Raw genomic sequence first — 144,179 nt, forward strand, 5'->3', positions numbered from 1 at the left:
TGTCGTTGCTCCAACGTGTACCTAACCATAAACATCAATGTCTTTCTTAAAATCAATACACAGAAGTATATATTTTTAAACCTGCATATTTAGCTAAAAGAAATCCAGGTTAACAGGCAATATTAACCAGGTGAAATTGTGTCACTTCTCTTCCGTTCATTGCACGCAGTCAGGGTATATGCAACAGTTTGGGCCGCCTGGCTCGTTGCGAACTAATTTGCCAGAATTTTACGTAATTATGACATAACATTGAAGGTTGTGCAATGTAACAGGAATATTTAGACTTAGGGATGCCACCAGTTAGATAAAATACGGAACGGTTCCGTATTTCACTGAAAAAATAAACCTTTTCTTTTTGAGATGATAGTTTCCGGATTCGACCATATTAATGACCTAAGGCTCGTATTTCTGTGTGTTTATTATATTATAATTAAGTCTATGATTTGATATTTGATAGAGCAGTCTGACTGAGCGGTGGTAGGCACCAGCAGGCTCGTAAGCATTCATTCAAACAGCACTTTCGTGCATTTTGCCAGCAGCCCTTCGCAATTCTTCAAGCATTGCGCTGTTTATGACTTCAAGCCTATCAACTCCCAAGATTAGGCTGGTGTAACCGATGTGAAATGGCTAGCTAGTTAGCCGGGTGCGCGCTAATAGCGTTTCAAACTTCACTCGCTCTGAGACTTGGAGTAGTTGTTTCCCTTGCTCTGCATGGGTAACGCTGCTTCGAGAGTGGCTATTGTCGATGTGTTCCCGGTTTGAGCCCAGGTAGGAGTGAAGAGAGGGACGGAAGCTATAGTGTTACACTGGCAATACTAAAGTGCCTATAAGAACTTCCAATAGTCAAAGGTATATGAAATACAAATCGTATAGAGAGAAATAGTCCTATAATTCCTATAATAACTACAACCTAAAACTTCTTACCTGGGAATATTGAAGACTCATGTTAAAAGGAACCACCAGCTTTCATATGTTCTCATGTTCTATGCAAGGAACTTAAACGTTCGCTTTTTTACATGGCACATATTGCACTTTTACTTTCTTCTCCAACACTTTGTTTTTGCATTATTTAAACCAAATTGAACATGTTTTATTATTTATTTGAGGCTAAATTGATAGTATTTATGTATTAAGTTAAAATAAGTGTTAATTCAGTATTGTTGTAATTGTCATTATTACACAAAAACATTATTTTTTTAATTAAAACAATTTAAAATAAATTAAAAAAATTATAAAAAATATTAAAATCGGCCGATTAATTGGTATCGGCTTTTTGGGTCCTCCAATAATCGGTATCGGCGTTGAAAAATCATAATCGGTCAACCTCTAGTTTTAGTTACCATTTAGCCATTTCCCCTTTGTCAAATCTTATAGCCCTACTCAAAGATCAAAGCATCACATCCCTTTAACTGAGGGCTTCATCTTATTTCTAGGGGCGTGAAGCTGAGTGGGGCACAATGATTTGTCATAAGTAAAAGGTGATAGGTGTAGCTAGCTGGCTACTAGCGCTTCGCCCACGGCTGGCCATGTGAACTACAATTCCGACGCTGTGTTAGAAAGGTCAATAATCATCGCTGGCAAAATGGTTTTCGAAATATATGTCCCTTATCTTTCAAATCAGCGAGAAAGAATGTTTCCAATAAAAAAAGATAGCTAGCACTAACGTTACAGTAAGTTTTGAACAGATCCATACTGTGTGTGCCTCCAGTTGACAAACTACACTTCCTCCCCAGTTAGCTTACACACAGGTGTTCAAAGCACGCTAGACAGCTAATTAGCACAGGTGGCTGCCTCAGTCTTCTGTAAATAAACCATGTGACATGGAGAGATGGCCATGTCGGAACACTAACCCTATAAAGTAGGGTGTCCAATCAAAAACGCATCTTTTGAATAATGGGTAGAATTATATGTTAATTGTGTAGATCAGGGCTGTCCAACCCTATTCCTGGAGAGCTACCATCCTGTAGGTTCTCACTCCAACCTACAGGATGGTAGCTCTCCAGGAACAGGGTCGGAGTGAAAACCTACAGGATGGTAGCTCTCCAGGAACAGGGTCGGAGTGAAAACCTACAGGATGGTAGCTCTCCAGGAACAGGGTCGGAGTGAAAACCTACACGATGGTAGCTCTCCAGGAACAGGGTCGGAGTGAAAACCTACAGGATGGTAGCTCTCCAGGAACAGGGTCGGAGTGAAAACCTACAGGATGGTAGCTCTCCAGGAACAGGGTCGGAGTGAAAACCTACAGGATGGTAGCTCTCCAGGAACAGGGTCGGAGTGAAAACCTACAGGATGGTACACCAGGAACAGGGTCGGAGTGAAAACCTACAGGATGGTACACCAGGAACAGGGTCGGAGTGAAAACCTACAGGATGGTACACCAGGAACAGGGTCGGAGTGAAAACCTACAGGATGGTACACCAGGAACAGGGTCGGAGTGAAAACCTACAGGATGGTACACCAGGAACAGGGTCGGAGTGAAAACCTACAGGATGGTACACCAGGAACAGGGTTGGCCAGCCCTGGAGTAGATAATCCTCAAAGAAAACCAACGGTCCAAACCTCATGTCTCTAGCATAATCTGTCCCCCCCCCAAAAAAAACGTGGTCATAAAAATCAGGAAGATAGCATCGTGTCAGCTAGGCTGAATGCTGTGTGAGAATGAAGGCTACCTGACAGGCTTATCATTGAACTCATCTTCTCAAATGTAGAGGAAATAACACAATATAGAGGTAAGATAGATTTTGAGACATGACATGTAGTATGTTCATATTTTAGTACATGCTGTTCATATCAATGCAAAGTTACTGTTCTTTTTCAAAGATTAAAAAAAAAAAAAAAAAAAACAAGCAAGCATCTCTCTGAACTGTCAACGGAGTGTACCCACAAGCTTTTTATTTTCAAAGCCTTATACATTCAATTCAGATCGTGTCACGCAAATGTAGCTATTTTCAACCAGCAGAAGCAACTTGGAAGACACGACCACAAATCCTCAAAAGTTGCTGGGATAAAGCTTCCGCTCTGTCAGAGCTCGGTGCTTATTATCAGATGTATTAGGTTAGAAATCCGACTTTTTGGATATGATGTTAATGATATGTTAGAGAAAGACCCCACTGAATGAATCATGACATGAAGAATTATATTTGTCTTGGTAAAATGTAACATAAGGAAATTAAATCACCAAAGTGCGTTTTCACCTACTCCGGGCAGAGTGGGTGAACACTACATAAAAATGTGTAAATTTAACTTAATTTTTTTAATTATTATATATTTTTTATTATTACTACTACTCGCTGATATGAAAGAAACTCAGCAACAAAAAAAAAGAAACGGCCCTTTTTCAGGACCCTGTCTTTCAAAGATAATTCGTAAAAGTCCAAATAGATCGTCATTGTAAAGGATTTAAACACTGTTTCCCATGCTTGTTCAATAAACCATGAACAATTACTGAACATGCACCTGTGGAACGTTCGTTAAGACACTAACAGCTTACAGACGGTAGGCAAATAAGGTCACAGTTATGAAAACTTAGGACACTGAAGAGGCCTTTCTACTGACTCTGAAAATCACTAAAAGAAAGATGCCCGGGGTCCCTGCTCATCTGCGTGAATGTGCCTTAGGCATGCTGTAAGGAAGCATGAGGACTGCAGATGTGGCCAGGGCAATAAATTGCAATGTCCGTACTGTGAGACGCCTAAGACAGCGCTACAGGGAGACAGGTTGGACAGCCGATTGTCCTCGCAGTGGAAGACCACGTGTAACAACACCTGCACAGGATCGGTACATCCGAACATCACACCTGCGGGACAGGTACAGGATGGCAACAAAAAAACTGCCCGAGTTACACCAGGAACACACAATCCCTCCATCAGTGCACAGACTGTCCGCAATAGGCTGAGAGAGGCTGGACTGAGGGCTTGTAGGCCTGTTGTAAGGCAGGTCCTCACCAGATATCACCGGCAACAACGTCGCCTATCGGCACAAGCCCACCGTCGCTGGACCAGACAGGACTGGCAAAAAGTGGTCTTCACTGGGGTGAAGGTCGGATTCGCGTTTGTTGTCAAAGTAATGAGCGTTACACCGAGGCCTGCACTCTGGAGCAGGATCGATTTGGAGGTGAAGGGTCCATCATGGTCAGGGGCGGTGTGCAACAGTATCATTGGACTGAGCTTGTTGTCATTGCAGGCAATCTCAACACTGTGCGTTACAGGGAAGACATTCTCCTCCCTCATGTGGTACCCTTCCTGCAGACTCATCCTGACATGACCCTCCAGCATGACAACGCCACCAGCCATACTGCTCGTTCTGTGCGTGATTTCCTGCAAGAGAGGAATGTCAGTGTCTGCCATGGCAAGCGAAGAGTCTGGATCTCAATCCCATTGAGCACGTCTCGGACCTGTTGGATCGGAGGGTGAGGGCTTGGGCCATTCCCCCCAGAAATGTCTGGGAACTTCCAGGTGCCTTGGTGGAAGAGTGGGGTAACATCTCACAGCAAGAACTGGCAAATCTGGTGCAGTCCATGAGGATGAGATGGACTGCAGTACTTAATGCAGCTGGTGGCCACACCAGATAATGACTGTTACTTTTGACCCCCCCTTTGTTCAGAAACACATTATTACATTTCTGTTAGTCACATGTCTGTGGAACTTGTTCAGTTTATGTCTCAGTTGTTGAATCTTGTTATGTTCATACAAATATTTACACATGTTAAGTTTGCTGAAAATAAAAGCAGTTGACAGTGAGAAGACATTTGTTTTTTTGCTGAGTTTATGTTCCTTATGTTTCCAAAACCCTGCCGCAAGCGATGCGCGTCAACGTTTAGTGCAAGCATTGGTGCGATGTGTCTCCCGTGAAGAAGATAGTGAAAAATCTGTTGATGTCACCTTGAGCAAGGCGCTTAACCCTAATCGCTCCTGTAAATCGCTCTGGATTAGAGCGTTTGCTAAATAATAATACAAATGTAAATATATGAATGGTGTGGCTGGCTACCGGAGTTGATTAGAGAAGTCGTCCTCTACGTTGTCATCATCCCAGTTGTCTTCCCACACGTGGGCATCTTCATCCTCATCCAGACCCGTCCAATCTGAACACAGAGAAATACAATGAAGAGAAATTATGAAACAACGTTAGCTAGCTAACAAGTAACTCTAAAGGGCCGTCCACATTAAGGACGATAACTAGAATAAAATATATATATATATTCTAATTCAAGTGAACATGAGCGTTCACACTGCAATGATAACTACAGAAAGAGTGGAGAACGATAACGAGAGCCATCGTTTGGATCACTTTCAGAGTGATATTTTCCCTATCCCTCCGACGAGAAAACATTGATTACCACTTCAATAAAACGTTAAGGCAGAGCGTACAGTGAACTTGCCTAAATAACTGTGCATATGTGAGCATATTGGTGGCCACATTAATTATAGGACGACTTTGGAGAATGATGTCGACAAACAGCGCATGAGAATTCCATATTTTCCGATGGTAGGCCCATCTGTTAACGCCTATACATCCTGACAAAATAGACACTATGACTGGCACGCTAACGTACCTTTCTGGCTTCTAACTTAGGCTACATATCTTTTGTCTGTCTTCATGGTTCCCTTTTGCAATTACGTGACTGGCCTCTCAGCTATAGCCATTCCTCTTCGCTCTTATAATCACAGGAAAAGCTAGACTACAAGCTTGTTGTACACTTAATTCAAGCATTTTATTTACCATTACTAGCCTATCGACGAGAGATACCAGCTTGCTTAATGTAAAATATGAGCGTTTGAAAGGAGAGAGAGCGTGCGCTATGGGGTGATCAAAATACACCATATGTGACTCGTTTCAGGAAAGTAGGCCTATGTCGTGGGTCACTACTTCACAGGAGAGTCATTTGATCAAAATGCATTTTTGGGCAGAAATGCCTTCTGGAACATGTGAATTTTCATGTGCCTTAATAACAGACGTGTATGTCATCTGTAAATACGAATACAATTGTTAAATTACGAGCCTAGTTGGTTTAGCCACATTAAGACATCAACCTTAGCCATGATTGGTTGAGATAATGAGTGGGCTGGACATGTCGAGAGATGAGTTTGGATTGGTCTGCCATATAGCACTGTCTATTTGAGCAGGTCAGTATGTGTAGGTGATCCTGTCTAATGCATTATTTTTTGTAATGTATCGCATAGTAGAATGCTCCATTTTCTGGAGGACCGAGTTTTGAAATCAGTGAATTAGAGTATGGAATTAAAGTATGATGGCTAAGGAGAAAACACCAGTCTCCGGATTACATCTTCAAACTAAGGGCAACCATGGCATCCGTGACAGGGAGAAGCGTCCAGCCATGATGTATACGGGTAAGATAATGTAGCTAGCTAGACTTTCAGATATTACACGTTTCTAATTTTGACCAAAAGTAATTTTCATTTCAAGTTAATGTGTACTGTTAGCTAGCTAACGTTACGTGTATGATCTTATTTTTATTATCTCAGAGCCATTTGCTTTGCTACTTATAGCCTAATGTTAGCTAGCTAACATTGAACCTGGTTGGTTAGCTACCTGCAGATTCATGCAGGGTAGTAACTAGAGGTCGACCGATTAATCGGAATGGCCGATTAATTAGGGCCGATTTCAAGTTTTCATAACAATTGGTAATCTGTATTTTTGGCCACCGATTTGTCTTTTTTTTTTTATAAATATTTTTTAACTAGGCAAGTAAGTTAAGAACACATTCTTATTTTCAATGATGGCCTAGGAACGGTGGGTTAACTGCCTTGTTCAGGGGCAGAACGACAGATTTTTACCTTGTCAGCTCGGGGATTCAATCTTGCAACCTTACGGTTAACAAGTCCAACGCTCTAACCACCTGCTTTACATTGCACTCCACGAGGAGCCTGCCTGTTACGCGAATGCAGTAAGAAGCCAAGGTAAGTTGCTAGCTAGCATTAAACTTATCTTATAAAAAACAAAATCAATCAATCAATCAATCATAATCACTAGTTAACTACACATGGTTGATGATATTACTAGTTTATCTAGCCTGTCCTGCATTGCATATAATCGACGCGGTGCGCATTCGCGAAAAAGGACTGTCGTTGCTCCAACTTGTACCTAACCATAAACATCAATGTCTTTCTTAAAATCAATACACAAGTATATATTTCTTCCTAACAAAGACAGCCAACTTCGCCAAACGGGGGATGATTTAACAAAAGCGCATTTGCAAAAAAAGCACAATCGTTGCGCGACTGTAACAAACCATAAACATCAATGCCTTTCTTAAAATCAATACATAGAAGTATATATTTTTAAACCTGCATATTTAGCTAAAAGAAATCCAGGTTAGCAGGCAATATTAACCAGGTGAAATTGTGTCACTTCTCTTCCGTTCATTGCACGCAGAGTCAGAGTATATCCAACAATTTGGGCCGCCTGGCTCGTTGCGAACTAATTTGCCAGAATTTTACGTAATTATGACATAACATTGAAGGTTGTGCAATGTAACAGAAATATTTAGACTTATGGATGCCACCCGTTAGATAAAATACGGAACGGTTCCGTATTTCACTGAAAGAATAAACGTGACAGTTTCCGGATTCTACCATATTAATGACCTAAGGCTCGTATTTCTGTGTGTTATTATGTTATAATCAAGTCTATGATTTGATAGAGCAGTCTGACTGAGCGATGGCAGGCACCAGCAGGCTCGTAAGCATTCATTCAAAACAGCACTTTCGTGCGTTTTGCCAGCAGCTCTTCGCTGTGCTTCAAGCATTGCGCTGTTTATGACTTCAAGCCTATCAACTCCCAAGATTAGGCTGGTGTAACCGATATGAAATGGCTAGCTAGTTAGTGGGTGTGCGCTAATAGTGTTTCAAACGTCACTCACACTGAGACTTGGAGTAGTTTTTTCCCTTGCTCTGCATGGGTAACGCTGCTTCGAGGGTGGCTGTTGTCAATGTGTTCCTGGTTCGAGCCCAGGTAGAAGCGAGGAGAGGGACGGAAGCTATACTGTTACACTGGCAATACTAAAGGGCCTGTAAGAACATCCAATAGTCAAAGGTATATGAAATACAAATCGTATAGAGAGAAATAGTCCTATAATAACTACAACCTAAAACTTCTTACCTGGGAACATTGAAGACTCGTGTTAAAAGGAACCACCAGCTTTCATGTTCTGAGCAAGGCACTTAAACGTTAGCTTTCTTACATGGCACATAATGCACTTTTACTTTCTTCTCCAACACTTTGTTTTTGCATTATTTAAACCAAATTGAACATGAGATGAGTGGGGCTAAAGTTTAAGAGGGCGTGAACGATGCTGAATGGGTGTAGACAGTAGAGCTCTCCAGTAGGTACCAAAACATTCAAAGGCCATTTTCTCAAAAGTGTGGTTACAACTCTATCAACTTTCAAAGCAGAATTACTTTCCCATTGTTCTTCAAATGTGTATGATATACCATTTTGTAGCCGTCTCTGCTTTTATCCAACGTAAAAAACACAATTTCAAATTTTGCTACAAAAGACTGAATCAAGGCGGTCGGTCACATCTGAGCAGCCTGCTAATGTACCTTTCTGTAAGGTGTAAAGTGTCGAGAATAGACCCATAACTGATCCCAACGGTTGCATGATCAGGCCTAGGCTGTATGCAGTTATTTCGGCATGAAGCATTCAAAACAGGACATTTGCGGTTTATTCAAATTAGACTACATCACTGCAGTTCACAGCCCTAGACAATAGTAGTGTACTCACTTGATAACAATGACACATTCCTCATTGCACTGTGTTGTTGTAGCCTAGGTGCAGCGGTCTAAGGCACTGTATCCCAGTGCAAGAGGTGTCACTGCAGTCCCTGGTTCGATTCCAGGCTGTATCACAGCCGGCCGTGATTGGGAGTCCCATAGGGAGGCGCACAATTGGCCCAGTAATGTCCGGGTTTGGCCGGTGTAGGCCGTCATTGTAAATAAGAATTTGTTCTTAACTGACTTGCCTAGTAAATAAAGGTCAAATAAAAAATTGTCTTGTCTAAAAACGTTGGCCTAATCATGTTAACTTTTACTTACACTGACAAATATTTATAGCCCTAATATTTAACTAATGCTTGGCCTAATGTAGCAAGTATTTAGCTTCTTACTTCAACAACACATCTCTAGCCTCTCTTCCATCTGTTCTCATGCGCAATATAGGCTACGCAAGACTACCCGCTATTCCTTTTCACGCGAAATCCCAGAAAAAGCTATAGGACATTTATTTGTATACTTATTTTTGTTTAATGCAAGGCATTTGTGGAGTGAAGCAGGGTTGCTCTTGTTAATTGCTGAATGTAAAATAGGCCAAATGAACATTCGGGGAAAGTTAAATAGTGTGAGTGTTGGTGTGATCAGTTTGGCCAGTGATAGCATTGCTGCACCGAGGAAAAGAAGATCAAAACGAATTGACAATTTACCAACCACTTCAGCAACGAGGGATGATGTAAAAGATACCCGGGATAAACAGCGATTATTGTTGAATTGTTAGATATAAATATGAGTTTCTTATTTTTCATTAGGCATACATGTACATTGAAGTATTATTTGCAGTTGTCCCACCCTGAAGCAGTGAATGGCCTGCAGTAGTATGCGTTGATCAGTTGACTGACAGGTGTACAGTAGAACAATAAACGGTCTGCTGTTGTGGAGCCCCCCCCCCCCCCCAACGTTTAGGTTATAGTTATGTATAGTTATGTATATTTTATCGTTAAAGTTATCAAACTTGGTGTGGATGGCCCTTTACTCAACTAACTACTACACTAGCTAGCGTTATCTAAGTAACGTAGCTAGCTAGCAACAGTAACTAACGTTAATTAACGCTAGCTGTCTTTTAGCTAAATGCTGCGCGTTGTTGTTTACATTACAGATAACGTTAGTTAACTAATGTTTAACTATGTAAAGTTTCCACCAGTGCAATCGCTAATTAGCTAACGTTATAAGTTCAATCAGGTGAATAATACAATTCAAAGTGGTAGCTACTAAGCTAGCTAGCCAGCCAGCCGCTGCTGCTGCTAGCACACTAGCTAGATACTTTTACTTCATTCAATGTTGTTAACATAGCTTGCTAAACTAGCTGAGTCACTGTCGGGCCCGGTCTTGCCACTAAAAGTAGTCACTAAATGAGACAATTCAGTAAAAAACGGGTGAACAATAGTAACGTATGGAAATATAATGAATTTACCCTCGGCTGGGAATTCTTCAAACTCATCGTCCTCCTCTAATAATCCCAAATCCACAGTCTGTTTCTTGTCTGACATGTTTGCTATCTTTTCGTTGCGCGTCGTTGTGACGGATCGGATTTCCAGTGAGGGTAGTTATGGGATAGTGGTGGTAGTGCGCATTGGCAGAGAGTGTTCCGCAAACACAATGAAGCCGTCCACATCACCTACGCTCCACTGACTGAAGCCAGGGTCTTCTTCTTCTTCTTTGACTGAAGCCAGGGTCAGTGCTATCCGGAATCCTTGGGACGTTCCTAACCTTAAACCTTACCCTAACAATTACCTTACCCTAACCCTAACCCTTTTACATGTAAACTTCAATGGAGTAGCGACCTCCCAAGGATTCCGGATTCGGACCCTGAAGCCGGCCAGGTATGTTGATGTTGGAATGTTTTTTGTATTCGTAAAAATGTTTTGTAAATAAATTTAACATTTAAAAAAAACATGAATAATATATAGGTACCTATATATATATTATAATAGGCTACAACTACATAATTGGCTACAACTACATTTAAAATCTTCCATCATATATCTCTTCATTTATGTCAACACATAATCACACTGAAATCCTTCCTACTTAAAACACAAAACCCTCCACAGTCCTTCGGTCCCACAAAACATACAGAGAAATCACCCAAATTTAAGTCAAGATTTTTCATTGAGGAACAAATGTGCATTATGATCCTTGTGGCCTGTTTAAATAATGAACCAGCAGCCACAGCTTAGTATGTAGTTTAGATGAGAGCACATCTACCACAAAACCACATGCACCACAATGAAAATTGCCCTTGCAGCTGTCACTATGCTGACAGAGGGTGAACCTCAACATAGGCTCTGCTTACTTGTTCTATTTTCACATTATTTTGTAATCATCCTAAACCCTTAAACATGATGACAATGCCACAACATTAGAGGGGAGTAGAGGGAGAGAGAACAGAACAAGGAAAAGAAGAAGCCAATACTGTACTACACAACAAATTGGAGGAAATACTTTCATCATGTTAAATTTGATGTGAGAATTCTTAACGTTTGATGTGAGTATAGTGTATAGGAATTGGGGAACAACAATCGAAACTTGGTATAGAATAGCTCAGATAATACAGTAGGATGATCACTCCTCTGATCCCAGCTAGACTATAGAAGCTTGGGGAGATTGTGTAGTAGTGTCTTGCAGAAGCATACCTGAGACTGCAGTTACACTGTGGCGCCTGGAGTCTCCCAGATATTGGACTGAGGGAGGGAAAGAGAGGGAGGGCAGGATGGGGGAATAAAGGGTAAGACAGCAGGGCTGCCTGGCCAGAGTCAGACCGACTCCCAGACTTTCTTCTCTCTGTGTCGCGTCTCTGAGAATGCATGCCTTTCATACACCCCTTCAGGACAGTCTGGCTGGGCCACCAAGTCCTCACCTCACAGAGACAGAGGAGTTTGACTCCAACCCTGCCTGCCCAGCCAGTCTGGCATTCTGTCTCTGTCGCTGCCTGGACCTTTATCACGGCCCAGATCACACTATGGTCCTGAGGGTGTGCATAGAGAGAAAGAGTAGCTAGGGAGATTGGAGGGGGGTACCTAGTCTGAACCATCATCGCCTAGTCTACCCCCCCACCCCCCACCTGACTGCCCCCCTCCACCACCTGACTGACCCCCAGCTCCCACCTGACTGATCCCCCTCAGATTAGGGACAGACTAGACCTCTTCTTCCCTGCTACGGAAAGTGACAACACACAGGAACATGAAGCTGTCTAGTCAACCTGTCCCGGGCCCTTTGTCTGACCATCAATCCATCCCCTCCAGTCATTCAGACATTGTACTACTTGCCAGAAATGCTTCTCTTCCTAAAGAATAGACCAACTCAAAGCTGAACAGGAAAAAGAAGATGACAGCCTGGCAGGGAACTTCTGCCTTTCTTGTTGCTGCCTCGTCTGCATATTTAGTCATTTCTCTTCTTTTTTTAATCTTGCTCTTTTGTGTGGATAAAATCACAGTTTAGTTGCAATAATTATTCAGTTTAATGTAATCTTTTGTTTTGTTTAGACATTCTAAGAAAATTGTGGTAGCCTAAATGTGTCAAATAAGCAATAGAATATGCCCTGAGACATAGTAAGTGATCAGCGCGGATTAACTGTATTTAACTATCCAATTAATACAATCGATCCCAGATTTCTCTTTGGAAATCTGAGGGGACTGATATGCTTCCAGGATATGTCTGTCAATGTTTGGTATTAAACTTAATCCCATCCAGTCACTAAGTCTGGGTCATTGTGTTTTGTATGGCGACCCTCTATCTGTTATTAAAAAAGGACAGTTCTTTTCAAAAGAAAATAGGTGATCAAATAAAGACAACAAATATACATTTGAATACATTTATGCTAGAGAGGTAAACATAAATGTTTGCTTTTGTCTGTTTTATTATTTTATAATTTTCTTACTCATTCAAGAATTGAAGTTTCATATTTTCTCCCCCATCTGTCTTGAAAAGGCCTGTCATCTGGGGCTTGAGGTACAGTTTGCCAAGTGGCTAATGGTCCCTTTATGACAATACAATCTGATATCTGTCCCAGCCAGCCCCCAGGTAATCCTGTCCTCCTCGGCGGCTTAGCCATGCTCAGGCTTAAGTTGCATATTTTGTTTTTATCAAGACGTCGCTGATAAATGCTATCAGAGAGGTAGAAATGAAATATGGGGGGGTCTATCTCGAGTTCCAAAAAACAGACAGAGGTACAGGAGGACCCCCGGTTCCTCGTTTCAGATTTGTAAACACTGTACAGGGGAACAATGACACCTGTATTACAGGGGGCTCCCTTTCCCAATGTGCAGTTTACAATTCACATCTTGTACAGTTTACAATTTAAACCCTGTACAGTTTACAATTCACATCTTGTACAGTTTACAAGTTTAACCCTGTACAGTTTACAATTCACATCTTGTACAGTTTACAATTCAAACCTTGTAAAGTTTACAATTTTAACCTTGTAACATTTACAATTTTAACCTTGTAACGTTTACAATTCACATATTGTACAATTTGCGATTTAAACCTTGTACAGTTTACAATTCACATCTTGTACAGTTTACAATTTAAACCTTTAAACCATGTATCATATTGATAACAAAAATTTGAAATAAATGGGATTTTAATGATAGCACATGCATTCTCAGGACTTTCTTAACATTCATACAACTACACTTGTGGACTTCAAATTAGTTTATCTAACATGAGATTAATATTTACATATATTTCGTATCTACTTTTGAAATAACAATTGTTTCTCATTACATAATAATTTTTGTTACTTTTTCGTCAATTAAATTAGCATGATATGGGTGTCTTCAACATATTACAAAATACCATTTAAACCAGTGATGGATGACACATTACCTTGAATCAAATTTGAGCAAATCTTTGCCAATAGCCTGTAATGTCACATTGACTTTACATCCATGCTGCTATGCTATGATCCCGGGACAAATCTGCTTAGCTCTGCAGTATGTGAAAAGCACTTGGACCCTCTTACCATGTTACCAGAGGTGATGTCCCCTTCTGTGAACAGCGCTCTCAGTGAGAGTACCCATTAAGCATCATGAGTCATTCCCTATGTGGGTACATGGTTAATGTCTATGCAAATATGAATGTTTCATTTGAAATGCATTAGATCCTATGATTCTTTATAGTTCATTAGTTTTTAAATGTACTGTACGTCAACCACATTTCTGGTTCCATTTTTAAACTACTCCTCTCCACAGAGTGGTCAACCAAAAAGAATTGTAAAACGATACACATTTTCTCTCCCTTTACTCAGTGAGACAGCATTGATCCAGGCCTGAAGTGTATCTATTGTAGGATAACGTGTCCCGTGGTCACCAGTACAATGGTGGTCTGTGTGGTGACGTGTCACATATCTGTGTTGATATCCTGGCTATCTGGAACAACCATTAATTCTATGGTTATAGTTCTCACGTCATGCCCCAATAGAATAGACTATACCTCTCTCTCTCTATCTCTCTTTCACTCTCTCTATTTCGCTCTCTCTCCCTCCCATTGGGCCCTAGTATGCTCTGGTATGACAGCGTAAAGTGGTCGTCCCTCTGCACAGGGGCCCAGTGAGGGGGGGACGAGCTGCTCTGCTCTAATACCTGCTCCCACCCCCCTAACCCGCTCCTCCTCATCTATCATCGCAGGGGGAAAAAGAGGAAGAACACATGCTTCAGGTGACGGGTCTTTTTTCTACATACCATGCATGCATCCCAAAAAGCACCCTATTTCCTATATAGAGATGTAGGATCTTAATTTGACCAGTTTCTGCCAGGAGGAAAATAATCCTGCAGCAACAGGAAACGTGAAATGCGTGGATTATAATTAATGGGCATTTTTAGTTAGGGCAAATCAATTCAGACATTTAACGTGGAAATTACAACAGGGTGATCAAATTAAGATCCGATATCTGTGCAATACTTGTGCAATACTAGGACACACAGAGTAATGAACTATATGAAAAAGTTTGCCATTTGGGACGCATCGCTTGACTTGTCTTTTAGCTACGTTGACTTCCCATCATCAGCGTGAAAGCAGTCACAAGCTGTGCATCACATAGCCCTACTGTGTGATGTCATTTAAACCATCCATTCTTCAACCATCCACTTTAATATGATGTCATATTAAATACATACATTTCAGACATTTCAAGTATATATTATCTCGCTTGATTGTAGCCGTGGTGTGAATTGTGCACATTTTTTTACTGTATCTTTTATGAATCAAGCATCAAATGTATCAATGCAACTCTCTGGGTTGTTATTTGAATCTAATCAATAACTCTACTGTTAATTTTATTCAGGTGGTTTTACATCATTATGGAATTCCGACATGTAATCCCCAACATGTGGCTTTCCGATTCGTCCCTAACCAAGGAAGTGGCCTCCTGATTGGTCTGATTGATAAATGAAGCTCTCCTTGTGTTCGTGGGGGTCTGCAGCAGCTCTGAGGGCCTCTGTAGGGTCTGGACTATGTCCAGGAAACCTCTAACAGCTACTTATTAAGTAATTAGTCCCACTAGGCGGTGAGACGGCCGAGGGTGCAGGGACTGATGGTGGTCACCTGGGTTCGGAGTTGCCCCAGTGTCCAGATCCCATTGGTCACATTTTAGTCTTGTTTCTCCTCTTCTCTCCGCTCCTCTCCTTTCCTTTCCTCTCCTTTCCTTTCCTCTCCTTTCCTTTCCTCTCCTTTCTCTTCTCTACAGAGGTCAGTGCTCCTGTGTTTTCACAGCTTGGCTGGGTTATTTACAGAGTTGTAATTATTAGTATTTTATCAAAACCAACAACCGCCATCCCCCACACCTCTCCATACCACCAATGTGTCTTTGTCCCCGACCCTCTAGAGGAATGGTCGGCAGGGGGGGACTCAGTCCGGCTTTAAACTTACTCTTGAAAGTTGTAATAGTAGAATGCAGAAGGTGCATTTTCTATTATGCAATCAGATCAACTAGTGTTTTTTTATTTATATTAAAAAAAAAATTGCCAATAGATGTTGTAATTGTTTTGTCACTCAAATATCACATTAATACACATCTTATACATTTTGTATCAAGACCGCCCAAATGTGCCTAATTGGTTTATTCATACATTTTCAAGTTCTTAACTGTGCACTCTCCTCAAACAATAGCATGGCATTCTTTCACTGTAATACCTACTGTAAATTGAACAGTGCAGTTAGATTAACAAGAATTTAAGCTTTCTGCCAATATCAGATATGTCTATGTCCTGGGAAATGTTCTTGTTACTTACAACCTCATGCTAAACACATTAGCCTATGCTAGCTCAACCGTCCCGCAGTGGTCCCACCGATCCTGTAGAGGTTTTAAAGGCGGTCTGCAGGAATCGAATGAACACAAGTAGTCAGTTTCCTCTATGTTTGTATCTTGCAAACAATATGTAAAGTTTACCATATAAAATGTGGATTCACCTCACAAGTTATTTGCACTGAGGTGGTTAATTATAAAAAGGAGAGGAAGTATGCAAGAGTAGGCATGCACGGAAGGGGCTTCCCCCAGCACAGCAAAGTCATTACTGTTCAATAATTGTTTCTTCTCCTTCATTGACTTTTTGAAGCGGGATGCGCCATGTGTGTTTACAATCAATTTCAGAATTCTCAAGCAGACAACAATAGTCATTTTTGCATAAACTACCTCAATTAAGAAAGTGGTGCGAATTGAATGAGCATTCAGATTGATTTTCTGACCTGCAACGTAGGCCTTCAACTTTAAATGTCTTTATAACGGTGAGAATGATGGTTCGCTCTCACACTGCAACCCAGGGAGGGTGGAAAGTGTTAAGATGTGTATGATTTATTGTGTTGGCCAGATTGTGTGCACAGCCATTAGTAACACTGAACAAACCCGTCCACTGCTGCAAAGCCCACTACAGCCCACATAGACCTAAACTGTGGACTGTGGGTTCTCAAATTGATCACAAAGAAGGAGTACCAAGCCCCACTTATGTGTATGGAAGTCCAGGGAAAGAAACCAAGAATCATTTTCGAGAGTATGGCCAAAGGCAAAGCTTAAATGGCTCGGCCAATGACAAGCGTTTAGGCAGGCCTGAGCACTCTGTGTAGACTGCAGATGAAACAGTAGGAGTTGAAAGGGAAAGTGGTGAATTGCCAATAAGATTTTTCAAAGAAAAAGAACGCCAAGGGTCCATTTTGTGCTTGTTATAATTATACTCCTCCCTCTCCCACCAGCACCTCTTGTTCTTTAATTGAATGCTTGCAAATACACAATAGGGTTAAGCTCTGGAAGATAGAAATTCAAAGTATTTGTGTATTTTATGGAAAGTAGATTGAATAGGGCAAAATCTGATTTAGAAAATAAGATATCAATCATATTCTCCAAAACGAGCACATTCTATTTTGTGCATTTTATTATTTGATTATACCTTAATAGGCCTATGAAAGGCTTGCTTGTGTTAATTGATTCAGCTGAGCAGAATGCAGGGCGGCAGGTAGCCTAGTGGTGACAGCGTTGGGCCAGTAACCGAAAGGTTTCTGGATTGAATCCCCTAGCTGACAAGCTAAACATCTGTTGTTCTGCTCCTGAGCAAGGCAGTTAACCCACTGTTCCCCGTGCCCAAGACCTAGATGTCGATTAAGGCAGCTCCCCGCACCTCTCTGATTCAGAGGGGTTGGGTTAAATGTGGAAGATACATTTCAGTTGAAGGCAACTGACTAGGTATTTCCTTTTCCATGTATTTATTTCTGTTATTGGGCTCATTATTTTTAGCCTAGCAGCTGCTTTTCTTTTCATAGAATATTGCTGTATTCTGGGTTGTTCATTGGATTCCTTCTGACAATTATTGATTTCTTGTTGTGTTCTTTGTTTAATTTGTTTGTGTGTTTGACATTTTACTGCGTTGTTAGGAGCTTTTCGCTGCACCTGCTATAACATCTGTTGAACTGTGTACGTGACCATATAACTTTGATTTTCTTTTCTTTATGGCTTTGAATTAAAGCTAGTTTTAGTTCATTAGTACAGTGAGAGTGGTGTGCCTTTTTTAGAATGGCTGCCAGTTAACAGTTCGTTTTGGCTTCTGAGGCTTTGTGAAACATGTTCTATTTAAGCAATAAGGCCCGAGGCGGTGTGATATATGGCCAAGGGCTAAGGGCTGTTCTTTGGCACTTCGCAAGGCCCTAAAAATGGTCAAAGACTCCAGCCACCCTAGTCATAGACTGTTCACTCTGCTACCGCACGGCAAACGCTACTGGAGCGCCAAGTCTGGGTCTAAAAGGCTTCTTAACAGCTTCTACCCCCAATCCATAAGACTCCTGAACAGCTAATCAAAGGGATACCCAGACCCCTCTTTTTTGCTGCTGCTACTCTGTTTATTATCTATGCATAGTCACTTTAACTCTACCTACATGTACATATTACCTCAATTACCTTGACTAACCGGTGCCCCCGCACATTGACTCTGTACCGGTACCCCTGTATATAGCCTCACTATTGTTATTTTACTGCTGCTGTTTCATTATTTGTTACTTTTATTTTCTCTTTTTTACTCTTTTTTTCATCTTAAAACTTCTTAAAGCAGTGTTGGTTAAGGGCTTGTAAGTAAGCATTTCACTGTAAGGTGAAATACCTGTTGTATTTGGCGCATGTGACAAATACAATTTGATTTGTATATTGGCCATATACTACAAACCCCCAAGGTGCCGTATTGCTATTATAAACTGGTTACCAACATAATTAGAAGGGTAAAAATAATTTTTGTCATACCAGTGGTATACGGTCTGATATATAACAGCTTTCAGCCAATCAGCATTCAGGGCTCAAACCACCCAGTTTATAATAAATCGTTTATAATCCAAAATTTTACTTTTTGAATGTGATGTTGGAAAATTATTTACAGGCAAATAAAGTTGTGTGAGAACAAGTGGTCCAAGTTGTGTAAACAGTTCTGGTTAGCAGCTAAATCAATTTTAATTCAAAATATTATAGCACCAATTCTGTTATTGTGTGATGTAGGCATATTTAGGCATATTTAATCTCTGTCTCAGATGAAAGTCGTCTTTTTAACTCGATATACAAAATACTACCTGCGAAGTGAACCAAATGAACCTATCTGACCACACTGTAAAAGAGTAGGGAGGTCACCGGGTGGGGTGCTAGTTGTGGCATACCCTCAAGTGTCCAAGCCCTTATCAAACACACACACACACACACACACACACACACACACACACACACACACACACACACACACACACACACACACACACACACACACACACACACACACACACACACACACACACACACACACACACACACACACACACACAAGGCAGTACATCCACTTATTCCCTCATTGGCCTAATGATGGTGACCCTCTCTGTCTGCATGTCCCAGGCAGTTCTGCAGCTGGCTGTCTGGGGAGCTGGGACAGTGTCTGTTGGGGGCTTGGAGGAGATAGCGTGACCAGTCTGGTCCAACAGACACACTCCCAGCACTGTGCTGCACTTGTTTCCAAGGCAGAGCTGACGGCAGAGGAAAAAGCACAGACTTTCGTTTGGGGTGTTTATACAAATACGTCCTTCTTTCTGCCCCTAGGTCAGGCTCCTCTCAGCCGGCTGTAGAGGGATGAAGAGGAAGGTCCTGTAGAACACCAAGGTTGCGTCCAAAATGGCACCCTATTCACTATATAGTGCACTACTACCATATGGGCCCTGGTCAAAAGTAGTGCACTATATAGGGAAAAGGGTGCCATTTGGGACGTTCTCACCTGTACATGAGGGTCAAGGAGGAAATTGATGACACATCCCTCCATGACATCAGACGTTCTGACATTGATGGGCTTTGTGGGGTTTGTTAGCTTCAGTTCCTCTCCTTGCAGTTCTGTCAGCTGCACTATGCAGTGATATTGCATTGTGCAGTGATATTGCATTGTGCAGTGATATTGCATTGTGCAGTGATATTGCATTGTGCAGTGATATTGCATTGTGCAGTGATATTGCATTGTGCAGTGATATTGCGCTGTGCAGTGATATTGCGCTGTGCAGTGATATTGCGCTGTGCAGTGATATTGCGCTGTGCAGTGATATTGCGCTGTGCAGTGATATTGCGCTGTGCAGTGATATTGAAAAGGTAGTTCTGGGTGAATGCACTTTCTAAGCTTGCAGTAACATAGTCATGAAAACAAAATACTTCACGTTTGTGTGCTAGACTGAATTTGTGACTTGACATTTAGTAGATACAGCTAATGCTCTTGTGTTGTCAGTTTATGACCGACTTACCTCTTTATTGACCGTGTCCATTGTTTTTATTGACATATTAACTCCATTCTACTCTAGAATTAGAGTGTATGTGGTCCAAAAGTAGAAATAGGCTAACTTTTTTTCCTGGAGCATACAGAAACTCAAATATTTCTGTTGTTTATGAGAGCGTGGTAACCGTCTTAGACAACGTTTTTATAGAGCTATGACTCATAGTTTCTCTGTTAAGTGTTTATTTGTTTGTTCATTTGTAGGCAACATTTGCATTTTCTGGTATAATAACCTACAACAGCAAACAAAAAAAGGAAAAGGGAACTATTATCCATGTCCTGGATACAAGCACACAGTCAGCAAAAGTGCAGAGAGGCCACCGGGGAAGAAAAAGAGAGTAGCACCTCTTTCTCTCAGCTTAGACAGAGAGCCCCAAGAGAATGCAGCAGTCTATGTTTTGTTAAGTGTGTCCATACAATCATCTCCTTCCGTAGGGACAGTACTACGAACATTACTGGGGTAGTAGAGGGGTTAGGGGTGAGACAGAGGGGAAAGGGGTGGGAGAGGGGAAAGGGGTAAGAGAGGGAAAAGGGGTGAGACAGAGGGGAAAGGGATGAGACAGAGGGGAAAGGGGTGAGACAGAGGGGAAAGGGGTGAGACAGAGGGGAAAGGGGTGAGACAGAGGGGAAAGGGGTGAGACAGAGGGGAAAGGGGTGAGAGAGGGGAAAGGGGTGAGAGAGGGGAAAGGGGTGAGAGAGGGGAAAGGGATGAGAGAGGGGAAAGGGGTAAGAGAGGGAAAAGGGGTGAGACAGAGGGGAAAGGGATGAGACAGAGGGGAAAGGGGTGAGACAGAGGGGAAAGGGGTGAGACAGAGGGGAAAGGGGTGAGACAGAGGGGAAAGGGGTGAGACAGAGGGGAAAGGGGTGAGACAGAGGGGAAAGGGATGAGACAGAGGGGAAAGGGGTGAGACAGAGGGGAAAGGGGTGAGACAGAGGGGAAAGGGGTGAGACAGAGGGGAAAGGGGTGAGACAGAGGGGAAAGGGGTGAGACAGAGGGGAAAGGGGTGAGACAGAGGGGAAAGGGGTGAGACAGAGGGGAAAGGGATGAGACAGAGGGGAAAGGGGTGAGACAGAGGGGAAAGGGATGAGACAGAGGGGAAAGGGGTGAGACAGAGGGGAAAGGGGTGAGACAGAGGGGAAAGGGATGAGACAGAGGGGAAAGGGATGAGACAGAGGGGAAAGGGGTAAGACAGAGGGGAAAGGGATGAGACAGAGGGGAAAGGGGTGAGACAGAGGGGAAAGGGGTGAGACAGAGGGAAAAGGGGTGAGACAGAGGGGAAAGGGGTGAGACAGAGGGGAAAGGGGTGAGACAGAGGGGAAAGGGATGAGACAGAGGGGAAAGGGGTGAGACAGAGGGGAAAGGGATGAGACAGAGGGGAAAGGGGTGAGACAGAGGGGAAAGGGATGAGACAGAGGGGAAAGGGATGAGACAGAGGGGAAAGGGGTGAGACAGAGGGGAAAGGGGTGAGACAGAGGGGAAAGGGGTGAGACAGAGGGGAAAGGGGTGAGACAGAGGGGAAAGGGGTGAGACAGAGGAGGGGAAAGGGGTGAGACAGAGGAGGGGAAAGGGGTGAGACAGAGGGGAAAGGGGTGAGACAGAGGGGAAAGGGGTGAGACAGAGGGGAAAGGGGTGAGACAGAGGGGAAAGGGGTGAGACAGAGGGGAAAGGGATGAGACAGAGGGGAAAGGGGTGAGACAGAGGGGAAAGGGGTGAGACAGAGGGGAAAGGGGTGAGACAGAGGGGAAAGGGGTGAGACAGAGGGGAAAGGGGTGAGACAGAGGGGAAAGCGGTGAGACAGAGGGGAAAGGGGTAAGCATGTGAGTCAGATGTGCCCCGGAAGACAAATAGGCCTTGCGGATAGACAGCAGAGGTTCAGCCAGCTGCTCGGCCCCTCTGCCTGGGTGATTGATGGTGTTGATGTTTTAAATCGGCCTGGAATACACTGAGTACAGGAATCATAATAGCAGGGCTGTAGATTGGCCCTGCAGATAGCAGGAAGAGGAGAGGGGAGGGGGGTGACTGGGGAGGAGAGGGGGGGGGGGCTGGGTATGATCCCTACTGTATGTTCCCATGCACACAGCAATCATGTAGGGCTGTAGTCAGTCAGTGGAGTGGTAGTGGTAGTTGGAGTCACATCAACTAACTGCTGTAACATCCTTCAACATAAATGCTTCCTTAGTCACCCTTCCTTAAAGATACATATACTACATGACCAAAAGTATGTGGACACCTGCTCGTCTAACATCTCATTCCAAAATCATACAATTTGCTGCTATAACTGCCTTCACTCTTCTGGGAAGACTTTCCACTAGATGTTGGAACATTGCTGCGGGGACTTACTTACATTCACCCACAAGAGCATTAGTGAGGTCGGGCACTGATGTTGGGCGATTAGGCCTGGCTCGCAGTCGACGTTCCAATTCATCCCAAAGGTGTTCGATGGGGTTAAGGTCAGGCCTCTGTGCAGGCCAGTCAAGTTCTTCCACACCGATCTCGACAAATCATTTCTGCATGGACCTCGCTTGTATACGGGGCATTGTCATGCTGAAACAGGAAAGGGCCTTCCCCAAACTGTTGCCACAAAGTTGGAAGTACAGAATCGTCTAGAATGTTATTGTATAGGCCTCCCAAGTGGTGCAGTGGTCTAAGGCACTGCATCGCAGTGCTAGCTGTGCCACTAGAGATGCTGGTTCGAGTCCAGGCTCTGTTGCAGCCGGCCGCAACTGGGCGACCCATGGGGCGGCGCACAATTGGCCCAGCGTCGTCCGGGTTAAGGGAGGGTTTGGCCAGCAGGGATGTCCTTGTCCCATCGCGCTCCAGCGACTCCTGCGGCGGGCCGGGCGCATGCACGCTGACACAGTCGCCAGGTGTACTGTGTTTCCTCTGACACATTGGTGTGGCTGGTTAAGCGGGCATTGTGTCAAGAAGCAGTGCGGCTTGGTTGGGTTGTGTTTCGGAGGACGCACGGCTCTTGACCTTCACCTCTCCCGAGTCCGTATGGGAGTGGCAGCGATGAGACAAGACTGTACCTACCAATTGGATACCATGAAATTGGAGAGAAAAACGGGTAAAAAAAATAGAAAAATAATGTAATTGTATGCTGTAGCGTTAAGATTTCCCTTCACTGGAACTAAGGGGTCTAGCCCAAACCATGAAAAACCGACCCAGACCATTATTCCTCCTCCACCAAACTTTGCAGTTGGCATTATGCACTGGAGCAGGTAGCTTTCTCCTGGCATCCATTCGTCCGTCGGACTGCCAGATGATGAAGCCCGATTTGTCTACAGAGTCCAATGGCAGCAAGTTTTACATCACTCCAGCTGATGCTTGGCATTGTGCATGGTAATCTTAGCCTTGTGTGTGGCTGCTCGGCCATGGAAACTTATTTCATGAAGCTCCCGACGAACAGTTCAGGTGATGACATTGCTTCCAGAGGCAGTTTGGAACTCGGTAGTGAGTGTTGTAACCGAAGACAGAAGATTTTTACGCGCAACATGCTTCAGCACTTGGCGGACCCGTTCTGTGAGCTTGTGTGGCCTACCACGTCGTGGCTGAGCCGTTGTTGCTCCAAGAAGTTTCCACTTCACAATAACAGCACTTACAGTTGACCTGGGCAGCTCTAGCAGGGCAGAAATTTGACGAACTGACTTGTTGGGAAGGTGGCATCCTATGACGGTGCCACGTTAAAAGTCACTGAGCTCTTCAGTAAGGCCATTCCACTGCCAATGTTTGTCTATGGAGATTACATGGCTGTGTGCTCGATTTTATACACCTGTCAGCAACGCTGAAATAGCCGAATGCAGTCATTTGAAGGGGTGTCCACATACTTTTCTATATATAGTGTAATATTTATACATTTCGTAATTCCATTCTTTTATTTTTTGATTTTTGTGTATTGTTGTCAAGTGTTAGATACTACTGCACTATTGGAGCTAGGAACACAAGCATTTCACTGCACCCACAATAACATCTGCTAAATATGTGTATGTGACCAATAACATTTGATTTGATTTGATTTGGAACTCATCACTTAGAGAAGAATGCCAGCGGTCAAGATGCCATCATTAGAGTTAAACTGAGGTCAGAGCCAATGCTCTTTTGTCCGGCAGCGTCTGACCAGCGACCATTACATCTGTAGGGGAAGAAAGCAAAAAGCCTAATTGTAACAGGGACCCCCTTTATCATAGTAACAGGCTGTATGAACAAACACGCTGTACCTTTGATCAGAGAGGGGCAGTCTGGGATTGCGGGGGTGTTGTGATGTTGGCGGGCGGCGCTCTGATCTCGACACACGCAAAAGGGGAACTGGAGTGAATTGCGTTGGACCGCACCGTGGAAATGCTGACTGGAGATTGATCCATAAGATCACAATGATTTCTGACTCTGTGATCTATAGTACAAATGTAAGAGAACTGTGGTCGTTTTGTACGTTGGCAAGGGAACTGTAGGATATCTCTTTCTTGAATTAAGATATGATCTCCTATACTTTAAGATGAAAATATTTTGTATAATTGAATGTACTGATTCAATACGTGTGTATTTGTGGTGTCTGTTGAAAATGTTATATTGCTCCCGCTTGGTTGCAGGGCCTATAGTATTAAATTGATGTTATACTGTACTTAACTGAAGCCCCCCTAAATGAACCCTTGTGTTCTAATGTACAAGCATTTCAAAGGCTTTCAACACTGTTGAAGAGACCATAAAGAGTTTGCAATGATTTAACTTTGTGTTGACCTCTCTCTGCAAAACGGTCTACACTCCACCATTATGTGGATATCTGCAATATGGGATAATGAGCATTTTAAAAAGTGGCTGCTAGTAACACCACACATTGTACATTGTGTTCCAAATGGTACCCTATTCCCTATATAGTGCACTACATTTGTCCAAGCCCAATGGGCCCCGGTCAAAAGTAGTGCACTACATAAGGGATAGAGTGCCATTTGGTATGCACACCACACACTACACGGATCACTGTGTTCCAAGAGGTTAGCCCTCCATGTAATTAAATCAAATAAAACTGATTGTGGACACTAAACTAAAATAGAAAAAGAATACAGCACTTTAATAATCATCTCTATAGTTTTTATCAATGTGCTTGATATTATGATATTAAAGGGCAGTGGGGATTGAGGCATTCACAGGCTTTTAAACAAGCTTTTAAAAACTTTTTCCCATTCATGTCATCATATCTAATATATGAATGTTTTATGGAAAAACAACTCAGTATAAAACAACTATGCCATAAAAAAGCAGATGAATGTTTCTCAAGCATGATCACAGGCTATTTTACACTGTGTAATGCAACAATCCTCCCTCTCAAAACCAAGTTAAGTCTATGAATGGCCTTTTTTACACATTTACAAGTTGTCCTACTAATTCCCTTTTTGTCACTTGTAAAAGGCCAGTGTACACTGAGAAGCCAGTGGCTGTATAGAGATAATCGCTCTATAGCCTCGTCTGTCTGGGCGGCTGATGTGCTGATGTCTCCTATGCCCCAGGCCTCTGAGATTGGGTCTATGAAACGTTCCCATTGTTTACGACCTCCCAAGCCCCCTCCATGGCTCCACTCCCTGCCCAGAGACAGTGCTTCTCTCTGGGTGCAGCATCTCTCCATGTGCTTGTCTCAGAGTGATCTGTAGCTAACTCCCTCCCAGTGCGTGATCCACTCTGTGTTTTCTCTGGACATGTGTGCATGGGTGTAATTTTCACCCCATCTTCCTGAAGTTAGCTACCCCCTTAAACACTATACACACGCACGCACACAGGCAGACACGAACAAACACACACACACAGACACATACACACACAGACAGGTAAACACACACACACAGAATTGTAAAAAATTATTTGGGTCATTTTTCAGCCTGGTTTTCTTTGCACAAATTACAGAGGCAGAGCAGGCCTTACAGCTGGAGACCGAGTTTCAGCCTCCCAGCTCTGGGATATTATATTTGCTCACTTGTTCCCCGTACAGCGGGCTGACCTGTTGCTGCTGACCAAGATGACCAAAGGCAACGCGGCCTTCCTAATATCCTGATGTCTAACTGCTGAAAAATAAACTTTGGGAACTTAGAAGAAAGGCTTCAATCGCAGAAGGACATCAGGGAATGTTGTCTTTGTTTTTACAGAGATGGCATACGAACAATATACTCGCTATTCAACCAGACGGATTCTCCATTTTCCGTATGGATCGAACGGCGGCATCCGGTATGAGTAGGGGGAGGTATATGCTTCCTCATCAACAATTCCTGATGTACAGAAGTTGAAACATCTCGAGCGCCTGTTCACCCGACCTGGAGTTCCTGATGCTAAAATGCCGACCCCACTATATGCCGAGGGAATTCACGTGTGTTATTATCACAACTGTGTACATAGCGTCACAAGCAAACATCAAGGCAACACTCAGCGAACTGTACAAGAACATTAGCCAGCAAGAATCCTCTCAACTGGAAGAAGTCTTTATTGTCACGGATGATTTTAACCAAGCACGTTTAACACACATTTTTCCAAAATATCATCACCATCAATTTTTCCCCATGACAGGAAACCATGTGCTGGACCATGCTGCAGGATTGTTTTGAGAATACTGATTGGAATATGTTCAAAGATCCATCCACCCAGAACTCATCCATCAACATTGAGGAATATACATTGTCAGTCACATGCTTCATTAGGAAATGTGTTGGCGATGTTGTACCCACAATACTGCCTTTCCAAGCAAAAAGGCAGTAACTGCTTATTTGGTCGAAAATTAGTTAATGTCATTTTTGCTACGTTAAATACATGCTTAATCATGTGGACAAGTATCCTGCCTCTATTGTATTGTGTTTTGGAGAAAATGGGGGTCATGTTAGCAGTAACTGCATAAAGTTACTGTGAAACCAAGGTAAATAAAAGCCATTTTTCTCAGTTCCACGCTATGAGCAGTTACTGCCTTTTTGCTTGGTAGGACAGAATAACAATCTGGACATACCCCAACCAAAAACTTTAGATGAATGGAGATACCATGCTGAGAGGCCATACTGCAGCATTCAATGTCAGCAGAATGAACCCCGGTGACTCGGTGGCACACAACGCGTACAAGGCAAGCAGGTACGAGCTCCGCAAACCATTAGGGACACAATAAGATAATTCAAACTCAAACTTGAATTGATGTTCGACAACTCAGACTCACGCCGCATGTGGCAAGGACTACAGACTATTACAGACTACAAAAGCAAATTCAGCTGTGCGGTGCTCCCTCCCAGACGAGCTTGACACATTCTATGCTCGCTTCCATACCGAGCCATCCAGGAAGACTCTCACTGCTGCGAACGACCGGGTGCTTTTGCTCTTCGAGACATGAAGAAAACTCTCAAAAGACTAAATACTCACAAAGCCGCCGGCCCAGATGGCATCCCTGACTGCGTCCTCAGAGTGTGTGCTGATCAGCTGGCGGGCGTCCTGTTGGACATCTTCAACATGTCCCTGTTACAGGCTGTAGTCCCCTCCTGCTTCAAGGAGAACACCATCATCCCAGTGCCCAAGACAAAACAAGGTGACATGCCCAAATGACTATCTGCCCGTCGCACTCAGCCCGGTCATCAGGAAGTGCTTTGAGAAGCTGGTCATGGTCCACATCAAGGCCAGCATGCCAGGCACAATGGACCCACTCCAATTGACCTACCGCTCCAACAGATCCACGGAAGATGCAATTTACATTGCTATTCATACGGGCTGCAACACATCTGGACAAGAGAAGCACCTCTGTGAAAATGCTGTTCATTGACTACAGTTCAGCATATAACACTATTGTTCTCTCCAAGCTCGACACCAAGGTCAGAGCTCTGGGTTTGGACACCACCCTCTGCAACTGGATCCTGGACATCCTAACGGGCAGACCAAAGGCTGTGAAGATTGGCAACAACACCTCCTTGACACTGACTCTTAACACAGCGCCCCCCTAAGGGTGTGTTCTCAGCCCTCTGTACTCCTGTTCATTATCAAGTTTGCTGACGAAACCACGGTTGTAGGCCTGATAACCAACAATGACGAGTCAGCCTATATGGAGGAGTTAATTGAACTAGCATTATTGTGCCAGGACAACAACTTCTCCCTCAACATCAGCAAAGCAAAGGAGTTAATTGTTGACTTTAGGAAGCAGAGGAGGGAACATGCTCCGATCCACATCAACGGGACTGCAGCATCTCAACATTCTAAGGCGACTGAAGAAATCCCGTATGCCACTCCGGGTCCTCCAAATACTACCACTGCACCATCGAGAGTGTCCTGACCGGCTGCATCACGGCCTGGTACAGGAATTGCTCCATCCACAACCTCAAGACCCTCTAGCAGGTGGTGAAAACGGCCCAGTACATCACTGGGACTGTGCTCCCAACCATCCTGGACATCTATTCAAAACAGTGCTTGAGAAAGCCTCTCAGCATCATCAAGGATCCCACACACCACAGCCACGAGCTCTTCACTCCCTTACTGTCGGGCAGATGGTATCGGAGCATGAGGTCTGATACCAACAGGCTCAGAGATAGTTTCTACCTACAAGCCATTAGACTACTGAACACTTGAACTGGACTGACCACCTGCTCTGATTCTCTGCACCTTAGCACACATGCTAAGGTGCAGAGAACACTTGGACTATAAATTGTGCCTCCTTGTATTATACTTGTGCTAAAATGACAGACAGACAGACAGACAGACAGACAGACAGACAGACAGACAGACAGACAGACAGACAGACAGACAGACAGACAGACAGACAGACAGACAGACAGACAGACAGACAGACAGACAGACAGACAGACAGACAGACAGACAGACAGACAGACAGACACTGCCTCCGGCCTACACAGTCACACAAGCACAGCAGGTGAGGTTGGAAGACTGTGACTATCTCGCTCTCATCTGCCTGTATGATTCCCTCCCCCTGCTTGGCATTTCTTCTCTCTCTCTCTCTCTCTCTCTCTCTCTCTCTCTCTCTCTCTCTCTATTGCTCTCCCTCTTACCACCGTTCTCTCCCTCCTATCTACAGTATTCCAGATCACGTATATTTCTCCCTGGCAACGATGCCACACACAGCCCCACTTACTCTATTGTCCTTGGGAACAAAAACAACACATTGCCTTGTTCTCTCCTCATCTTAATAAGCAGCTATAAGTTTGATAATTATACGTTGAGCCTTTTACATGGGTTTCTTTGGTTTTCATGGTTTTGTCAGAGAAACCATTGACTTGACTTGCTCTCTGGGATGGGCTGTGAGATTGACTGACAGCTAAAACCTCCCGGTTCAGGCTGTAAAAGTGAGAACAGCGCGGATCAATTCTCTCTGGTTGTTAGAAATGTGTCCCAGAATGCCACCAGCAATTACAGCTAGGGCATGAGGACCTCATACGTTGCTCCTAATCCATTCCATAACTTATTGACATATGCAGCCGATTAACGCGCTCTGCAGAGAGAGCGCCACGGAGCCGCCCAGACTACGGCTTTCTCTGGTGGTGGAAGCGAATCTGTTTAGGATTAGAGAAATAACAGTGTGGCTGACACTGAAATGTCCAACATTCCTCTGTGCCAAGGAGGGAGGAAAACCCCCAAACGCCCGTGTGCCAGAATCTGTTGACGTTCTGCTCTGTTTTGGCTGAGTTGCAAGTCATCTCTTCTTTGTTTCTTGAGGACAAAGTTAAGGTGATGGGGTCAATTTCATTTAAATTATGTTGGTTTGATTAGGATGTTTTAATTGGAAAATATGAGTTTCAGATCAGATCCTGAATTGTCTGACATGATATAACTCTAACCCTGGTTGAAATCATTGGGTACTGTATTCATGATAGGATATTCTTCTCTCAGACTAGATCTCTTACAGATGCCATCTTGTGTATCAGTCATGGACCTAACCTTTACCATGTTTATTTTTAATGATTAAAACTACCTGCAGCCTTGCTTAGTGATGTCATGTCTAGTCTAGACCAACTGCAATGATTTTGTCAATTAGTGTTAGATTCTGGAACATTGTGAGGGTAAAGATATATTTGACAAGCTTTTGGAGTCTGGAAAGCAGTCAACTCTGTGGTAGGCCTGGAAATAGGACTGGATGGTGGATTTTGAATGTGTCTCTTCGGTCATGGACTGGGATGTGGATGTGCAAATTACAAAGGTCCACTTCGTATGTACTGTATATACATCTATTCCAGAGAGAGAGAGAGAGAGGAGAGAGAGAGGAGAGAGAGAGAGAGAGAGAGAGAGAGAGAGAGAGAGAGAGAGAGAGAGAGAGAGAGAGAGAGAGAGAGAGAGAGAGAGAGAGAGAGAGAGAGAGAGAGAGAGAGAGTTTAAAGAAAAGAGCAGCGTTGTTACAGGTGTGTGGAGGAGTGTGATTGTGCCTGATTACATCCCCCTGTGCAGCCCCTCTGAGCTCCAGGTCCTCCATGCTAACTTATTGCCTGTTTCCTCACCCCTGCTGCCTGCTGGACCCAGTCGCTTGTGCTAATGGACCTGCTCAAACCTCCTCCTCCACCACCACCATAGACCTACCAGGCCTCTAGCACCAGCTGACAGATGACCCCTGTCAGAACAAAACACTACACATTATCCCCCCTCTTTAACTCCCTCTCTCTCTCTCTCTCTTTCATTTTCATACTGTCTTTCTCTCTTTCTAAGTTCTACCCCACTCTCTCTCTTTCTAACTCTCTTTTTCTCTCTCCCTCTTACTTTCTCTCCCTCCCCTCTCTCTTTCCCTCTTTACAGGTGGCTCTGTCCTGCGTTCCTCCACCGCCCCAGGCCATGGCCTCTAAAGCACTCCTCTGGGACCCCACCAGAGAACCAGAGAACCAGCGACCCAGAGGACCAGAGAACCAGAGACCCAGAGACCCAGAGGACCAGAGACCCAGAGAACCAGAGACCCAGAGACCCAGAGACCCAGAGGACCAGAGACCCAGAGGACCAGAGACCCAGAGAACCAGAGAACCAGAGACCCAGAGAACCAGAGAACCAGAGACCCAGAGACCCAGAGGACCAGAGACCCAGAGACCCAGAGACCCAGAGACCCAGAGACCCAGAGACCCAGAGACCCAGAGACCCGGCCCAGAGACCAAGAGACCAAGAGACCCAGAGAACCAGAGGACCAGAGAACCAGGTATGCATGGTGCTGCTCTCTTCATGTAAATACAGCTCACTTGAATTGAATATCTGAGAAAAAGCCGTGGCCCACTGTACAATTTTTTCCCCTCTCCGTCTTCTTTCATGTCAGTGTTATGTTTGGCTCTCTTCAGGACATATGTCATTGGGGAGTGCGTGAGGCTGGATAATTAATGCTACCTCAAAGCGGGCATAAAAAAAGGGGGAGATATTTATTAGGTAGCACTTTAGCTGCTTGTCATGAGTGCATGTCAGGCCTGTAAAACAAAGTTTGAACGAGCACGTCAGAAAATATAGTAGTGTAACTACTGCTGTTGCTGTTGGTGCTCCTGCAGAGAAATCTCTCACTCACAAAGATGTCCTTGGTTTGCTCTGATTCATACATTTACTGTATGAATAAATTGGGACTAAAGGGTTTCTCCTTCTCCCATCTTGTGCCTAGCGAGGTATTTATTTGTTGTAATCAAGTGGACAGAGTAGTGTTTGTCCCCTGGTGCCCACGCCTCCTCTAATAGGAAGGGAATGGGTTGCAACCCAAATTGCACACTATTCTCTATATAGTGCACTACATTTGAGCAGAGTCCTATAGACCTTGGTCAATAGTAGTGCATTACATAGGGAATAGGGTGCTTTTTGGGACGAGTACATGGAGTGAGTTTGTATACACCAGAAGCGTCTGCTAATGCATGATAATTTATGAAGGCCGTTCTCTTGGTGGTTATGTAAGCAAAGGATTGTTTAATTTTCTGCTGGAAGCTAATAAATCCCAATCTCAGGTTGGTGTGAGTGACTGAGCGTGTGCATGAGGTACCTGTCATTGTGAGTAAGATCAGCTCTCCCCTTCAGCCATTTGTCCCTACGTATTGGTCAAGGGTGTAAGCGTTTTGAATTGTGTCGTATTACACCGTATTATATGTCTCTCTGCAGCTCATTTTCACAGGTAGTCCCTTCCTCTTTTTTCTTTGTGCTCTTCCTCACGTTACATCTGCCTCTTTTGTCTTTGTCTATTCTCTCCTTTGTCTTCCATCCTAACTTCCTCTCACAGTCCTCCCCTTCCCTCTCCACATGTTTGAATATTAATCATTCCTTCCTCTTGCATGTAATAAAATCCCCATATGTAGAGAAACGCTGGCTTCCACCTATCCAACCGTATTGGATCAGTAATTCATTCAAGGGAAAAGAGGAAGGAAGGATGCATGTTGTAAGTATTTCACCAAGGCCCTATTCCCATTTCTCCTCCTCCCTGGCCTGGGTGAGAGTGTGGCTGGCTGGGCTGTGGCTAGGGTGAAGGTGGTGCCAGTCGAGGGCACGTGATAAGCATTACCTCTGGGAGTTTGGTCCAGATGATTATAGTTAAGAGGTTTTTAATGCTCATTAACGGTTCTGGCTCCTTCAGAGTGACTACATGGTCGTTCTTTACTCCTGGCTGCTGCAGACCCCGTGGCAGAAGTCCCACTACATCGCTCTTAGAAACCACACATATGCGCATGTGTGCACGCAAACACACACACACACACACACACACACACACACACACACACACACACACACACACACACACACACACACACACACACACACACACACACACACACACACACACACACACACACACAAGTGGAGCCCTGCAACACATACACAATTTCTACACCACTCACATACACAACATTTCATATGCAATAGGCCGTGTTTAATCAAAAAGGTACCCAGGTTTCAGAGATAGGTAAAACATAACATTATCCCTGCGAAGGGAGAGGCTTGAATTGGAATGCATTTGAGTGTCTTTCCGGTTCACACTGTAAACGTTATTTATATTTCAAACCTGTATTCTTACAGCATAACCTATAAACCTGATTAGATTTAGGGCTGCACTCATGACTATGTATTTGCACAATATAAAGGGAAAACAAGTCCTTGACTTGAGTTTTCTGAACACATCTCCAAAACAGAAGCATCCTTGACAACTGAATATTCCTCCTCCTAAGTCTAACGTCTTCCAGACATGAAGAAGACCAACATAAAAGGGGATGCATTAGAATATACAGTGTATAGTGATTTATTGATGTGTTACTAATGGTTACCTGTCAGAATATGGCAATTGATTTTACATCTAGTCTTCACACCCCTTTAAGACTTTTTGTATTGGTCCCACTATAAACCAACAACAACTTAGTCTTTATGAAGCCTTAATAAACCCTTCAAAAGACCTTCATAGATGCTACACAAATCATTTATAAGCAAATGTCATACTACATAGAGGGTGGAAAAGTTTTTTTCTGGAAATGTCACAATGAGCTGTGTTATATGAATACATGAGTGTGTAGAATTTTGCTCCTGTGTGAGTGGCCGTTGAGTGAGTGCCACAATTCCCAGATATTATCCAGACACTCTAAAGCCTCCATAAACCTAGACATAGAAAAGCTGCTACTGGTATTTATATAAGACCACTTAAATAAACAACTTTTCACACATTATGTACCATTTGTCACAGAGAGACTCAAAGTCATGAATTAACTCAATACTAAAGTCATGAATTAACTCAATACTAAAGTCATGAATTAACTCAATACTAAAGTCATGAATTAACTCAATATTAAGTCATGAATTAACTCAATACTAAAGTCATGAATTAACTCAATCATAAAGTCATGAATTAACTAAATACTAAAGTCATGAATTAACTCAATACCAAAGTCATGAATTAACTCAATAGTAAATTCATGAATTAACTAAATACTTAAGCTGTAAATGTGTTTCATTGCTATATAAGCCTACACATTATCACTACTATGCCAATATACCAAGAAGGGTCCTGGACACTATTAGAAAAAAAGGTGCTATCTAGAACCTAAAAGGGTCCTTGGCTGTCCCCATAGGAGAACCCTTTGAAGAACCATTTTTCATTCCAGTTAGGTAGAACCCTTTTGGTTGCAGGTAGAAACCTTTTGGGTTCCATGTAGAGCCCTTTCAACAGGGGGTTCTACATGGAACCCAAAGGGGTTCTACCTGGAACCAAAAAGGTTTCCACCTGAAACTAAAAAGGGTTCTCCTACGGGGAAAGATTAATAACCCATTTGGAACCATTTTTTCTAAGAGTGTGGTCTTTAGACAAACCATGGCACTTGTGTCCAAGTTACTGTGCATCCATTCCATTCAAATAGCCTCTTCTACTTGAGTTTCACGTTTAAGATACTATGACATAATGGTTTAATATTAGTAACGTTGTTGTCATCAGCACAGTGCCGTGGCCTTCAAAGCACATAAAGCACATATTTTCCACACGGTGTTAATGAGTGTAAATGCATAAATGTCATCATGGTAAAAGCAGCATGATTACCTACGGTATATACAAATTAGAAAAAGCTCTATTACGTTATTAAATGTATGGTTTTTCTTAGCTTTTTATGAGCCACAGTATAATGCAGCCCCAGCTCAATTTAAATCTCCACCCGGCTATACGTCCTAAAGCTCTCTTCATTTAGAATAAATAATTTGCTGCTGGCTGCTGCATACTTCACTGGAGACATTTGAGCGATTAAAAAAAGTATTATTCTTAAAGGGCTCCATCTGTGTTGGTCAATAATCCTAACAGAAATCCATAAAAACAGAATTCCTCACACAGAGTCTAAAATATGATTTATGACACTTCGCCCCTAAAGCCTCAGACCCTTCCCGTTTAAGTTGAATTAGCAAGAGCCGGTAGCTTGAAAGTTCTCTGCGCAGCAGAAATGGTAGCCTTGCAGCCTTGCCCTCCTTCTATTTGTTTTGAGTGTCAAAAAGAGTGTTGTCGTTGATGTCAGATCCTGAGACATGGAGAAGGGCTTGACCAAACCATAACATGGACCTGCCCACTAATCACAGGGTGCTAAACCAGTTCTTGATAGCTGCTGTATTTATGAACAGGCCGAATCAGCAGGGGACTTAGAAAATAGTCTGCTACCAACTAAGGCCGTCGTGCCTGTTGTGCTTCCCTTGGTTAACACAAGGCTTCATGGTTTTCTCTCTGTTTCTTGGACTTGTTTTTGGAAGTTGCATCAAGATACTGTATGTCACTCTCATGGTCTGATGTTTCTCCTGACCATGTGATCAGACCAAGAAAGACTCTTGGCTTTACTTATAGCCTTTAACTGGAGTTTTTCTTAGTCAGGTCAAGTGGCCAGGAAATTCCCAGACCCAGATTAATTCTCATTGGTCAGATTTCTACACTCTATTGGCTACCATGGGTGAATGGGTGTGCATTAAATTAAGTTTAGATATTTCAAATGTCTCTTGCATTAAATCCAGGTGAAACTGATACTGGTGCATTAACACAGAGCTTTCTCTCACAGCACTTAGCACTCTATTAGTCCACTTAGCCGCTCCAGGCCTGGAAACAACTGTTCAACAAACTTTTGGTTGGCTACTGTCTCTTTCTTTACACACGTTTTCAGTCCAGGCTAGACCACTACCCAACCGGCTCCTCCCATAGCAGCGCTCACCGCTCTGAGGTAAAGTTTCCTCTAGGTACAGATCTAGGATCAGCTTCCCCTCCCCCAATCCTAACTGGTGACCTTATTATCCCCTTCTGTCTGGGCTCCAGTCAGGTGAGTGTGGAGTGGGATGAAGTTGCTCCTAGATCCTGATCTTGGGTCAGTTTTGCATTTCCTCCACAAATGGTAACGGTTAGGATTGGGGGAAATACAAAACTGATCCAAGATCAGGGTCTAGGAGCAACTTAATCCCACTCCTCACTCACCTGCCTGGAGCCAAGACAGAAGGGGACAATAAGGTTATCCAGAGAGAAAGAGAGATGAGAGAGAGACAAAAAGAGAGCGATAAGAAGATGGACTGAGGAGAAATATAGGACAGAAGGCAGCCGGAATCATCATAATCAGTAGTCAGTGCCCCTCAACCCCTGGTCCTTGGACTACCTCTGGTACTTGGACTACCCCTGGTCCTTGGACTACCTCTGGTACTTGGACTAACCTCTGGTCCTTGGACTACCCCTGGTCCTTGGACTACCTCTGGTACTTGGACTAATCTCTGGTACTTGGACTAACCTCTGGTACTTGGACTAACCTCTGGTCCTTGGACTACTTCTGGTCCTTGGACTACCTCTGATCCTTGGACTACCCCTGGTCTTTTGATTACCCCTGGTCCTTGGACTCACCTCTGGTACTTGGACTAACCTCTGGTCCTTGGACTACTTCTGGTCTTTGGACTACCTCTGGTCCTTGGACTACCCCTTGTCCTTGGACTACCCCTGGTCCTTAGACTACCTCTGGTCCCTTGGACTACCTCTGGTCCTTTGACTACCTCTGGTCCTTTGACTACCTCTGGTCCCTGAGATGTTGCTGATTGGGCCCTCAGGAGGCTAGCTGTCACCAGTTGATCCAGTTCTCAAGTGCTAGTTTTAATCCAAGCTGTTATCAGAACAGTACAGTATGTACTCAGCTACTGTGTCTTACAACTATTAACACTGTTCTTGTCTGGCAGCAACTCCAGAATAAGTATTATGGTCGGCTTCCAAAACGAAACACTCCCAACTCCAGAAGAAGTATTATGGTCGGCCTCCAAAACGAAACACTCCCAACTCCAGAAGAAGTATTATGGTCGGCCTCCAAAACGAAACACTCCCAACTCCAGAAGAAGTATTATGGTCGGCCTCCAAAACGAAACACTCCCAACTCCAGAAGAAGTATTATGGTCGGCCTCCAAAACGAAACACTCCCAACTCCAGAAGAAGTATTATGGTCGGCTTCCAAAACGAAACACTCCCAACTCCAGAAGAAGTATTATGGTCGGCTTCCAAAACGAAACACTCCCAACTCCAGAAGAAGTATTATGGTCGGCTTCCAAAACGAAACACTCCCAACTCCAGAACTTCATCAATGGATTTGATTGATGGTCAACTCTACATCAAACAAAGATTCAGTCTGAAGGTTTATGAAGCATCTGATTCTGATAGGATGCGGGTGAACCCTCCCCCTCCTCTGGGTCTTTTGTTGATTAATTAATACCACAAGTGCAGCAGGCCACGCTTCAGTAGATTTATTCAGCACAGAAGGCCAATAAACATATTATTGAGAAGACGAGGTTGAAAAATGGCAAAGGGACACATCAGGTTTGTTTTGGCCTGGGTGGCGCTTGTTCCATTCTCCAGAGAGCTGCAGATTACTGGTCTACCGGCCGCCCTTTATTGACTATTCAATGTGGGGGGGAAATGGCTTTGTATAATAACTAACCAACCCTATGGTGGAAAGAAATGTTGGCTGCCGTTTTTGTGCAGAACATAAAAAAGAGAGAGAAAGACAGAAATAGAGAGAGAAAAAACGTTTCTGACCGCAACTCATAAACCTCACTTTATTTAGACTGACTCGTACACATTATTTGTTCACAGGGAAAGCTTTCTGTCTCAGGGAAATATGTTCCAGCGTTTTCAGCTATCTCTGTGGGGGAGGCGAGGGGTAGTAGGGGGGTGGAGGAGGAGAAGAGAAGGGGTTGGTTGGATGAACTCTTACCAGGTGTTGTTGCCATGGCATTCCATTAGGTGACTCCATAGAGCCTCATCAATAGCTGAATGCCAGAGGGAGGGTTCTGAGGAGGGACTGAGTGGTTCTAGAACGTTCATCCTCATCTTCTGGAGCAGTGCATCATGACATGTGATGACTGGAGGAGGCGTCAGCCACTGGAGGGTTGGCTTCTCACTGATGTTAGGTGTGTCTCTGTCGATTCTCCACGTGCTGCTGAATGATGCTTGTGTTTGATTGGGTCTCAATTAGATCAATTATGCTCTGTGTGATGGATTGTGGGTAGGATTGTCTGAATGTATAGGGCCAAGGCCATGAAAGTGAAAGGTAGTATGGATTTTGATTTTTATCTAAGATTTTTTTGGGGTGCCGCATTATTACATGATTGGCAGGATCTATTTTACATAAAGCCTATGCCTCAAATTCTAAATATCAGTTTCACTTTGTTTGAATAATTTCATTACAAGGCATGATACGCTAAAACATTATCCATATTAAGATTCCGATTATCAAACCCTTAGTCAACAACAGTATCTCCATAGTCTTGAAGTTTGGGGCATATTATGATAATTAGCAAATTATGTGATATTGTCACGAATGTGATGATCGTTGATATACAAAACAGCCCTTTTAGTTCTATCCACCTATTCATACTACCTCAGGTAGATGTAGCACTAACTGTGCATATTAGAAAAACTGAATAAGCCTCTCCCATAGCTAGTCTTAGCAACTGTTGCTATGTGTAACATTGTTGACCTCCACCTCTCCCTCACTCTTCAAATGAGGAGGACAAGCCCATCACGTAACGCTGTTGAAAGCTTTCCGCCGCCAGGCCTCTGGAGCCAAGCGATGACCTCTGACCCTCTTCTCCATGTTCCCTCATTACTTTTTAATGTATCCACGGTTACTTTAGCTGCCTTCCACACTATTCTCCCTGCCTGGCTGCCTAGATCTTAATGGGAGGAAGCACCTCGCTGTTCTTCCTTTGCATAGGGCCTACAAGCAACACACAATTTGTGCTTCATTTTTATTAACCAAAACAGCTAGCTTCTGGTCTGCGTTGCCAAAGCTCTCCCCAGGCAGACAGCCGCCCGCCCTATTTCCTGCCTGGTGATGACAGAATAAGCCCCTGCAACAGTAGGAGACCAGGATGCCTCAGAGGCCCTGGGAAATGCTGCTGTCGTGTGTGAGTGCGTGCGTGTGTGTGTGTGCGAGTGCGTGCGTGTGTGTGTGTGTGTGCGAGTGCGTGCGTGTGTGTGTGGTCTGTGAGATAAGGAGTGTCGTCTCACCACGGTGGTGTTTTGAGCTCTCTGAAATGCATTCACTATCATAGCGATGTCGTGTTTAACGCAGTGGGAGGCAAACACGGAGTCACAGAGGAGAGCCGGGGAAATGTGAGACACAGTAAAATGAGCAAAATACATACATTAAGACTCTCTGTATTCACTCCAGCACACAACAGAGATAAAACTCATTTCAATATAAATGGAAGACATGTGTGTCTTTTATGTCGTCTTTTTGAACATCACTTATGCTCACCAAGGAAATATCAACTAGCAGAAGCTTAGTTTTGCTTGGAAGTCAGGATGTCAATGTTAATTCTCTCCCCGTCGCTAAGGAGACACTCTCTGAGAGGGCGATGATTTCCTCCCCCTGGTCACCGCAGCTTTCAGTCAAAGGACTCTTTCTGTGGACAGTGTTCTCAGTGATGCAGAAATCTCTGTCTCTGTGTTGTGCAATCAGATACAGAGGAACATCTCCAAATCAGGGGTTCTCTCTGTAGGCATTGAGACCCGACACAGAAGGCCGCTACTGATTTTCTAATGGTGGAAAACGTCCCCCCTGCAAGCCTATTTAGAGTAGTTCCTTTACGGAGTGCCTTCTCACTGGGATTGTCATGCTGGTGTGACGATGGTAGGCTATAGTTATCGTTTCCCCTTACATACAGTAAGCAACGGCTCAGTTTCTTTAAGTTATCAGTATCGAAACGCTGACAAGGAGAGAGACACATCAGCAGGGAAATTGTCAACTTCAAGACAAGTTGCTAGGGAGCTATTGTAAACACTAAACATTTCAGGCTGTCAAACGTTCAAAGGTGGAAATCAGTGACACAAATAGCTGTTATGCACTGCCTTCAAATGAGCCCTCCGTACTTCACCTCTCTGACTGCCCCGAGCTGCCACTGAACATTCTGTAAAGGTCGGAGTATGGGAAGGCTGGAAATGACACATGGCATAGCACGCATACTTCCACTCTCATGAATATCAAGAGAGTTGTTCTCCCTCTACAGGGATAGAGGAAGTCATATACAGTATATCTCCATCTTTGTGTGTACCTGATATTGGTCTATCTTCATTGTTATGTCTCTACCATTGGTATGCATAATGTATAGTACCTTTGGAGTTGTCCTTTGTTACAGTCAAGAGTCCTCAGAGTCTGCTTCCATTGGACCATTGTTGTCTTTGTTCACGTATAGAACCACAGAACACACGGCCCCAGCATGTCCAGTCTTAGTAAAGAGCACGGCCCCAGCATGTCCAGTCTTAGTTAAGAGCACGGCCCCAGCATGTCCAGTCTTAGTAAAGAGCACGGCCCCAGCATGTCCAGTCTTAGTAAAGAGCACGGCCCCAGCATGTCCAGTCTTAGTAAAGAGCACGGCCCCAGCATGTCCAGTCTTAGTAAAGAGCACGGCCCCAGCATGTCCAGTCTTAGTAAAGAGCACGGCCCCAGCATGTCCAGTCTTAGTAAAGAGCACGGCCCCAGCATGTCCAGTCTTAGTAAAGAGCACGGCCCCAGCATGTCCAGTCTTAGTAAAGAGCACGGCCCCAGCATGTCCAGTCTTAGTAAAGAGCACGGCCCCAGCATGTCCAGTCTTAGTAAAGAGCACGGCCCCAGCATGTCCAGTCTTAGTAAAGAGAACTGAGTATCACATTCTTTTCTGAACTATTTATTTAGATTTAGTACAATTAGATTGAAATATTAAATATTACATTCAATGCATTTCAGGAGCTGTGATATTATTGAAAGAAAAAGCATGTCAGAAAATAGTTTGTCTTCATTCTACACAGGCCTACACAAATAGATTGAAAGTATATGTGGTAGTAGAATAGACACAATATTGCATTCAAATGTGCACTGAAATAAGGGTATTTATTACTCATTACTCAGGTATTCAATACTTATCCTTTCACTGTGCAAATCATTTTATTTTTTACTAATATGTTCATTTTTACAAAGAATAACATTGCACATAACCCAGTCCAATCACTGGAAGTAAAACAACATATAAGACGAGACCTCAAGTGATGTCAGCTAAGTCCATATGCAAAGTGACAGAGAATCGAGAAAGGGAGTGCGGCTAAGCAAAGGACAAGACAAAAATGACAGGGAATTTTGCGCCTGAATCCTTTTAGTAGCCCAGTGACACATGAATGAGTGGAGAAAGAAAGAGAGAGAGGAAGGACGGAGAGGCAGAGAGAGAATAAGTGAGAGAAAAAAAGTAGACAACCAATTTGGGAGTAATGCAACTAAAAACAGACAAGTGTAATTTCATCCATCTGGGCTGATGTGTAAAAGTGCTGCTCCGAACATTCCCCATGATTCCCCCTGATTGATCTCCTCCCGGATTGAAACGCCTATTATTAGCCACGAGCCTAATAGCACCAGGATGGCCCGCCGCTCTCCGAAGGGCCAATTCTCTGGTCGGTCATCTCTCCCCTCACTCTCTGCAGCTGTGGAAACCAACAAGAGAGAGGGGGGGTGGGGGAGGGTGGGGGATGGAGTGAGAGAGAGAGAGGGAGTGGGGGGCGAGGAGGTCTGGGTGAGAGTGGGAGAGAGAAAGAGGGGGCAAGGTGAGGAGGAGTAGATGGAGAGGGGGATGAGGGGGTGGTTGGAAGAGAAATAGGATGGAGATGGGAGAAAAGAGAGGGATAGGAGGATTGGGTGATGAAGAGAAAGAGAAATATAGGGTCAGGGAGGGTGACAGGTAGTGGTGGTGGTAGTGGGGTAGAACTAATTAAAAACATTCCGGGGTTGAAACGGAGAGAAGAGAGAGTGGAGAGATGGTGAAACAACAATGAGGAGAGGGAAATGCAATACAAACGGTTAATCATACAATTTGATTGAAGTATTTGCCATTTATCTTCTTATGTCATGATATTGAAACAACAAAATGTCTTTGTTCCATTTCAATCACTGCATTTCCTGTAACGATTTCACCCCTCATTGTTCTTGTTCAAATTCAAGTGGAGTTGTGCTCAATATTTATTTTGTAAAACGGTCAATTCATTTAAGAAAATGTGAAAACACTCTGACTTCTAAAGATTTCATGATTGAAGCTGCAATTGGACGTGATTGCCATCATGATGACAGTACTCACGTGACAGGAAATACAACCAGCCCTAATAAATGTGGTTAGACATAGCTTACTCCTACTCCATATCAGAAGTTGGCTGGCTTTCTTTGCATCTATCTGGACAGGTATTAGCTTTACAGGTTATATAATACAGTGTACCCCACTCTGAATACAAGGACAGATGGTCACCAATTTGTTGAATGCATCAAGATAGTATCTAGTTTGCAGGCTGATCCAATGCAACCACTCATGTTTCAACCCAACGGAGATCAATGGTGCCATAGCTACATGTATGTAGTATTGAAATATTTGATATGAGGGAGGTGAATGAGTCATTTTTGGTTGTTGCATCATTGACTTTTGGGTAATTGTAGTCATGATTTCAGGTCTTTGGTCCTTAGTTAAGCACCCATTCAGTCTCTTTTGAGTATTTTTGAATGAGCCCTTTGGTGAGGTTTGTTGCATTTCAAAACACACTGATCACAATGATTGGCTAGTTGGGTCAAATGGCCAGAAGTCTAAAAGTCTAAAACCCTCAACTTGAAAATGGCAGTTGGAACTAATGGAAATAAGAGTTTGGGTACTAAGGCATTAATAACTAAATTATATGGCTAGCAATACAAATTATCTTCCAGAGTGACCATAAAACGAATGCTCTCCTTGTTCTGTGATCCAGAGCTCCGAAAGTCAAATGTAGTTTATAATGGTTCAATCAGTAGTAAGGCAGGTTGGAATGGCTAGCTCGCTTTAACTTCATACAGTAAGGCTGGTCAGAATGGCTAGCTCGCTTTAACTTCATACAGTAAGGCTGGTCGGAATGGCTAGCTCGCTTTAACTTCATGCCGTAAGGCTGGTCAGAATGGCTAGCTCGCTTTAACTTCATACAGTAAGGCTGGTTGGAATGGCTAGCTCGCTTTAACTTCATACAGTAAGGCTGGTTGGAATGGCTAGCTCGCTTTCACTTCATACAGTAAGGCTGGTTGGAATGGCTAGCTCGCTGTAACTTCATACAGTAAGGCTGGTCAGAATGGCTAGCTTGCTTTAACTTCATACAGTAAGGCTGGTCAGAATGGCTAGCTCGCTTTAACTTCATACAGTAAGGCTGGTTGGAATGGCTAGCTCGCTTTTACTTCATACAGTAAGGCTGGTCAGAATGGCTAGCTCGCTTTAACTTCATACAGTAAGGCTGGTCGGAATGGCTAGCTCGCTGTAACTTCATACAGTAAGGCTGGTCTGAATGGCTAGCTCGCTTTAACTTCATACAGTAAGGCTGGTCGGAATGGCTAGCTCGCTGTAACTTCATACAGTAAGGCTGGTCTGAATGGCTAGCTCGCTTTAACTTCATACAGTAAGGCTGGTCTGAATGGCTAGCTCGCTTTAACTTCATACAGTAAGGCTGGTCTGAATGGCTAGCTCGCCTTAACTTCATACAGTAAGGCTGGTCTGAATGGCTAGCTCGCTTTAACTTCATACAGTAAGGCTGGTCAGAATGGCTAGCTCGCTTTAACTTCATACAGTAAGGCTGGTCTGAATGGCTAGCTCGCCTTAACTTCATACAGTAAGGCTGGTCAGAATGGCTAGCTCGCTTTAACTTCATACAGTAAGGCATAATATAATGAACATAGTTTCCTATTCTACAGGCATTGTGGCATACATAAGTATATAAGTGTTTACAAACGTTATCATCTGCATAGCATCAAGTCTCTCTTCCTCTTTTAATATTAGCCACGTGCAGAATGTCATTCACCTATATTACCTTATATACCCTATAAGCAAGGCACAATAATGCACATTCCTCACACTTGCTGTTTAACCAATGGTCACACTTTTGCAATTATCACCTTTCTCTCTCTCAACCAATGGGCATAAATCTTGGAATGTATTTATATGTCAAATTTACCCATGTTTTCTTACTTGCTGCATTACAGGAAAAGTTACCGACAACCCTCCACCTCCCCACCACCATCACCAGCTAAGACCCATCACTGGAACTCCTTTCTCCCAGCGCGGGGGATTCGATTCCAGCTGACCCTCATAGGACTACCTGCCAAAACAGCATCTGGCTCCGAGCTCGGAGATGAGGCCATTCCCCAAACTATTTCATATTGCATTTTGCCTCTATTGTTCATTCAGTTAATGAACGATAAAGCCTTAAACTCGATTGAACATATCATGTTTAGTCCAGTTAACCCACCTCTATAAAGAGGAATATTAGACTGTATATTAATGTATTGTCATCTCCATCCATTTTGTTGTGGCTTATGTATTTTAGGAACATGTATATTTAGCATTTTACTGAAACATTGGGATATGTAAAAATAAGACTATTTCTCCTAGAATGAAAACAATAAATGCATTTTGCAATCAAAGCCATGGTAACTTTAATTCAGCTTTCAAAACATTGGCCATGAGTAAACCCCTTGTTCAAAATGCAGTTTCAGGTAGGTGTTTTGGGGGGCGGTGTAGACAATAGTTAGGAAATATAATCTGACAACTCCTGCATTGTGGCTTTTATGAGAACCATGGCAGTCCAGTGAATGAGTTGGGCTGTCAGTCACAGTGCACATGACCAGGTGTGAACATTTTTTCCTTTTCTTTTTTCCGCCTCAGGTCACTCTGTGCTCTTAAATTACATGTTCCTTTTGTTATAGGCATAAATGCATTGTGTGTGCCACTTCCTCAATGGTTCCCACTTTAGTCAGTGCAAGTTCTCTTGTTTAAGCAAATGTAGGTCAATTTGCTCAAATTTGATTGTGAATTGTGTTTTCTGCTATGTGCAACTCCTGTTCTGTTGCATCAAGGATTTTAATTTCTCTCAATTTTGTTGAAATATTTTTCATTTTCGATGTTATTCAAATGTAAGCCTTTCCTAACCACAGGAATATTCCTTATTTTACTTTTTAGAAAAGCATTGTAGGCTCCTTTTTTTCTGAAAATATACAGAAATGCGATTCTCATAGTAATTTTGCATAACGGTCTGTTAGCCGTCATCCTCTCTACTGAATAGTGTAATATGTTTATGTTCCGTACTGTATGCCACATATATCATTAGGTCTGAGGTTTTTTACATTACATCTGTTCACTTATCCCTTCTAGTGGTTACAACGTGATGTAGATGACTTTACCCACAACAGCGTGGTGCAGGCTAGAGGATTTTACCCACCAGCCGACATGCATGCAAGCAACTCAGTCATATCAGAATTTAGCTCAATTCTGATTATGATGAAAAAGTGATTATGATAACTTTCTAGTGAGAATTTAAAGGTTTTAAATGTTTTTTGTTGTTGTTTTTTTACCTGCCCAGCAACTGTGAATTGGGCCTAGTTTTTGTTTTATAAAACTACAGCACACTGATGTGAAAACTGAAATGTTGATTTATTTATGTGCACTATCCCAGTCCCCATCAACTAAATTGCATAAATATGTTTCATAGTTTCCATATCCCTCTTCCCAACGTTTGTTACCCATTCGTTTGTTTTGTATTTACTAAAAATGTAATTACTTCTATTTTCTGAGATGAGGACAGCAGACTTTACTTTATCAAACGTGTGCACTGATCTAAGTGTGCACTGATCTATCTATCTCGTGAATTACCAGCTCATGAACCCATTGAGCCTCCCGTGATTTGTCATAGAAGTATTGTCTCTCGCACCGTGAGCCATGCTGCACAGTGTATTAACTATGAATACACTCCAGTGATTGTAATTGACATCGCAGTATGGAGTAGAGATGGCATTGCGGACAACTGTATAAGAATACCCTGTTGGAGTTATAACCACCTGCCTGTCACTAGCGGTTCTTTTTTACATCCATTATTAGACAGAAAATGCAAATAAATTGTTGAATGATTATGAACATGGTCTTTTGCTTGCTAATGCCTGCAATGCAGTGAAGAAAACGATATGACAACAATAACGTCTAATGTAACTGGCCCCTCTAACAGTACAACTGGCCCCAGCTTGGCCCCCCCAGTTGAAATGGTCTAGAACCGCCACTGCTGCCTGTTCAGACTCAAATATGCACAATAACTCCTCTTCAGTGGAAGGCCCCGCCGCGGGATCTCCAAGATGAATATGTAGATTTTTTTGTTTTATAGTTGAAGATCAAAGGTGCAGTATCGTAGCCTGCGTGGATTAAAGGGTTCTTCAAATATGATCAGTTGCAGCACCATATTAGCCTAAACTCAAACCAGGAAAACGTTTACACGGGGAGCCTACATGCAAATAGGCCTGTTATTGTCACATGATTTCTGCTTTGTCACCCGTGTGTGTATATGTGAAGGGGTGTGTGTGTGTGTGTGTGTGTGTGTGGTGTGTGTGTGTGTGTGTGTGTGTGTGTGTGTGTGTGCGTTTGCGTGCGGGGGCTAACCACTCTATCATATGTAATAATGTCATAATACAGTGTAATAATTCTGATGTTAATGTTATGCATAAAATAATTAGCCTATATTAATTGCAAATAATGTATTCGATAGCAATTCTATGTGAATATATGTGAAATTGTGAATATGCATATATTGTTTTGGGATGTAGACTATAACAGTGATAACACTATTGAGGCATTAAAATATGAATGTAGCCTTGACTTTTAGGGCACCATTGACAGTTGTAGGATTTTCGCACACATGGGAATTTCCCCCCCAAAAAAATATGTCATTCGGCCTCTGCACGCCTAAACAACAGTGGCCTCTATGTGCGAGATGACATGCTAAGCCATCATTCAACTCCACTACATGTTTCATCTGACAAATTGTGCCAATGCAGACCAAAGCTAGAAGCTGCAGTTATGTGATGTTGTTCCTCATTCATTCAGCTGAGTTATATTATGATGTATCTATTTCAAAAGTTAGTGTCTATAGGCCTATACGTGATTGTGTCCATATTTTGCATTTATTGTTGACATTTTTAAGTTCCACATACTAGGCTATGCATGCTTACTATTCTTCAATGGCAATATATATATATATTTACAGTATGGATATAGGGGATAAAAGACATATAACACCAATTATATTTCAGGAGGTTTGCAAATAATTTAACTATTGCCTTTGAAGTATATTAGAAGGATTTGTGATTTAAACCGAAGGCCTTACCGCTGTGGCTGCAAACGAAAAAATTACGAAATGAAAAAATTGCTCACGGAAAGAAAAGGAATCTTTGTTTGTCCCCTTTGTTTACCAGGAGGACTTCTTCCTCCCATTTTACTAATTCATTTTAATGGCTTTCAAACTGGAAAATGGAAATGTTGCTCTTGCCCTCTATTTCGACAGCAGCGTCCTGGCAACATAACACTTTTCTATCATCAGGGATAAACGGCATCGAATAGTACATTCTGATTTTTTTTTTAAATACATGATTGCTGGCCTTCCTGTCTGTCATCTCTCGGGGAAATCCTCTCCTTCAAACCCGAGCTGTGTGCTGTCAGACCTAATAATGCCGCGCATTAAGTCGAGAGAGAGAGAACGCACCAAGAGGGAAGCCACAGTGTTCTTATTTGTCCCCGTCGAAGATAAAAGGTGTTCGGCTCAGCCAGCAGCTTAATTACGATTAATTGCTGCGTAGACATCTTGGTGGAATAAATCGTCCAATTTGTAAATTAGTGATAGGCCTGACTCATTATGCTCTTCCTGTAAAAAACACTATGCAAATAACGTTAGGCCATATTGTGAGATGGGTTTGTATTTGCATAACCAATATGACCATCACAATAAGTAAATGTTTATCCTCAGTATAGGCTATGTTTTTACTATTAGATAGACATTCACTTGATATAAACCATGAGGGAGAAAGTCAACCTCATGATAAATTAATTTGATAAAAAGGCTTGTTTGTTAGGTGTTGGGTTGGCACCTAACAAATGGTGTTCATGCAGTGACCACTTTCTCATATTGACCATGAATAACCTCAACAAAACAATGTATTTTGAGTGTTTCGGTCATTCACAATTTGGAGAAAATTATCAGAAAATTGCTTTATTGATGTTTCTTAGTTGTTCTTTCGTTTCCAAAGATCAGTCTTAGCTTCAGGCTGTTTCAGTCAACGGAGTAATCATTAAAAAAGTAAACATCGAGTGTTTCCAGAGATGGCGAGAAGAAGAAACAGGCGAGCTTAATCAAAAAATGTGGTTCGTGTGTGTGAGTCACCTTTTAGTGCAGTAGTTTGGACTGTGTTGAATAAAATCAATTTGACTATAGAGGGTAATGGTGCAGCTCCTTGTTAATGTTTAATAATTGAGGCCAAAACTAGTTTTTTTTCAACCACACTAATTGCCAGTCAGTCCCTAGTTGTAGCCTATACCTTCACCTACCTATCCTGCTGTTATGGCCTTATAGAAATCATAATGTTTGAGTTGAGTCTTCCTTGTATTATATGATTCTGATGATTGAGAAAGATCCCTTGGCTTCAATTGAAATGAGTCAGATCAGTGTAACGCAGGGATGGGCAACTTTGATGGGGTTGGAGGACACACAAATATCTGAACTCACGAGGGGCCGCAGTTGCTCAAAATATATAAGTTGTAGAGTTCATTTCGTGCAAATCTACACATTTTGCCATTAAGTGTAGAAAAAATGTTGCTGTTTTAAATCTAGTTTGCGGCAATTCTACACATTTTTCCATGGGGCGGAGAGAAGATATAGCAATTTTATAATTCATTTCATGCATATTTTTAATTTTTAGAGTTCATTTCGTGCAATTATATTCATTTCGCCATGGGTGGAGAGGAACATTTATAGTTTTTTGGGGTGGGGGGTTGGTCCGAGGGCCTTCACCGACTGCTGCCCATCCCTGGTGTAGCCTATTCATTTCAACATGTAAATAAACAGCAATGTTTTGTTATTGTGACCGTAATACTGTATAGTCTATATGGATGATTTACGTTCCAAGCTTTTACGCAGAGTCGTTGTGCGTAAACGTGCGTAGGTTTCGGTGAAGGGTTAGCCTAGCTCTGCTATGAGCAAACAAGGAACTCCGTCTGGTGATGATTGGGGGACTGCGGATGCTCATTGCTCCCCTTCTGATGGATATTACGGTCGGTGACCCTTGTTAGACAGCTGTGTTTCGGTGACCCATTTAAGACAGCTGCGTGTGGTATCTATCTGCGTTCGCTTTCCCCTCGCCACTTCCCTCACAAAGTAGCGGTGGAAATCCATCGACGCCTGTAAGTCTGTGAAGAGCCTATGGGTTTGAGTTCTGGAGACGAGAGAGACTTTTAAATGCTTCTGCTGGACTAGACTGGCAAGTCCCCACGTCCCAAACGTTTATGAAAACAGAGCTCTACAATCATGGAGGTGACATTGCGTACATATCTCTGCAGAGATATGAATGTGTTTTCTGCGGGCTACATGTTAACGCTCAATTACGATTAAACATATGTCGATATGTTCAACAAAGACAAAATCACAAAGACACAAAGACATACAGACACAGACACACACGCGCGCAGACACACACAGATGCGCACACACAGACAGGCTAGCATAAAGACCGGCAGCCATAGTCATACACACATGCACACGCATTCACACACACACACACACACACACACACACACACACACACACACACACACACACAGTTCCTTTTCGAAGAGACTTATAAGGCAATAGGCCTTTACCTCAGTAATAATGTTTGATAGTAACCACTGTTATTATTATTATTAGTCTCAGTAGTAGTATTCATATTTGTAGTATTAGTATTATTATTAGTAGGCTATAGTATTTATTGTATGTGTTGTATAGGCTATTCATATTGTGTATTATGTTTCTCTAAAAAGCTGACTTTTTGTGCAAGTAACTCATAGCCCATGCCGTTCCAGTTTAGGAATCCATGCCTATTCCCAGTAGTTTGATGTTTGAGTGATTTTAGAGAGTGATCTATTACCGTTTGTAGGACAGCTTGAATTAAAGACCACTTCTGTAAATCATCACAACCATTGATTTCAAGCTGGAGGTCAATCACCTACTACTCAGGCCAAAGCTAAAATAGTTTTTCATAGCTGCCATTTGATCATTATAATATAAACATTTGGTCAATTTGAGGCATAATCTCCCCTGAATTAGGCCCCAAAATAGAAATAGCTATAGCCATTTAGGTATTGAAAAGAGAGCAACATAGGCCTATGTATTTTGTACATGTATGTGTGTGTGTATGTAGCTATGTACGTATGCATATGTGTGTGCTCTCACAGTCTCATGTCAGAATTAGAAATTCATCCATGTTTCATAAACTTAAAATTTCAAATTCGTTCCAAATGTCAAATTTCGAAGTGTTTAATTTTAAGCTTAGGCATTAACTCAAAATGTTGGAATCAGAGGCAGATGCTTGTGCCCATCCACCATCCCCGTCCACAAGGCCCTAGCAAAACCGAACCCTACTTGAAGGTAACAGCACTCACTGTTGCCCCTAGTGGCCGGTTTCCACGTCATCGCCCGTGGTCCTCAGACATGGATGGACGTCGAATACTGATTTGTATCACAGGTGATCTAGCTGTGTATGTATGTACAGTACCAGTCAAAAGTTTGGACACACCTACTCATTCAATGGTTTTTCTTTATTTTACTATTTTCTACATTGCAGAATAATAGTGAAGACATCAGATATAACACATGTGGAATCATGTAGTAACCAAAAAAGTGTTAAACAAATCCAAATATATTTTAGATTTTAGATTCTTCGAAGTAGCCACCCTTTGCCTTGATGGCAGCTTTGCACACTCTTGGCATTCTCTCAACCAGCTTCATGAGGTAGTCACCTGGAATGCATTTCAATTAACAGGAGTGCCTTGTTAAAAGTTTATTTGTGGAATTTCTTTCCTTCTTAATGCGTTTGAGCCAATACGTTGTGTGACAAGGTATGGGTGGTATACAGAAGATAGCCCTATTTGGTCAAATACCAAGTCCATATTATGGCGAGAACAGCTCAAACAAGCAAAGAGAAACGACAGTCCATCATTACTTTAAGACATGAAGGTCAGTCAATCCAGAACATTTCAAGAACTTTGAATGTTTCTTCAAGTGCAGTCCCAAAAACCGTCAAGCGCTATGATGAAACAGGCTTTCGCGAGGACCGCCACAGGAAAGGAAGACCCAGAGTTACCTCTGCTGCAGAGGATAAGTTCATTGGAGTTACCAGCCAGATTGTAGCCCAAATAAATGCTTCACAGAGTTCAAGTAACAGACACATCTCAACATCAACTGTTCAGAGGAGACTGTGTGAATCAGGCTGAATTGCTACAAAGAAGCCCCTACTAAAGGACACTAATAAGAAGAAGAGACTTGCTTGGGCCAAGAAACACGAGCAATGGACTTTAGACCGGTGGAAATCTGTCCTTTGGTCTGATGAGTCCAAATTTGAGATTTTTGATTCCAACCGCCGTGTCTTTGTGAGACGCAGAGTATGTGAACGGATGATCTGCATATGTGTGGTTCCCACCGTGAAGCATGGAGGAGGAGGGGTGATGGTGTGGGGGAGCTTTGCTGGTGACACTCTGTGATTTATTTAGAATTCAAGGCACACTTAACCAGCATGGCATCCACAGCATTCTGCAGCGATACGCCATCCCATCTGATTTGCGCTTAGTGGGACTATCATTTGTTTTTCAACAGGACAATGACCCAACATACCTCCAGGCTGTGACCAAATAGGAGAATGATGCATCAGCTGACCTGGCCTCCACAATCACCCAACCTCAACCCAATTGAGATGGTTTGGTATGAGTTGGACCGCAGAGTGAAGGAAAAGCAGCGATCAAGTGCTCAGCATATGTGGGAAATCCTTCAAGACTGTTGGAATAGCATTACAGGTGAAGCTGGTTAAGAGAATGCCAAGAGTGTGCAAAGCTGCCATCAAGGCAAAGGGTGGCTACTTTGAAGAATCTAAAATATATTTGGATTTGTTTAACACTTTTTTAGTTAATGCATGATTCCATATGTGCTATTTCATAGTTATGGCGTCTTCACTATTATTCTACAAAGTAAAAAATAGTAAAATTAAAGAAAAAATCTTGAATGAGTAGGTGTGTCCAAACTTTTGACTGGTACTGTATGAATGTAAGTATGTATACTTTATGAAATTGTTCAGCATCAATATAAGCAAATATACTTCATCTGAAAACAATGATGATTATAGCAATTGTAAACATTGCATTTATAGCTTACTACTTAGAAATATAAATGCACCACATCATCATTTTTGAAATGTTATGTTTCCCCCCAAAAAACTATAGCCTACGTCCATCATCACACTGTCCTCAGACCATTTAAAACCAAAAATCCAGTGATCTTTCATTATTTTCATCACCTCAATAATCTCCACTGGTGTACAGCTTCCTATCACGCCTGCGGGACACTATACGATACATTTCCACATTTCACAGAAAACACGTTCGGAGGTCATACAACTGTCACGGTAGGTAGGTGATGCTTCGGTCTCTCCAAAAGGTAATGAATTATAATGTCTCAACTAATAAAGTACCGCGATAGTGAAGCAACAGCACGGAAAAGCCCCTGAATGTTTGGCTTGTGCCATTCAAATCCGATTAGATAAGGTATGGATCTGGTTTCCGTCCTGCGTGTTGACGTGAAACTCGGGATGAGGCATTCTACAGTAGGTTAGATCATTCAGGGATGGCGACGTCTAGGCTGTTATATCTCAGGTAAAGCCTGTTCTAATTCCCTTATTTAGGTTACTAAGAATTGCATTGATTCCTACCTGATTTACTTTATCTGAACAAATACATAAATCCCCATATAGCCTTTACCAACAAAAATACGATTTAAAAAAAAATCTATCATGCAGAAGACGTGTCTTTCTCTGGGGTCTCTTACCTATATGATGTCCATATAGAGGTATCCTAAAACGTCTCGTTTTTTTATGAAGGCCTTGGTTTAAAATCCAATATCAAAAGGCATTTCATATATTTCATATCTACCAACTGTCTCTGTGCTTCTCGCTTGGTCCACTGCTGGAAAATGATTATCCGGCTGGGTTGTGCACTTTTTAAATGCCACAAAGTAAATAACAAGCCTGGCAATAATAGCAAGGTACCAAGTTCTTGTTATAGAAATGGAGAAAATTGAAACTAAACGCTGCATTTAGACAACCATTTTTGATAAGAGGATAATTGAGGCGACACAGGCGTATAATTAGGGGATAATTTATGCTATATACAGTTTTATTCCACCTTCCCAAAATAAACCCAGTCCATAATCATTACAGGCGAATTGTTCTTCATTTTATAGCTCCAATTTGAATGATGTGTGGTGTTTAATCAAAGAGGTTTTGGTTTTAAATGATTGCGACAAAAATAGCTTTTTCATCACCATTTTGAAATAAATGAATGCCACACTTTGGGAAAAAACGTGTTGACGATAATGAAAAAATAAATAATGTGCCGATGTGAAAGTAAATTTAAAGACCGTTTTATTGCATTTGCATTGATAGTTTATATCGCAACAGTTTTTGCCAAACCGCAAACTGTATCATTTGCATGTATATTATACACTCTTAGAAAAAAAAGTTTCTGAATTGAACCAAAAAAGGTTCTATGCTTGCTTCATATATGGCAGCCCTTTAGGTTCTATATAGAACCGAAATTGGTTCCATATAGAACCCTATATAGAATCCAAGGGTTCTATGTGGAACCGATTTTGGTTCAGTGAAGAAGAACACATGGGGTTCTATATCGAACATTTAGGGGTGCCATATATGAAGCAAGCAATAGAACCCGTTTTGGTTCTATCCAGAACCTTTTTTTCTAAGAGTGTAGGCCTACTGAATAAAGGATACAATCGGTTCACCAGGACATCCACTCTTCGTATCTGCAATAGGACTGCATTGTTGTTGTCATCTTGTTGATTTGTTGCATGTCATTTTCTTTGAATAACCTGATCATTACGACAGTATGGAAATTGTGTCAGTATATTTCCAGGGTGATGATATGGTGTGTTCAAAATTATATTCGTTCGTTAGGCTAAATCAAACCGTGGGCTGTGCGTAATTTGGGGTTGAGAATGAATCCTTAAACAAAATGACTATTCCAAAGGGCTTCTATAATTATTATACAAGCTTCTTGCGTTTGACTATTGTCTGTAGGAATTAGGTTATCCTAGTGGTGGCTGCGGTGGGAGTTGGTAAGGTGGGTTAACTTGCGCTGAAGTCTCCGTGAAGCACACAACTGATGACGTTGGGTTGAATGACCAATCGGAAGGCGCTGCCCTTTGGAGACAAACCATTTTACTTGTAGTGTCTGCATCAAGTCTGGAAGCAAGGACTCAATTTTAACAGAATCCACCTTAAATCTCTGCCTTAACTTATGCCCACGTTGCGCCATACGGAGTGAGAAAATCAGAGGAGGAAAAAAATCGAACAAACTGAGAAATTCAGGTGTTAATGGGACAATATCTGTCCGTTGAGGAGAGAGAGACAACAACACAGCGAGAGAACCCATTTGGACTTGAGAGAGGGGGTGAGTGCTCTCAAGGTAGAAAATTTGATGATGACCATGACTACGATGGCTGACGGTCTGGAGGCTCAGGACTCGTCAAAGTCTGCTTTCATGGAGTTTGGTCAGCAGTCTCACTCACAACAGAGCTCTCCGTCGATGGCCGCCAGCCACTACCCGCTGCACTGTCTCCATTCCGGCTCGCACCCAGCTCACCATCAGCACGATAACTCTTCGTACTCCGGCTCCAATTCCTACAACAGGTCGCTACCGTACTCCTACGTGAGCCACCCCCACCACAGCCCGTACCTGCCGTCCTACCACAATAACACAACTGGCGGCCAGGCAAGGTTAGACGGCACAGGTAAGACGCTTTCCATTCATGAGAAGAAATATGCTGTATGTCGTTTTCATGAACAGCGATAAAAATGCGAATGCTATTTATTTCTTATCAAATCGGTCAAGAACGAGATAAAGCCAAATAAACGTCCAGCAGATCATTGAGTTTCGAATTAATTTTGAAATGATGTCTGAATTACATGTTATCTGTTGACTCGTTTATTTTTCTACATCGATGTTTATTTCATGGTGTCTCTTGCTTTAGAACACTCCCCCAGATCGCATTCTATGGCCATGCTTTGCACGGGGTATAATGACAAAAGAGGAATCCTCACGAATTATTCTTGGAATTAGGCGGTCTACTCGCTTTGAAAGTTGTAATTAGCATTTCATTGACATGTCATTATGAGCAATATCCTAAATATGACAGAGGATTCAAAGATGATTACAATCAGATTGAGCAAATGTGACATGTGAATATGTATTAGTGGTCTGGATTTAATATAACTAAATGTATCATATTTTCATTATTAGATAGGCCTATTTAGCCATTTAAATTGGAACCTATTATAATCTACGAAATGAAAAAACATGATTTGGGGAATTCTTTACGATTTGTTGTGTAATATTTTTGGTCTTATGTAGTGGACTAACATTGCCCTTTTTTTTGCAGAGCAGCAAAAAACAACAGTGATTGAAAACGGAGAAATTCGTTTCAACGGGAAAGGCAAGAAGATTCGCAAACCTCGGACGATTTATTCTAGTTTGCAGCTTCAAGCTTTAAATCATCGTTTCCAGCAAACACAATACCTCGCCCTGCCAGAACGCGCTGAGCTGGCTGCATCTCTCGGACTAACACAGACACAGGTATTTTCAACACCGGAATTATTATACAGAAGGGTATATATTATGGTATTATTATTAGCCATTTATTATCATGTATTACTCGTATTATTATTAGGCATATTATTAGCATGTATTATTATTATTATTATTACTACCCAACAATTGCTCTGGGTGTTGTGTTGCATTGTAATAATGTCTTGTAGATGTTGTAATCATATTCAACCTTTCTATTGGTCTATAAGCCTATTTATTAACATGTTAATTAATAAATATATTAATGATTGTAACATTATCTGTTATCTGGTCTTCCGTTGCCTTCCTGACATCTCGTGCAGGTAAAGATATGGTTCCAGAATAAAAGGTCAAAGTTCAAGAAGCTGCTGAAGGCAGGTGGCAACCCGCACGAGAGCGACCCTACAATGCCTAGTTCCATCGGCCTGTCTCCCCGCTCTCCAGCAATTCCTCCCATATGGGACGTTTCAGCGTCCAGCAAAGGAGTAAACATGGCGGCCAACGGCTACATGCCCGGTTATTCTCACTGGTATTCCTCCCCACATCAAGAGACAATGCAGAGATAGACTGCGCAAAGGGCGGGGAGGCCCGAGGCCTGACTCGAGACTTTCGAACCTTCATAGTTTTACCTGCACAATTGATTTCCATCAGCCTCGAGATAAAAGTGTTGTCCCGTTCGAACAGCGAGATTCCTTGGCGAAAGGGTCGGCTGCTTGTGAAGGATACTTGGGGACAAAGTCTCTGTGATATGACACACGATAAAGGAACTAACCGTATTAATTTACCAATGACTGTTCAGTGGGATTGCCTTTGTTATGCTTTCATTCATGTCAACATCTGACTGTCAATATACCAAATATAGGCTATCACTGACATTTAGCCCAACACTTGGGCACGGAATGGACTACACTTGCGGGTTGAACATTATGCCATCTTATATTGTTGAAATCTAAACTTCACTTTGACTGAGTGTTTTTCTCGAACATGCAAAACAAAGCATTCTCTCTGTATATATATTCATCAATTTTAGTTGTACATACACTTTTTATGTTTTGTCTTTCATAAATGGAGTAAACCTTGACTTAAAACAAAGTTTCGTGTTTTGTACTGAAAGATAACATGATTGATATATGTCATACATGACTGATGAGCCATTCCTTGTCGAGGTCCTATGGACGTTCTAAAATGTAGGTCCCATAGGTTTTTCATAAAAATATTACAGGCTATCCATCATAGCACTATGTTTCCTCATAAAATATAAATGTCCAATGCACTGCAAGCGAACAAAATAGCCTATAGTCAAATACATAAAAAAACACTAGAGGAAATTAACTTACCCTGTTCCGCTTTATCAATTTATCCCGAAAAAGATGGTCGCTCCATGTCCAGTTAATCTTGTGATTTTCTGCCTCAATTATTAGAAGTATTGACAAAATGTTTTTCTCCTCTCTGCCTGTCCTAAAGCAAGACGTTAAATGCCAAGCTCCACGGGATCGATCTTGAACAAAGCATCCAGCTGCAGTCCCGTTCAATATGAAGGAGATATTTGGGACAATTTATGTGTTTTATCCAAGTGAGGCTTTTTTTCCATTCTCATAAATGCAGGCATAATTAGGGTAATTTTTGATGCAAGCCCGCTGATTACAACGTTTTTACCGTCAAAGATAATTACCTGTAATTTTCTACCACTTTTAATACTAAAAGGCATCTTTATTTGGATTTGAGGTAGCACAGACGGAACAAAAGAGGGAAATTATTAGGTTATTCATATACAAATTGCTGAGAGCAGTGAACGGTTGGGATATTATCTGAAATTACAATGTTGAAAAGAAGAATTTGAAAGTGTCTGCAGCTGTCAAATCGTGGATGCCCCACTGGCACACAGTATACCTGCATGGGCCCCACTTAACTAAAACCTACAGGCCCTATCACCACCATATCTATATGCCTATATTTGCAAATATATATATAAAGTCTGATTTATTGCCCAAACTCTCGTAAACAACCTTTCACTTAAAAAGTTCCTATATTTACCGAGAGTAACTCGTAAAGCAGAAAAGTGCGTGGTGTGCGGAATTTCTTCTACCAAGAAGTATTTTCACACCCAAAGGACTTCCCGCAAATCACTAGCTTTTACAATAAATAAGCTTATATCGTCATAAATCTGTCATGCATTTTAAAGGCTATTTTGAAAATCGTTGCAATAGGAAGAGTCAATGTGCATTGCACATGTTTAATATTATGTAACTCAATTGATTAATATTATATGAACAAAAATATAGAGCTCAGATAGAAAGCGGCTGGAAGTGACAGAGGGAACAGAAGACACAATGAGAAAATCAGAACTAGCGCTAGAAGGGGGGGGGGGGGGGCGAGAGAGAGAGAGAGAGATGACAACACTCCTGTGTGGCTTTCTGGTCAAGATATAGATTGATGCAATATGTTCCAGGATAACCTGATCATATTTGATCAGTTTGGCTTCTTGATTGCAATTGATTATGGCCTATGGAAATAACATTGTCCGAAACGCCTGACAAATTAATAGGCTAGAATGAAAGTCAATATTTACGGGCTTGTGTTGAATGCATGCTTCTCAGATTTGATCCATTTTCGTTGTTTTATTTAGCGCGTAAGACATGGGTTATGTATCACAAATTAACTAGAAAAATATATTCAAAATGTAACCTAAAATAAGGTAGGTTAAAGCCTTTAGCCTAGGCTATACAAAACAAATGCAATCGGTATTTAAAAATTACAACGAATACAACGAAAGTATCCAACAATCTTTCATCAAGTGATTCACAGAGAAAAAAACAGCCTTACCTTCATGATTCTTTAGCCTACAATAGTGTTAGCAGTGGTCAAAAAGGTTGGACTTCGGTAGGGAACACTGTCTGCGACAGTACACTAGTGCTCGTGGATGAGTAAGCATATCCAGGTGTGAAAGTGCTTGAACACCCCGGTACCTCTTATATATTGCCTGCAAAATTAGCTGTTATTACTGTCACTGTTTAGTGATGGTGAGCTAGAAAAAAATAATTCTGCCATCAAGAAGCAAGCGCATCTTTGCAAATTATAGATAATTGTCAATGTCCAGATTATGATAATGGGGCCTAATCCTGGAGTATAATTATTGTTGAGTGTTACGGTTGAAGCTGTCCAGTAAAGCTAACTGTCATTATTTAGACTCGATTTGTAGGGGAGTGGAACATGTTCAGTTGGAATTTAACGGGGCTCTTGATATAATGGCATGGTGTGTGTGTGTGTGTGTGTGTGTGTGTGTGTGTGTGTGTGGGTGTGTGTGTGTGTGTGTGTGTGTGTGTGTGTGTGTGTGTGTGTGTGTGTGTGTGTGTGTGTGTGTGTGTGTGTGTGTGTGTGTGTTGGGGGACGTGGGGTGGAGGGGGCATAAACAGTAATATGAAAATCAAACGTAGAGTTCTCGAGCACTGGCAGTGTAATTATGTGACCACGCGCACTACGTCGAGGTTTTGGATTAGCGTTCAGCAAACCATTTTATTTTGTGCACAATGATTTCATTAGTTGTTTGCTACGGCTATGTTGAGCCAGGACAGTCAGGTCCGTGGGGAAATCAGAGGAGACGGGCATTCAGTTGCATGCACACCATGTTAACATTGGTGTATTGTGTATTATGCATTGTGTATCCTAAGGTCAGATGCTTCGCAACAGTATTTTGTGTCCAGGCCAGATTTAGTTTGTGGTAAACGTGTCCTCTCCGTGTGTGCGCACGCGCGCGCGCGTGTGTGATTGTTTCTTGGTTGATCGTTTATATATGCATAATGATAACATGTTTAATGTAAAGTCTGGAACAAGAACCCAATTACAACACATTCATAGGCCTTGATTTTCGCTTCAGTGGAGTATAGTTTGTTTAGTGCTATTCAGTAGCAACACTCGTTGTAGGAGGCCTACTGCTGGTAGCTAATGATATGTTCAAATGTTGAAGATTTTATTTTACCCGGAAGGTCTGACGGAGGTGGGCTGTGGCCGGGAGCGGCAGAGCTCTGGAGCCGGTCTGCCCCCACAGGAATGTAAATTGTCTCAGATCTTCGTACCGCCCATTCGCCTCCTCTCTGCCATTCAAAGCAACTAATTCTAGGGGACAAAAAGAGAGCACGGCTGCAGACTGTCTGCCAGACCGACACCCATATTCTTTGGGGGAGGTTGAAATCCAGATGCAACTCCAAAACACGAGAGTGAAATGTGCTAACATGATTTAAAGAATAGGCATTATAATAATACATGTATACTAGAATTTACCTGCAAGAAAATAGTATCAACAACAATGTCTGTATCTTTACAATAATCTGATTTAAATCGTGTGAATGATTGATTATTTTGTTTGGTTTACATCTCGTTCACCACGGACAACAAGAAAAAAACTAAATAATATGTTTTGTTATGACTGTTTAATAAAGTAGTAACAATGGCATACCATTCCTTGAATATTTGTCTTTCAGAGGAACATCATTGACAACTCTAATAATGCAATAGTAGGCCTATACCTGCAATCAATTCATCCACATTGAATTGGACGTCAAAACCAATAGACACTCGTAACCTACGGTTCTGTTTTAGTCCGTTATGGATCCGCTCAAAGCATAATGTACTCTGGGCATGTAATATGCGCATAACCATAAAACAGGTTGTAGTACCAAACATGAATAACTACATGACATGACACGAACAAATCTAGCCTAACCTTTTGGCATAGCAGCAGGTAACTCCCCCTGAGAATTCCGCGCTTGTTGAAAATGAAAAATAGCCTAATTGTAGGCCTTTAGCTTAAGGTCAGTATACCAATCTCCTTGTTGATAGTTTTGTCCCCAAATTAATATTTAAAGTCAATCACAAATGTGCACAACTGACCAAATATGTCACACAGACAGCCCAGGCAATTCATCTCGAGTTTGATCTGTACATGGATTTAAAGTGTCTCAGAATGTGGGCACATTTTGTAATGTTACGGGGTCATTGATTTTCAGTGCGAATAGCCTAATCATGAGGGAGGACTTGTTGGTAGGCTATCAGCAATTGTTTTTGTCTAAGTCATAATTCAGGAGGGCGCCATTAAAAGTCTCTGGATTGCATTGTCAATTTAAAACGTTTAATTAGTCTTCCAAAATGCAATAAATTACATGCACACATTTACACATTATACACGTTCTTCTATGACTGTCATCAATACATTGCATATTCCTCTGGACATTTTAAACACGAGTCCCTTACAATGTAAATATTTGTTGAACTGGGTTTCAGTATAACGTCCCAGATCCAAGAACCAAAGAGTGCTGTATCGAGTTGGGGGCCTGGAGGTGAGAATTCATGGCACCAGCCGTGGAGTACCAAGACGCGGAGTTTTCCAAAAAGGTGGAGGCCGCGGAGTTGATGTTCTGCGCCTGGTGGCTGTGAGGCCTGGACGGGCCATGCGTGTCCCAGACGGCGGGGGACTGCGGAGAGTTGCATGCCATAGGGTCGCTGGAGCTCGGACTGTGTTCCGGTGGAAGCTCACCATTCTTCATAATTTTCTTCAGTTTCGACCTTTTGTTCTGGAACCAGATTTTGACCTGGGGATGGATGAGAAATATGTCAAAGTGAGTTAATAAATAACAGCATATTAACATCCCAAAATGCCATTATACAAAAGTACGCATACGAATTAAGCTTTCGATCATTTTTCAAGAATTCATTACGCACACTTTACGCATTACATGTATATTGTAAACACAATGCAAATTTGAACTGATCATTTTTATTTAAAAAACTAAAACACAATGAAACTGAACACTCAATGAAATTGGAGAAAAGTAACCTATTTACCTGCGTTTGCGTGAGTCCCAATGAAGCGGCGAGCTCTGCTCTCTCTGGCAGCGCGAGGTACTGTGTGTTCTGAAATCTCCGCTGCAGGGCAGCTAGCTGAAAACTGGAGTAGATTGTCCGTGGTTTTCTGACTTTCTTGGGCTTTCCGTTTACCATCCTCACTTCAGGTTCTGCTACTTCTTTTTCTGAAAGAAAGAAATCAATTGCTTTATCTGTGGTGTACTAACAAAGTATTTGCATAACACAGTCATATTTCCTGGATATTCCATCTATTTCAGAGCGATCAAATCAAGAGGACATCTGTCGATTTATAGGCGGAAATTGAAGTCAGTGCGTCTCGCAAAGAATCTAACGGGTAGAGGAAAAGTACGTCCTTTTTACAGAATAACTTCGGTGAAAACTTTGTGCCCCTTTACCAAATTTGATTTCAAGAATTTTACCATGATGGAAAAATAGGCTATCCCAGTTTGACATACACGCATGTAAAAATTGTGTGAGGTCGAACACGACACAAATTTGATTGACTAATAATAATAGCCTAATACAAATACAATAAAACGTGTAATTACCCTGCGGACTTAATGGTTGTACTCTGCTATAAGTTCCAGCATATTGGTGGTAAGCAGAGGCTGTGTATGCGCTGTAGTCTGGGTATGTTTTTGCAGGGTAATTTCCCGCAGATCCGTTTACGCCGTGGTACTGGTATTGATAGGCATTGAGAGGTTTCCCATACGAGGTGGAATTAGGCGAACAATAGCCATGGTGCACTGCTCCAGCCGGGCTATAGTAGCCAGAATCCGTGGCCGTTGACTCGGGTAGCGTAGGGGATTCCTGAGACGGGTGGTGCATTGTGGTGGAAACCTGAAAAGGGTTCTGGAAGTCGGCAGGTTTGAAATTCGGAATCCTTCGGTCGAATACTCCAGTCATAGTTCGAAAGCAGCAACGTTAAATGGCAGCCTAACTCCAATGAGACGTCTGAAGACTGACTGAAGACTACACTTGCATTGTGTGATATGTGCTTACACCGACGGCGTCTCTCGAACTTCTGCCAGCCCCTCAGCAAAGACTTGGTTAAATCCTAAATTGCGCTCTTACGCACTGCAGGGAGGATCTGGTTCCATTGGCCAAGGCGCGCAGGCAGCATACACCCCAACTCGCTCGACCAGTTTGCCATAGGCGATATACGACTCAGGCTACTTTGTTGTGTTTTTACTATCAATCAAAACGGGCAATTAAACTGGGTGTCATGTCATCGATTGACAATTTAGGGTGGTAAATTGCAGTATCCAAAACGTCTACAAGAATATATCAGTCTATCATGAGCTTCAGCATTAAAACATCACGACTGTTGTGTTGCCTGGCATTCATAATTCAGCTTTCGACAAGAAACGAAACAAAAAATGAAATTACTACAGTATTTATCTTACAATGTCTCATGATTGGACTTAATGCAGAGACAGAAATGAAACAGTTTCGATTGCCACAACATAAAATGCATGTGATGCAACTAACAGATTAAACTAGATCTGTGTTTCACTTGCCTATTCATAAATGAAGAAGAAACAAGTGCTTTTGTGTGATTTTACCCCATATTGTCAGCCTAAAGGCCTATATGCCCATTAATTTGTAGGCCTATGTTAATTTTAACGTCACAGCAAGGTCTACCTCATCCGCATAAAGATGAACATTTCTGCATAAAATTAATTATTAGGCTATATCACACATTTCTCTTACCACGGTGAAAATCTATGGAAACTACCTAATTAAACTCGATTATTTGTCCCTCAACAACGGCCACGTTTAACCACACCGAAAATGCATTGAAACAACGGAAACAGACAACATTCATTTACTTTATCACTATGTTCACTAAGCTCTGTAGGGTCTGTGGATGTTGCACGCAACTGAACAACGCGCGTATTGTAGTAAAATGGCGTCGCTCGGTGGTGAATGAGGGAACGTATGATCACTTTGTGCGAAGCTGTGGAATCAGTATAAAATGGCGCCGCTCGGTGGTGAATGAGGGAATGTATCATTACTTGGTGCGAAGCAGTGGAATTAGCGTCAGCCACACGCGACAAGACATTCCAATAAAATATTTGGGGACCGGGCATCAACGTAGTAGGCTATTGTTGCATACTGTATGTAATCAATCAATTAAGACAAAAAAAAGCCAAATCCAAAATAATGAAGGTTTCTTTAATTGTTATAGGTCTATTCATTGTAGACCTACTCCATCCAGCATTTTGGATTTGAGTACCGAATGTTAACTTTATTTGAGGGTATTTCCATACATATCTGTTTTATCATTTAGAAATGCTGCCCAATATTAACTGAATGGTGAATGATGACTGGAGTAATTTTCTTTCTAAGTCTATAATAAAGATGTTTCTGAACAGTTCTACATGAATCCTGATAATGTCATGAAAAATGAATAGGCCTAATGAGTCAGATGCCATTCAGAGGCTACAACAAAACATGCACACTTTTCATCATTACCTAACAGGGGAGGTTAGCATTATTATAAAAATAAAATAAAACATTGGGGGGCGGGGGTATAATCTTTGTGCCTCTTGTAACCTTCTCACTCATCATTATTCACAATGTATTCATGATTGTCCATGATCATGGTAGCATCCAAATGAATGTATACTGAACTAAAATATAAATGCAATATGTAAAGTGTTGGTCCCATGTTTCATGAGCTGAAATAAAAGATCCCAGGAATTTTCAATATGCACAAAAAGCTTTCTCTCAATTTTTGTACACAAATTTGTTTACATTCCTGTTAGTGAGCATTTATCCTTTGCCAAGATAATCCATCCACCTGACAGGTGTGGCATATTAACAAGCTGATTAAACAGCATGATCATTATACAGGTGCACCTTCTGCTGGGGACAATAAAAGGTCACTCTAAAATGTTCAGTTTTGGCACACAACACAATGCCACAGATGTCTCAAGTTTTGAGGGAGCATGCAATTAGCATGTTGACTGCAGAAAGGACCACCAGAGCTGTGGCCAGAGATTTGAATGTTCATTTCTCTACCATAAGCCACCTCAAACTTTGTTTTAGAGAATTTGGCAGTATGTCCAACCGGCCTCACAACCGCAGATCAAGTGTAACCACACAAACCCAGGACATCCACATCAAGCTTCTTCACCTGCAGGATCATCTGAGACCAGCCAGCTGATGAAACTGAGGAGTAATTATGTCTGTAATAAAGCCCTTTGTGGGGAAAACCTCCTTCTGATTGGCTGGGCTTGGCTCCCCAGTGGGTGGGCCTGGCTCCCAAGGACACCTACAGCACCCGATGTCACAGGAAGGCCAAAAAGATCATCAGGGACAACAACCACCTTAGCCACTGCCTGTTCACTCCACTATCATCCAGAAGGTGAGGTCAATACAGGTGCATCAAAGCTGGGACCGAGATGCCATCAGACTGTTAAATAGCCATCACTAGCACCTTAGAGGCTGCTGCCCTATATACATAGATTTGAAATCGCATGCCACTTCTATAATGGAATGCTAGTCACTTTAATAATGTTTACATATTTAGCATAACTCATCTCACATGTATGTACTGTATTCTATTCTATTCTACTTTAATTTAGTCTATGCTGCTCCGATATTGCTCATCAAAATATTTATATACTCTTTATTCAATTCCTTTACTTTAGATGTGTGTATTGTGTGTATTGTTGTGAAATTGTTAGATATTACTTGTTAGATATTACTGCACTGTTGGAGCTAGAAACACAAGCATTTCGCTACACCCGCAATAACATCAGCAAAACATGTGAATGTGACCAATACAATCTAATTTGATTTGAAGTGGGTGGGGCAATCCCCTCCCAGGCCCAACCATGGCTGTGTCCCTGCCCAGTCATTTAATATCCATAGATTAGGGCCTATTAATTTATTTCAATTGACTGATTTCCTAATATAAAATTCAACTCAGTAAAATCGCTGAAATTGTTGCATGTTGCGTTTATATTTTTGTTCAGTATAGAAGTGTTCAAAAACATATTCTAAACTCAGCAAAAAAGAAACGTCCCTTTTTCAGGACCCTGTCATTCAAAGATAATTCGTAAAGATCCAAATAACTTCACAGATCTACATTGTAAAGGGTTTAAACAATGTTTCCCATGATTGTTCAATGAACCATAAACAATTAATGAACATGCACCTGTGGAACGTTCGTTAAGACACTAACAGCTTACAGACGGTAGGCAATTAAGGTCACAGTTATGAAAACTTAGGACACTAAAAAGGCCTTTCTACTGACTCTAAAAAACACCAAAAGAAAGATGCCCAGGGTCCCTGCTCATCTGCGTGAACGTGCCTTAGGCATGCTGCAAGGAGGCATGAGGACTGTGGCCATGGCAATAAATTACAATGTCCGTACTGTGAGACGCCTAAGATAACACTACAGGGAGACAGGATGGACAGCTGATCGTCCTCGTAGTGGCAGACCACGTGTAACAACACCTGCAAAGCATCGGTACATCCGAACATCCCACCTGTGGGACAGGTACAGGATGGCAACAACAACTGGCCGAGTTACACCAGGAACACACAATCCCTCCATCAGTGCTCAGAATGTCCGCAATAGGCTGAGAGTGGCTGGACTGAGGGCTTGTAGGCCTGTTGTAAGGCAGGTCCTCACCAAATATCACCGGCAACAACGTCGCCTATGGGCACAAACCCACCGTTGCTGGACCAGACAGGACTGGCAAAAGTGCTCTTCACTGACGAGTCACGGTTTTGTCTCACCAGGAGTGATGGTCGGATTCGCATTTATCATCGAAGGCATGAGCGTTACACAGAGGCCTGTACTCTGGAGCGGGATCGATTTGGAGGTGGAGGGTCCGTCATGGTCTGGGACGGTGTGTCACAGCATCATTGGACTGAGCTTGTTGTCATTGGAGACAATCTCAACGCTGTGCATTACAGAGAAGACATCCTCCTCCCTCATGTGGTACACTTCCTGCAGGCTCATGCAGCATGACAATGCCACCAGCCATACTGCTCGTTCTGTGTGTGATTTCCTGCAAGACAGGAATGTCAGTGTCCTGCAATGGCCAGCGTTGAGCCCGGATCTCAATCCCATTGAGCAAGTCTGGGACCTGTTGGATTGGAGGGTGAGGGCTTGGGCCATTCCCCCCAGAAATGTCCGGGAACTTGCAGGTGCCTTGGTGGAAGAGTGGGGTAACATCTCACAGCAAGAAATTTTAATGGGACACATTATTCAATTTCTGTTAGTCACATGTCTGTGGAACTTGTTCAGTTTATGTCTCAGTTGTTTAATCTTGTTATGTTCATAAAAATATTTACACGTTAAGTTTTCTGAAAATAAACGCAGTTGACAGTGAGAGGACGTTTATTTTTTTGCTGAGTTTATTCTTACTTACAATAAAACTGGCACCAAATTGGCACAGGACATTATTCTGTTCCTATTGGGGAAAACATAATCCAAAGCACAATCAACTGCAAATGCATCCAATGAGTTTGTAGAGTCACAAGCTTGACGTAGTCATTGCTTGCTAGGAATATGGGACCAAACACTTAAAATGTTGACTCCTTTAATACACTATAAGTGAATTTATTCAAATACTTCAAATGGGGAGACTAGATACATAAAGTGCTTTCATTTCTAAATGGTAAAACAGATAGGAAAGGGGGGTACCTAGTCAGTAGTAAAACTGAATGCATTCAACTGAAATGTGTCTCCGCATTTAACCCAACCCCTCTGAATCAGAGAGGTGCGGGGGGCTGCCATAATCTTCGGCACATACTGTATGTATGAAAATACCCTAAAATAAATGGTGATATTCTGTACTGTCGCCTAATATGAAAAATTCTAGCTCAATTCTAAAATGCTGGAGTATAGAGTAAGATAACAAAATGTAACTTCACTGTCCAAATACTTATGGAGTGAAGTGTAAATAGGCCTATATTACTATGAGGTAGTCTAATGATTGGATTTGTTTGTTCATATTGACCTAATAAGTTCATGGGATGAGTCCTCTGAATAGAACAGAATGAATTAGTGTCCATTTTGTGAAATACAGAAATATGTCTATCTCAACCCCACCAAATACACACACTTGGAGAGGCACACGGTTAGCCACCAGGGAGCAGCACCCCTGGATCAAGAGCAGTTTTAGGTGGTTAAGTGCCTTGCTCAAGGGAACAATGGCAGGAAATGGTGCCAGGGGTAAAACACAGCAGCTTGCCAGTTCAGTTCTGTATTTTTTTCAGAAATTTCTGGCTACTGGTCTGTCTCTCCAACCTCTAGGCCACCTACCACCCCATTGATGTTGATCTCTTTCTGGTAGGCCTAAGTTTACAAGTGGAAGTGAATTTTTTTGAGGAGTTGGCTGGGCCCCTAAACTCAGTTTAGCATGTTAGGCTGCCCCTACTGGTCAAGCCACATTTTTTATTTATTTAACTAGGCAAGTCAGTTAAGAACAAATTCTTATTTACAATGACGGCCTACACAGCCTGGATATACAGCCTGTATTTGAACCAGGGTGTATGTGGTGACGCCTCTAACAATGGGATGCAGTGCCTTAGTCCGCTGCGCCACTCGGGAGCCCATATTTGAGGAGGATAAGCAGGGGGACATAGGACATATGGCATGAGAAGGCTGGGCTGCCTTGGCCTACAAACCTTCTCTACCAATGTGTACAGTAGGCCTAGGCCTACTAGCTACACCAATACAAAATCATCCAGTAACAATAATGAATGTTAAGCTAGTTCGCAGGACGTTTGTGGAATCTACGAGATGGGTTTATCAGTGAGCATTTATTTAAAATACAACATGCCCCGAAAATGACTGCTGTTTCTTCTTCCAGTGAAAGGCATTCGGCAGCGACAAAATTAAGTAAAATTACACATTTGGTTGGTAACGTTACAGCTATTTTAATATTGTAGTGTTTACAGGGCCTAAATGAAATACATTCATTGCACTTTGGTTGATTCATCTTCCTCTGAATTTCGCAATGTTGTAAAATGAACACGGCCAAGGAAAGACCGCGCGGGGATAAGACAGTGGACTGTGCGTGTGACATCACACAGATCCTTCGCTAGCCTCTCTCGGCATAGCTCCGGTTTGTGTGTTGGGGGGATGGTGCCGTGCCGAGGATGATAAAGCTCTCGTGGTGTTCTAATTTACTGCTTGGCTAAAACCTTCCACTTCCTAACCGAGCCGCCCACACTGTTTTATATATATAGTACCCATTTACGTATGTATTTTGGCGACGTTTGAGTAAAGTGGAGTACCCGTACGTACGACCACAGAGTGCACGCTGAACAAACGATAAAATGTATTCCAGTGGAGCAGCTGGAGGTAAGTTTAGCATTTTGCTAGTTAGCAAGACGGATAGCGAATAAATGTGCTGATAGTGATAGTTTGGTCTTTGGGGCCTCCAATCATTTTCACGGTTTTGTTTTCATTTTGTAACATTGTTCGCCAAGCTCAGTTTAACATTTCGTCCCTAGCTAGCTAGCTAGCTAGATCTCGCGTTAGCAAGCCTTGCCACCGTTTGCCCGGCCTGTTGTTGTTAGTTAGTTAGTTAACTAATGTTAGCTAAGCCTGTTGACCTGGCTAACGATAGTTGAAGTCGATTAACTTCATTCTTGTTCAAGTCCAATCCTAAAGCAGGAAACATTTGTACAAATAACATGGTTAAAAAAATATATTTAAAATAGATGGTTGGCCAGTAGCTAGCTACCGAGCTAGCTCAGAGGAACTCATTTTTAGTAGACTAGCTAACGTTAGCCTGCTAACGGGTAGTCGCCTTGTTATCCAACGGCGGCGTGTTAACCTTTTCAAATGTTAGCCAGCTAACTTGGTTTGCGTTGTAATTAATTAGTTAGATACCTCTTAACCATTGCTTGTTGTCTAACTTGCTAACTGACTAACCCGCTACATTTCGGAGACTGTTTGCACCGAGTTATTCTCTTTGTCGTTAGCTACCATTATGGGGACCAGTCAGCTTGCTATATATTGAGCAAGCAACAATCCTTAAGTTGTGCATCATTAGCTAGCTACATTTAACTAGCTAATGAGTTGACATTGAGAATGGGGAACTAATTGTTGGATCACTAACAAAATGCCGTTAAGTGAAGGCCAATTAAAGGAAAGATCCTCTCCCAACATGCTGTTTTAGTTTGTGCAGGTGGGAACATGGCCTGGTATTTAGGTTGGGATAAGCATCCATGGTGACTAGTAGCGTTAGCGAACAGATTTTATGCTATACTACTAGTGGGTGATTTTTTTTTTTTTGTTAAATTTTTTTATTTATTTCTATTTAAAAAAAAAAAAAAATTATTACTCTTAAGTTGTTCAAAGTGGAGCCAGTTATGTGAAAATGAATATTTGCTAGAAAATAAGGTTGCATCACTGATACACTGGTTGACTATTTCCAGTTAATTATTTCCAATCCTTCACTTACTGAGAATGATGGTGACCAGTTTCAGGAAGATGGGTGGTTATAGGAGTGGTCAGATTGCCAGGTTGCTGAGCTGCTGGTGTGTACTTGTTGATAAGGGAGCTGAAAAATTGGCTCAGCAGTTGTACATGATTCTGTTCTAAGGCTGATAAGAGGGTGAGGCATTTGGAAATGGGTAGTCAGTGTGCCAGAAGATGCAAGCAGGTACGATATATGGGTTGGAAAACCTACCTCAATGCAGGGATGAGGGATTCCACTAGTCCAAATTATACCTTAATCCACACTACTCCATCGAAGATTGAAATACTGCTAGTTTTCCAGTGTAAACAAGTGTACTGGTAGGGTCTGTAGTAGCTAGCTATGCAGCAATAAACTATAGGGCATGAAAATGAACATGGAGAATGAAGTGACAAGCTTTTATTTGGGCATTATATATAGGAGGAAGTTCTAAGAATATTACAGAACATTTTGTGATCCATGCAGCCTTCATTTAAATCATTGTGAGTCATGTTAATTGACAAATGTTTTTCTCTTCTAGCTGCTGAGATGCTTGAACCACCTCACTCCTCGGGGTCAATTGGCTCTGGTAAGCTTCTTTCACACCAGTCTTAGGGTACTTATTATGGTTTGGAGTTTGAACTGTGGCATGTTTTCCCCCCTTTAGTTAAATTTGTTTGGACTGGTGTGAACCAGGGCTGTGATGATACCAGTATTGCAATATTTTTTTCCATGGCAAAAATGAAAACGCAAAGCAGAACAAGCTCTTTGGTCCTTTAATCTGCTGTATGTAAAATATTGTGTGCTATAGCTAGTGTTGAGCGACTAGTGCATTTTGAGGTTTATGTTAGATTATAAAAATAAATAACAAATGGGGGTGTCTTATTTATTATTATATTTTTTTTACATGAATTGCGTTATGTGGGTTGAATACTGTAACACAGAATAAAACAATTGAAGTCCCATGATGGTAGTGACTGCCCATTTACTTGTCACTTAACCATCATTTATTCACTTGAATAAAATATTTAAATTGTGTATATTACATTTGTTTTATTTGACTTTATTTCATTCCAAGTCAGCATCTCATCTCTATAGAGCTTCTGCCTATGCTGTCTGGCAAAATCACCATTTTTGTATACTGAACAAAATATAAATGCAACGATTTTACTGAGTTACAGTTCATTTAAGGAAATCCAATTTAAACAAATTCATTAGGCCCTAATCTATGGATTTCACATGACTAGCCAGGAGTGCAACCATGGGAGGGCACAGGCCCACCTACTTGGGAGCCAAGCCAATCAGAATTAGTTTTTCCCCACAAGGGCTTTATTACAGACAAATACTCATCAGCTGTCCGGGAGGCTGGTCTCAGACAATCCCGCAGGTGAAGAAGCCGGATGTGGAGGTCCTGGGCTGGCGTGGTTACACGTGGTCTGCGGTTATGAGGCCGGTTGGACGTGCTGCCTAATTCTCTAAAATGACATTGGAGGGGGCTTATGGTAGAGAAAGGAACATTCGGTTATCTGGCAACAGCTCTGGTGGACATTTCTGCAGTCAGCATGCCTTGAAACATCTGTGGCGTTTTGCCAAAACTGAACATTTTAGTGGCCTTTTGTTCCCAGCACAAGTTGCACCTGTGTAATGACCATGCTGTTTAATCCGTGTCTTGATATGCCACACCTGTCAAGTGGCTGGATTATCTTTACAAAGGAGAAATGTTCACTAATAGAGATGTAAACTAATTTGTCCCAAAATCTGAGAAATCAGCTTTTTGTGTATTGAAGAATACTGGGGTCTTTCATTTCAGCTCATTAAACATGGGACCAACACTTTACTGAACAAAAATACAAAACGCAACATGTAAAGTAGTCATACTTTAATGACGGCTGAATACCAACTATCAATCACTTAGATCATGTATTTTCAGGTAGATGCCTTGTGAAGCAACAGCTGCTCTCTATATCACCTCACGATTGAACATTGTTTTCTTCTGTGGCGGTCATAACAAAAAAAAAAAGGCAGATTAGTACCCTAATAAATAATATATTTTATACAAAAGTATATGGACACCCCTTCAAATTAGTGTCCATTTCAGCAACATCTGTTGCTTGACAGGCTTATAAAATTGAGCACACCGCCATGAAATCTCCATAGACCAACATTGGCAGTAGAATGGCCTTGCTGAAGAGCTCAATGACTTTCAAGGCTGTTATAGCATCAAAGTGGGGAACAACTCCATATTAATGCCCATGATTTTAGAATGAGATGTTCGACGAGCAGGTGTCCACATACTCTTGGTCATGTAATGTAGATGCACAATGGATTATGATCGTAGTTAATTACCAAGTTTTAGGTGCTTAAGTCTGTAGACTATTGGCCTGTTGAACTACAACTCCCTACTACATCGCACAGTTCAGGCTGGATCTGATTTATCTCTAGAGAAACTGATGTGTGCATTGAGCTCACAGAGAGAAACACATGGAATTCAAATAATTGAACTGACACCAGTCAATTAGTTAAAAAATAACCACAGTTTCAGTTAATCGCTCAGCACTGGCTATAGCTTGGAAAATAAATGTGACTGGATGACAATGTTTTAATCTTTTTTTATTTAATTTTTTCTTCCAACAGTAGGGCTGTTTTTCCTAAAGAATTTAAATCTGTTTTGTTTCCTTTCTACAATGCTAACGAGTATCTCAATACTGGTGTTGTCCCAGCCCTAGTGTGAATACACTATCTGCACTTGGGAATGCACAAAATTACACAACGTGAGTCGCTCAAAGGGTGGAGCTATAGGCTACTGAATTTAGCCTACTCGCGTCGTACGATGGAGCGGCTATTGCGCTGTTTCTTCCCGCATGTTGTTGGAAGACCAAAGAGAAAGTAATATGATGTTTGGGACACAAGTTATGCTGATTAATGATAATACATGGATTTAACGTGAGACTTTTCTCTAAACAAATGACTGGTATGAACACGATTTTGTTAAGCCATTTTAGTTTGACATTTGGCAATGTGAAACCAATCGGACCAATTTTTTTTTTTTACAAATAACCACACTGATTCAACTATTGCACAGAACTACAGTACCAGTCAGGTTTGACACAACTACTCATTCCAGGGTTTTTCTTTATTTTTACTATTTTCTACATTGTAGAATAATAGTGAAGACGACGACGACAACACTATGAAATAACACACATGGAATTATGTAGTAAACACATGTTAAACAAATCAAAATATATTTGAGATTCTTCAAAGTATCCACCCTTTGCCTTGACAGCTTTGCATATTCTTGGTATTCTCTTAACCAGCTTCATGAGGTAGTCACCTGGAATGCATTTCAATTAAGGTAGGGGCCCTTGGATATACAAAAGAGAGCCCTATTTGGTAAAAGTCCATATTATGGTAAGAACAGCTCAAATAAGCTAAGAGTAACAGTCCATTACTTTAAGACATGATGGTCAGTCAATGTGAAACATTTAAAGAACTTTGAATGTTTCTTCAAGGGCAGTCCAAAAAATAAGTTAATTAGTTACCAGCCTCAGAAATTGCAGCCCAAATAATTTCTTCAGAGTTCAAGTAACACACATCTCAACATCAACTGTTCAGAGGAGACTGTGCGAATCAGGCCTTCATGGTCAAATTGCTGCAAAGAAACCACTACTAAAGGACACCAATGATAAGAGACTTACTTGGGCCAAGAAACACGAGCAATGGACATCAGACCGGTGGAAATCTGTCCTTTTGGTCTGATGAGTCCAAATTTGAGATTTTTGGTTCCAACCGCAGTGTCTTTGTGAGACGCAGAGTGGGTGAACGGAGGATCTCTGCATGTGTGGTTCCCACTGAAGCATGGAGGTGGGGGTGCTTTGCTGGTGACACTGTGATTTATTTAGAATTCAAGGCATACTTAACCAGCATGGCTTCCACAGCATTCTGCAGCAATACGCCATCCCCTCTGGTTTGCATGTAGTGGGACTATCATTTGTTTTTCAACAGGACAATGACCCAACACACTTCCAGGCTGTGTAAGGGCTATTTGACCAAGAAGGAGAGTGATGGAGTGCTGCATCAAATGCTCTGGCCTCCACAATCACCTGATCTCAACCAAATTGAGATGAGTTGGACCACAGAGTGAAGGAAAAGCAGGCAATAAGTGCTCAGCATATGTGGGAACTCCTTCAAGACTGTTGGAAAAGCATTCCAGGTGAAGCTGGTTGAGAGAATGCCAAGAGTGTGTGAAGCTGTCAAGGCAAAGGGTGGCTACTTTGAAGAATCTCAAATATACCATATTTTGATTTGTTTAACAATACATTTTTTGGGGTTACTACACGATTCCATGTGTGTTATTTCATAGTGTTGATGCCTTCACTATTCTACAATGTGGAAAATAATGTAAAAATAAAGAAACCCTTGAATGAGTAGGTGTGTCCAAACTTTTTACTGATACTGTATGTGTGAAAACACCCTTAAGGTTACTACAAGCTTCATTCCGTTGATCTACTCGCTTTTAGAGCAGCGGACAGCTTTCGGTAACATGATGTCCCACTACCATTTACAAGGGGGCGATGGCAAAACATTTGTATTTATTTTTTATTTTTTTCATTTTGTGAAAGCAAGGAAGAGTAGCTGGCCTTTGCTAGCCTTTAGAGCTTCACACATCTTTAAATGTCTTGATTCTGGCAGGCAAAGAAAATTGGATGTAAAATAGGGCAAGTATAACTGTAGGAATCAATTAGGTAGTGTTTACTGGCAAGAAACACCGGACAACAGCTGACTGCACTGGAGCACATCGGCCATGTCCGAAATCTGTCTTGCCTGCTACTTACTAAAACGACATACTGTGTACTAATTTTACTGCGTCCTATTAAGAACTAATGCAGTAGGTAACATATCAAGATACTAAGCTCACCCATCCTGAGAATGCGTCATGTAATTGTATTGATTCCTGCCATTCATTCATTTGGGTACAGGGCGTCCCCTTATCTGATTATCAGCTGTTGTCAAACAGACTCAGGAATAACGATTCTCTTCTTCAAAAGTGTGCAGTGAATTCTAATAGATGACTAACCAAAATGAGTAGAACATTGAGGCATTTAAAGCATACTCGATTTGAAGATTCACATACTATAATTTTTTTTTATCACATTCCTAAAATGCCTACTATTTAGAACGCAAGTCCGGTCGTGTCCGAATAACCATTATTTTCCAAAGGGACTTGTTTACATCATATGTCCCGAATTTCAGTGGTCTGATATCCCCTTCTCTACCTATTACAACAAAGCTGGTTATCACGTGGGATGCCAGTTATTCTTAGACATGCTGATTAGAAGTTGAAAATTTGACCCTCTCGTCATAGAAGCTTAGCTATCTGAGGAAACGCAGATAATCCCTAGGATTAACAGACCGCTAAAGAAAAGACTGACTTTGAACCAGTTTTGCCAAGGCAGCAGCTAGTCTTCCTGGGGTCCAGCAAAATGAAGGCAGTTATATACATTACATTTCATAACTTCACAACACAGTAAGTGTGTGCTCTCAGGCCACTACTCCAATACGAAATCCATGTGTATGTGGGTGTGAGTTATCGTGTGTGTCTCTTCACAGTCCTCAGTGTTCAGTAAGGTGTCCAAACTTGGTCAGGGCTCACCAACCAAATAGTTTCATGCAGTCAAATGCTTTGAACATACAACTATTCAAATTCTAAAAATAATATTCTAGAACAATCTTGTTGTGCGTTAGCGCAAACTGACCTGGGACCAGGCTAGAACAGGGTGTCATGCTAACTTGTGATAATGAACATAGGAGTTGGAAAAACTGCACAAACACATTGGGACTAGGCAAAACCCATTCCATCTGTACAGTTATTAACTTGTTCCTTTGTTTGCTTCCTACCCCTGACCCCTCTGATCCAGATCCCCCGTCTCCTCCAGTGCCAGAGTATGTGTTCAAACCCCCCTCACGGCCAGACTTTGGCACCATGGGCAGGACAATCAAACTGCAGGCCAACTTCTTTGAGATGGAGATCCCCAAACTGGAGGTCTACCACTACGACATCGACATCAAGCCAGAGAAATGCCCCAGAAGGGTCAACCGGTATGGAACCGTTTTATTTGGTTTACAGGCTTTCACCTGAGTATTCAATTATCTAGTTAGAAGTTGCCAACGTTCCAGAGTATATCTAAGTATTTTTTTAACCTCCTGCTTTGGGCTGGTGGTGTTAATGAGTAGTTCATAAAATCATAATCTATGAGCAGAATTACTTGTTTTACCACAATTAGCTACGAAATCCCTAGTTTGAAAGAGACTGTTTTTCTGGAAGGTGTGCTGCGCCACTTACCCCATGTAAGCTAGGGATGGGCATGAGTACTTGAACGGACGTCAAAACTTTACCTTTAACCAGATATGATAAAAAAAAAAAATGCTGTACAACTATTTGGTGTATTTTCTTGAAGACTACGTTAATTTGCTTTTACTCTAGAGTTCCATTTATGCATTTGGGCGACATATCAAAAAAACAAGCCAAGTATCACACAATTCTGCTCCCTAAATTCCCTTACCCTTCCATGTCTCTCTCACTCAATTGCGTTCTGACTGCTCCCTCCACACATGCGTGCTGAGTGGACTTAGAGACGTTTTTAATAGGCATTTATTTCTCTAACTGATGGGATACACAAGCTACATTCCTTTCCAAATGATGACAGTTTCATCACAAATTCAAAATGGACTGGCTGACTGAAGGTGGGAAATATGTGTTTAAATAATGAGCTGAAATTATGGAACAATTGCATAATTTTCTGTTTGGGGTTTTAGCGGTTGTCACTAGTTACCACAGCCACAAAGTCAATCGCTATTTGTGACCCACCGGCTCGATTCTGTCCTATGCAGCCAAATTTGAAATAGTATATATTTTTTTACATTGGATAAAAGTAGAGACTCAGCTAGAAAATGGTATGTCACACTACAGTTGAGGAACAATTGAAAAGTAATTCTGCTTTGAAAGTTGATAAACTTGTAACCCCACTTTTGAGAAAATGGCTCTTGAATGTCTTGGTACACCTACTGGAGAGCTCTTTGTCTACACTCATTCAGCATCGTTCACACCCTTAAGCCTTAGCCCCTCCCAACTTTGTAAGGATTCACATGTGAGGCCATGTGCTAAACAGTGAGTACGGTCGTGTACTAAACCACCAAAGCTTTCATAGCTTACGGTTGTGAGTGACGAAATTAAAAGCAGGGCATTCTATCAGATCATTTTAAAACTTGGACACTGTCTCGTTGGCTTAATGTTATATCGTGATTTGACTTTGGTGCTAGTCATTATGTTCTTCACATTTAGTCTCTGGTAAACACACTATCAAATCCCAAGTTTATTTGTCACATACACAGGATACAGAAGGTGTAAACGGTACAGTGAAATGGTTACTTGCAAAATAGAGTAAAAATTTTTTTTTAAAATAAAGATGTGTAGCTAGCTAAATAATGAACCATAATCCCAACTCAGAACGTTACCACCCTGCATGAATCTACAAGTAGCTAAACGCTAACCAACTAGGTTCAACGTTAGCTAGCTAACATTAGGCTATTGCTAGCAATGCAAATGTCTTTGAGATACGAATAATATACATACACGTAACATTAGCCAACGTTGGCTGGCTCTCTCGCTAGCTATCTAACTGTATGCTTTAACTTGCAATGAGACCTACTTTTGGACAAAATTAGAAATGTATAATATATTCAATTGTAGCTAGCTAGACTCTTACCCGTATACACAAATTAACGCTTCTCCCTCTGTCATGGATGCCATGGTTGCCCTTCGTTTGAAGACGTAATCCAGAGATGTTTTATACAACAGCTTTCTGTGTTCTCTTTTCAACTCCCTTGTAATCAAATGCCTACATTTTCTCCTTAGCTATCATACTCTTGCTTCCAACAGGCATTCTACTGATTTCAAAACTCGGTCCTCCAGAATGTGGAGAGCTATCGTTCAAAATCTGCGTTAGAAAGGATTACCTACACATATTAAGCAGCTCATTATAGACCGAAGCGTGCTACATGGCAGACCAATCCGAACTCATCTCGGCATGTCGAATCCATTATCTCAGCCAATCATGGAAAGCGGGAAGGTTCCTGTTTTCTACGTGGCTAAACCAACTAGGCTCGTAATTTAACAATTGTATTCGTATTTACAGATGGCATACAAGTTTGTTAATAAGGCACATGAAAGTTCACGTTTTCCAGAAGGCGTTTCTGCTCTAAAACGTATTTTGCTATAAAAAAAAAATGTTAATGCTCAAATGCCTTTCCTGTGAAGTAGTGATGCGCAATATTCACCTAGTTTCCTGAAACGTGTCACATATCGTAAAAACTCATGAAAACCAAAAGGAACATTTTTAGTTTTAGTATAAGGTTTGCAGTGTGGTTAAGGGTTAGGTTTAACATCTGATTTATAAGAAGAGAAATTGTAGAAACAGTTGCGGTTTATGACTTTGTGGCTGTGGTAACCAGTGACGACCCTTGTCTGCGTACTGCTTGTGCCATTTACAATTGGTTAGCCTAGGCTATAAACCCCCAAAATATAGACAGGTTCCACACTGAAAATATGAAAAAAACATTAGTTTGATAAAGACAAAGATCAGATACATTAAGCATAGGTCTAATCACCAAACAGATGTCGTGGCCACAATTCATCCCCATGCAATGTTCATTGTGGAATTGTTAATCCCTTTAGAAAACTCCAAAGAACAGAATAAACTAAATCAAACGTCAATATCGAAAAGACCGATTTTTGGTTTGTAACCCTGAAATGTCTTTCAACTCTCCAAATTGAGCCCTGTTTCAAATGATCACTCTTTGAGAATAACTGTTCCAGATGCACATCACTTCTGGTATATTACATAGTTTTTATGCTATAAAATAGGTGTCTTGACTTTGATAAGGAATGTGTACTGTGTTGATAATGTCTCATATGCTCCATTTTTGTTCTTAGTGAAATTGTGGAGCACATGGTACAGCACTTTAAAACGCAGATCTTTGGGGATCGAAAGCCAGTGTATGACGGGAGGAAGAATCTCTACACAGCCATGCCCTTACCCATAGGGAGGGAAAAAGTAAGTCTCCCCATTTGACCTAAGGTGTTTGTGATGTAATTGTGATGTTATGGGACTATCGATGTGAATACATGCAATGTGATAGTATATTAATGACATCCATTATATTGGATGGAGAGTGGTTTTACCTTGTGTATAGGCTACATATTCCATGTAAGGTCTTGACTTGCCTGGTGATATGAGAAATGTATTTGATTAAGCTTTTTGATGCTTCGACTGGGTAGTCATGCCAATTTTAAACACACTAAAACACCTGTACACGCACACTCACAGGTGGAGCTGGAAGTGACCATCCCAGGCGAAGGGAAGGACAGGAGCTTCAAAGTGGCCATAAAGTGGGTGTCCTGCGTCAGTTTGCAAGCTCTTCAAGAAGCCCTGTCTGGACGACTGCCAAACATCCCCTTCGAGACCATCCAGGCCCTGGACGTGGTCATGAGACATTTGCCCTCTATGAGGTCAGTCTTTTCCCCTTGAAAACGACCAGTATATTTTTGCTAAGTAATATTGGTATTTAATGGTGGTATTTAGAGTTGCATACAAAGTTCTCAGACCAAATGTGCAAATAGGCTTAGCTTTACCATGTCTGCTATAATACATTGGTCCACATACTTAATGACCCTCAAGTCATTTCTTCAATCTTTCCCTCAAATTTGTTCATAAATCACTGTTTTCTGTATACCTATGTACACACCATTTACATCTAGTGTATTTGGCCCTGTTTATTAAAATTCCTCTGTCAGGCTCCTTGTAAAGCCAGATTCTGTTGACTGAGGTGAATCACATTGTCTCCCCACCCTCTTCCACCAGGTACACCCCCGTCGGACGTTCTTTCTTCACCCCTTCAGAGGGATGCTCTAACCCCCTGGGCGGGGGCAGGGAGGTCTGGTTTGGGTTCCACCAATCAGTCAGGCCTTCCCTGTGGAAGATGATGCTAAACATTGACGGTAGGTTTCACACAGGAAATGTCTGCGTCCCAAATGGCACCCTATTCCATAAATAGTAGGGAGTGTGTCAGATTAGAGTACATCTCTGTGTGGGGTGTGTGACTGGAAGGAGGATAGAATCTCATTCCATGGTATGTTTCAGGCAGTAAATACATTTAATTCTTCCTAAAGTGCTGATTGGGTGGGGCTTGTACTTTTGAGGTGATGCCATTGGTCCTAAAAAGGTAAACCCAACCAACTATCCTTAATCGAGTGCAACCAACATAATCGTAAGTTACAATATGTATTTTGAAGCTGGAGGATAGGTCTGTGAATCTCATCGCTGTGCTTGGTGTTTTGTTGTTCCAGTGTCTGCCACCGCGTTCTACAAGGCTCAGCCTGTGATTGAGTTCATGTGTGAGGTTTTGGATTTCAAAAGCATTGAAGAACAACAGAAACCCTTAACCGACTCCCAGAGAGTAAAGTTTACCAAGGAAATCAAAGGTAATCATTCATTACCAGGTAATCAATAGTTGCGTTGGGTTGATTGTTTTGTCTGTCTGAGTGAAAATGCTTTAATACTTATACCCAACAATTATGTATTATAATAATAAATATTGATATCTATTTGTGTATTGAAGTAAAATCTGATTTGAACTCTGTTGTTTCGAAGTTGAATGTGATAAAATGGGAAAATGTTATTGTTCACAGTATGTGTGAATCCGACCATTGTTTTGCCGTTGTGATTCTCAGGTCTGAAGGTTGAGATCACTCACTGTGGTCAGATGAAAAGGAAGTACAGAGTATGTAATGTTACCAGAAGACCAGCCAGCCACCAGACGTAAGAAAGGACACCATAAAAGATTCACAACTACTGCCTCAATTCCTTTAGTATCTTGTGATATAACCAGGCATGGTTTGCATAAGGATGTAAAACAAAAAAAACTGCTTAACATATCTTTCATATACAGATTTAAGAGCAGATGCCAATCAAGACAAACAGAAATCGCCACTTGGGATCTTGAATCCCTTTTGAAAATCCCTTTTTTTCCTCCTTTATTTCTCTCATCTGTTTGACCTCAGGTTTCCTCTGCAGCAGGAGAATGGCCAGACCATAGAATGCACAGTAGCACAGTACTTCAAAGACAAGTACAAACTCATACTGCGCTACCCCCACCTCCCCTGTCTACAGGTTGGACAGGAGCAGAAACACACCTACCTCCCCCTTGAGGTCAGTCTGCAGTCTACCCTCACAACCTCAGATGGTTTACTGCTGGGTTCAAATTGATACAAAGAATGAGGTCCTGGGCGGTATTATAGAAACTCCAGTTTGCCATTGAAACAGCGAAAATGCCTTGTACCTCTACGGTGTGGGAGACTAATCTCCGGGTCGATGATGCCTTCTTAATGTGTCCCTGAGGGTATTAATAAAGTTGTATGTGTCCAGGTATGCAACATAGTAGCTGGCCAGCGGTGCATCAAGAAGCTGACAGACAATCAGACGTCCACTATGATCCGTGCCACAGCCCGATCGGCACCTGACCGCCAGGAAGAGATCAGCAAACTGGTAAAGTTACTGTTACTGGAATTAACTCTAGCACTGAGTGTCTTGAAAGCTGCTTTTATGCACTTAAAGTATGTATTTGGTTGTAACTGAATGTACAATGCCTGAACTGCTGTTATTGAACCATTGGTGGCCTGACCATATGTAAATGTTTTCTTTCAGTCTTTCTGAAGTCCTAGTGTATAATAACCCCTCTGAATTATTACCGCTGAACCTTTACCCTTTTCAGATGAGAAGTGCCAACTTTAACAATGATCCTTACGTGCGTGAGTTTGGGGTGATGGTGAGGGATGAGATGACCGAGGTGAACGGCCGAGTCCTCCAGGCCCCATCTATCCTCTATGGAGGGCGGGTAGGTTTCTGCCATTTAAGCTGACTGATTTGATTAGATCATTCAAAACCACTTATTGCCTCTGATGTGTAAGAACAGTGCACTGATGAACCACAGTTCTGTAGGTATATTATGCAAGAATAAACTTGGTACTGAGCTTTTTGGTGTGTTAACGTTATATAATTTGTGTTTTGAATGTGAGACATATCCCAGTTGGGTGTAATTGTCCTCTTTTTTTTATTGCTTAATCCGTGTAGACTTTGTTTTTTAACCACAAGCTCGGTTTCCATCCAATTTGCAACAGATTTTCATGCAAATAATAAAAAATCTTAATAAACAATGTGCATTTTCCCACCAGAGATGTTTTGATCAAACTGACTTTTTGCATATCAAAGGCTATGCATGATGAAGTAGTGCACATAAAAAAATAACTTTTGCTATTAAATTCCCATGTACCGAATGAAAAATGCAAGTTAAATGGGTTTCCATCGCATTTTCAACTTTACTGATGGTTTTGTCACAAACTGTTGTGTTATACAGTGAATGTGCCCACTCTGGTCTTGGCACATGCGCTCTAGCCTACAGCTGGCAGATACAGTGCGGGTAGGCTACCTACATGAGATTATTATGGATAAGAGCGATATTTGTATCTGTCAAACAGCAGCCAAGCATCGATCATCATGTCACCAGAATAAGACCCTCAATATTTATTGGAAAGGAGCATCATCACCTTGCACTTACTTCACCCTGTGTAGTTCATCATAACTTGTTTAATTTGTGGCCTAATAATTAATAAACTGCATGCTTTCCTGAGTTGTAGTGGGAGGACCACAAAACATATCATCGTGTGACTCCAAGTTCGCTTCGATAGGATGGTTATTATATCAGTATTTGCACATAAAGGTGTTTCCACCGCCATTTCTTAGAGACAAAAAGATCCCACCATGTCGAACTAACAAAATGTCTGTCGGCATTTATAAAATTGTACCTGTATTTTATGTTTCCATTAATCTAGTCGTGACTTTTTTTTCATTTGTCAGGTAATTCATCCGCATGAAATGGTTGGCTGGAAAAGTGGTTACAGACAACTATTTGTTTCTGACCCTTACCTCTTCTCCCTTTTACTCAAGCAGAATAAAGCAATAGCAACTCCCATCCAGGGAGTGTGGGACATGAGGAACAAGCAGTTCCACACTGGCATAGAGATCAAGGTGTGGGCCATCGCCTGCTTCGCCCCACAGAGACAGTGTACTGAACTCCTGCTCAAGTAAGAACTGCATCTGCAAGGATGGGGATCTATTATCAAGTTATTGTTGCAGAAATCTTGATACTATTAAAAACCATTCATTTGTTCTACCAATTCCTTGATGGTATTAAAAACATTCATTACTTCTACATATTCGTTGCATGTTTGCCCTTTATGATTTCCATATTTTCTGAATCTGATTAACATATTTTAGGACTATTGTTTCCCCATCTAACCCCTGATAAACCTGTTTCTCTCAGGGCGTTTACAGACCAGCTTCGTAAGATTTCTCGTGACGCGGGGATGCCCATCCAGGGCCAACCCTGTTTCTGTAAGTACGCCCAGGGGGCGGACAGCGTGGAGCCCATGTTCAAACATCTCAAGTACACCTATCAAGGCTTGCAACTGGTGGTGGTCATCCTGCCTGGGAAAACGCCCGTCTATGGTGAGGAAAGTGGAAACTATGTTCCTAAGTGAATGGCTGTCTCCTGTTTTTATAGATCAACCTGTAAATCCTCTTGGTTGAGCTAGAACGCTGTGCTCTTAAAGGGCTTTTAGTATGTTTCCTGGATTATCTTTCCAACTGTATCAAATCTCATATGTAGACTTTCTAACACACTCACACACCGCTAGCTGTATATCTCTCCTGTTGTGCTGACATGGCCTGTCTCCCTCCCTCCCTGTGTGGTGTAGCTGAGGTGAAGCGTGTTGGTGACACGGTGCTGGGCATGGCCACCCAGTGTGTCCAGGTGAAGAACGTTCAGAAGACCACTCCCCAGACCCTCTCTAACCTCTGCCTGAAGATCAACGTCAAGCTGGGCGGGGTCAACAACATCCTCCTCCCACAGGGCAGGTCAGTGTAGAACCTCTCTCATTAACATGGGCATGAGTACTTGCTGGTTGTTGTCATCAATCAAATGGAGTGTTGTACATTTGTTCAAAATGTATAAACCGGTAAACATTTGTCCATGACATCTGAGACTGATGGCTTGTTTCAACATGCTCATAAACCTATACATCCACATGCAGGGCTCAAAGCTTTTTTACAAGGAGCACGTGTGCGCCTAAGTTGAAAAATATAGGCGCACACAAAGGAATTTATGAGCACAGTGAAAAATATTTGAGGTAATGTTAGAATCCTTAAGTATTCTAGGCGCTCTGGTGCTCCTACATATAAATTAAAGGTTGGACTGCAAATTATTTTGGCGCCTATGCAAGTGATATGGTTGCACTGTAGAGCCATGACATGCCGTAAATGAGATTAATTTGTTTCAACTATCATGTTTCTGTCCATTCTTCTGTTCACACTTCTCTAAGGATGGTTCTGGTTAACCTTGTGGGTGTCTGTTCTTCCCAGGCCCCTGGTGTTCCAGCAGCCAGTCATCTTCCTGGGTGCTGACGTCACGCACCCTCCTGCTGGAGATGGGAAGAAACCCTCCATCGCGGCAGTAAGTCAGACAGACCAGACTCTCCATAGGGCCTTGTGTCAACTACCAGGGAATGTAGGGGTGCATCTCAATAGTGTACAGTAGTTTATTTTACTATACCCACAACCATGTTCTGCTAGGGAGGCGGGGTGCATCTCAATAGTCTACTGTGGTTTCCTATATGTCAAACATCACCATCTGAAATGGTGGAAGCAATGGCACTGATACTCTAAAGTCTAGGGGTAAATTTCAATAGTTTACTGTGGTTTATTTGACTATGTCCAACATCTAAAATGGAGAGGACTAAGGAAAACTATAGTCTACCTACCACTCCACCAAGCTCACTGATGGGCTTCCATCTGACTAGCAAAAAAATCTTCTAAGTGTGCCCTGTGCTTCCTCAGAGATGTGATTCTTCATGATTAATCAGAAATTCCTGCTTATCTAGCTATCCTCCATTCACATATAGTTGAGATTGACCTATTCCCCTAGCCAAAATCCCTGATGTGTAATATTGTCCAGCTCACATCCCTGTTCTTCTTTTCTAGGTGGTGGGGAGCATGGATGCCCACCCCAGCCGCTACTGTGCCACGGTGCGGGTGCAGCAGCATCGCCAGGACATCATCCAGGACCTGGCCACAATGGTCAGAGAGCTGCTCATCCAGTTCTACAAGTCCACCCGCTTCAAGCCCACCCGGATCATCTACTACCGCGACGGCATATCTGAGGGCCAGTTCAACCAGGTTAGACTTGAGGTAGACTTGAGGAAATAGGATTTCAATTCAATTGCATGATCTGTAATTGTACTGTACAAACCGTGGGGCATGAGTAAAAAAAAAAAAATGTTGGTCTTTGTTTTTCTATTGGTTTCTGTTTATTGGTTACTGTTCCAATTTAATTCTGACTGCCCGGTCTTTGTCTTTTACTGAGATCAAATCAGATATTTTGGTTGTTTGGGAGTTAATTTGTAATTGTTCCTTTTTGGTTTGCCCTGCTGTGTTTCTATTGGTTACCGTTCTGACTCCTTGTTTTGAACTGGTATAAATGGACATGCTGTCGTTTTGGGGTTTATCCAGGTGCTCCAACATGAGTTACTGGCGATTCGTGAGGCCTGCATCAAACTGGAGAAAGACTACCAGCCCGGTATCACCTTCGTGGTGGTGCAGAAGAGACACCACACTCGACTGTTCTGCATGGACAGAAACGAGAGGGTTCGTAATCTCTCCAATTCATACTGACCACTATTACTGGAAAATAAATGCGCATGTTAATTGCCTCCATTGGGATATTATATGATTCCTAATGTGTTTTGTTCAGGTTGGTAAGAGTGGCAACATCCCTGCCGGCACCACAGTGGACACCAAAATCACTCACCCATCGGAGTTTGACTTCTATCTGTGTAGCCATGCTGGCATTCAGGTAGGAACCAGCCAGCGTCCAGGGCTGCATCCCAAATGGCACCCTGTTCCCTATATAGGGTACTACTTTGTGTGCACTATATGGGGAATAGGGTACGATGTCTGACACAACCCAGGACACTATAGAGCTAGGTCGTGGAGAATGGACCCACCACCAGCTTTACTAATATTATGTGCTTTTGAGAGAATCTAATTGTAGTTTCTCTGCTCTAAACGTTTTTATAGTTGGGACTTTTCAAATTTCTAGATGTTGGTTATAGTAGAGACAAAAAGTAAATGACTAATCCATTTTCAATAAACATTTCTATAATTTGTAATTCCCCTCAGGGGACCAGCCGGCCATCCCACTACCACGTTCTGTGGGACGACAACCATTTCACCTCAGACGAGCTGCAGGTGCTCACCTACCAGCTGTGCCACACCTACGTGCGCTGCACCCGCTCCGTTTCCATCCCAGCACCGGCCTACTACGCCCACCTGGTGGCATTCCGTGCCCGCTACCACCTGGTGGACAAGGAGCACGACAGGTAAGAGACATCACCATGTCTGCTGTAGACCATGGCCCTGTTCTGATACCTATTAAAGTAACTGTTATTTCCATCATATCACTGCACCATTCAAGTTGTGGTAGATGAGTGATTACCAGAAGGTGATGAAGGTCTTTTATTTATTTTTGTATTTATTTTTTAAAGAATTCAGACTGAAGAATTCACTAACTCTTTCCCCTGTGATCATTCCAGTGCGGAGGGCAGTCACACGTCGGGACAGAGCAACGGGCGTGACCAGCAGGCCTTGGCCAAGGCAGTTCAGATTCACCAGGACACACTGCGCACAATGTACTTCGCCTGAAGCGCCAAGCCTGGGCACCGGGGTCGGCAGGGGTGAGACAGACCCCACAGGGAAGAAGCCTTCACTCCTCCCACCTAACCGCCTTACTGTGTCAGGTGTGGGCATCAGTGGGTTCGTGCTGTCTATCGTCTCTCCTCACCAGTAAGGGGGAATGATAAGTGTCATCCCAAACAAATTGGAATGGTTTCTTTTCCAAAATGTCCACAAGTGTTTTCAAACCCACACATGCAAAACCACTTTCTTCCCCTCTCCCTGGCCTAACCCTGGTCATTACTTGGCAGTAATATGTCCAATTATTCCTCAGAAATCAGTTGTGGTGGGGTGAACTCATTTATTTGACATGTTGTACATTTTGTTTGTATTTGTAAATTAGTAGTTTACAGAGTTTGAGCAAAGGAAAAACTTTTATTAGGAAATACTTCTATCAAAAACTAGAGGGCAGTATCCTCACACTTTGATTGTTTAGAATCTAGACACAAGGTCACACTAAACCGTTTTCTCCATAGTTTTTTTTTATAGGGTGAAAGGGAGGTGGGCATATCGAAGATAAGGGCCTGATGGAAGGTTTATAATCATTCTTTCTCTTCACAACTTTATTATTTATCAGCCAATCAAAGCAAAGTGCACTGACCAGATGGATACTTTGACCAGGACACAAGTACTTAACATGTTGTCTTTTCATTTGTATGTACAGCTATGAATTGAACAGGCCTGTGTACAGTACCAGCCGCAGAGTATTTGTCCGTCAACACTGGTGACCAACACACGTTTTTATGCTGCATCTGATGACAGCAAGCATTAGATTTTCATTTGACGTTGAACCTGTTCACACTTATTTTTAATCAAGACCTATACAGATTAATAATATGAAATCTAAACTGTCGGCAATTGTTGCTCTCTTGCCTTTTTTACTTGGACTGAGTCGTTTTGTCAATCTATGGTCAGTGTTGCAAGAGAAACTTACAAATAGAATGGGACTGGTTCCCAACAGACACCTTTTTATGTTCTCTGAGCCTTGTTACATGTTAAGACATCTACATTAGGGGGGAGGTCAAGTCTCTTCAAATTACATTTTTGTATCCCCTTATTTTCATGTTGTCTTTATAAAAAAATGTATTAAAAAAAAAACGAATGTGTGTAGATGACTCACACATTCGATTTAGGCAATTGGATATGTTAACCCTATCTGTAGTTTTGATCTTTTTAAAATGGTTTCAATCATGGTTTCCTCCCTGCTGGGGGGTAAGTCGTGTTGCTGGCTTCTTGTAGTACAGGCGTTGGTGTATGAATCGGTACAGTAGAGTGAGCCTATGCTCCAAGTGTCACACAGCTTAGGGACTGAAGAATGGGGTGGGGTTCTATTGGGCGGAAAAGGATTCCGGAGACGGATATGTTCTCTTCGTTACTGCTCAGCAAAAAAGGGGGGCAATTATTCGTAGTCAAGCAAAGTTTTTGTTTTTTAATTGTGGTTCTTTGTAGCATAGCCTTGAGGGACATAAGGTATATTTTGAATAAGCTTTTAGAAGAGGTTGTTAAAATTATAATAGAAGCATTTTTTTAATGGCCCATATGTAGTTGAATTAAATTAAGTCAAATTGGCTTTATTTGTATACGTAGAACTTTCATGCAAAAAAAATGTAATGCCTTCCAAAACTGAAATTATACTAATCTTTAGTATATTTATTTTTATTCCCTTTTCTGTTCTCCTGAATAATTCGATTTTAGCAGGGAATTCTTTATGTAGCCTAGATGGGCTGGCTTTTATCCCTCTCTTTTCTAACTATGCATTGTTTTTAACCAAGAGATTTTTAGCAGTGATGTTTCTCAAATATGAATTTAGGGAATTTGTAGAGTAGTAGTAACTTTTTTTTCAAATTTATTTATTTTTTGCTTGGTGCATTTAATAGCGTTTGTAGTGCTTCTTCCCTATACCTTTGTAATGGTATGGGGGATTGTATTTCATTTGTATTGTATGTTTGCTAGCACAAATTCGGTATATACTTTGTTTTACAATCTCTCTTCTTAGCCAAACAAGATTACACATTTTGTACATTGACGCACAAAAGGACAGCTTAATTACAGGTGCTAGACGTTTTTTCTCCTTCACTGTAATGTCACCTTAAATCCACGATGGACTTCACTTGCCGTACGTATGGTAATAGATTAAGCATTTTTTAACAACTTTTTTTTCTTTCTCCCTTAACGATATACTTTACTTTCATTTCGAATTCCCTGTAAAGTAAACCCGAAATCTGACTGACTGGGCATTCTTAGAAATCAAGTACTTGATATTTACTGTTATGTCAATATTATTATTTGGTGCTGGTCTTGTGACTTGTAAATTTGGATGCACTTTTCATAGAAGTGAACTTGGTATGAATTCCATTGATTGGTCGATCCAAGCAGGAAAGTCGAACGTACATTATGAGTCTGGTGCAGTTGTGTTGAAATGGCTGTGTGTTCTACCTCTTGTTACCTGTTCAAGTGTTATGGTAACGTCACACTGCTGGTCATTTCTTCATAATTACACAGGATATTATATCTGGTAGGCATCATTTGAATCTTACATTGTCACGAAATGGAATGATTTTGAACGTTTGTCATGTGACAGTCGGTGAACCTGTGTTCTGTAATCAGTTCTTGTGCACGATCCTAAAGCTTTTTTTCCCTAAGTGGTTAGAGAGCTACATGATCTTTAGTGTTGAGCTGAAATTATGTTGGTCCAACCAAGCTTTTGACTTGTCCTTTTTTTTCCTACGCGCCCATGGAACAGCATTCATTTAGCACCTTTTTATTTGTGGTAAAATGTTTTAAACCAACCAATGCAAAACATACAAAAATATATCACAATAACTTCATTGCATATCCTTGGAGATGGATGGTATGTTACCAAACTGACTGCTGTGAAACATGTTGGTAAAGCCAAGGCTAATAACAATTATAGCTGCTCACCCACAATTTGACGATTACTATTGTAGCCTATGTCATCTGTCTTAAACTATTAGCTTGATACTGAATATGCAACACGTACTGCTGTACTCCCATAGATACACATGGGGTACATGGAAAGGCATCTCCCATGTTGCTTTAATTGGGTTCATTGAATGTAGCTATTCAATGAAATATTGACATTTTTGTTTTGGAACTCATCGTCTAAGCTCTGCCTCACATTTATTCAGGTTGTTGTTTGCTACAGTCAATCGTACAGAGGGCAGAAACATGTTGTAGTCAAGTGGACTTGATGTTATTGCTAAAACTTGAGTTGATGTTTTTTGCTATGGAAACTATGATACAAGATGTGTGCTTGTCCATTGAAATGTGAATATTTCCCTTTCAATGTGGATAATGCTCAATGTTTCATACTACCATTTTTCATCAGTTTTCCCAACCTGAAGTCTGCCCCACCCTTTGTTCATCCTAAACTTGTTTCTTGGGAGATGTGGTCTTGTTTTTACTGCTTATATGTGTTTTAAGTTACCTATTTATACACAGCACCTTAGATTATATCGGACCTGTACAGCATTGCTTTTCCTGAAAATATCCAAAACATTTAATAATGTTCTTTTTTGCACTACAATAAAAAATACTTTTGGAGCTGTTGTCTAGTTGAGTCACTAGTGTTGTCTCAGACGGAATGAGAGATCAGATCAGCTGGTTTGATTCATCATGATGCTTACATTTGTTTAATATTAGGCTAGTTTGTCTGGTGAGACCATTAACTCATTGCATTGACAACTGGTCCCAGATAAACACATGTGCACTTCGAAGTCAGACATTCAGATGGTTACACCTAGGCCTATTTGTTGAGAGGGATTCTCCCAGCCAACCAGCATACAGTGGGTGATTCACTGAAAATAATGCCTTTTAACGTATTTGTCAGATAAATAACTGCCACTGGGTTGTGATTGAAACTCCTCCCAGAAGAGGATGCTATTCATGCATTTATTTGTTTTGCGCTTTTGTTTCTATGGCCATGAAAAAGCTTGAAGGTTGTGAGTGAGACAACAGCATATGCAAAGTAACAAAGATGAAACTGACATCTTCCCATGTATTAGGATACTGGGTGGACGTCTGATAGTTGTGAACATTCTGATTTGTATATTGTACTGGTTGTGTAAATGTGTAGCTATAGTCTGATGCCAAAGTTTGTGTGTGGAAAGTGTTCTGCAAGTTGGTTGTTAGATATGTATTACTTGCGTTTATGGTCGCCAGAAATACGACTTCCATAGAGAAATCACATGCATCAACGAATGCGGCAGAACTAGTGTGATATCAGTATGTAGGAGTTATCTGCAAACGTTAATCTTTTTTTGTCAACATACATGTAACTGCCAAAATAATGGTAACATTTCAGGGTTTTTTTCTGGGTCAAAATGAGGCTTGGGTGGTTGCGTGGCAACCGGAAATGTTAGAGGCCCTCCTGTTGGCCGCAGTGACAAAATGTTGCTGTTTTAGGCACATTTTCTGCATTTCTACACATTTTGCCATGGCTTATGCTATCCGAGTGACTCAAACATAACAAAATCAATGGGGGCCTCATGCCATGACAAATACTCCTGAAAGCATCATTTTGGGGATCTTAGATTCTCCTTGACTGTAGCTTTTTATTTTGGTGATTGAGAACCAACAAAGAAATTATATATATATATATATATATATATAAAAAAAAAGTGTGTATGAGATACCTAGTCAGTTGTACAACTGAAATTTATCTTCTGCATTTATCCCAACCCCTAGGTCTGTTTTCTGCATACTTTATCTGGTTTTAGTCAGTTTGTTTACACTGAACTTTTTCTTTTTACTGTTTGGACATAGGCAGCCTGAAAAAAAAAAAAACTTCTATGCAGAAGAGAACTCTCCACTTGAGTAAATGAGGGATACAAGGTATAGTGAAAGCAGCTGCTTCCACATGGGTGTGGTTCCTGAGTAAAATCAGCAATTAACATCCCATCATGCTTAGGGTCATATATAAAGATTCTGGGAAGGCCATTATTTTGCCTACCAAGGCTATGCCTCCATATGATGACATTGCCTCGATCCACAGGGCATGAATGGTTTGATGAAAATGATGTAAACCATATGCCATGGCTGTCTGTCACCAGATCTCAACCCAATTGAACACTTATGGGAGATTCTGAGACGGTCCCTGAGACAGCGTTTTCCAACACCAAATGGTGGAATTTCTCATTTGAAGAATGGCGTCACATCCTTCCGATAGAGGTCCAGACACTTGTAGAATCTATGCCAAGGTGCATTGAAGCTGTGCTGGCCCAACGCCCTATTAAGACGCTACGTTGGTGTTTTCTTTATTTTGGCCGTTCCCTGTAGTTATATAGCTATTTACAGTCTTTTTGAGCCAAATCAGGAATGTACACAAGTGAGATATGATTGCCATAGGGAACTCAATAGTTCATGGGTATGTTTATGTGTGGTGTTGTACCAAGAAGTACACTAGTGGCTAGATTGAGATGGAGTGAACATAACAATGGCAAGCCCAAGTAAATAATGATGCAAAATAACATTTTAAATTGTGCACCTACCATCTCCGGTTCTTAATTATTACCTGAAATCCCAAGATGCATATTGACCTCCGCCTAGCGCTTTTCTGGGGAAAAGACCACATTTACATGCACACAGTATTCATATCCTGCTTAAGGTCTTATTCGGGATAAGCTGTTTACATGCACCTTTTGATATCCCGCTCACGAGTATCGGAATATTCCTTATTTTAAGTTCATAGAGGTTAAATGGAATAGTAAGTGGAATATGGACACTGACTGTAGGCCTATAACCTCTCGCATGTAGAGTAATATAGTAACTCCAGCAGAATGATGCATTTATTGCAGTAAAATTATAGAACAAATGTTAATTTTGTCTCGGGAACAGGAGTGAAGAAATTTGATTTCTTTCAGCATCTCTTGACAAAAATGTGACTGCACGTGTAATGTGTTATCTTTGACACTGTACTGCAAGCAGACAGTATTTGCACCACATATGTACCCAAGACTAACAAGTCTTATCAGAAACGTGTTTAAATGTTTTCTCAGCTTTTCATTTCCTTAAAACCGGTCAATCTTATGACATTGGTCCTGTGCAAAATGTACAAATCTTTCCACCTTTTTGAAGTGATTGCGTTTTTTCTCCCAGGTCCCTGAACTAAATGGACAACTTTACCGGTGTTAACTAGATTACTAATGCATTAATTCTATCAATGTAAGACATTTCGGGTTATTGTAAACGGGATATGTTTGTCAACTCAAACTGAATACTTGAGTATCCCGAATAATAACGGAATATTGGTGTGCATGTAAACGTGGTCACTGACTAACAAGTATGTTGATGCGTTTTCTAGAATTAAGACATATCACGTCAATAGATCATTGGAACTGACCAGTACATTCTGACCATACATTCTAGTCCCAGGCCCTTGCAGAAAGAGGCGCTCTCATTTATAAGGCTGGGACAACGAGTCCTATTGGACTGTCTTTGATTATAATACAATGTTGAGATCAATATTTTTGATAAAAATCAATGTTGAGCATTTGCCACCTGATTTGTACTGTCAGTATGAGTATTTGAGGAACACAGATATTGATAACTAAAGGTTGTGAATAATAATTGATATTTTGGTATTTTGTCTCAGCCTAATACATAAAGATAAACGTTGGATCTCTTCTCATTTTATCATGCTTATTTGAGTTGTGTGTGTCGATGACATTTTCAAAGGTATTTGAGATGGTTTAGTTTCTTCATTGCTTAGCTTTACCCCATATTCGTTTTTGCTTGAGATTGTATAGCTTTGTTTTGGGCTGAGTGTAGTACTATGGATCCATTACTTTTCTGTCTTATCCAAATACAGTAATGGCTCCTGCATCAGAGGTGATGCAGACGATGTAAATGACAACAGATGCATGTATCTGTTTGCGCTATTGTATACTATGGGCAAACGAAACCTTTACAAAATATAAAATCAGACTTGTATATACAGAAAGGCCTATCCCCTTTGCCTTTTCCTGTCTTCTCTTGAAGGTCTACAGTTGAAATACCATCCCGGTTTAGTAGAGTAGAACTTATTTTCTTAACTGAAAGGTTACAATTTATGTACTTAAAGCCAGTGTGTGTCATTAAGAAATGTATCCACCTGTAATATGGTTGTATAAAATAATTGTTATGCATGCTCATTAACTTCAATCCACAAACCTTAAACCGATTGGCTCCTGAAAGTGGGATGTAGTCAAGTCAGTCTTTGTTTTCCTAAGTTACTTATGCTTAGCATAGGCTAACGGCACATATTGTCAAATCATTCATTCCACTTCAGTCATCATTTATTACTCAGATTCAATATCATACTGTACATCTTATCGCTGGTCATCAGAATGCAAAAGTTTTCTTTCTCATTTAATAATATCTTTGAACTTAGTTCACTTTCGGATATATCATGGGAACATTTAGAGTTCTATAAAACGCTAACGTTTTGGCTACATAAAGTATCACACAGGTGCAGTCGTCGTGTTTTTTTTCTTCTTTGTTTCTCGTGAGGTGCTGTAATATTAGTGATTTTGGCTTCTGCTTGTCTTAGTTTTGTAATTCCACTACAGTACACACTAGATTAGGGGTATTCAACTCTCCTACAAGGTCTGGAGCCTGTTGGTTTTCTGTTCTACCTGATAATTAATTGCACACACCTGGTGTCCCAAGTCTAAATCAGTCCCTGATTAGAGGGAATCAAGGTCCAGAGTGAATTTGAGGCAGCACTAGAGACTAATGCTGCCTCAACCAACATTTATTTATTTTTTCTTGGAATTTGTCAAAGTTCTTATGACACAGATGACCTCTGACATGATGCTTCATGAGCAGCTGTTAGTGGTCTACAGAATGTTCTCTTGAAGTCATAGATGCAAAAGTTGACGAGTTGGCTTTTCATTTTTGCTGGAAATATAGTTTTGTTTTTAGGATTAGATAGATGTATTTTCTTTCCACAACCTCTGTGCGACGGCTTCAGCATGCCCAGCTAGAAAAGTCTCAGTCCTCTCTCCCCATTGAGTAGGTGGCACTGTTGTTTTTATTGAGTATTCTTTGGTTGAGCTGTTTCCAAGCCCCAGCCCACGATTGTCATACTACCCTTGACCCCCTATAACCCACAGCGATGCTGTCTTGAGAGATCCTATATAAAAAGAGAATGGAGAACCTTCATAGAGCTTCACCAAACGAATGCCATATAGCGGAATTTCGTGCATATAACATGCAAGACTGACATGGGTATTTTTGTATCCTTCTAAAAGCTTAGAGGGCTTCAGAGTGACTTGGCTTTTTATATACCAGCTAAAGCCCTGTTTCCATTGGCACTTTGAAGTCAGCCTGGGGTGGGCTGACATTGGTGGGCTAGCTCGAATTGAGTTTCCTGTGCCTCCAGAAATGATAAATTATGTAATGTTGCTAGGTAGCCAATGTATAGCTGGCTTTGCTAATATTGCTAGCTAGCTATCACGATGTTGAAGAGTTCAATTCACCCTCACCATGCTGTAACTAACATTACCCTATACCGTTGCCAGTGCCAGCCAGACTCAGCTAACTTTAGCAAGCTAAATACATGACTAACTATCTAAACAGTTAACGTCATCGCTAGCATAACAGGCTAGCTAGCGTAATCCCTACCTTGCTTGCCATGGCATTGGCTATTAGCTAGCTAGCTAACCAAGCAAACCAGATGACAGGATTGATATGATGCAGCTAGCTTTCGATACGACCTGGCCAGCAAAAATTCCTGCTAGCTTGTTTCAACTCTTGAGTTGCAAGCTAAAGTTAGGTAGCCAGCATTCGAGGGCTGACTGTTCTCAAAAGTATTTTGTAGTGCAAAAATAAAGGATACAGCAATGGTGGTAATTTGTGTAATGTCTGACTACTGCAGTACTGCTTGTCCATGTGCTAGCTAACAGCAACAAGCCCATACAAGCTAGCTAAACGTGGTGTCAGCGTTCTAGTCGAGCTGGCACCAGTTGTGAAACTGCGCTGGCCCAGGTTTTCCTCGACCCCCGCTTGAATTTGAGAATTCCATTTGAGCTCGAATGTGGCCCTAATTTGAAGTGCCAGTGGAAACAGGGCTTTAGTAAACTACCTCAGAACGGTCTCGGGTGCTAGCGTTGTATATCCCTAATTTATGACGAAAACAAAGAGAATTTATACTGACCAAACAACACAAGTCAATACTGTGTATTATATAGACGTTATTATTTTACATTAAAAAACGAAACATTTACGGATGAACTTTGTTTTAGTATGTGAAGTTCAAGGGACCAAATTTTGTAATTGGAGTAAGTCTCAATGTTCTTACATGCATGTGAGTCCTCCCTTTTTTTAAATGTAGTGATAACACAAACAACCAATGAACACTAACAAAATGAGTTCGGATTCGTTCATGTGGCAATATAAGCTGTAGTCATGACTGAATGATATATTGGCGTGCCAATGGAATGGCTTTTTAGATCGACGATTAATCGACATTCCTGCAATAGGTTTTTGGTAGTATTAAATTGAAATAGTGGGCTGCAGATGGCGAGAAAGAGGCTTGTCAATGGGATGTTGTATGCAGAGCAATAACTACTGAAGTCCAAACGAGGGTTGTGATTTGCTTGACTAGGTTTATTAGGGGGCCTAGTCAAGGTGTATGGGACGTCTCACCTAGTGAGCTACATGAACCTTGGCTTGTGGTCTAGAGTGTGGCATCTTTCATTCAGCGTTTAAGAGATTGCAAGTGGATGTCTGATAAATGGAATATACTTAACAAACCTACACTACCAAACATAAATGGTCCACAGTTAAAGATGTCTGACATGATCTGCATCTCTAAGTGATTTTATCCAGTATCGCAATAACCCAGAAAAATAAACTATTAAGCTACAAATTATCAACATTTGGTAATGTTTTTGATGAAGATAATGTATTTTTGCATGCTACATTTTACAAAGGGAATCAAAATTTGAACTATACTTTGATCAATGTATTGTACATTGTGACATTATATATATATATATATATATATATATATATATATATATATATATATATATATATATATATATATATATATATATATATACACACACACTGATGTAGCCTGCTGGGATATTTCAGTCACTCAAGAAAATCTGAGCTCAACGGAAAGGTACAAATAAAGGCTGTATGGAAATGTAATTCAAATTATTCTGTCATTATGGTCATCTGAGCAAAAACCATCCTGTTTTTGTTATCGTTTTGTGTGCCTTTTTTAGAGCTCTTTTCCACCTCATATGGGTTGCTTACACATTTTGATTCAGAGCCACAAAATACTTTCTACATGAATTATCATGCAACCTTGAGTGAACATGCTGCATAGAACGATCAGTATTTGTGTTTTGCACTTTCAAGGCAGCTTAAGGCTGGGCAGACAGAAAATAAATAAAGGTATTTTATGCCATCAATAGGAATTATAAGGAATAATATGACTTGGAAGATCTTTAAAAAAAAAAAAATACAAATAAAGGAAAAATATATATTCATGAAGTACCTCATAAGCCTGATAAATGCTGCATTGACTTCTCATTTAATCTTTTTCTATTGTCCAATAAAATGTCAATATCCCCCCTCTGGGAGGTTTGATTGTCACACAAGGCTGTGCATATGCCATGCAAAACCTGCTTTCTGACTCAATAGGTCTTGTAGGATGTTCTGCATGTTCACTGTCAGAAGTGAAAGGGTATTTTCTGAACCTGACGCCAAAAGAAAATGTTGTGATTTGTGTGTCTTGAATGCAATTGTTAACAAAACATTTGATCATCTGAATAGTTGCATCCACACATAGTTACCACGTTTTGCTTTTGTTAGGATGCTGTGAGTGTCCATAGAACCTAAAACAATGGGTTCAGTCAATGAAGAATTCATGTCATTTTTCCATCAACAAAACTATGGGAACGCAATGCTGTTCAATATGACTGTTGACTCAGGTATTGCCATAAAAGGGCTGTATCTGCAACTGTTTTTCCTCCCTATCCTACTCTCCCACACCTTTGTCTTAAGATAGCCTTAGAACTTCAAATGGGGTACATTCTTCTAGTATATTTGGCCTTAAGTACGAAATTATGCACTAGAATCCACAACTTGCGAAAAAGCTTGATTCCCATAGACACCTTGAAACCATGTCATGCCCCATTGTCATATATCTACCTCCTATGAATGTAAGTGTCCTAAAGATGCAGTCACTCGATGAATGTATTTGTTCTGTTATTATTACATAGACATTCATCCTCAAATTCTTATCGATTTACTTTTTTTTTGAAAGCCCAAAATGTCCTGTCTTTACTTATTTTCACAGTAAACACAATTTTCAGGGTGCCGTTTTTTAACCCGTCATTGGGGATCTTTTTTGTTTCTTTAAATATTGATGTAAGCCACGGAGGAGCAAAGTGACCAAAGTTTCTCTTCGCAAAGTCAGCCCTGCACAGTCCTGTGAACTCAAACCTTCTTGCTTGTCATTTAGATTTTCAGTCTCTCTCTTTGTTTTCTTTTACCACATGCCAAAACTGAATTTGCTGTCATTCCAATCATGGAGATGTCTTTTTGTTGCTGGTTTATTTGTTCGGATCCACTGCTAAGCTCCTCGTTCTTGTTGTCGTAAAGTGTAAGTGAGCTTTGATTTCCATTTTACTTTGTTAACCATTATGATTACAAACACAAGCTATGCTGTAAACCCTGTTAGGAAATAATGTGAATACGTATTACTTGATGTAGTTCACTTTGGCTTGACTGTAAATTGCATTAATTAATAAAAAGGTTTGAAGAAACTTTACGTCTTTTTCTTTTACTATGCATATAACAATTTGCTTAAAATGTGAATGGTTTAATCTAGTCTATGTATGTTTTGAATAACTAGTTATGGTTCTTTATAGGTGGACATCATCATCGATTCTGCAAGTTATTCATTCAGTAATACCACATCAAATGTCACCATCTTTTTGTTTTTGTCAAGTCTTTCTCCCATTCTTATTTACTTACGTCAGTGGTAGACTTCTCCAAAGACATCCCTTGTTTTAAATTTTACTGACAAAATCTCACTAAACCGATGGTGTGACTGTGGAGGTTCATAAACACCCCAAAAATATATATACATATATTTAGTGCATTTGAAAAGTATTCAGACCCCTTGACTTTTATAACATTTTCTTATGTTACAGCCTTACTCTAAAATTTATTAAATAGTTTTTTCCCTAACCCAAAAATTGGTGTTGACAAATTTTCTAAAATTCATTCACCGAAATATGTTTACATAAGTATTCAGACCCTTGACTCCGTACTTTGTTGAAGCACCTTTGGCAGTGGTTACAGCCTCAAGTCTTCTTGGGAATGGCGCTACAAGCTTGGCACACCTGTATGTGGGGAGTTTCTCCCATTCTCTGCAGATCCTCTCAAGCTCTGTCAGGTTGGATGGGCAAAGAAACCACTACTAAAGAACACCAATAAGAAGAGACTTGCTTGGGGCAAGAAACACAAGCATTGGACATTAGACTGGTGGGAATCTGTTCTTTGGTCTGAGTCCAAATTTGAGATGTTTGGTTCCAACCGCCGTGTCTTTGTGAGATGCAGAGTAGGTGACCGGATAATTGCCACGTGTAGTTTCCACCGTGAAGCATGGAGGAGGAGGTGTGATGGTGTTTTGCTAGTGACACTGTCATGAATTTATTTTCGATTCAAGGCACACTTAACCAGCATGGCTACCACAGCATTCTGCAGCGATACGCCATCCCATCTGGTTTGCGCTTAATCCCACTATCATTTTTTTTCCCAACAGGACAATGACTCAACACACCTCCAGGCTGTGTAAATGTATTTGACCAAGAAGGAGAGTGATGAAGTGCATCAGATGACCTGGCCTTCACAATCACCCAACCTCAACCCAATTGAGATGAGTTGGACCGCAGAGTGAAGGAAAAGCAGCCAACAAGGGCTCAGCATATGTGGGAACTCCTTCAAGACTTAAAGCATTCCAGGTGAAGCTGGTTGAGAGAATGCCAAGAGTGTGCTAAGCTGTCAAGGCAAAGAAAGGGTGGCTACTTTGAAGAATCTCATAAAATATACTGCTCAAAAAAATAAAGGGAACACTTAAACAACACAATGTAACTCCAAGTCAATCACACTTCTGTGAAATCAAACTGTCCACTTAGGAAGCAACACTGATTGACAAATTTCACATGCTGTTGTGCAAATGGAATAGACAACAGGTGGAAATTATAGGCAATTAGCAAGACACCCCCAATAAAGGAGTGGTTCTGCAGGTGGGGACCACAGACCACTTCTCAGTTCCTATGCTTCCTGGCTGATGTTTTGGTCACTTTTGAATGCTGGCGGTGCTTTCACTCTAGTGGTAGCATGAGACGGAGTCTACAACCCACACAAGTGGCTCAGGTAGTGCAGCTCATCCAGGATGGCACATCAATGCGAGCTGTGGCAAGAAGGTTTGCTGTGTCTGTCAGCGTAGTGTCCAGAGCATGGAGGCCCTACCAGGAGACAGGCCAGTACATCAGGAGACGTGGAGGAGGGCGTAGGAGGGCAACAACCCAGCAGCAGGACCGCTACCTCCGCCTTTGTGCAAGGAGGAGCAGGAGAAGCACTGCCAGAGCCCTGCAAAATGATCTCCAGCAGGCCACAAATGTGCATGTGTCTGCTCAAACAGTCAGAAACAGACTCCATGAGGGTGGTATGAGGGCCCGACGTCCACAGGTGGGGGTTGTGCTTACAGCCCAACACCGTGCAGGACGTTTGCCATTTGCCAGAGAACACCAAGATTGGCAAATTGGTCACTGGCGCCCTGTGCTCTTCACAGATGAAAGCAGGTTCACACTGAGCACATGTGACAGACGTGACAATCTGGAGACACCGTGGAGAACGTTCTGCTGCCTGCAACATCCTCCAGCATGACCGGTTTGGCGGTGGGTCAGTCATGGTGTGGAGTGGCATTTCTTTGGGGGGCCGCACAGCCCTCCATGTGCTCGCCAGAGGTAGCCTGACTGCCATTAGGTACCGAGATGAGATCCTCAGACCCCTTGTGAGACCATATGCTGGTGTGGTTGGCCCTTGGTTCCTCCTAATGCAAGACAATGCTAGACCTCATGTGGCTGGAGTGTGTCAGCAGTTCCTGCAAGAGGAAGGCATTGATGCTATGGACTGGCCCGCCCGTTCCCCAGACCTGAATCCAATTGAGCACATCTGGGACATTATGTCTCGCTCCATCCACCAACGCCACGTTGCACCACAGACTGTCCAGGAGTTGGCGGATGCTTTAGTCCAGGTCTGGGAGGAGATCCCTCAGGAGACCATCCGCCACCTCATCAGGAGCATGCCCAGGCGTTGTAGGGAGGTCATACAGGCACGTGGAGGCCACACACACTACTGAGCCTCATTTTGACTTGTTTTAAGGACATTACATCAAAGTTGGATCAGCCTGTAGTGTGGTTTTCCACTTTAATTTTGAGTGTGACTCCAAATCCAGACCTCCATGGGTTGATAAATTGGATTTCCATTGATTATTTTTGTGTGATTTTGTTGTCAGCACATTCAACTATGTAAAAGGAAAAATGTATTTAAAAAGATTATTTCATTCATTCAGATCTAGGATGTGTTATTTTAGTGTTCCCTTTATTTTTTTGAGCAGTGTATTTTGATTTGTGTTGAAATGACATGGAAACAACGTTGATTCAGCCAGTTTTTGCTCAGTGGGACCATGCCAAACATTGCTATTATAAACCGGTGGTTAGAGCCCTGAATGCTGATTGGCTGAAAGCTGTGGTATATTAGACCGTATACCATGGGTATAACAAACAAATGCAATTTGCTGTTCTAATTATGTTGGTAACAAGTTTATAATAGCAATAAGGCACCTCTGGGGTTTGGGGTATATGGCCAATATACCACGGCTAAGGGCTGTATCCAGGCACTCTGTTGCGTTGTGCCTAAGAACAGCCCTATGCCGTGGTATATTGGCCATATACTACACCACCTCGGGCCTTATTGCTTAATTAGACCACCCTACTAGCACACAGAAAGAATACACAGGAAAATGTAGGTGAGAGTTCTTGAAGAACAGATAAAAGTTACTGGGAACTTAATGCAATATCCAAAACAAAGAGTCCTGTGGTTTGGAAATGGGCTCATGTTTTCCTGGATGAATGATTCAGTGCTGGCCTTGTTTGTTTCTAGCTGCACTTATTAGGCCTATATAAATAATGATGCCCTTTACGTTACTCCTCAGCCCAGCAGCCTCACTTGCCAGGCTAATAGAAACACGGCTGGGGAACAAGACTGGTACAGTTCCATTGTGGTGTAGTTGCTCCAGGGTAGAACAACGAGCTGAGTTCTGCCTGTCCTGTTTCCTCCTGGCGCCCGGCGCGGGCGGGACCAGGATAGTAGTAGGCTTGTTCTAGGCTTTGCTCCTAGAGGGAATATCCAAGCAGTCATATTAATGCCCTTTTACCAGTGGTGTAAATAAACTAAGTAAAAGTACTTTGAAGTACCTCTAAAGTTGTTTTTTGGGGTATCTGTACTTTGTTTTTCACTTATCTTCACTCCACTACATTCCTAAATAAAATGTGCTTTTTACTCCCATACATTTCCTCTGACACCCAAAAGTACTCGTGACATTTCAAATGCTTAGCAGGACAGCAAAATGGTCCAATTCATGGACTTATCAAGAGAACGTGCTGTCATCACTACTGTCACTGATCTGGCAGACTCACTAAATTATGTCTGGCTATCTGTAAATTAAAACAAATATTGTGCTGTTTGGCTTGCATTTTAAATTAAACATTTACACATACTTTTAGAATTTTACTAAAGTAGTATTTTACTGGGTGACATTCACTTTTACATGAGGCATTTTCTATTAAGGTATCTTTACTTTTACTCAAGTATGACAATTGGGTACTTTTCCACCGTGATTGTTATTTTATTATAGGGAAGGTAATACTATTGAGAAATGAAATGGTTGTAGAAGTTAGTTGATCAAAGGTGATTGAGTGAACTTCCTCTATGGGCTTGTGCAAGCAGAGTAGGGGAGTAAGAGAACAAAGAGGAAAGGTAATATTGAGCTTTCTGCTCCAAACCAGCATTGTTGAATTCCTAGCGTATGAAGTCATGTATGATAAGCCACTAGTCAAGTTTTAATGCCACCTGCTCAAGTACAATGGAATGTCATTCTTGCAAGCTCTAAACCCAAGAGTGCAGCAATCAATATAGTATAGAAGCTGTTCAGGAGTCTGCTGGTGGCAAACTTGATGAACCGGTCCCGCTTGCCGTGCAGAAGCAGAGAGAACAGTTTATGTTCAGGACCTGTCACACGGAGGAGAGGGGTCCAAAAACAGAGCAGAAACGGTTATCCAGATGTCACCAGAATAATTGCAAATTTTCTACATCTTCAGTCCTCCCCACATCTTTCTAGTATGATACAGCTTGAACCAATCCCACTGGTAACCTCTCAGATGTAAATATTTAGGAGTTCCATGAGTGCATCGTTGTGCAAAAGGATTGTTGGACTAGGAACCCGTTTTTAAGGGTTATAAGAACCTTTTGTGATTGATGTGTTTCTAGTATAAAGGAGCACATTGCCAACACAAAGGACTCCATCATCCCTCCTAGAGAAACAGTTATCTAGCCTAGAGTGGTCTTTATATCATGCAACTCCGACTTGAAAAACAAGTGGCACAGCGAATATGTTCTTCAGGCTTTTTACATTGAATACCATGTAATATATTCCACTAACAATGCATGCAGATTCAGGGTGCACTTTCTTTGTATATGTACTGTATTCTTTGCCTTTTATTCCTCCACAGCATCATGTATTTTAATCACATGTACCTAAAATCCAAACTGTATGCAAAGCCTACAGCATCAGGGGTATTTTGATGGCAATAAAATCTGTTTATTCTCCCAGGCTTCAGACCTGTACCATAAAGAGATGTTTTATTGAATGAAGTACAGCTGTGTGTGAGACACTCCGTGTATGGCATAACATTGTTGCAGAGGCGAAAACTTTATCTACAGTATTTCAACACAAATAGGTAATGATGAATAGTCTGTGTAGCATGAAGAGGATTTAATTTATTAATAAAACTAAACTATGGTACAAAAACATAGAAACGGCAAGTCTCATTAGTTAGGTGGGATCGAAATTGCTGTTTTTCACTCTTGTAGAAAAAATATATTCATAGCAGTTAAACTGTCCAGTGTTTCCTGATTTCTATTAAATATGAGTGATTGTTTTCCTTCCAACATTTTTTATGTAATGGTTATCAAGTTAAGTACCCTAACAACAGAATGGTGCAAGTAGATTGGCCAGCTCATCCTCCTAAAGATGATATCATCCACTGAGGAAATGGAAACCCCCAAAAAATGTTGACTTCTGTTTGAGATACAATAGGAGAATCTCAATTGCATACTTCTCAAAACCCATTGGAGAAGGTTAGAGAGGCGGGACCTCTGGCTTTCACATCCAATGGAATTTGAGAAGGAGGCGAAAAGAGAGGATGTCAGGAGTATGCAATTGAGTTTGAGGTGGGGGATTTTTTCTTCAATTTATGCTTTGGCCACAAATATGAGTATTGGATGAGTCAACAACATTTATTTGGGTATGAGTTAACAGAATATGATGAAGTTGTGTTTTAATTGGACAGTTAGGCTACTTAGTTCAGTGCATTCTTGAGACAGCACATTACAGGACCTTGCTTTGTAGTTTGACACAAAGACACACAGTAGCATATTTAGACTTTGATTCAATAAATGTAGTAAGTCAGTATGACGATTTCACATGAAAAACCTACAAATATGGCAATGCCCACTGTAGCATAACTTACATTGCAATTGGAGAGGAGCTGTTACAAAACAAAAAATAAGAGAAGATTTAAATAAGTGCTGCCTGCAGCCACCCAGGACTGAAAGTACTTATGAGTAGTATAGAAAATAGATCACACTAAACACAGCAAAAATCTAAAGTCTGTATATTCCTTAGTCACATACCCCATTCAAATGCTGTAAGAAATCAGTTTGCATGTTTATATTTCTGAAGATTTCATTGGGTATATGAATAAAAGGAATAAAAGACCATTAGCAAAGACTGTGCATAGGTGTTCCTCTTTATAAAAGGCTACAACCAATGCGGCAAATGTATTTCGACCTGAGAACGGCGTTGCTTGTATGGAAGACATTGTTGAAAAAAAGCACCTGATCTGTTCACCCTTTGCTTCAAAGTCTCCTGTAAAACATAATGCCCAAAACAAATGAAAGCCCTCATCACTGTGCACTATTTGCATCAGCTGGTATCAAAACCTGGGGGAGTACAGAAATGTTTCTCTTTGGCAGCAGGTTATTGCTGTGGCGGGGGGGGAATCATGGTCAACATATAATTATGATTTTAACGCTTTATCTGTAGTAATTTCACATACTGATTCTTTCTGACCCAAAACTGGATGCTCAGCATGCGGATGACTAGGCAACTTAAATTGTAGTAAACATAATATGCTCTAGTAAATCTCAGAGATCAAGATGTAGGCCTACACAATGCCATTGAATGGAAGTGGTATGAATGTGGTCTACTTCAGGAATGAGCTGGAGAAAAATATTCAGACTCCATGCTAGCAACACAACCACTGTTGCTTCAAGGGGTTTTGCTTCAATTGTCTGCTTCCTCAATTGGATTTTCTTCTAGAAGCTTCAGGTAATCCCGAACCAAGATCTTCTTTGGTAGGATATCTGCAAACGGTATACGGAACAGATACAAATATGAGCTTTTTCAGTGTCATGATCGCCCATGTTCATTCAGAGAGAAGAGAAGGACAGTCAACTGGTGGTGACGAATGTATTAAATAACATTTCATTCAAAAAAAATGTTTTGTCAAATCACCAACCCATCCCTTATGGGATTAATTGACAAACATTACAATAATTTACTATGGTAATTAAATTATAATTATTCCAGTGTTCTCTGCATTGCGCATCACATAAAGAGTGAATTTATTTTGTAAAAATCAATACATAATAGTAAAGAAGGTTCTGTGAGAGAGTTCTTACCCGTGAGAAACTGAAAAGTCTCTTTCTCCTCAACAGTATTGGCCAGATCACTGTACAAGAGGGTCTGGTCTTTCCCTGATCCATTGTTGAATGAGGACAGAGCTAGATGCTGAACAAACAGTTCCTAGAAGAGAGATGAATCAACTTATTACATGGGACAGTTCCCCATCATTACCAGTGACACCATTAGGATGGAGGGCAGTCTTCTCTTTACAAGGCTCTGATGGAGGTTACACTACAGCCACGTAAAGTAAGTTGAGGGGCAAATCACATTTTATTGGTCACCTACACATATTATCGCAAGTCTAGCGAAACGCTTTCTACCGCCAACAGTGCAGTAATATACCCAACAATACACGAAAATCCCCAAAATGTCATTAAAAAATATTAGAAAGAGCAACGTCAGAGTCTGGAATATAAATACAGTTGAAGAAGTCGGAAGTTTACATACACTTAGGTTGGCATCATTAAAACTCTTTTTTTCAACCACTCCACAAATGGCTTGTTAACTTACTATATTTTTTGAAAGTCGGTTAGGACATCTGTGTGCATGACAAGTAATTTTTCCAACAATTGTTTACAGACAGATTATTTCACTGAATCACAATTCCAGTGGATCAGAAGTTTACATACACTAAGTTGACTGTGCCTTTAAACAGCTTGGAAAATTCCAGAAAATAGTGTCATGGCTTTAGAAGCTTCTGATAGGCTAATTGTCATAATGAGTCAATTGGAGGTGTACCTGTGGATGTATTTCAAGGCCTACCTTCAAACTCAGTGCCTCTTTGCTTGATATCATAGGAACATCAAAAGAAATCAGCCAAGACCTCAGAAAAATAATTGTAGACCTCCACAAGTCTGGTTCATCTTTGGGAGCAATTTCCAAACGCCTGAAGGTACCACGTTCATCTGTACAAACAATAGTACGCAAGTATAAACACCATGGGACCACGCAGCTGTCATACCGCCCAGGAAGGAGACGTGTTCTGTCTCCTAGAGATTAACGTACTTTGGTGCGAAAAGTGCAAATCAATCCCAGAACAGCAGCAAAGGACATTGTGAAGATGCTGGAGGAAACAGATACAAAAGTATCTATATCCACAGTAAAATGAGTCCTATATCGACATAGCCTGAAATGCCACTCAGCAAGGAAGATGCCACTACTCCAAAACCGCCATAAAAAAGCCAGACTCCGGTTTGCAACTGCACATGGGGACAAAGATTGTACTTTTTGGAGAAATGTCCTCTGGTCTGATGAAACAAAAATAGAACTGTTTGGCCATAATGACCATCGTTATGTTTGGAGGAAAAAGGGGGATGCTCGCAAGCCGAAGAACACCATCCCAACCGTGAAGCACAGGGGTGGCAGCATCATGTTGCGGGGGTGCTTTGCTGCAGGAGGGACTGGTGCACTTCACAAAATAGATGGCATCATAAGGCAGGAAAATGCGGATATATTGAAGCAACATCTCAAGACGTCAGTCAGGAAGTAAAAGCTTGGCCACATATGGACAACAAAGTCAAGGAATTGGAGTGGCCATCACAAAGCCCTGACCTCAATCCCATAGAAAATTTGTGGGCAGAACTGAAAAAGCGTGTGCGAGCAAGGAGGCCTACAAACCTGACTCAGTTACACCAGCTCTGTCAGGAGGAATGGGCCAAAATTCACCCAACTTATTGTGGGAAGCTTGTGGAAGGCAACCCAAAACATTTGACCCAAGTTCAACACTAATTGAGTGTATGTAAATTTCTGACCCACTGGAATTGTGATCCAGTGAATTATAAGTGAAATGATCTGTCTAAACAAATGTTGGAAAAATTACTTGTGTTATGCACAAAGATGTCTTAACCGACTTGCCAAAACTATAGTTTGTTAACAAGAAATGTATGGGGTGGTTGAAAAACGAGTTTTAATGACTCCAATTAAGTGTAGGTAAACTTCCGACTTTAACTGTATGTCAGGAGTAGTGCAGTATTATCATAAGGATATGTATACTTGGAATACAGATGAGGAATGGAGGGAAAAAGAGGCAGAGGAGGTCTAGTCTAGTCAGTGGCAGTAATGCAACATATTTTGGCTGCCAACCGTGGTTAAGCCTCATCGAAGAAGAGACTGAGAAGCAGCTTCTCAGTCTACACATCCTACATGGTAGAAAATACTTAAAATTGTATTTAACTAGGCAAGTCAGTATTAACAATGACAGCCTACCCCAGACGACGCTGGGCCAATCACGGTCAGATGTGATACAGCCTGGATTCGAACTAGGGACTGTAGTGACGCCTCTTGCACTGAGATGCAGTGCCTTAGACCCCTGCGCCACTTGGGAGTCCAGACTAAAACGTTTGTGTATAACAGCCACTGTGGCCGGTAGATACAGGCAGTGTTGCTGCGCGAGGTGGGATATATTTGACGTTAGAATTCAGATCGTTGTGCATGACCAGATACGAAACAAAAACGGGAGAAATACTTTGAAAAAAACTGCAGCATTTATTTTGGTATAAATCACAACGTACCTATACTTAAACGCTCGCACTCAGAGCCCTGAGTGTGACCACCCCGCAAACATGGCTAGTGAATTAGACATTCTTACTCGCCAATGACAAAATCTACCCGGATTTGGCGGGTGTTAATTTTAGGCCCTGCATTCATTACGGGATAACTGTACATCCTATTTTGAAGTTAAAGCCAAATATATTTCCACTTTATGTGCAACAGTAATGTCACTTCGGGGTGAACGTTAGTTAGCTAACTGTTACAGCCATTCAGTGTTAGTTACCTACCTTGACAAGTACAGTATTCTTCGAGATTAAAGTTACAATTTATGAATGTAGATAGTTAGTACTGTCTGTATATGTATACATTCATTTCAGACCTTACTGCAAAATTACCTTGTAGGCCTAGCTAATACGTACCATTAGCTAGCTAGCATAGCTAAACCAATAAACAAACTGCCGATTGAACTAAACTTACTGTTGCTTTGGTGGTGAGGAGAAGAGCCTCTTGGTTGATGCTTGAGACGTCGGGAGAACTTTTCATGATCAGTTTCACGCGAGTCATTGGAAGAGAGATGCCTTTGCTGTTAGATGCATGATTCACTTTCTCTTCCACGTTGTTGCCCGACATCTTGATAAGTCTGTTTCTCAGTAGTAAGGGCACACCGTTGATAAACACTTGCGAAGAGCGGAAGTACCCCACTCCTTTTAGAGCAGTGACGTGGGCGTGGTTAGTTTTTTTTTCTTCTTCCATTTCCCCACAAATCTTTAACAAGTATTATTATTATATTTAAAAAAAACTTTTTTATTTATTATGAACACAACAAATACAAAAAAAAACAGAAATATACAAACAAGAGTACAAAACCTAACAAACAGGGGTATTACATATCAAGATTCCTTTTCAATTTGTTAAATACTTTTATGGTGCGTATTGCTTTTTTGTTTTTACATTTACTGATCGTTTCCAAATAATATTTCAATTATATCTTAAATAATGTGAAAAGGGGTTTGTTCTCTGCCCACTTCATTTTATGGACGAAGAATCGTCCATGAAAGATAAACAAATTAACAATGAAAGTTAAATCAGGGTCCATATCATTTGGTTCAAAATACAACATAATATCAGTCTTTCAAATTAACATTAATAGTTGTTTCTTTTAAAATAAAATCTTCTAACTCACACCAAAATCTTTTGACAAAAGAGCAGTCCAAAAATAAATGGTCAAGAGTCTCTGGGTCACAATCACAAAATACACATTTGTTATCAATAGCTATTTTAAATCTGTGTATAATAAAGGTCTTTACAGGGTAGATTCTATGAATGAGTTTGTATGATACTTCTTTCACCTTATTAGATATACAATATTTACCAGACAACAACGAAACTTTGTTCCAGTTCACTTGTCCTAGGGCTGCATTCCAGTACATTTTAGCAGAGGGAAAAGTAACATATTGGCATAGTTTCCTTATATACATCTTTATCAAGTATCTCTACCAGTAGAGCAGGGTTCCCCAACTTACGGCGCGCGGGTAAAATCTGGCCCACCAGAAATATTATTTGCCCCCCCAAATATATATATTTTTTCATTAAATAAATAATAAACAAATTATTATTTAAAAAATCAAGGACTCGAGATGCAAAAACTCCCAAATGCAATGTCTCAAGAAGGAAGTTACTCTCCCTAAATAAGGCTAAAGTTGCATTTTAACTTATTTCATCAGGAGAGAGAATGCAGGAGACAGTCATATAATAAAGGAGGCAGCGAACCATTTTGTGGTGCTGAAAGGTAAAGCTGCAACTGCAGCTGGTTCCTGTCATGAGTCTATATTGCGTTCATAGAGGAAAATGAGGACTTGATGTTAGTACATCAAATGCAAGTTTCTTTATTGTGCTGTATTCCTCTGAGCATTCCATCCAAAACGCACACAAAGATTCGGAGTGCATCCCTGAGATGTCTGGATGTCTGGAATTCAATCAGCTGAGTTTGAATTGCGGTCTCATCCAGCGAGGGTATCGTTTTTTTAGCAAGGGAGGAGACTTCTACACCTGGGCGGACTGTGAAAGGTTTACGTACAAATGCAATGGTATCCTTGGGCATGCTGTAGTCTTCAAATCTGGTGGAGAAGTTGTCATTTGTAAATTGAAATCTTCCATCACCTCTATGTCAATGCTGCGACCTGGTCCATCTGCCTGTCGTTTCTTCAGTGTGCTGAAGTGCAGTAGCCTTCCAGATGACAAGTCCAAATCGAACAGCTCAAGCTTCCTAGTGAAGGCCTCACATTTTTCCACCATGTCCACGACTGTTTTCCCTCTTCCTTGTAACTGGAGATTTAACCCGTTTAAGTTTAAGTGAGAATATGCCATGGTTAGATTTATAATGACGTCTCAGATTGAATTATTAGTAAACAGCGATATTTTCATTGCAAATAAGACACACTGGCTTGGCATTGGGAAAATATGGTAAGATGAACGCATATCTCTGTACATTCTTCCCTGAAACTACAATTTTCATTATCCACCTTTCTTTTGATACGTTTTGAGAGCGACATTTTCTGTTGCTATCAATATGATTGTTCTGAACAGAACGAATGTTGACGTTACAAAAGTAGTGTAGCCTACAGTAGACCTGTTTTCCCCCACCAATCAACCTACAGAGAATTAGACAAAATAATATTTGAATAGAGACATGGTGATTTTATGAGCGTAATCAGATCGAAAAAATGATGATGTTATTGTCACTGAATTTATTATGTACTAATCGGATTTGTTAAACATGTTCAATTTGTAGTGTTGGCCAATTCATTGTGCTAATATCATATGCTAATTAGGTTCTGACCGACCCGCCGATATTAGCTCAGAAAAGATTTGGGCCGAGGCCAAACATAGTTGACGAACCCTCAACAGTATGTACTCCTGTTTAAGAAAAATATGATTGTTGTTGTTTTTTTGCTTCCTTTTTGCTAAGAAGTAGCTGATAGATAGTTTATAAGCCTGCCTGTTAGATAAATATAATACCTAGATATAAGGCTGTCGATACACGCCACCACAGTAGGTGGAGCATTACACTTGGCTTAGTGCGGCCCACACTAGCTAGCTGAACTTGAAAGAAGAAGACATTTTTACAGACTGGTTAGCTAGCTGTCTGGGCTAAATCGATGTAGCCATTTGTGTTGTTCCTTTAGATCTAGCTTAGTGCTGGTTGTATTTGCATGCTGTAGCTGTTTGTCTAAGTCCGTCCGTAAAGAGCGGATTTGTTGTTGTTGCTGATGTTGTTAGCCAGCCTCTGCGTTCATTTCGCTGGCCTACATTTTTTTCTATCAAGATGCCGCTGGGTTTGAAACCATGTTGCGCTGTCTGCAAAACAAACTCATCGTCTATGTGGAAAAAGGGAAACCAAGGAGAGATTCTGTGCAATAACTGTACGGGGAAGAGCACCAGCAGTGGAGCATCTGGACCCTCTGCGTCCTCCAACACACAGCAGAATAATGGCGGGGGCAAGCAGGTTTGCGCATATAAAATATACATAGGCCTGCACTGCACTGCGCTCCCCTTAGTGGCTGTACCTCCATACTGTTCTACTTCCAAAGCAAAGCAGAGATCAATCATATAGGCATGTGTGATCCACATTGTCATCCTGATGGAGATGTAATACTGGTATTTGACACATCTTGCCCACAGTCTAAACAAGAGATCCACAGGAGATCAGCACGGTTGAGGAGCACCAAGTACAAAACCCCTGCTACCGAAAAAAAGGTCTCTACCAAAGGAAAAGGAAGAAGACACATCTTCAAACTAAGAAATGTCAGTACCATTGGTTCAATACACAGGAACTCTGTTGTCTTTGTGTTGGATTGTCAGACAATTGTTCTAATTGTAGCGCTTCAAAATGTGATTTCTTCCACAGCCAATCAAAGCACCAGAATCTGTTTCCACTATCATCACATCAGAATCAGTCTTTTATAAGGTACAGTATGTTTACTTTTTTTTAAATCATTCAGTACTGTATGTTAGCAAACATAAACATATCTGTTTATATATTGTATGCCACAGATCTGTTTAACTGTCAGCAATAGTTATCATCTTTTGTCATTGTGCAGGGTGTGTATTATCAGATAGGAGATGTCATCAAAGTTACAGATGAGGATGATGGGAGGCCATACTATGCACAGATCAGAGGTTTTGTCCAGGACCAATACTGTGAGAAGAGTGCAGCCTTGACTTGGTTGATACCAACCCAGGCCAGTCCTAAGGACCTGTTTGATCCTGCCACTTACATTGTTGGTGAGTGATGATTGAATTTACGTCACATTTTTGAAAGTTACATTTGAGAATACAGAAATAAGTTATGTCTCTTTGCACATTGTGTAAATGTGAGTAATGTCACAGTAGACTCAAAGACCACAACTAGCCGATAATGTTTCTGTTACTGATTATCTGACTTCTATAGGTCCAGAGGAGGATTTTCCCAGGAAGATGGAGTACCTGGAGTTTGTGTGCCACGCCCCCTCGGAGTACTTCAAGTCCAGGAGCTGTCCTTTCCCCACCATTCCTATCCGTCCAGAGAAAGGCTACATCTGGACCCATATTGGACCCACGCCGGCCATCGCTATCAAAGAATCTTTTGGCAACAGCAATTAGCTGCTGGGCCATTTACCATGAAGATATGAACTTTGTCTGTTAGCTTGCTAACGGACGCATGTACATTTTTGTAATATAATGGAGACAAGTTTTAGACTGTATAAGACACATTATTAGTCTTTGAATGTGGAAACTGTGGATGTTTACAAACCAATCTAAATGTAGCATCTTGAACAGTACGATAACTACCCATGAAATGATCATCCAGAGATGACACCGTCAGACATGGGATTGACTTTTATATTCAGTAATGTGGAAAATACATTTTCAAAAGTTTTGTCTACTAGAATGCTTTTAAAACAACCAACTTAATTTTCTTTAGACATCTGTGTCATTCATGTGAAGTGTTTAACGAATATTAGATCGAGACCAACTAACATTTTTAAATAAAGAACATTTATTTAGAAATAAGCTGTTAATAGCTTCCAAGTTATATCCCTTTGAGTATATTTTTGAGACACTGTGAGACCTTTATGATCATTTACCCCCCCACAAATCTCCAATCTTTTTTATAAAAAAAAACAAAATCCCCCTTGATTTCACAGTACATTGTCAACATTGAGCTGCATGTGAATGTGAAACCTATCATTATCTTTGAGGTCATTTCAGCTAATCAGTGAAGCCAAATGGCTGTTAAAAGTGTGTTCAGCCTGTGTTGTGGTGTGTGCTGGGAGTTTTACTGTATCCCGCATCCACATGTGTAGAAGAAGACGGGTAGGACAGCTGGCTGTCCATGGACAGCCTCATGGCTGCATGATGCATATCCCCCTGCTGGAACAGGTGAGGGGATGCTGTGTTCGAGTTGAGGACATGAGCCCTAGGACCATGCCTCAGGACTACCAGGCCTGATGACTCCTGGCTGCCCACAGTCCACCTGGTCTTGCTGCTGCTCAAGTTTTAACTGTTCTGCCTGTGGCTATAGAACCCTGACATGTTCACCGGATGTGCTACCTTGTCCTGGACGTGCTGTTTTCGACTGACTCTACCGCACCTTCTGTCTCGACCTCTAAATGCTCGGTTATGAAAAGCCAACTGACATTTACTCCTGAGGTACTGACCTTTTGCACCCTCTACAACCAGTGTGATTATTATTTGACCCTACTGGTCATCTATGAACATCTTGAAGAACAACCTGGCCTTAATGGCCATGTACTCTGAAAGGTCCTCTTCCGGCACAGCCAGAAGAGGACTGGTCACCCCTCAGAGCCTGGTTCCTCTCTAGGTTTCTTCCTAGGCTCCTGCCTTTCTAGGAAGTTGTTCCTAGCCACCGTGCTTCTACATCTGCATTTCTTGCTGTTTGGTGTTTTAGGGTGGGTTTTTGTATAAGCACTGGCTGTGCCGGAAGAGGACTGGCCACCCCTCAGAGCCTGGTTCCTCTCTAGGTTTCTTCCTAGGCTCCTCCCTTTCTAGGAAGTTCTTCCTAGCCACCGTTCTTCTACATCTGCATTGCTTGCTGTTTGGGGTTTTAGGGTGGGTTTTTGTATAAGCACTTTGTGCCATCTGCTGATGTAAAAAGGGCTTTATAAATACATTGGATTTGATGAGCCTGACACACAACTGACATTAGTAACAGAACAGTGAATAAAAGTTATAGACAACTCCAGGAAGAGTCATTGAATCTATTGAGCACCCATAAGGCTCTGATCAAAATTAGTGCACTATATGGGGAATAGTGCCATGTCCACTGCCTTCTTACCTTCTCCAGGGTGATGAGGGTGGACAGTATGTCTCCAGTATGGCCGGTGGCAATATCATTATTCAATATTTTGTCCTGGAGGGTTGCAGTCATATGGTTCCTCATCATCACCTCTTGCTGTACGTTGAACGACAGGCTGTGCACCTCCTCCACTATACTGTGGATAAACACATGCACGTGGTCTGAAATATACCTACAGTTCTTCCACTGTCCAAAGAGAGAAATAAGATTTTATTTAATTGAAGACACTATCTTTATAAGGTAAACATGTTGGGCTTTCATTGAATTCAGAGAAATAGTGATTGAAAAATGTATAATTTCTTGGTATCACAATAACTCAGAATCAGTTACTGTGATGGACGAAGAAAAAAAATAGGGGTTTCAATAGCTTCTCGCTAAAACAAACAGAGGCTTTCGTTACACTACACTACTACTCATCTGGCGCCGGGTCATGTTGTCCTGGTCACCACCTCTGCCCTGGTCCGTCAGGACTCCCGTATCTTCCGGTATAGTCTGTGGGAGAATGAAGGGGTTGAGGAGTGAGTTTGGTGTGGTATGTAGGGAGAGAGGACTTAATACACAGGCTGGTAATATGTGATTGAAAACAACGAAAGAGGAGTGGTCGTATTGATGATTTTGAAAGGCAGCTTGTAGTAATAATCAGTATACAACAATGTGGAAGACACAAAATTCATCACACAACTCCCACCCCCCTCTGTCATCAACAACAGAGCCTTGGTATGAATAACACTAACGTGACTCGTTAGAGTTCTTGTCGTCGTAGTCGACCATCTATACCTCCAGGTTGGTGGTTACCACGGCGACGAGGAGATTGGTGAAAATGAAGAAGTAGAGACGGTCCGTACATCAGCCCCTCATAACTACTGTGCAGACAGAAAGGACAACTCTTACCACATTGGGACAAAATACATAGAAATATGTCAACAATATATTGGTATTTTCACAAAAGCTTTTTCACTCTATTGCGACATTTTAAGCCCCATTTGATTAATAACATAATCTCTTCTTGCTTTTCAAAATCTTTATCCAAGGACCCATACTGTCTGAACTGGATAGAGGAAATGTAGTCTTTATCCAAGGACTCATACTGTATGAACTGGATAAGGGGAAATGTAGGGCCTTGTGTCTCTTACTCCACAAACTCCCTGTAGATGGCCATCCATCCGTCCTAGGGATGCAGAAGAAGAGGGTGTAAAGGGCCAAAGACAGGTCGCCAAAGGCTGATGGGACAGCAGCACTGAACAGGGTCAAGCCAAACACTGCAAACACCTGACAGACACAGACAGGACATCAACAGAGACATCAGACACAAACACAGGGGACCACTGAGCAGATGTCCCACCATCACAAAAACAGGGGACCACTGAGCAGATGTCCCACCATCACAAACACAGGGGACCACTGAGCAGATGTCCCACCATCACAAACACAGGGGACCACTGAGCAGATGTCCCACCATCACAAACACAGGGGACCACTGAGCAGATGTCCCACCATCACAAACACAGGGGACCACTGAGCAGATGTCCCACCATCACAAACACAGGGACCACAAATGGATTCTATTTCTATGGTCTCTATATCACTCCTTGAAACATCACACACTCATCTTGGGCCATAGCAACAAACCAACACAACAAATAGTAACAGAGGAAAGACCAGGGGCATTAACGTATAGTTGACAGTTCTAACGTTTCTTTTCTCATTCAAAGTCAGAGGAATGAGATGAAAAAGTGGGAATGGATTAAGATGACTTTTAATGAAGTGAGAGAGAGAGACAGAGAGAGAGAGAGAGAGAGAGAGAGAGAGAGAGAGAGAGGAGGGTATCTACAGTACAAGCATGATTAGGAGGAGGACGAAGATATTGGCCATGTCTGGGATGGACTACATAATGATGGTGACCATCATAGCCAAACCCTCAACACCCAGGAACACAAACACAAGAAATAACACATTACAACATGGAGTAACAAAGCAGCATTACTAAAACCATCGGCGTACTACATAGCTCACTAAGGAATGGAGAAAACATGTGTGGTGAGGATCTTATTTTATGCCCTCTTTTGGATAAGAATGATGGGAGTGAAGAGTTGAGAAGTGAAGGGTGTGAGTGGTTGGGATGGGTTGGGGAGTGAAGGGTGTGAGTGGTTGGGATGGGTTGGGGAGTGAAGGGTTGGGGAGTGAAGGGTGTGAGTGGTTGGGATGGGTTGGGGAGTGAAGGGTTGGGGAGTGAAGGGTGTGAGTGGTTGGGATGGGTTGGGGAGTGAAGGGTGTGAGTGGTTGGGATGGGTTGGGGAGTGAAGGGTTGGGGAGTGAAGGGTGTGAGTGGTTGGGATGGGTTGGGGAGTGAAGGGTTGGGGAGTGAAGGGTGTGAGTGGTTGGGATGGGTTGGGGAGTGAAGGGTTGGGGAGTGAAGGGTTGGGGAGTGAAGCGTTGTGGAGTGGGAGGGGTTGGGAAGTGGGAGGGGTTGGAGAGTGAACATTTAGGGAGTGAAAAGTTGGGGAGTGGGAGGCGTTGGGAAGTGGGAGGGGTTGGGGAGTGGGAGGGGTTGGGGAGTGAAGGGTTGTGGAGTGGGAGGGGTTGGGGAGTGGGAGGGGTTGGAGAGTGGGAGGGGTTGGAGAGTGGGAGGGGTTGGGAAGTGGGAGGGGTTGGGGAGTGGGAGGGGTTGGAGAGTGGGAGGGGTTGGGGAGTGGGAGGGGTTGGAGAGTGGGAGGGGTTGGGAAGTGGGAGGGGTTGGAGAGTGAACATTTAGGGAGTGAAAAGTTGGGGAGTGGGAGGCGTTGGGAAGTGGGAGGGGTTGGGAAGTGGGAGGGGTTGGGGAGTGGGAGGGGTTGGGGAGTGAAGGGTTGTGGAGTGGGAGGGGTTGGGAAGTGGGAGGGGTTGGAGAGCGGGAGGGGTTGGGAAGTGGGAGGGGTTGGAGAGTGAACATTTAGGGAGTGAAAAGTTGGGGAGTGGGAGGCGTTTACAGCGTTTGTCTCACCAACCCCGTTAGAAATATTGTGAAGAATGTTGAGGAATCTTTGACCAGAAAGGGCTCGTTCCTGAAGATAGACATTATATGCGCAAATTACGCAGACACCACTGGGTGGCAATATATATATATTTTTTATTTATTTATCCTTTATTTAACTATGCAAGTCAGTTAAAAACAAATCCTTATTTACAATGACGGCCCAGGAACAGTGGGTTAACTGCCTTGTCCAGGGGCAGAACGACAGATTTTTACCTTGCCAGCTCGGTGATGCGATCTAGCAAACTTTAGGTTACTGGCCCAACGCACTAGGCTACCTGCCGCCCCAATATACAGTAGCCTATTTAGGGAAACAGCGATCTAGATACTAAACAAATAAAACGTTTGTATAATGAAGGGCTCTTATTTTATGTTTACACGAAAGACACATCATGCACGCGTTAAATTATGTCTAGTGAGCTAATAAAAAATTTAGAAAATACTTTCCCCGAATGGCCAGCAGGATGTGCTGTACCCTATGTATATTGATTATTCGTGTATTTTCCACAATAAACTCCTCAAGTTCTCTCTGTCCAACATACTTGTGTGCACCTTCACGAAGCGTCGGTCCTCTTGTCTATCTCAACCCTATAATAACTTCATGGCAAAATCGACATATCGATGCATACAGGATACAACTGTCTTTGTTGTTATCAATGGGAGATGATGAAAACATCTTGATCAATGCGCAAATAGATGAAGGTTCAAGGCACGAGAGGAAATATAAAAAAATATGGGCAAACTCCAATCGAAACATGGTAAGACTTAGTATTTCGTTTCAGAGGCTACTGTATATCTCTTAATAACCAAAATGTAACAATATTTTCTTTCTCTCTTTTATGTTTCCATTCCATGCCTAATTTGGATAGCCAGTAAACGCAGAGAAAATCCTGAAGGTAAGAATCACCTTTAGGAAAGTCTCAAAATATATGTCTCTCAAACATAGTGTTATGCAGGATATAGACTTTATTTTTTTATTTGTTTGTTTCTTCCAGGTGGTAGTTTTGCTGCCAATGTGCTCACCTGTCAGAGAGAGCTGGAATGTACGGATCTCCACACCCACAAAACCAGATTCAAGCAGGTACTGTACAACGCAGTTTCCAGAGATATTGAAATATAATGAACATTTAATCTGTTTGCAGATTTTCATTGAGAGAGAAAGAGTCATCAGACAGTCACTAGCCATATTTGGGGCGGCAGGTAGCCTAGAGTTTAGAGCGTTGGGTCAGTAACTGAAAGATTGCCAAATCGAATCCCTGAGCTGACAAGGTAAAAATCTGTCGTTCTGCCCCTGAACAAGGCAGTTAACCCATTGTTCCTAGGCCATCATTGAAAATAAGAATTTGTCCTTAACCGACTTGCCAAGTTAAATAAAAAATAAAAATACCCTGCTGCCAAATCCTTCTCGCACCTAAATCCCCATAGGCCTACTTCTCTAGGACAGTTCTTTAGTTTGTCAATGCTAACAGTCAGTTGTTTACCAAACTGTAGTTTGTATTTTGCATCCTGGGGGGTTAGCATCCTTCTCTGGACCATGTTCATGATGCATCTGCTTCTGGCTCTTTCTGGCCCAGAAAGGCCTGGAAATGGAAAGCAACACAGACACATGTGTGTCATTAGAGTTGAGAGGCTTGAACTTGGATAATGACGCTAACAAGAACCAGAATGGTGGAGTCCTGTGAAAGGGTAGCTGAATGGAACACAGCCGCCCAGAGTGGAAGAGCTTAGAGTCCTAATGAAAAGATGAAGGCAGTGTATCACACATCGCTTCTTATCTAAGACAAAAGTAGGCAAATTGACAATTCTCTATTGAATACATGGTGTTGTATTCATCAATCTTTATACATAAATCACAGCCAAACTATGTACCATCTGTGTAAACAACAAAAACAACAAATAACATTTTGAATTGCTGCCTTCTCAGTCTTGTTTACATCCTGATTCATCCATCCATAGAGGATTGACACTGTCAGTCACCACTTCATGCTCACATTGAGTCCACACTGGTGTTCGCACTAGGGTTCACTGACTCTGAATCACATGTGCATGATGTCTTAGCCAGGTCTGCTCCTCCCTCCCTCCCTCCCAGTCCCAGCCAAGGCAAAGGCAAAGCAACCACAGGCTGATAGAACAGTATAAGCACACAGCCAAGCCAGGGACATGAAAGGTGTTTGGAGAGGGGCTTTTTCCCCCCTGCTCCTTCCTTTGCTCTCTGTGAGAGGAGGCTGTCATGTCTGTGTGAATGCATATGGCCGCTGTCCAGAACAGCAGGGGCTTTCATTACCGCCACACTGAAACCCCACATCTGGTGCTGGCAGGGGGAGACAAGGTCTGGTAGGCGGAGTGTCTGGTTGTGGGTGGAACACCTTCACATGTAGGCTTAGTACTGTTAATGAGATGGTCACATTTGGGAAGATGTAGCATAGTGAGAGTACAACATCTTGATGCTCATAACTCTTCTTTGACTCTAAACTGTGTGGCCACTCACTGCCTCACTCACATATTTTGAATGTCTTCTTGTCTCTCTCGTAATCATCTTTCAACACTTGGAAAGACCCGTTGGAGCCATTTTGAATGTCTGCTGCAGTGTCATTTTGAAGTCATGGTGGGGATGAGGTGTTAATGCAGTATTGGTCCATGTTGCTGTCTCTCTGGAGCCTGTTATTAGGAAAGAAAGGCTGAGCCTGCCAGGTTTCTGTAATGAGACCCAGCTCCTCCATGTCTTTTTAATGGCAGTTCAGTTGTTCCTGTGATTCTGTATTCCAGCTCCATGGCACCACCGCATATGTAACTGTCAGCAGGGGGCCTGGCTAGCTACAGTTTGTAGTGTACTGGTATACTCTATGTTATTTGCCTGGGCACTTCATGTGTGTGTCTGGCTGTCTAAGATTATGTTCATTGTTTGTCCTCTTTTCAGTAAGGAAGCTTGATTATAGTGTCAACTTTGATGCCTTCATTGGGGTGTCCAGGCTGTAGCGGTCACATGTCTTGGATCACTTGTGTCAACATCCTGCAGCCTCAGGTCATAGACCCAGTGAGACACCACAGCACTCCGTTACCCACCCTGTTCACTGTTAGTCCTGCAGTGAGACACCACAGCTCTCAGTTACCCACCCTGTTCACTGTTAGTCCTGCAGTGAGACACCACAGCTCTCCGTTACCCACCCTGTTCACTGTTAGTCCTGCAGTGAGACACCACAGCTCTCTGTCACCCACCCTGTTCACTGTTAGTCCTGCAGTGAGACACCACAGCTCTCCGTTACCCACCCTGTTCACTGTTAGTCCTGCAGTGAGACACCACAGCTCTCCGTTACCCACCCTGTTCACTGTTAGTCCTGCAGTGAGACACCACAGCTCTCCGTTACCCACCCTGTTCACTGTTAGTCCTGCAGTGAGACACCACAGCTCTCCGTTACCCACCCTGTTCACTGTTAGTCCTGCAGTGAGACACCACAGCTCTCCATTACCCACCCTGTTCACTGATAGTCCTGCAGTGAGACACACAGCTCTCCGTTACCCACCCTGTTCACTGTTAGTCCTGCAGTGAGACACCACAGCTCTCCGTTACCCACCCTGTTCACTGTTAGTCCTGCAGTGAGACACCACAGCTCTCCGTTACCCACCCTGTTCACTGTTAGTCCTGCAGTGAGACACCACAGCTCTCCGTTACCCACCCTGTTCACTGTTAGTCCTGCAGTGAGACACCACAGCTCTCCGTTACCCACCCTGTTCACTGTTAGTCCTGCAGTGAGACACCACAGCTCTCCGTTACCCACCCTGTTCACTGTTAGTCCTGCAGTGAGACACCACAGCTCTCCGTTACCCACCCTGTTCACTGTTAGTCCTGCAGTGAGACACCACAGCTCTCCGTTACCCACCCTGTTCACTGTTAGTCCTGCAGTGAGACACCACAGCTCTCCGTTACCCACCCTGTTCACTGTTAGTCCTGCAGTGAGACACCACAGCTCTCCGTTACCCACCCTGTTCACTGTTAGTCCTGCAGTGAGACACCACAGCTCTCCGTTACCCACCCTGTTCACTGTTAGTCCTGCAGTGAGACACCACAGCTCTCCGTTACCCACCCTGTTCACTGTTAGTCCTGCAGTGAGACACCACAGCTCTCCGTTACCCACCCTGTTCACTGTTAGTCCTGCAGTGAGACACCACAGCTCTCCGTTACCCACCCTGTTCACTGTTAGTCCTGCAGTGAGACACCACAGCTCTCCGTTACCCACCCTGTTCACTGATAGTCCTGCAGTGAGACACCACAGCTCTCCGTTACCCACCCTGTTCACTGTTAGTCCTGCAGTGAGACACCACAGCTCTCCGTTACCCACCCTGTTCACTGTTAGTCCTGCAGTGAGACACCACAGCTCTCCGTTACCCACCCTGTTCACTGTTAGTCCTGCAGTGAGACACCACAGCTCTCCGTTACCCACCCTGTTCACTGTTAGTCCTGCAGTGAGACACCACAGCTCTCCGTTACCCACCCTGTTCACTGTTAGTCCTGCAGTGAGACACCACAGCTCTCCGTTACCCACCCTGTTCACTGTTAGTCCTGCAGTGAGACACCACAGCTCTCCGTTACCCACCCTGTTCACTGTTAGTCCTGCAGTGAGACACCACAGCTCTCCATTACCCACCCTGTTCACTGTTAGTCCTGCAGTGAGACACCACAGCTCTCCGTTACCCACCCTGTTCACTGTTAGTCCTGCAGTGAGACACCACAGCTCTCCATTACCCACCCTGTTCACTGTTAGTCCTGCAGTGAGACACCACAGCTCTCCGTTACCCACCCTGTTCACTGTTAGTCCTGCAGTGAGACACCACAGCTCTCCATTACCCGCCCAGTTCACTGTTAGTCCTGCAGTGAGACACCACAGCTCTCCATTACCCACCCTGTTCACTGTTAGTCCTGCAGTGAGACACCACAGCTCTCCGTTACCCACCCTGTTCACTGTTAGTCCTGCAGTGAGACACCACAGCTCTCCATTACCCACCCTGTTCACTGATAGTCTTGGAAGAATCCCTCTTTCTTACAGCTTCTCCTCTTCTGGCTGCTCAACTTAAAAAAGTGGAGCAAAATTCTGAATGAATGTGTGCTTTCATTTCTGTAAAGATAATTGTGTGGTGATTCTACTCAGTGTGCGTGTTTTTAAAAATCCCATTTCAATATCTGTAACACAACCTTATTTCCATCAGGATGTTAAACAATTTAAGACTTGTAGAACAATTAACCTCAATATTGACATACTGTTTCTGTTTAATTACAATGACTCAGGGTGGAGTGTTGACAACATCACCTGATACAATAACAAAGGCACTTTTCATTAATAAACCTGTTTATCCAAGGCAGGTTTGGATCATGTACAGCTCAGTCAAGTGAGCCAGAGAGTCTGTAAAATGGACAAACACTAAGTATAAAAAAAGTTGTCTGATGAAATGCAACCAACCATATCAGAATCGGATTGCAGTTTGCATCCCTGTCTCTGAATGGATTTCTATTTGGAACAACAGTGCTGGTTAAACTGGGCCAGTCATTCTCTTGGGTTTGGAGAAGGAATCTTCCTTCTAGCCCTCTTATTGTTTCCACCAAGGTGTTTCTGTCCTGTTTGTTGACCCAGAGGTTTCTGTTTATTATTCTACTGTTCAGACTCTGGACTGTGATTATATTTGGGCTGAAATCGCCTCCCAGAACATTCCAACTCTAAGCCAGGGAAGCCGATTTTTCCCAAACACAGATTGGATTGTTCAGGTGGCTGGCTCTCCCTTTCATGTTTGGTTACCCACCCTGTTTGTTGGGCTGTAGCTCAGACAGAGGATGAGAGACAAAGAGAGAGAGAGACCATGGTCATATCATTAGGTGGTAAGAACCCTTGGACATCTCTACCCACAATGATCTGAAAATGTCCCACTGCTTTCCGCCCTCATGGCCAGCAGAACTGATTGGCCAGTTGGAGAGAGGCCCAGTTCTATAGCTAGATACCCGTATAGACTCTGGCTCCAGCGTTTCCTCACACAACCACAGCTCAACATCTAAATCCCTCCCTCAGTTCCCCTCCTCCAGAAATCACACATCTGGTTTCTGTGAGCAAGGCCAGACCTCTGAAAATGAGAACTTCTTAATGGTTATTCTCTGACTTAACGTTAACTATTGCCTGAGCCTGAAAACAACCCCAACCCCCTTTATATTCTTTGAATATCAACTTGTGTACCAACTTCAAGACACTTATCTTCCTATTATGTATATAACAGAAGCTGCTTCACATAAACTCCTGCGATGAAGCAACCATCCTTCCCCATACAGCCCCACCCCCATACGATCAACCACCTATCCAGGTATTGGTTAACAGGAAGAGAGATGATCAACCTCCTATCCAGGTATTGGTTAACAGGAAGAGAGATGATCAACCTCCTATCCAGGTATTGGTTAACAGGAAGAGAGATGATCAACCACCTATCCAGGTATTGGTTGGCAGGAAGAGAGATTGTTAAAACAAAGCTCTGTACTGTTCTCTTCTCTTCTCTGGGCTCTGCGTTTGACTCTAACTAAAGGCGGGTGGGAGAGAGGGGGGCTACAGGACAGGATGCAAAGCTTGGTGACACCCAGTTGAGTGCAGGAAAAGGCCCCCGCTCCTCTCCCCTCTCGGTTGGTAACCCGACCCCAGATGAAAGGGCCTGTAGCAGGCAGAGCGTGGCGGTCGATGGCAGGGGTTTGGCTGGTATGCTGGTTGAAGCCATCAGCAGTCAGGGTTATCTGTCAGCATGGTCCTCTCAGACTCCACAGGCTCTTTGTTACTCATCTGCATCTGTCAGAGCTGTGGGCGGCTGGCTGCTGGGAATGTCTGTGGTGGAGACAGTTAGACGCACAGATCTAATGTTTTGGTGCTTTTCACTGTCCTTTTTTGAAGGGACGGTTTCTGACTTGTTGCAACAGAGGGTTGGATATCATATGCTCAAATCTTGATTGGCCTTGATAGCACACGCAATATGCTCAACACCGTTCAAGGCAACACCTAGTTTCAAAGTGTGGGTACTCACCAAGCAACGACTACCCAGTGGATTGGGTTGAAGTTAATATCCGCCTTGAGCCCGTAGGCATTATAAATAGGTTGTAGTCTCAGCAGGTTTTTGAACATAGTAAATGTATAGACTGTGTGTTATTGTTTCCATATGGGACGCTCAGTTCTACACATATATGGGAACTCTGTAGGTGATATTACTTTAATACCAAGAGTGACTTAATGCATTTACTTTTACTGGATATGGTGATGTCACAGCTGGCATGGTCAGGGCATGAGCATGACTGCCTGCCTGCCTTCTCTTACAGTAAATTTACCCTTATAGGTTCTATTTTTCTCCAGTGCTTTATTCCCTCTCTGAGAACAGAATAAAATACAACAGATTATTTTTTTACCCTTATTTTACCAGGTAAGTTGACTGAACACATTCTCATTTACAGTAAAAACCTGGGGAATAGTTACAGGGGAGAGGAATGAGCCTATTGGAAGCTGGGGATGATTAGGTGGCCATGATGGTATGAGGGCCAGATTGGGAATTTAGCCAGGACACCAGTGTTAACACCCCTACTCTTACGATAAGCACCATGGGATCTTTAGTGACCACAGAGAGTCAGGACACCCATTTAACATCCCGTCCAAAAGACAGCACACTACACAGGGCAACATCCCCAATCACTGCCCTGGCAGTGGAGGTGTATTAATACCCATAAAACCTAGCGGTCAAACATGGAAATGGTTCCAATCGTTTTTCCACCAGTCATTTTTCCCATCCGGAATTTTAGAAACACTAAAAGGATTACTTTATCCTATCCTAGGTATTCCTTAAAGAGGTGGGGTTTCAGGTGTCTCCGGAAGGTGGTGATTGACTCCGCTGTCCTGGCGTCGTGAGGGAGCTTGTTCCACCATTGGGGTGCCAGAGCAGCGAACAGTTTTGACTGGGCTGAGCGGGAACTGTGCTTCCTCAGAGGTAGGGGGGTCAGCAGGCCAGTGGTGGATGAACGCAGTGCCCTTGTTTGGGTGTAGGGCCTGATCAGAGCTTGAAGGTATGGAGGTGCCGTTCCCTTCACAGCTCCGTAGGCAATCACCATGGTCTTGTAGCGGATGCGAGCTTCAACTGGAAGCCAGTGGAGAGAGCGGAGGAGCGGGGTGACGTGAGAGAACTTGGGAAGGTTGAACACCAGACGGGCTGCGGCGTTCTGGATGAGTTGTAGGGGTTTAATGGCACAGGCAGGGAGCCCAGCCAACAGCGAGTTGCAGTAATCCAGACGGGAGATGACAAGTGCCTGGATTAGGACCTGCACCGCTTCCTGTGTGAGGCAGGGTCGTACTCTGCGAATGTTGTAGAGCATGAACCTACAGGATCGGGTCACCGCCTTGATGTTAGTGGAGAACGACAGGGTGTTGTCCAGGATCACGCCAAGGTTCTTAGCACTCTGGGAGGAGGACACAAGGGAGTTGTCAACCGTGATGGCGAGATCATGGAACGGGCAGTCCTTCCCCGGGAGGAAGAGCAGCTCCGTCTTGCCGAGGTTCAGCTTGAGCTGGTGATCCGTCATCCACACTGATATGTCTGACAGACATGCAGAGATGCGATTCGCCGCCTGGTTATCAGAAGGGGGAAAGGAGAAGATTAATTGTGTGTCGTCTGCATAGCAATGATAGGAGAGACCATGTGAGGATATGACAGAGCCAAGTGACTTGGTGTATAGCGAGAATAGGAGAGGGCCTAGAACAGAGCCCTGGGGGACACCAGTGGTGAGAGCGCATGGTGCGGAGACAGATTCTCGCCACGCCACCTGGTAGGAGCGACCTGTCAGGTAGGACGCAATCCAAGCGTGGGCCGCGCCGGAGATGCCCAACTCGGAGAGGGTGGAGAGGAGGATCTGATGGTTCACAGTATCAAAGGCAGCAGATAGTTCTAGAAGGATGAGAGCAGAGGAGAGAGAGTTAGCTTTAGCAGTGCGGAGAGCCTCCGTGACACAGAGAAGAGCAGTCTCAGTTGAATGCCCAGTCTTGAAACCTGACTGATTAGGATCAAGAAGGTCATTCTGAGAGAGATAGCAGGAGAGCTGGCCAAGGACGGCACGTTCAAGAGTTTGAGAGAAAAGAAAGAATTCAGAATTCACAGTTCACAGAATTGTCAATTAAAAAAATGCTGTCAGTTTATTATTTACTCAATTTAGCTAACATTAGATAGTTAATCCAGAGATTCTTACCTTTGCCTCGATTCAGCAGTCTCATCCAGATCATCATGGCATTTGTAGTTCTTTATCAAAGCCAGATTAGCTGCTAATTAGCATTTCATTTTTAGGGGGTAAATAGGTGAATATATTGATAAAAGTCACCTTGTCCAAGAGAGATTTACACAGTTATCAAAACATCACACCAGGGTAAGCCTATAGGAAACACAGCCCTTATTTTAAATGTTTCTAAAATCCCCTATGGGGAAAATGAATGATGGAAAAACAATTGGGACCATTTCCTTGTTTCACAGTTAGGCTTTATGGGTATTATGACTCATGCTGTGGTACTCTATTGGGACATTTTTTTTAGATCAGAGGAAAGAGTGCCCCCTACTGGCCTACCAATACCACTTCCAGTAGCCTCTTGTCTCCCATCCAGGGACTAACCTTTCTTAGCTTCAGTGGCAAGCCAGCAGTGCGATGCAGGGTGGTATGCTGCTGGAAGTGGAATAGACATTTGTCTCCTGCTTCTTGGATATTAGATTATGAGGTAGATTTGAGCTAATGCCAGTCATTTTTGGACTCTGATATCAGAAGTAGCTCTTCAAATGTTAGGAAAACAGACCCTGGCAGATTATATCTCTCAGGAAGGTCAGATGAGAAACGAGACACAGACAGAGAAGGTCAGTCATCTGTCTGTGGCTCCTGTGTTCAGGGTAGTGATGTCTTGACCTTCTGTTCTCCACTCGGTCCCATGTGACAAGGTTCCTGGGTTCTCCGCTGACCCTCAGTACATCAACTGTAGAACAAACTCTGTCCCAGTGAGCGGAGGAGATCAGGGGTCAGATTAGAAGGACAGCTTTCATCCCAAAGGGGAGATGAATTACTACTGGTCCTGTGCATGTGACAAATAAAATTTGATTTGCTAGCTACTTGTATATCGAATTAGTGTTCTATTATGTGTGTGTGTGTGTGTGTGTGGGTGTATTTAGAGTTGTGTCTGCATTACATCTGATTAGTTATAGAACACATACGGCTTTATTGAATTTATCGGAAGTTGAGGTGAACTTGAAAACATCAGCTGGTTCTCACAGTATTATTTACCCAGCTGATGACAAACAATAGGCCCCGAGATGATCAAAGATTTCCTGCTCTCACATCATTTAAACTTTCATATCTTTCTCCTTCTCCCTATCTCTATCTCTATCCCCCCCTCTTCTGTGACTTTTTCTCTCCTAATTCTCACTTGGTCCATCGCTCCTCTCCCTCTTTTTCCAGGAGTTGTGCAGAGGGGAAGTGAAGGATGAGCAGTCCCTGAACCATAAGAGCCCCCTACAGGGTGAGTAGAAAAACCAAGCCTCAGTGGATCAGGCTGGTCACATTACTGTTGCACTGATTCTAGTCTAGCATGCATCATTAACTTAACATCTTAGACTTACTCAATGGTTGACCTGTTTGATTCGGTATGGTTCATATCTTAACTAAGAATTCCCCTTGCTTGTCCTGGAAACCTGGGATACTGTGTGTGTATTATCGTCTGTAAACAGCAAACATGAAGGCTAATGAGAATATACTTTGTTTTACAGTGGTACTGCCATCAGAGAAGGAGAGAGAGAGCTACATCCACGTTCCTTTCAGACAGCCCAGGAAGAGGAACAGCCATGTTGATGTGAGTGGCTTTTTTGCCTTTTACTGTCCTGTACACTACAACTACAAAAGGAGTTGATCTATAGAATCTTTACAGAGTATGGCAGGGATTTGTTTGATGACCATAATATGGTACCTGTTGTGTTTGGTCCTCTGTAGCTCAGTAGGTAGAGCATGGAGCGTCAATGCTAGGTTAGTGGGTTCAATTCCTGGGACCACTTGCACGTAAAATGTAAGCACGCATAAAAGTGTCTACATAATGGTGACAATTATTCATGGTTACAGGACACAGAGTGCAATGTTGTGTTGGAGGATGACACTCGACAGGAGTGGATCTTCACACTGTATCACTTTGACAACAGTGGTAAAGTCACCAAGGAGGTACAGTAGCTTCACACAGCTACAACAAGCAACTCTTGCGCATTGAGTTTTCTCTTAAGTCAACCCTGCAGCCTTGCTAATGGGGTGTGTGTGTGTGTGTGTGTGTGTGTGTGTGTGTGTGTGTGTGTGTGTGTGTGTGTGTGTGTGTGTGTGTGTGTGTGTGTGTGTGTGTGTGTGTGTGTGTGTGTGTGTGTCTTACAGGATATGTCCAGTCTCATGCAGTCCATCTATGAGGTGGTTGAAGCGTCGGCCAAGCAGCCTTCATGTAACAGCACAGCCCTGAAGGTCAAACTGGTGGTGGCCCCCTCCAGCAGCTCCAGAACAGGGGACAGAATGGAGGAAGTCCAGCAGGAGGAGGCAGGGAGCCCAGAGAGGACTTTTCACTGTGTGGATGAAAACACAGAACGCAGGAACCACTACTTAGACCTAGCTGGGATAGAGAACTATTCCTCCAAGTTTGACGATGCAGGTAGGTACACAATGGCCATTTATTTTCAGCACTTTTGAGGCACAGATCATTAAAGTCAACATGGTTTTTACTGAAAATACACCAAAGATGAATGACATTCAACAAAGAGAAATGACAGCATAACATGATGTTCTCCATCCTCTGCAGACGCCCCCTCTCAGGTGCCCAGACCGGACTCTCGCTCAGCCCAGCAGCGCCGCTCAGTGGTGGTGGGGGAGAACTGCGGCCCTACAGAGTCCAGAGGCAGGGGCCTTTCTTTCCTCAGGTCTCTCAGGGGCCAAGCCAAGGCAGTGGGGGGAGACAGAGGAGGAGGAGGAGGTGGGGATAAATCAAGCAAGCTCCATGGCCACCACCCCTCCATATGGTGCCACCCCTCTCAGCCACACTCCCAGCCCCAACTCCCATTACAGCACAGCCAGAGCAAGAGGCTTCGCTCCAGGGCCAGAGAGGCTGGGTCCCCCTCCAGAACCCTACTCAACGTACAGCAGCCTGGTTCTCAAGCTCAGCCAGGGGGGGAAAGTGTGGCGCTGCCCAGCCTGCCTGCCTCCTCTGGGGTCTTGATCCCCCTGGTTCAGAGGCATGAGCATCACCACCACCACGAGCACCATCACCACCACCATCACCACCACTACCACCCCCCAGCATGACTGCAGTCTGCACTCCACTCAGGGATACAGAGACTGAGAGACACCTCCCTGTGGTTTAGCCTATAGCTAGGGCCCAAGTGGTTCCTGGTTAGATCAGGTGGGCCTAAATATAGTATAGGGCTGTGGGGCACCATCACTCTCCATACTAAGGAATAATAGCAACTCTGTACAAAAATGAGCTTATGTGCCTTGTATTGATGACTGAGTTTCATGTTGAATGTGTCATGTTGAATATGCTACTAACCTTTGGAAGCCCTCTAGACTGAAGTTTTTTCTCAGGTTTCTATAGATTACCACTTTCATTTAATATAATGATTTAAACAGTTACATCTACGTATGAGAGTATATGCAGTATGTTTTGTATTGTCTGTATTTTGATGTATGAAAGCATGATACAACTTTGCTTGTGATCATTGTAGTTTGTCAATTGAAAAAACTCACAATTTAATGAAGACTGACGCTTTTAGATTTGGGAAGAAGAAACATGTAAAACAATTTGTAATAAAGAGATACACTTTGTTCACGTCATGTGGAAGTTGTCAAATGTAAAATGTGTTCTCTCTTATGGCAAAACATTCCGTGCTAAGGCTCTATGAATATTTAGGAAAGTACACTGAACAAAAATATAAATGCAACATGCAACAATTTCAAAGATTTTACTGAGTTACAGTTCATATAAGGAAATCAGTCCATTTATATAAATTGATTAGGCCCTAATCTATGGATTTCAAATGATTGGGAATACAGATATGCATCTGTTGGTCACAGATACCTTAAATAAAAAAGGTAGGGGGGTGAATCAGAAAACCAGTCAGTATCTGGTGTGACCACACGTGGTCTGCGGTTGTAAGACCGGTTGGAAGTACTGCCAAATTCTCTAAAACAACTTTGGAGGAGGCTTATGGTAGAGAAATTAACTTTAAATTCTCTGGCAACAGCTCTGGTAGATATTCCTGCAGTCAACATGCCAATTGCACCTCCCTGAACTTGAGACATCTGTGGCATTGTGTTGTGTGACAAAACAGCACATTTTTTATTTAACCTTTATTTAACTAGGCAAGTCAGTTAAGAACAAATTCTTATTTACAATGAAAGCCTACCCCAGCCTAACCCGGACGGCCCTGGGCCAATTGTGCGCCGCCCTATGGGACTCCCAATCACAGCCGGTTGTGATACAGCCTGGAATCAAACCAGGGTCTGTGGTGACGGCTCTAGCACTAAGATGCAGTGCCTTTCAGAGTGGCCTTTGATTGTCCCCAGCACAAGGTGCACCTGTGAAATGATCATGCTGTTTAATCAGCTTCTTGATATGCCACACCTGTCAGGTGAATTATGAATTATCTTGGCAAAGGAGAAATGTTCACTAACAGGAATGTAAACAAATTTCTACAAAACATTTTAGATGAGAAGCTTTTTGTGCATATGGAACATTTCTGGGATCTTTTCAGGTCATAAAACATGGGACCAACACTTTACATGTTGCGTTTATATTTTTGTTCAGTATACTTACAACACTCGGTGTACCTGAGTACTCTCATCAAATGCATGTTTTCATAACCAGTCATGTTAGGCTAGTACATTATGATATCTGATCCGCCACTGCTTTGGTCTTGATTAACATCTAAGCCTTCAGTAAATCTATCAATTCAGTGTGGGCATGATGCCAATGTTACCCTGTACAACGTCCATGCTATGTTTGTCCACATTGCGTTACTGTTATTTTTGTCACTGGCGTCTGTATATAGCTTGCTTGCATAAACAGGTCATTTCAATGTTGGTGGTATGGAGGGAGGTTGGACCTAATTTTGTAATCAGTAGGAAAAGGTTGTTTCTGCTCTGCCCCTTGGCGAAAGATGCAAATAGATATTCCCTTCACCTCTCCAATGGGTTGAGACGGCTGTTTGTAAATAAAATAGCCCTCCTACTCACCTACCTCACGCGCCAAGCCTCTCTTTCGCCACGCGATACCACAGCAAACGAGGTCCAGACAGATATACAGTACTAGCAGAGACAAAGAATCAACAGACAGAGAGACAGTCGGGGAGAGAGCAACAACACAAACACATCCAGTCACAAGGGCTGATTGGTTGATCCTAACACTTCCAAGACCCAGACCTCGAGGACAGAACAGAGAAGAGAGAGCCATGAAGAGCCTGAGGTTTCTTGCTGCCGAGGGCTTCGCTCAGAGTGGCCCGAGCGCCACGGAGAACCTTAGCTGTTTGTTGTTCAATCTCTACCCGCTCCTCTTCAATGCCTGCTACCTGCACGAGAAGGCCTTCCTCCTCCACGACCTGGTCCAAATCTGCCTCTGCACGAGCTTAACCTGCAAAGGCTCCTGGGAAGGACGGTAGACTGCCAGGAGGATCTCCTGCACCTGCCGGCAGTGCCTGGATGGCTCTGTTGACTGGGCTGAAAGTTCTGGTGTTGTGTTTAGAGGTGCAGCCTGTCACTGGTCAAAAATGCTGCTTGTGAGGCACTGGATCTTGGCCAATGTGACACGTTTTTTGTTTTGCTTCAAGTCTCAATGTGTTTGTAGTTACTTGAGTTGCCACTGGGGCAATACAAGGTCAAAATGTCACCTTACATCATAAGGGCCTATAACTTTGATTTGTAAGACAAATTCCCATTTGAAGACAATAAACAGTTATGTTCTATCTCCATCTGTTCCATCTCCAGTCCTATGTGCTGCGTCCAACACAGACTTACGCCAAGACCCTCCGTATGGTGGACCTGACTGGGCTGAAGGACACAGAGTACCATACCTGCGCCTGTGGATCCACCCTGGGTCGGTGGGCCCGCACCCAGCTCCTCACCCGCATGTGCTACGAGGTCATGGTGGTCTTCCAGGCGGGCGACGCTGCACCCTCAGCCCTTGAGACCGAGGTGGACGTGCACTTGAACGGCTTTGTCACCGGGCGGAACTACAAGGTGGTGGCCCAGGCCTTCCTGCTCCTCCGTCACTGCCCCTTGAAGCTGCGCTTCGTCAGGTTCCGAGCCAATTCCCTGGTCCTGAAACAGCTGTTCTACGTGCTGCATGTGGCCCAACCGGAGGCCTGAGGAGACTACCGATGGTCCATAATGTTCACCTGGAGGCCCCGCACCTGGAATTGCTGTTGTCCCGGATGGAGAGAGAGAGAGAGAGAGAGAGAGAGAGAGAGAGAGAGAGAGAGAGAGAGAGAGAGAGAGAGAGAGAGAGAGAGAGAGAGAGAGAGAGAGAGAGAGAGAGAGAGAGAGAGAGAGAGAAAAAGAGAGAGAGAGAGATTGATTCTTGGTATGTCCTGTGTTTTTGTTGTTGTGCAGAGGTATAATTTGTTGTCAGTATTTTGTAGCCGGTCCTACTAAGGTATGTCTATGACAAAAGGACTTTTTGATTGTGAAATTGTTTGTAATATTCTGTTTCATTTGTTCCCAGGGGGGAAGGGGAAGGCACCTTGGGAGTGCTTAGGCAAGAGGCCTGCGGGCATACATATACCCGTAGTATATACTGTCTATGCACACTAGGTAAGACCTGGGTGGACCATCCCCTGTATTTTTGTTAGTGTGCTAGTTAAGTAAGTTGTGGGTAGGTAGTTAAGGTAGGAGACATTGACATTTACTATCTTTGGTTCTGTTCAGCCCCTCTTCCCCAAATTTACCATGTGAAGGAATAAATTCCTAGTAAGCGGTAAATTCTCTGCCTTTTGTCATCCTTACTCGCACCTACAGTCCCATACCTCTTTCACTCCACCTACAGTCCCATACCTCTATCACTCCACCTACAGTCCCATACCTCTATCACTCCACCTACAGTCCCATACCTCTATCACTCCACCTACAGTCCCATACCTCTATCACTCCACCTACAGTCCCATACCTCTTTCACTCCACCTACAGTCCCATACCTCTTTCACTCCACCTACAGTCCCATACCTCTTTCACTCCACCTACAGTCCCATACCTCTTTCACTCCACCTACAGTCCCATACCTCTTTCACTCCACCTACAGTCCCATACCTCTTTCACTCCACCTACAGTCCCATACCTCTTTCACTCCACCTACAGTCCCATACCTCTTTCACTCCACCTACAGTCCCATACCTCTTTCACTCCACCTACAGTCCCATACCTCTTTCACTCCACCTACAGTCCCATACCTCTTTCACTCCACCTACAGTCCCATACCTCTTTCACTCCACCTACAGTCCCATACCTCTATCACTCCACCTACAGTCCCATACCTCTTTCACTCCACCTACAGTCCCATACCTCTTTCACTCCACCTACAGTCCCATACCTCTATCACTCCACCTACAGTCCCATACCTCTTTCACTCCACCTACAGTCCCATACCTCTTTCACTCCACCTACAGTCCCATACCTCTTTCACTCCGCCTACAGTCCCATACCTCTTTCACTCCACCTACAGTCCCATACCTCTTTCACTCCACCTACAGTCCCATACCTCTTTCAGCATGGGGGCTGCAGTTTGCGGTACTCAGTGGCATTTTGTTTTTGTTGCTTGGCTGTGGAGGAGAATGTAGACAGCTGCTAAATCTGCAGGTTGGCCAGAAACCACGGTACACTTAATGGTTGCTATTGTCTCCTTCCCAAATCACACCCTATTGCCTATATAGTGTACTACTTTTGACCAGAGCTTTTGGACCCTGGTAGAAAGTAGTGCACTTAAAAGTGAATAGGGTGTCATTTACGGCTGACTTTGAAATAGCACTGAGGTCATGACCCAAAACAACAAGCAGGCACCTGCACTGTCCATTAGTTAAGCACGCGTTCTAGAGATTTCATATTGGCTTAGTTTTTTTTTTGTCAAGCTTGGGTGAAGTGAGGCGCACACCCTCACACACATTGCAAGCATGCATAAGTGATAATATTGTGAAAAATTGAATACAATACATTTTTGACTCTGGCCTTGTCCAGAGCCCCCTGACCACCCCACTGAAATGCCTGGAGCTGGCCAACTGTAACCTGAACTATGTGGACATGGCCTACCTGGCCAACAGCCTGGCCTCTTCCCCGCCACTCTCCACAGCCTCACCCTGGAGGACAAACACATGGACATCCTGACCCTGGCTGCCTGGAGAGGCTGAAGATACTGGGCAACCCTCTGAGCGCCACGGCCCTTCGCCGCCTCTTCTCGACTCTGGCCGCTGGGTTCCCAGCCCTGAGGTATATGGTGCTGCCAGTGCCCCGGGACTGCTAACCTGAGGATGTCACCTAGCCCTTGGATGAGACGGTCTTGCTGCAGTACGACAGGGAGATGTTCCAGGCGGTCAGGGGTCAAATGATGGGGATACTTCAGGGGTGGGGAATGTGGAGGTAGTCACCCCCCGTTGGGCGCTTATGACGCAGATATCAATGAGACCAGTAAGGAACTGGGGGTGTCCATGGTGAAATCTTTCAACAGCATCATTGGAAACTTTATTGATACCATTGAGATCGTGGACAACAGGAGATCAAGAGGTAGAATACCAGAGGGCGGGTGATAAGAGAACTATCTAATAAAGGTAAATGACTCAATAAACCATTAGGAATTATAAGTCATGTAGCATGGTTAATGAATAATCAATGTAATGATCAATTAGTCCCAGGAAGTCTAGTAGAGGCTGGAGAGGGAGAGAAATGTGTGTATTTAGTGGGCCCAAGAGAGCAGGGGACAGATGGTAAAAACTTCAAGGGGTTCCTAACCTTGAGGGAAAGGAACAGGCAGAGCTGGATAGTGATAAACGGTGTGGGAATGCAGTTCACCAACAGTTTGTGTGTAAATGCATTTGCGTAAGGAAGGAACTATATAATGGCTGTTTTGTTATCTTGACCTCAGAACGTTCTCATGAATGAACCTTTTGCAGAAAGCTGAGTCCTTGCCTAATTATTTAACCCTTTGTCTTCCAAACCTTGGCAATTAGTCAAGGCTTATTGATTATTGATTATTATCATTAAGATATAAAATTCCTTTATCAGCGGGAAAGAGGGTTGATAGAACAAGGGTGTGTGCAAACAAAGGGTTAATCTTTCTCAATTGTCTATTGTGGTTTGCAACACTTAATTTCCACTTATCCAAAGACAGCTAAGAAATGAGTGCAAATAAAAAGGAAACAACTTTAGCCTAGTGGGTTGCTTAAGGCCTTGAGAAAATGTGTTTTATATCCATATGTACTGATTCATAAGTACTTGCAACAGATTGACAAATGTATTGCCCCATTATCACAGGATTTCTTTAACATGCAACTGCTGTTCGATTAGTTTAGTCAATTGTTATTTATGTCTTCCATTCGTGAGTGGCAATCAGAGTAATGCATTCTATATAAGAATAGTACTACTTGTATACCAAAAATGTATTTACATGTATATATTCTGGTTTTGATGTTTATTGTATATTATGACAATGGAAAAATTCAATTTTACAAAAGTGTAAAATGTGGGATTAATGTGGATTCACTATAAATAAACATTACTGTGGGGATCAACATCCTGGTTCACATCTTAACCCAAAAGCTATTTTACAAATCTTGCAATGCTTCATAAAAACTCTCCACACTTGTACATCTTTTCCAAAAATGTAGATTTTTAATAAGCAGTCTTCCCACAGGGTCCACTTTATTTGAAATATTACAGAGGACAACCATTCACCAGACCAAAGAGAAGGAACATCAAGCCTCCACGTCCATCTCATTTCTTCGACCACTCCTCAACCTCTTTCCTCTCACGGATGACCTCTTTCAGGTAAGGCTCCAAGTAATGTACGTCCTATAGAAAAAAGCTCAAACAGAAACAAAACATTAGTTCTGTCATCTTTCGTATGTCATTTTTCAACATTAAACAGCTTTATAGGCATCTCCCAACTCAACTATTGCCCAATTCCAATCTGACCTTTAGTCTCTACTCCTACTTGCTTCATAATCTAATACTTCATAATCATAATTATCCTACTCCATTGATTGTTCAATTAGTTTAGCACTATCAATATAACAATATTTCCACCTTAGCCTCAGAGGCTAGACTTTGCCCTTCATTCCAAAGTTACACTATAACCCTCAACTCCGAACCTCGAAGCCAGTTCCATTGCGTTTAATTGTTCCCCTCTAATCAGGGACTGATTCAGACCCGGGACACCTGGTGGGTGCAATTAATTATCACGTAGAACAGAAAACTCCAGGCCTCGTAGAGTAAGAGTTGAATACCTCGTCACTATAACATCAACTGCTATGAAACTTTGGACATATCTTCCATTTCCCCAGTGGCATCTCAAAGCCATTTCTGTACAAACTAATGTGTGAGACTATATGCACTGTACCTCAGACCTGGGTTCAAATATTATTTGAATTATTTCAAATACTTCAGCGTTTGCGCTAGCCTGCTTGGAGTGCCAGATGAGTGGAGTTTGCAGTTTTAGGACTTTTTATTAGTCCATTAAACGACATTTGAGCCCAGGTCTGCTGTACCTCCTCGTATTGAGTCCGCTGTTCCTTGGGCAGAACCGCCTGCTTCATGGAGAGGTCCAGGGCTCTCTTGAGCCTGAACATCCTGTCGTTGTACACCTTCTCTGGGAGCCTCCGCAGGGCCTCTTTTACGTCGCTATCCTCATGGATTGTGTCATCACGCATCAGACCTGGAACCAAAAATATCCACAAGGCGAGATCTAACTGAAGATTCTAGATGTTTAAGACTGAGTGAATGAATTCGTCTTAAGACTCCGAGATGTCCCCAAATAGAATAAAAAACAAGACTCCCAAGAGTTACCAATTTTGTTGAATCCAGCAGCATTGTAGTACCATTTACGAAAGCTGACCAGGAGTCTGCCGGTAGTTGCTGTGGGGGAGACCAGAAGAATAATTTGCTTGTCAACAAGATTGTTCACTAAAACAGCTTAAAATCCAGTTGCAATCACTGCAGCACAAAAGCAACGAGACAACCAATAATGTTATCCATGAATCTAAAAAGACACTGGAGTGGATCGACTAGAAATGAGTGAACTATAGAAGTAGGGACTGGAGGGAGGATTTGACAGTATTATTTGGGCGAACCTTGTAGTGCAACTGCAAATATTACAAATGTGCTGGATAAGTGGATAGATTGCTAGATCACATGACCTACATATTACTATCTAGGTGGGAACTGCTAACGTTAGATGCTGTTAGATAATCAAGCTGCACTGGCGTGGCGTTTGAAGGTTGATCAGACCATAGAAGATTAACTGTTATAGTACTGTTTTACCTAACCATTAGCCAACTGGCATACATTTCATTTAAAAGCACAATGTCACTGGCACGAACCAGATTTCCTTAATTTGCCATAGCTAGCTAACATACTTCATGCCATTCGCCGGGACACAGAGGACGACAGTCCTTAACATGGATTTGAACACAAACACTCCGCATCGTCTTGGTGTTTTCACAAATCAATATCCCCTATACTCAACATCTGCAATGTATGATCTCGATTTACGGGTAAAGAAATGCTTAAAAGACTGGTGATTTTATTTACCTGGTGCCCTCGACGCCATGTTGTTGTCTAAAAAAAAGTTGAGTGGAATTGTGGGTAAAATGACGTCCTGTGAAAGAGGTCATCCGCGGTTGCGCAAATCTGCACAAAATGCAAGAATTTAATCACACGAATTGAAATTTTCCTCTCTATTTTTCCATTTATATGATTACGTTAGTCCTTATGAAGAAGTATAGCTACATTTATCAAAGGTCCAGTTCAGTTTCATCCAAAATCTCAATGTGTCGAAATGTGGGCCTCTTCTGGTACATCTTGGTACAAACATGCTCATCGGCTCATTCATCCAGTTCAATAGTAAACAGCAATATTCAATTGTAGAATATCTTCAACATATTTATTCACATAATAACACACATATACAGAAACTGTAGTGTTTTATCAATTACATTGTCTTCTGAAACAGTTCAAAATCCTTTAGTGTGGCTGATGCCACTTCAGTGCAGAAGGCCTCATCTGGCAGGGAGACTAGCTTGTCCAGACAGATGTAGTTAGGCTTGGCAGGGTCATACTGAGCCTTATCCAGGTATTGCAGGAACAGGTGTCTTTCTTTGATACGAAGGTACCTTGCATTCAGGACCTGTAGAGAGGACAGACAACAGGTGATGGCAAGTCTAACTGAATCTGTGACATGTCTAAAGACAATTCACTGGTAATGTACTGTGTCCCATCAGCTCAACAAAACCAAATGTTTTTAGCCACAACTCAGTCTTTTGCCGTGACCCAGTAGGGGTTACCCACCGTGACCCATAAGTGGTTCCTGATCCATCACTTGGTAAATACTACCCCACCCAATTCATAGACGTGAACTACCTTAAACGCCTATTGACGATAGTATCTTCTGGCCGGGGGAGTTTTGTTACGAGCCCGGACGTTTCTCTAAACGTGAACACGCATCGCTTGCGGTATGGTTTTGGAAACATAATGAACGAATCTTTTATATCAGCGAGAAATAATAAAATAAACAAATAGTTGAATTACTACACACCTTTATAGGGTTAGGGTTCCCACACGGCCATATTTACATGTTACAGCGCTTGTTTACGGAAAACAGACTGAAGACAGTGTGGACTAGCTGTGCTAATTGGCTATCTGCGTTTCCAAACTCTAGTGTGTAAATGGAAGACGGACGCCAAAAACGTATTGTCACTGAAAAAAGTATATTTACTATTTGTGAAATTACTTCGATGTGATATGAAAGTACAGGGCTTTTTGTTTGTAGAACTGATTCATGTTTAGATGGAGTATTTGGCTGTTTCGGCTTCCAGAGCTTAAATGCCTTTAAACAGAACATGAACTATAAGGAGTAAATTATTGGGCTAGGTAAACACTAACATGTCCAGATCATGTATTATCTGCGAGTATCCACTATCTAAAGATGGATAATTCAGGACTGGTAGTTTATAGCTTACCTGTGGGAACTTTACAATCAGGTCATGGGGTATGTTCATCGTGTTGTGGATGTAGTCAAATATCTGGGTCAGTTTCCTCTTGTTAGCAGTAAGAACTTTGGGGATTACAGTGACAATGTGCTGGAGCTCATTTTCACGAAATCCCATCTCCAGTTTACATATCTAGGATGAAAAAGACAGATTCTGAGAATTAATCCTATTTTTCTCTCCAAGAATTAAGACATATCACAGTTACCGTTTAATAGCGTTTGTTTTCATACCTTAAGATTCTCCTTAACTGGCTCCAAGCTCCCACACAAAAGTCTGGGATGGCGAGCCACAACATCCCGTGTCTGAAAGATATGAATGTATGGGTAAAATAATCTTGCATTATCTTACTGTCTGTAATTTGGGGTGTGAATAATGTTCTATGACAAATTTAGTGGGACATAATGTGACCAATTGCGGTTGTTCTTGGGTCAATCCTTACACAACTTTTACATTTAATTGTTTACTGAATTCAGACCTGACCTTCTGAGCACTAAGGCCTAACTGCTGTTGGTAGAATCCAAGGCGGTTGTCCATCCTCTTCACACTGAAGTTCAGCAGGTACGGAGCTCTGGACACCATGGAGGCCACAGACTCAGCGCTGAACTTCTTGGACCTAAGATATGCCACCCTAATGTGAAAGAGAGATTATTACCTTATTTTATACTACAGATTATTTGTAAATAATGTAACAATGAAATGTATCACCTGTCATAGTCCTATAAGAACTGAAGCTGACAGACAAGAGATAACACAGGTATGGAAACACCAAGTTTACTCTCTGTCCCTAAGATAGTATGGTGAATATTATAAAATAAGGATTTTCTGGAGTCCAAGTCAAACTAAGATTCCTTATTTCTGAGCTCAGAGGGAACAGAGTTACACAGCTCAGTGTGCACAGTCTGAATTCCGAAGCATTGGGTGATAAACACATATCTTTATAGTTTCCTGTTCTTGGGTGGGACTTTAAGTTATCCTTTCATCTCTACAAGGACACAGGAGCAAGCTGGTTTGCAACACATAATTATACTCAGAAGAACAGTAGTTTATAATAGGACAGTTTCACAAGGTTAGTTACATACCCAGTTACGTGGACACACAATTTAAAAGGTCCATTACAATAGTCAACCCTATGTGTTGCTGACTGTAGAAAATGCAACCTGCCAATACAACAACCATCCCCTCAACTCTGGTACCTGGCCTGCAGGTTCTCCAGGCTCTCTGTGAGGATGAAGGGGTTGTGGCTGATCAGATAGCCCAGGCGAGAATCCTCCACTCCCAGCTGCTTCAGGAAGACCAGCCGTGGGGTCACGTCTGTCTGGAAGTCTAGCCTCAGCAACATGGAACCCACGTTAGGCCTCTGCTCAAGTTTCCATAGCTGAACACCTGATGAGGGAAAAGAAGTGTTAAAACCAGGGTCACATTCATTATCAAAATGCTCTGCAGTGGAAATCAAAAGCAAGTGTTTATTTTTGGGCTCTGGTAATCCCTCCCCATTTACTTCAGTTTGGTGCCTAGTGAATACGATCCAGAGACATAGATATACATGACATCTATTGCTCTTGTACACTAGACAGTGAGGGAGTAATGGCTAATCAGATACACACCCTAAATGGACCCAACCTACCTAGCTGTACAAGCTTGCCGAGCGTCTCTGACTCGTTGACATAGTCTTTGAGGGAGATGGAGACAGGAGGCAGGGCAGCTGGGATGTCCATACAAACTGCCTCCTCATGACTGATCTCCTCTAATGCAGAGTGGCCTGGGGCATCATGCAAATCTGGAGAGGACAAAAATATTAGGTAGAAATGACCACTGTGTGTGTGTGTGTGTGTGTACAGGGGTGGCATTAGTACCTAAAGCTGTCTGCCACTCCTTCAGAAGCATCCCTCCATCTATGAGTTGATGGGAGAGAGGATTCTGATATGACACCATATCAGTCCCAGGTAACTCATCAGTATTCCTGTGTTTCGTTTGAGATGGTTGGACCTTAGCATGAGATTCACAGTAACTCCGCACTCCTAGATTCCACCTCTGTCGCGTCTGAGATGGATTCGGACTTCTCTGGAGCACGGAGGGCAAGACTGGAACAATGAAAGAATTCCAGAGGGCTGCAGGCCAATGCTGAGCATCTGTGGAATACTGAAGGGTGATGATACCCACAATCCTTGACCTCAGTAAACTGGTACATCTCTGACAAAGCTGGATACAGGTTAAAGCCATGTAGAAATCTGTGATAAAAACACAGGACATTGTGACATGAGAAGGGGGTCTGTACATTGAACGTAACTGGAACACACCATCATGCAAGTACTTTAGCCACTGCTATGAATTTTTAATTGAGCTTGAATGATGGGGATTGGTGTTGTTGAGTAAAGAAGCAACCAATAGATTATAAACAATGAATAAGGGGCTAGCCAGCAGATCCGACCCACTTGCTTACAACTGCACTATGGTCAGACAGCCTAACCTGTGTATATTAAGACACTGCGGAGCCAGCGCAAGATATGGCTCAGTAAACATTCCTCAATTCAGGGATGAGAAATTAGTTCTAATCCGAATTATTGTTACACCGAGAATATGGAACGACTACTAAAGGGGAACTGACAGAGCTTTAGCAACATGGAATCTTATTAAAATCTGTTCATATAAACCGCCAGGAAGAATATGACACCTTTTATTAAACATTTTCTGAAAAAGCGAATACTTAGGTAGTCATTTTCACATTTTCATAAATTCATTGAATTTTTGAGAATGACCTATAAGGCATTTGTGAAAATTCGATTGCAATATAGAATGGGAAAGCGGCTGTGCGTTTGGACAATTGATACACGCTGCAGTAAATAAACATCAGTCTTGTCCGGAATCTACGCAGACCGGTGTGGCATAGACAATCACAGCTATAGTAGGCCTATATGCAAATAAGCCATTTGCCACACTGCCATCATTCACTTTGTATGGACCTCGCTTTATGCACGGAGGCATTGTCATGCTGAAACAGGAAAGGGCCTTCCCCAAACTGTTGCCACAAAGTTGGAAGCACAGAATAGTCTAGAATGTCATTGTATAATGTAGCGTTACGATTTCCCATCACTGGAACTAAGGGGCCTAGCCCGAACCATAAAAACAGCCCCAAAACATTATTCCTCCTCCACCAAACTTTACAGCTGGCATTATGCATTCGGGGAGGTAGAGTTCTCCTGGCATCCACAAAACCTAGATTTGTTTGTTGGACTGCCAGATGGTGAAGTGTGATTCATCACTCCAGAGATCTTAGGCTTGTGTGCAGATGCTCGGCCACGGAAACCCATTTCATGAAGCTCCCGACGAACAGTTCTTGTGCTGGCGTGCTTCCAGATGCAGTTTGGAACTCGATAGTGAGTGTTGCTACACGCTTCAGCACTCGGCGGCCCGGTTTTGTGAGCTTGTGTGGCCTAGGACGTTGCGGCTGAGCCGGTGTCGCTCCTAGACATTTCCACTTCACAATAACAGCACTTACAGTTGACCGGGGTAGCTCTAGCAGGGCAGACATTTGACCAACTGACTATGTCGGTGCCACATTGAAAGTCCTTCATTTGGCCATTCTACGGCCAATGTTTGACTTTGGAGATTGCATGGTGGTGTGCTCGATTTTATACACCTATCAGCAATGGGTGTGGCTGAAATAGCCAAATCCAATCATTTGAAGGAGTGTCTCCTTGTTCACCCACGACTGCAGGGCCAAGCACAACTCCAACATCATCATTAAGTTTGCTGACGACACAACAGTCTGATTACCGACAACGGTGAGACAGCCTATAGAGAGGTCAGAGACCTGGCAGTGTGGTTCCAGGACAACAACCTCTCCCTCAGCGTGAGCAAGACAAAGGAGCTGATTGTTGATTACATGAAAAGGAGGGCCGAACATGCCCCCATTCACATCGACAGGGTTATAGTGGAACGGGTTGAGAGTTTCAAGTTCCATGGTGTCCACATCACCAACAAACTATTATGGTCCAAACACACCAAGACAATCGTGAAGAGGGTACAACAATATCTTTTTCCCCTCAGGAGACTGAAAATATTTGGCATGGGTCCCCAGGTCCTTAAAAAGTTCTGCACCATTG

General features: G+C 42.4%; 9 protein-coding genes, 1 long non-coding RNA gene and 1 pseudogene across 18 annotated transcripts in view; 5 read left to right on the forward strand and 6 right to left on the reverse strand.

Annotated features, from left to right (window-relative positions):
* Positions 1-10,613, reverse strand: part of LOC106570471 (26S proteasome complex subunit SEM1) — a 12,815-nt gene extending 2,202 nt beyond the window's left edge. Inside the window, exons 1-2 of the mRNA XM_014142851.3 lie at positions 10,201-10,613; positions 4,987-5,080 (exon numbers count right to left, since the gene is read on the reverse strand). Coding sequence (XP_013998326.1) covers positions 4,987-5,080; positions 10,201-10,276 — 170 coding nt within the window. The 5' untranslated portion in view covers positions 10,277-10,613. The remainder of the gene's footprint in view (positions 1-4,986; positions 5,081-10,200) is intronic.
* A 30,005-nt stretch (positions 10,614-40,618) lies between these two features.
* Positions 40,619-57,310, reverse strand: LOC145860404 (uncharacterized). The gene is made up of 2 exons (XR_014380444.1): positions 57,017-57,310; positions 40,619-41,698 (listed from the first exon to the last, which is right to left on the reverse strand). It is a non-coding gene; the product is annotated as an uncharacterized LOC145860404 (long non-coding RNA).
* LOC106570472 (homeobox protein Dlx6a) lies at positions 54,134-56,760 on the forward strand. Its single transcript, XM_014142852.3, has 3 exons — positions 54,134-54,846; positions 55,495-55,688; positions 56,003-56,760. The coding sequence occupies exons 1-3, from the start codon at positions 54,534-54,536 to the stop codon at positions 56,243-56,245; spliced, it is 750 nt and encodes a 249-aa protein (XP_013998327.1). The 5' UTR covers positions 54,134-54,533; the 3' UTR covers positions 56,246-56,760.
* Positions 57,311-60,089: 2,779 nt separating the features above from the next.
* On the reverse strand, positions 60,090-62,582 carry LOC106570474 (homeobox protein Dlx5a). The gene is made up of 3 exons (XM_014142853.3): positions 62,087-62,582; positions 61,518-61,702; positions 60,090-61,264 (listed from the first exon to the last, which is right to left on the reverse strand). Exons 1-3 carry the CDS (start codon positions 62,442-62,444, stop codon positions 60,953-60,955), a joined length of 855 nt encoding a protein of 284 aa, XP_013998328.3. The 5' UTR covers positions 62,445-62,582; the 3' UTR covers positions 60,090-60,952.
* Positions 62,583-68,006: 5,424 nt separating this feature from the next.
* On the forward strand, positions 68,007-98,660 carry LOC106570475 (protein argonaute-2). 8 transcript variants are annotated; one of them, XM_014142858.3, is made up of 20 exons: positions 68,007-68,871; positions 70,515-70,562; positions 75,892-76,072; positions 78,966-79,086; positions 79,360-79,541; positions 79,894-80,030; positions 80,379-80,531; positions 80,763-80,850; positions 81,093-81,240; positions 81,457-81,576; positions 81,803-81,925; positions 83,035-83,171; positions 83,411-83,595; positions 83,844-84,003; positions 84,508-84,598; positions 85,126-85,332; positions 85,654-85,788; positions 85,895-85,996; positions 86,323-86,522; positions 86,736-98,660. In XM_014142858.3, exons 1-20 carry the CDS (start codon positions 68,847-68,849, stop codon positions 86,842-86,844), a joined length of 2,652 nt encoding a protein of 883 aa, XP_013998333.1. In that variant the 5' UTR covers positions 68,007-68,846; the 3' UTR covers positions 86,845-98,660. The 8 variants fall into 8 exon arrangements, with proteins under 8 accessions (XP_013998333.1, XP_082817404.1, XP_013998331.2 ...); XM_082961278.1 differs by having other exon boundaries at positions 68,009-68,871; positions 80,379-80,513; XM_014142856.3 differs by lacking the exons at positions 68,007-68,871; positions 70,515-70,562 and having other exon boundaries at positions 75,707-76,072; positions 83,038-83,171.
* A 5,807-nt stretch (positions 98,661-104,467) lies between these two features.
* On the reverse strand, positions 104,468-109,070 carry chrc1 (Chromatin accessibility complex protein 1). The gene is given in 3 exon segments (NM_001146628.1): positions 104,468-105,612; positions 105,931-106,054; positions 108,902-109,070. Coding segments are annotated over 3 exon segments (357 nt in total). The 5' UTR covers positions 109,055-109,070; the 3' UTR covers positions 104,468-105,532.
* Positions 109,071-111,516: 2,446 nt separating this feature from the next.
* Positions 111,517-113,476, forward strand: LOC106570476 (GATA zinc finger domain-containing protein 1). Its single transcript, XM_014142864.3, has 5 exons — positions 111,517-111,929; positions 112,106-112,228; positions 112,332-112,391; positions 112,525-112,708; positions 112,875-113,476. The coding sequence occupies exons 1-5, from the start codon at positions 111,750-111,752 to the stop codon at positions 113,063-113,065; spliced, it is 738 nt and encodes a 245-aa protein (XP_013998339.1). The 5' UTR covers positions 111,517-111,749; the 3' UTR covers positions 113,066-113,476.
* Positions 113,477-118,315: 4,839 nt separating this feature from the next.
* LOC106570477 (protein naked cuticle homolog 2) lies at positions 118,316-130,669 on the forward strand. 2 transcript variants are annotated; one of them, XM_014142867.3, is made up of 8 exons: positions 118,316-118,550; positions 118,662-118,688; positions 118,788-118,873; positions 128,276-128,336; positions 128,584-128,666; positions 128,930-129,025; positions 129,227-129,494; positions 129,642-130,669. In XM_014142867.3, exons 1-8 carry the CDS (start codon positions 118,526-118,528, stop codon positions 130,139-130,141), a joined length of 1,146 nt encoding a protein of 381 aa, XP_013998342.3. In that variant the 5' UTR covers positions 118,316-118,525; the 3' UTR covers positions 130,142-130,669. The 2 variants fall into 2 exon arrangements, with proteins under 2 accessions (XP_013998342.3, XP_013998341.3); XM_014142866.3 differs by having other exon boundaries at positions 118,666-118,688.
* Positions 130,670-131,672: 1,003 nt separating this feature from the next.
* On the forward strand, positions 131,673-135,621 carry LOC106570491 (leucine-rich repeat-containing protein 14B-like; annotated as a pseudogene).
* Positions 135,622-136,680: 1,059 nt separating this feature from the next.
* LOC106570481 (cytochrome b-c1 complex subunit 7) lies at positions 136,681-138,844 on the reverse strand. The gene is made up of 4 exons (XM_014142876.3): positions 138,620-138,844; positions 137,876-137,944; positions 137,578-137,744; positions 136,681-136,882 (listed from the first exon to the last, which is right to left on the reverse strand). The coding sequence occupies exons 1-4, from the start codon at positions 138,636-138,638 to the stop codon at positions 136,805-136,807; spliced, it is 333 nt and encodes a 110-aa protein (XP_013998351.1). The 5' UTR covers positions 138,639-138,844; the 3' UTR covers positions 136,681-136,804.
* A 113-nt stretch (positions 138,845-138,957) lies between these two features.
* mterf3 (mitochondrial transcription termination factor 3) overlaps positions 138,958-144,179 on the reverse strand; it is a 6,812-nt gene continuing 1,590 nt past the window's right edge. The window contains exons 2-8 of the mRNA XM_014142875.3: positions 141,930-142,304; positions 141,701-141,853; positions 141,270-141,459; positions 140,557-140,704; positions 140,307-140,378; positions 140,047-140,208; positions 138,958-139,214 (exon numbers count right to left, since the gene is read on the reverse strand). Coding sequence (XP_013998350.1) covers positions 139,020-139,214; positions 140,047-140,208; positions 140,307-140,378; positions 140,557-140,704; positions 141,270-141,459; positions 141,701-141,853; positions 141,930-142,296 — 1,287 coding nt within the window. The 5' untranslated portion in view covers positions 142,297-142,304 and the 3' untranslated portion in view covers positions 138,958-139,019. The remainder of the gene's footprint in view (positions 139,215-140,046; positions 140,209-140,306; positions 140,379-140,556; positions 140,705-141,269; positions 141,460-141,700; positions 141,854-141,929; positions 142,305-144,179) is intronic.

The sequence above is a fragment of the Salmo salar genome, chromosome 14 (assembly GCF_965601325.2).
Source record: "Salmo salar chromosome 14, fSalSal1, whole genome shotgun sequence".
NCBI lineage: Eukaryota > Metazoa > Chordata > Actinopteri > Salmoniformes > Salmonidae > Salmo > Salmo salar.

Bases quoted from the DNA above. Each gene is read 5' to 3' on its own strand.
- LOC106570475 (XM_014142855.3), top strand. From the start codon at position 75,756: ATGCTAACTTGTGATAATGAACATAGGAGTTGGAAAAACTGCACAAAC. The intron at 81,241-81,456 runs GTCAGTCTGCAG...GTATGTGTCCAG, and splicing joins ACACCTACCTCCCCCTTGAG to GTATGCAACATAGTAGCTGG. The intron at 81,577-81,802 runs GTAAAGTTACTG...TACCCTTTTCAG, and splicing joins AGGAAGAGATCAGCAAACTG to ATGAGAAGTGCCAACTTTAA.
- LOC106570474 (XM_014142853.3), bottom strand. From the start codon at position 62,444: ATGACTGGAGTATTCGACCGAAGGATTCCGAATTTCAAACCTGCCGAC. The intron at 61,703-62,086 runs GTAATTACACGT...TCTTTCTTTCAG, and splicing joins ACAACCATTAAGTCCGCAGG to AAAAAGAAGTAGCAGAACCT. The intron at 61,265-61,517 runs GTAAATAGGTTA...ATCCATCCCCAG, and splicing joins TGGGACTCACGCAAACGCAG to GTCAAAATCTGGTTCCAGAA.
- LOC106570481 (XM_014142876.3), bottom strand. The intron at 137,745-137,875 runs GTAACTCTTGGG...TTTTGGTTCCAG, and splicing joins TGCTGGATTCAACAAAATTG to GTCTGATGCGTGATGACACA. The intron at 136,883-137,577 runs GTACAGCAGACC...TTTTTTCTATAG, and splicing joins AGCGGACTCAATACGAGGAG to GACGTACATTACTTGGAGCC.
- LOC106570477 (XM_014142866.3), top strand. From the start codon at position 118,489: ATGAAGGTTCAAGGCACGAGAGGAAATATAAAAAAATATGGGCAAACT. The intron at 128,337-128,583 runs GTGAGTAGAAAA...TTTGTTTTACAG, and splicing joins CCATAAGAGCCCCCTACAGG to TGGTACTGCCATCAGAGAAG. The intron at 128,667-128,929 runs GTGAGTGGCTTT...TCATGGTTACAG, and splicing joins AGAGGAACAGCCATGTTGAT to GACACAGAGTGCAATGTTGT.
- LOC106570476 (XM_014142864.3), top strand. From the start codon at position 111,750: ATGCCGCTGGGTTTGAAACCATGTTGCGCTGTCTGCAAAACAAACTCA. The intron at 112,392-112,524 runs GTACAGTATGTT...GTCATTGTGCAG, and splicing joins CAGAATCAGTCTTTTATAAG to GGTGTGTATTATCAGATAGG. The intron at 112,709-112,874 runs GTGAGTGATGAT...TGACTTCTATAG, and splicing joins TCCTGCCACTTACATTGTTG to GTCCAGAGGAGGATTTTCCC.
- LOC106570472 (XM_014142852.3), top strand. From the start codon at position 54,534: ATGATGACCATGACTACGATGGCTGACGGTCTGGAGGCTCAGGACTCG. The intron at 54,847-55,494 runs GTAAGACGCTTT...TTTTTTTTGCAG, and splicing joins GGCAAGGTTAGACGGCACAG to AGCAGCAAAAAACAACAGTG. The intron at 55,689-56,002 runs GTATTTTCAACA...CATCTCGTGCAG, and splicing joins TCGGACTAACACAGACACAG to GTAAAGATATGGTTCCAGAA.